General features: G+C 43.1%; 3 protein-coding genes and 1 pseudogene across 4 annotated transcripts; 2 read left to right on the top strand and 2 right to left on the bottom strand.

The window, feature by feature from the left end:
• Nucleotides 1-29,911: 29,911 nt before the first annotated feature.
• Nucleotides 29,912-72,534, bottom strand: ALDH7A1 (aldehyde dehydrogenase 7 family member A1). 2 transcript variants are annotated; one of them, XM_032425160.1, is made up of 19 exons: nucleotides 72,321-72,534; nucleotides 70,965-71,018; nucleotides 70,338-70,403; nucleotides 62,646-62,726; nucleotides 62,198-62,321; nucleotides 57,176-57,308; nucleotides 55,323-55,367; nucleotides 52,850-52,927; nucleotides 50,425-50,522; nucleotides 46,232-46,273; nucleotides 45,099-45,193; nucleotides 43,239-43,323; nucleotides 41,729-41,835; nucleotides 39,808-39,924; nucleotides 38,438-38,535; nucleotides 38,161-38,234; nucleotides 34,548-34,623; nucleotides 33,036-33,092; nucleotides 29,912-31,009 (listed from the first exon to the last, which is right to left on the bottom strand). In XM_032425160.1, the coding sequence occupies exons 1-18, from the start codon at nucleotides 72,510-72,512 to the stop codon at nucleotides 33,038-33,040; spliced, it is 1,620 nt and encodes a 539-aa protein (XP_032281051.1). In that variant the 5' UTR covers nucleotides 72,513-72,534; the 3' UTR covers nucleotides 29,912-31,009; nucleotides 33,036-33,037. The 2 variants fall into 2 exon arrangements, with proteins under 2 accessions (XP_032281051.1, XP_032281052.1); XM_032425161.1 differs by lacking the exon at nucleotides 29,912-31,009 and having other exon boundaries at nucleotides 32,940-33,092.
• A 5,366-nt stretch (nucleotides 72,535-77,900) lies between these two features.
• On the top strand, nucleotides 77,901-93,042 carry PHAX (phosphorylated adaptor for RNA export). Its single transcript, XM_032425388.1, has 5 exons — nucleotides 77,901-78,016; nucleotides 80,883-81,496; nucleotides 83,522-83,642; nucleotides 86,633-86,716; nucleotides 92,048-93,042. Exons 1-5 carry the CDS (start codon nucleotides 77,921-77,923, stop codon nucleotides 92,315-92,317), a joined length of 1,185 nt encoding a protein of 394 aa, XP_032281279.1. The 5' UTR covers nucleotides 77,901-77,920; the 3' UTR covers nucleotides 92,318-93,042.
• A 4,163-nt stretch (nucleotides 93,043-97,205) lies between these two features.
• TEX43 (testis expressed 43) lies at nucleotides 97,206-101,330 on the top strand. The gene is made up of 3 exons (XM_032425045.1): nucleotides 97,206-97,292; nucleotides 97,838-97,946; nucleotides 101,089-101,330. The coding sequence occupies exons 1-3, from the start codon at nucleotides 97,207-97,209 to the stop codon at nucleotides 101,296-101,298; spliced, it is 405 nt and encodes a 134-aa protein (XP_032280936.1). The 5' UTR covers nucleotide 97,206; the 3' UTR covers nucleotides 101,299-101,330.
• Nucleotides 101,331-108,113: 6,783 nt separating this feature from the next.
• LOC116645108 lies at nucleotides 108,114-109,665 on the bottom strand (annotated as a pseudogene).
• Nucleotides 109,666-111,481: the final 1,816 nt, after the last annotated feature.

Genomic DNA, 111,481 nt, shown 5'->3' with positions numbered 1-111,481 from the left:
CTCCTCCCGCCACCACAGCCTGACAACTGTCTCCAAGCAGTCAGCCCAAGCAATCGTAGGGCTCACCGAGCTCCCTTGTCTCCCTCCTCTCAGGCATGACTGTCCTTCATCACCTGATTTCCAGAGTCTTCAAAACCATTGTTCTTATAATTTGTCAGGATTATTTGGTTGTTTCAAGTGTTAAAATAAAAAACAAATGGAGACCAGCCCTGAAAATTCCCTGAGTCAACAAAACCAGTTTAGTCATACAGGCAAAGCTTAACTGAACTTATTTTGCAAGACTAACTTCACCTGGATCACTTCTTGTATATACCTCTGAAAAATCAAAGGCAAAACTTGACCTGTTTCCCAAGGCTGATAAGAGGTAAAGCACTGACCAATTCCCTATCACTTAAGAAAATTCTCATATTATAACCGTTCACAGTGAAGAATAAACAGTCACTGCCTTTTCACTATATAACTTTATATACTTTATAACAATACACACCTGAGCCCCATTCCACGTTTGGTACGAGTGCTCCAGGTTTCTGAACTGTCTTTATGGTGTATGCACGATACATTCGTGCTTGTAACTACTTCAGTGATACGGTGGTTTTACTTCGGCCACTGCTCAGCTTCTGACACTGCTGAGCAGTCAGATCTCGTCCCTGTTAACTCCATCTTGGAAAGAAATGGAAGCCCCACACCAGAGAACATGCTATGCCGAGGACTATGAAGTGGGTTGAAAGAATTGTCAACTTGGTAACAGAAAAGGGAAACAGAACGCTAAGACAGCACACAGGTAGCAAACCTAGGCTTTGGGGAACAAGAGGGAAGTGGCGGAGACTATCATAAAGCTTGGACGCTCAGGAGGGGCTCCAGGGAGCTGAAAGTCAACCGTCTTAGGGGCACGCAGGTGGCGCTCGTGTCTCAGAGGGGCACAGTGAGGCTGGTTCTGCGAATGCGGGGTAAGTTCAAAGCGGATTCAGCGGCTGCTGCAGAAATCAACTGCCACCGTCCGGGTGAAGAGGTGAGAATGAGGTGACACTCACCGGCACAGAAAAGTCCAGAAGGTCTCACGAGCAAACAGGAGCAGTCCCTTCTTCAGGCCTCGGGGCTCTCGCTAGCGCCCCCTATTAGCTGAGTCTAACACGGAGCGGCTGGAGACACAGAAACATGGTTTCTAGAAGTTTCGACACTAGCGCCACAAAGCGGAGTCTAGAAGGGCGGGCTTCGAGCTGACGGCTGACAGCCTCATGACTGGCTCCCAGCCACCCCTCTGGCTCCTCAGGAGCCATGCACGCTCTTCTATAGCTATGTGAGCTCCCGCACAAGAAACCGAACTGCAGGTTCCCGGCCGACAAGACGCAACTGTATTTCGCAGAGAGAAGCCATCCTTGCCCTTACCTGAAAACGATGCCACGCCAAGTCCCAACCTGCGCGGGGTCCGCGTCTGTGGTACCGCGACTTGGGTGAGCTGCGGGCAGGCCCGGCCTCCAGCCACCGCCGGGAGCCTCCTGCAACCCGCTGCCCAGGTGTGGACGATCCCAAGCCTCGGTGATCAAAGATTGGAAAGGGGGCCCTGGCTCTGCTCTTTGTGGGAGCACAGAGGTGCCCAGTTCCAGTGCCCCGCTACCTGAGGCCGAGTTTGGCCTCTTTGACCTCTTCGCCAAGGAAGATGGTGCGGGCTCCAGTCGGACCCCACGCAGGTGAGCGGGCAGCGATGCGGGCAGAGTCGGAGAGGCTGGAGCAGGCGTCTCGGGGGCCAAGAAGGCAGGAGGAGGAAGAGGAGGGCCCTCCAGCTCTTGCACTTCTGTGCCAAGCCTCAGAGCCCATCAGCCAGGCCCTGCCGCTCTGCAGGGCTATGGGGACAGGTGGCACGCACTTCGTGCCTCAGGAATTCCCAGTGACACATGCAACGCCTGCCGGGACGTGCAAACGGTGGCCGTGCACCTGAAGCGGGCAGAGGAAATCCTGCACCTGCGCCTCCCCAACTCCTGCCCTGAGCGGGACTGGGCCCTTCCCCACGACTCCAGCGCCCCCACGGCCCGCCACTGCCCTGCCCTCTGTCTCCTGGTCTTATCGCTCCAGGGCGACATTTCTGTGTGTTAACTAGACCACGACTGGGAAAAATAATGAATTCAAAGCTCCCTTTCAACAATAATGAGTTCCTTTTAAATAATTCAAAGTAATTAATAATATTATTCTTGTTAATTATTCCTCACATTTGGTCACAGCCCCATCAGAACGGTCTGTTCCTTAATGACTATATTCTAAAGTTAGCCTCCAGCAAAACTTGAATAAAATATTAAAGGGAAGGATGAGAGAAAAGAAAACTGTTACTCTACACACATTTATGCTAATATAGCATACAGATATGTTTGTACACACACAATGCAAGAAAGAAAATATGCATACCTGCTTGTCTTCATTTCTGTAAATAATCACAAAGATATCTAACCTCCTTTCACTGCCCATTTCATTTTTTCTTTGCCCTCATAAAGAACTACAGCTGTTCACTATTCTTTATGAGGTTAGGTGATCCAAATCTCTATTCCTGAAGGATCTCAATTCCCACAACATTTTTTTTTCCTTCATTTTCTGTTGTTGTTGCTGTGTTGGTTGCCTGTTGGTTCCATGGTGTTAGTAGACCAAAATGGGTATTTGGCAGTGTTCACTTCCAGTTCAATGGAAACAAGTGTCCACTGGGCATCACAATCTCTAAACCAGCAGAGCTCACCATTGGAGATAAAAAGCAAGGATTCCATACGTGAGTTACTGTAATAGTGAAAGGAGCCACTCCTACCTCCAACCTTGGCTGGGAGGCTATGGGAGAGACACACATATATGGACTTCTGTTTCATAGCATCTGCTGCTTCCTCTAAGATAAAATCCCATGCTTTCAGGGTGTCTCTCCTAATGGGGAGCCTAACAGGTCTTCAGGAAGGCCACACCATTGCTTATTAAGCCAGCAGCTCTGACTAATGGGAGTATGTGGTAAAACAAAACAAACAACAACAACAACAAAAAACCAGTGGACTCAACGGACACTAGCCCTCTGCTGAAAGTCTTTGATGTGAAATGAGCTTCCCGATCAGAAGCACTATGGTGTGGAATTACCGGGACGGTGAATTAACGCAGAAACATTATGGGCAAGGAAGGCAGGTCAATAGTGAGAACATCTATCTGTTCCAAAGAAGACAAACCTCTTGGCCCTCTGAGCGGGAAGAGTTTTGCCAGCAAGGGGCTGGCTGGTCTGCAGGGGAACGAGGCTCTACCCAAGGCTGGTGCCACGTGAGGTCCGCCGCTGTGTCAGCCATGGTGAAGGGAAGTTCCTGTGACTGAACCAGGAAAAAGAACTTAACGATCATCAATATTCTCTATTTTTATTTTTATTTATTTATTTTTTTAAGATTTTATTTATTTGCGAGAGAGAGAATGAGAGACAGAGAGCATGAGAGGGAAGAGGGTCAGAGGGAGAAGCAGACTCCCCGCTGAGCAGGGAGCCCGATGTGGGACTCGATCCTGGGACTCCAGGATCATGACCTGAGCCGAAGGCAGTCGCTTAACCAACTGAGCCACCCAGGCGCCCCCAATATTCTCTATTTTTAAAGATTAAAATTGGAATGGGTTATTTTAGCAACCCGCCCCCCCCCTCCCCCCGTCTCCATCCGGGGGCTCGTGAGCAGAATCCTACTGGTCATCTTGGTAAAAGAAGTCCATAAAGCTTTGGGTCAGCACACACCTCATTTTGCTGCCACTGTTTAACCCTTGAAAAACCTTCAGAGAGAATTTCAGTTGTATTTTACATCCTTTTGTAGGCTCAGGGAGTCGTGTACGATTTTCAGGCTTTCGAACTCGAACACTTATTTTTCTGTGATGCCGCCGCACGAAATCCAGCTCAAGGCCGGTCTGTCTGGAAGGCCTGTGGCCCTACTGCGCAAGCGGACTTGTGAATGACGTTTGGGGAGAAAGTAACACTATGGATGGGCTTTCTGAGGGGCTTGAGCCCCCTCCGGGTTCCTGAGTTTTTTCCTTGTGCTTTCAGTGTCAGGAATAATTCATTTCCAAGAGTAAACGATATGAAAACAGGTCTGTAACAACCAGAAACCTTCTCAAAGCAATTGAATCGTTTCTCCTTTTAAAGGGCAGAATGTGAAATTCGGTGGGAATCCAAATGCCATGTCAAGCTGTCCTCGCCAGAAGATGATTCTTTGCAACATACCGTCCCCTGACTTAGCCAGGGAAGGAAAGAACGTGACTGGGTCCGATCAGAACTAGAGTCTCCCGCACCCCCCAGAAAAAAGAACTGGAGTCGCCCATTTTTACATGGAGCCTAAGGGAAGGTTAAAAGTTCTAAATACCGTCTGTGGACGTGGTGGTGAACAGGAAGTAAGGGCACCTGAAGAGCCCTTGAAGCTATAAAATGGCACAGAACTACAATATGATGATGACATTAAGGGGAGCTGCATTAGCTCTGAGATGAGAACCCATGATGGCTTGAATAGATTTGTGGGAAAGGCCGTCCGCTTTCTATCTGGTTCTGTTCCAAGTAAATATTCCCATGTTACCACACCTGCTATTGAGGTGAACACAGAGAACCAGGAACATGGTCTTCCTGGAAAAAGAGGAGGTGCATCTCTATTTAAATCAATATTTTTACAGTCTTTTGTTTGGGTACCATTAGGCTTTTTACAAATGAAAGACTTCCTGACATGTGGGTAAATATTAATAAATCAACCCATGACATTTATAAAGGACAAAATATGTCGCTCCCATCCTCTGCTTCCAACTTCGCAAACAGGACCTGAGGCGGTGAGGTTAAATAATTTTCTGGAGGCCAAGCAGCCAGAACTGAGCAAAGGGGACCTGCTGTGGATGGTTTTGCTTCCTTTCAAATCTGGGAGCTTACCATGTGGATGTTTTTGTTCGTACACACCTGTACTGGTTTGAGGAGATGAGTGGGTAGAAGTTAGTTCTTCCTCCCAGGAATATGGTTTTCATTACAGAGTTAGGATCTTATAAGCACATTCTCATTTCACATTTGCTGATATTATTTATATTTGGTATTTGACACTAGTAATGAACACACACCCCAAACAGTACAACTAGACACTGTAATTCCCTGATGAGACCCTAATTTAATCACCTAGGACACAAACACTGCCCCAGGTTGAAACACTTGAAGCATTGGCTGCTCATTTTCCTATCTACCTTTCAAGCTGTCACGGGGACCCTGCTCTCCTAACTTTGTCTGGTCCTGGAGAGAACACTGGCCTGCCTCAACACACCTGCCTGAATTCGATGCTGCTGAGACCATGGGCCCCACTCTGAGGAGGAATTTCTTGATTTGACTGTTCCAGTCAGTAACTATGCACTTCCCCAGGGATTAACTCACAGGGATTTTAACAGCATCAGCCCCCCACCCCCACCCCAAAACAGTGCGGTCCAAGGAATGCCTATGACAGAACCCTTGGGAGGGAGATGTTTGTTGAAACAGATCCTGAGATCTTTATCAAATCTCCTGAATTAAAATCTCTAGAGCTGGGTGGGGGACTCTAGTACCACTCACTTCCTCCAGTCATACATTAAATCCATCCTGACCCTGGCTGGACACCATGAGGTCCTTTAGGATGTGCAGGAGCATTCAATGCAAGCAAAATCCAAGTCCATGGGTTCTAAGAAGTAGGAAGTAGCCAACATTGCATTCAGCTCAGGTCAGCCCCTGAATTCCTTTAGGCCATCCCACCTTCCTTTTTAGGGCTGAGGATGTGACCTAGAACTTGCCTTTACAGTTACACAATACACTGGTTATGCCTATTCTTGATTTATTTATGGCAAGACAGATATCTAAACCACCATCAGTACAGAGCATGAAAAAAAGAAACGTTCATTGAGGGATGTCAAGAGGACATTTTAAACCACAAATTTCCCTGATGTAAACTCAGCTGTGCATGTCGAAAGCAGATTATGAACTGAGAGCATCTCCAGAGGTAAGGAGATGTTTGTGTTCCCAAACCAAAAGAAGAAGTCCTTGAAATACCACATGGTTGGCTCCCAGAATGGGGAGCCTCTCAGAGCCTAGATGGTGAACCCCATCAATTTGTTCTACTTTGTACTCTTCAGGAAATACAAATATGGTGGTGGTGAAATTTAAATTTAAATATGCTACTCTGCAATAAGGAAATTTCTTGGTGTATCTAAGTGTTAGGAATCCTGAGATGTGGGCTCTTCTGAACAGAAATGAGAATGCATGGAAACAGAAGTCAGCCTCACAACAGGGAGGGGCTTCAGAGAAAGAGGACTCAAACTTTTTTGACCGTACTCCATTTGAGGGGACAAAGTCCCCCAGAGCCTGCCCACCTCGGCCTTTCCAACTTTCACATGGGGGGAGAAAAGCTTGATAACAAAGAATGAAGAGAGAAACAAATCAGTCAAAATGGTAATAATGGAAAAATTACACAAGACAATTACCAAGAGAAAACCATAATGATGATTTTACAAATGCATTATTTAATACAGAAATATCAACATCTCCAGATCACAGCCATCATTCACACCATGACACTTCTGAGAGTAAACGGTGGTTTCACCAGGAGAGCAGGTGTAAATGGCACCTGTCCCAGGACATCCAGGATTTATGGTACCCAAGTGATCATACACCAACAACATATCCTTCCAGAAAAGTGGGAGTATTCCCAGTATCTAGGTGTATACTTACTCAGTAGAGACTTTGCAACATTAGTGGTGGTAAAATACTGAAAGTAAGGCCTCAAGAATTCTCTAGCAATAGGCTGATTCTAGTGCCCAAACACATGACAGTTTTGGTCTTGCACCTTAGAGATTTGTCAACCTGACTTTAGTCCATGAGGGTCTGTACCTGCAGCTGTCTCATCTCTCATGTCATTCAGTTCCAAATATTTCTTAATTTTGTTTTTTTTTTGAGTTTTTTATTTTTTTAATTTATTTTTAAGTTTCTTTTTTTCCTTCCAAATTTTTATTTACATTCTAGTGAGTTAACATGGAGTGTAATATTGGTTTCTGGAGTAGATTCAGTGATTCATCACTTTCATACAACACCCAGTGCTCATCACAAGTGCCTTCCTTAATGCCCAACCCCCATCTAGCCCATCCCCCACCCACATCCCTCCATCAACCCTCTCTTTGTTCTCTATCGTTAAGAGTCTCTTACTGTTTGCCTCCCCATCTCTTTTCATCTGTTTTGTTTCCTAAATTCCACACAGGAATGAAATCATATGGTATTTGTCTTTCTCTAAATTTGAGTTCTTTTTAAATCTAAGATTTATTTAGTGATGTTACTTGGTTTCCAACATATGAGATGTTTAAGTTATTCTTCTGTTACTGATTTCTAATTTTATTGACCAGTATAGTCAGATAACATATTCTGGATGATATTGTTCCTTTTGGAATTAAGGTACCATATATGGTGTAGTGTATTATATTAGAATTTCCCATAGAAACGGAACTGATAGGATATATAGAGATATATAAGTAGAGATTAATTATAGGAATTGGCTCACACAATTATAGAGGCTGTGAAGCCTCATAATATGCCATCTGCAAGCTGGAAATCCAGAAAAGCCCGAGGTATACTTCAGTCTGAGCTCAAAAGCCTGGGAATATGGACTCTGATGTCCAAGGACAGCAGCAAATGGCTGTCAGCTCAAAAAGAGAGAACAACTTTGCCCCTTCTCCACCTTTTGGTTCTATTTGGTCCCACAGGGTTCGATGTCCACCCACACTGGTGAAGGTGATCTTTACTTGAATCTCCTGACTCCAATGCTAACCAATTCCCAAGACACTGTCACAGACACACCCAGGTCTCTGGGCAGCTCTTAGCCCACTCAAACTGACACATAAAATTAACCATTATATGTGTGGTTTGTTGTGTTTTCCTTTAATATTAGTTTTTACTCTAAAAGTGCATTTTTTTGTTCAATACGTTTACTGCCCCCATTTTTTTTTACTTCTCTGTGGTACTTGGGTTGCCAGTTCTGGGTCCTGGACACCACTGTCTTCATCAATTTCCTCAAAAGATCCAATATAAGTTCCTAAATATAGAGATTTACCTGTGATGTGAGAAGTCCAGGGGACAGCCTTTATCATGCACTGTCCAGCCTTGGACCATCACACTGCTCTCTCCCTCCTGCCCCACCCAATCACTCTGAGTCTGCCTTTTTCCAAGGTCCTGGCTCACACCATGTGACCTTCCCCGAGCATGCACCACAGGGAGCAACCCCTCCAGCCAGTCAGCGTCCCCAGCCTGGAGGCCGACCTTCTGTCCCTGAGGGGGCATCTCCATGCACTGCCTCCACAAAGATGAAGCCCTCCCCACAAAGGATTTGCTTACCAGCTGCAAAGGGAGTAAGATTGTCTTCATAGATTGCACCAAGTGACAGTGACTCTAAATTTCACATTTGTATGATAACTTGAGAACTTAGTTCTCAAACAGACTAAAAGAGATTACCATATGCCATCCCAAAATACGTCATTTGGGCATAAGAATCATTTTGAGCTGAAGGCACTGGAGTCCCTAAAATGCCTTATCTACCTAAAAGCAGAGCTTCCCAAAAGAACTGTTTGTCATTAATACCCACCCTGAGACTGATGATATAAATTATATATGTAATGTAATTACATATATAATTATAATTAATATCTGTATATTTTTTCTCTTGTTAATCTGCTCTTTGTCAATTTAATTCACATGCCACAGCTACTGAACCTAAGAGGGTAGAGGAAAAATTTTCCCTCCTCTTAAAGTCCATAAAAATTTGTGCTGTTTATCCATTAGAATGACAATAAAAAGAATTTTCTATTTTTAAATCAGACCTGGCCCAGACAAAGGACCTCAATATTCTTGATACTCCCAGGAGTTCTGGGAGAAGAGATGCACCCATGAAGACAATATTCCCAAACCTAGTGACTTGTGAATTCAAAGGCAGTTATCAAGTGTTGAGAGTATGGATTCTGGAACCCAAAATCTCTAGACTCAAATTTTTCTTCTGCTTACTAATAGTGAGTTTTGGCAAAGTCCCCTATCTTTCTAAGCATTAGTCACGTCACCTGCAATGCGGATAATGACTCACAATTCTGTGGATTTTTGGGGAGGATTCAATGAGATAATGAGCACAATGATGCAATTACAGTGTCACCAAGGACTCAGTGCTGCTGTGTTGATGGCATAATGGGAAGAGAGCCTGAGCCTCGCCCACCAGGAATGTTGTGCATATACTTCTCCCTTTTTTATTTTTTTACTTGTTTAAGGATCGCTTGTCTCGGTGATGAACACATCACAAATGAATGGAATTAACAAATCTGCAGTTTCTCCTTATGAGAGACAAATCATATGAACACTCCTCCTCATACAATAGTAATAGGAACTTGTTACACAGCCCTTTTTTATACAATTTGCCTTCAAGCTACACACACAAAAAAATTGGTTAAAAAAACTGAGGCACTTATTAGTATTACCATGTTACAGATGAGGAAGGCAAAGTCCAAGCTAAGGGACTTGCCCAAGGGATTAAATGGCCGGGAAAAGCACTTGAATTAGGTTTTCTAATTCAAAATCCCCAGAAACTTTGAAATATATTTGATTTTGATCTTGTTGGACCAACCTGCTTTTGCTTAAGAGCAGAATGTTTTGCTCAATTGCCTTTCAAAACCCGTTTAGCACTATGATCCTAAGACTTTCATGGAGACGTGAAGTTTAGGTTCAATTTTAAGACCAGTATTTGTGATTGTAAGGGCCAGAGGCAGGCTGCCCCAACAGGTGCTACTCTGGCATATTATTATTATTATTTAAGATTTTATTTATTTATTTGACAGAGAGAGACACAGAGAGAGCAGGAACACAAGCAGGGGGAGTGGGAGAGGGAGAAGCAGGCTTCCTGCGGAGTAGGGAGCCCTATGTGGGGCTCGATCCCAGGGCCCTGGGATCACGACCTGAGCCGAAGGCAGACGCCCAATGACTGAGCCACCCAGGCGCCCCTCTGGCATATTATTTTAAATAAAATTTATACAACAAGGACACTGAGAACCTCCTCTATCCCCCTGAAAGCAGGAAATAAATCTCCCACATGAAAGGTACCTTCCTGTACTAAGAGGTAAAGAGACATGCTTATCACCAGAGATGGGAAATTCAGAACCAAGAAGGCTGTTTAAAGAACCCTGGTTATTTTTTTTTTTTTTACTGACTTACTACCACAGCCCAAATTCTGTTTAGAGTTCCTTACTAACTGAAGCTCTCAAAGCTAAGTTTTCTCTGTCCTGTCAACTCCTCACAGATTTATTGTCTCTTTGTCTAAAAAATATAAAAACTGCCCGCCTGCCTTGGTCATTTCTTTAGGTCTCCATTTCATTAATGGGCCTCTGTGAGCAAATAATAAAACCGTGGGTTTTGCTCATGTTAATATGTCTCACATCAATTTAATTCCTAGTCCGCCAGAAGACCTTGAAGGGTAGAGAGTGATTTTTCCTTCGCTTCCAATTATATTTTTGCCACTTGTAATTTGTGTTGGAGAGGAAAAAATTTCCTCTATGTTCAAGGTTCTTCTGGCTAGCCTAAGAATTAAATTGACATAAGACGGATAAACAGGCAAAAATCAAATCTAATTTTACACACACAGGGAATCCACATAAACATAGGAGATTCCAAAGGTAGTCAGGCAAAATGAGGTTTATATGTCATTCTGGACTAAGTAAGAGAAGGTATGGGTCTGGTGCTATAAAAGAACGGCAATTCACAGGAATGATGTAAAGAGTAAATGTTTAGTAAACAAACATTTACGGGGCCATCCAAAAACAATGGGAAACAGAGAAGACTTTGATCAAACAGACACTGCTAGGTTCCTTCTGTCTACCATACCTAATTCATATTATACTATAGTTATCTGTGGTGATAGCTTCTTTCCTGGAGAAGGTTCTCTATCTAGGTTCTTTTACGCAGTTAGGGGGGAAGTGAAAGGTTCTTCCTGAGCCTGCTCTCTCTTAAAAAGAATCAGCTTAAAATAATCCGTGTGCCAAAGAGACACATTTTGAAGTGGCAAATTTTGCTCCCCTACATTTGCATCATTGTAGGAAGTTTAATGCACATGCAAGTTTGCTATTATTAAGGGTGGTAGTTGGGGGGCGGGGGGCAAATTCATTACAAAGTCATCTTTGCTAAGAGTTAATTGATGTTCACATAGTATTTCTGAAATTACTATTTTCTGAATCTTAGGGAAATGTATATCAATTAAAGTATTACTGCTACTGAATTTCTCATATGACTCTGGTCCTAACACATAAGATTTAAACATCTAGATTCTATTCCAAGTGTCCAAGGCATTTTGTTTTGATCTTAAAAATCCTCTCCTCCCCAGTAACAATGAAACTCGTCTGTTCCATTGGTCTCTACTCCTACATAATTCATTTACATCACCTCTGTTGTGCAGATCACAAACCTCAGAATTCTCAAGCAACCAGACTACTTCAGAACCTAATAGTTCAAAGGAAAAGCAAGCAAGAACTAGTGATAAAAAAGCATAGGAAAACAATTAAAAAGAGAAATAGCCCAAAGAATAACTTGAAGCACAACTTTTGGAGGCTTGCCAGAGGGAAAAGAGCATTCTGGTTTTCTGAAGACCAGGCCTGGCTCTTTGTATGAGGCCGTAACACAATGGGGAAACAGAAGATGGTAAGAAATAAAGCAGAGGAGGGGCGCCTTGGTGGTTCAGTTGGTTAAGCATCTGCCTTAGGCTCAGCTCATGATCTTGGGAACTGCGATACAGCCCAGTCGGCAGGGGGGGGGGGGGTCCCCACTCAGCAGGGATCCTGCTTCTCCCTCTCCTGCTGCCCCTCCCCCCCACTTGTGTGTGCACTCTCTCAAATAAATAAATAAAATCTTAAAAAAGAAATAAACCAGAGGAAAGAAAAAACAGGCAGTAAAGAAGAAAGAGTGATGGGCAGGGAGCCAAGAGAGCAGAGTCGCTTTGCTGTCAGGGTCACTCTCTCTGCGTGGGTCACTCAAGCTCCATCACCCTGCAACAGATCACTCTGTATCAGGGAGATGACCTGCACCTGACACATAGCCTGGAGCCCAACTGGTCCCCACGGCCACCTTGAGAGCAAGGCTACGGGACCCAAGGAGAGCACATTCAGTATCCATCACACCCTCTGACTTTGATAAAAAAAAAAAAAAACTAATTACAGAGCACTTTGTATGTGCCAAGTCCAGCTCTAATTACATCTTTTTTTTTTTTAAGATTTATTTATTTATTTGTTTATTTGTTAGAGAGAGAGAGCACAAGCAGGGGGAGTAGTAGGCAGAGGGAGAGGGAGAAGCAGGCTCCCTGCTGAGCAAGGAGTCCGATGCGGGGCTCAATCACAGGACCCTGGGATCATGACCCGAGCTGAAGGCAGACGCTTAACCAGCTGAGCCACCCAGGCGCCCCTCTAATTACATCTTTTAGTGATTCAATTCTACCTCTGAGGTGGGTACAATTATTGGCACCCTCAGAAGCCAAGATGGGAATTGAATTTCCCCAAATTTTTGGCCAAATATGAGTCTACTAAAAGCTAAAGTATACTTTTCAAAAAAAAAATGATTGGTTGCTTATCTTAAATTCACATCTAACTGGACACCCTGATGTTTATTTGTTGCTTACTTAACCTGACAACCCGATATTAGGGGTACTACTTATACGAGGGATAAGAGGGAGGGAGCTGGACTAGGCTGGGAGAGGCCTGAGACCATGATGCCATGTGAGGCCAGGGAGGAGACAGGCAGCAGGCTGCCTGGAAACATCACAAAGGGACAGTTAGGCAAAGCCATCAAAGAGTCTACAAGCCACAGTGGTAAATACAGGAGCTTCGTGTGGCCCAGGATTGGATCTATCTTAATATCCCTGCCACACTCAATAAGCTAGGAGCAGCCACAGGGAACCCCAGGGATAGATGTCAGAGCACAGGGGCTGGGGCCCTCGGTCAGTTACAGTTGAAGGTTAGCAAAGCACATGCTAATGGCCACCACACCCCCACACCCCCATTTTATAGGCAGCGAAACTGAGTCACGGAGAAGTAAAGTAATTTATTGGAAGTCAGGGCTAATTAGTACAGGAGCCAGGATTTGATGCTCTGATTCCAGAAGCCTTACTCGAGATTACTACGCTAGGCTCTTCCTAAGTCCACACTTTTTGCATGTTTAGAAATCACCTGAAGCTTGGGCGCCTGGGTAGCTCAGTTGGTTAAGCATCTGTCTTTGGCTCGGGTCATGATCCCAGAGTCCCGGGATCGAGTCCCACGTTGGGCTCCCTGCTTAGTGGGGAGTCTGCTTCTCCCTCTGCCCTTCATCCCACTTGTGCTCTCTCTCTCTGATAAATAAAATCTTTAAAAAAAAAAAGTTCAGTAGAAACTACCTAAAGCTCATGACGGTGTATTTAACAAAGAGCCACACGTTCACATGGTATACAGTGTTCAAGAAAAGGAAGGCTAGGATAGTTTAAATAGATGTCCACCAAAGCATAGTATGTTTACAGACTACCAAAACTAGGAGATCCATTCCGAAGCTTGGCTAAGTACAGAGCAATCTGAAAAAGTGGCTCAGTCCGTTAAGTGTCTCAGGGTCATTACCTCAGGGTTGTGAGATCCAGCCCCAGGCTCGGTGCTCAGCAGGGTGTCTGCCTCTTTCGCTCTCTCCCTCTCCCTTTGCCCCTCCCCCCTGACTCGTGCTCTTTGAAATAAGTAAATAAATCTTCTTTAAAAAATTACATAGCCAGAATGATTCTTGGGCCCATAATGTCTGGTCATTAAGATTATTACTATTTCTTTTTAACAGCACCACATTAGTAAACTCTACTATTTCATTAAGTCCCTCAAATCTTAGAATACCTGCAATATGTTTCCATTATCTGGCACCAAGTAAGGCCAAAGTGTGAACGAGATGCCAGGTAAACCATCCTGTATCACTGGTTGAGGCCTTTCTTAACAGGCTTGGAAATATGTCTCAACACCTTAAGTTTAATTTCCTAAAAAGAAACATTTCCAGAAAACATTTCCTTTTTCGGAGAAGGGACTAGAGAATTGAAAGCCTAGAGAACAAAAGCTACCCAAGGCCATCCAAAGGGTCTCAGAGGCTGACCAGCGTCCATTGACCACTTGCCTTCTGGAAGCAGGTGGAGGTTCTGTGGCGGGACTCCTAGCCCCTGCAGGAAGACAGTGACCTCAGCTAATTCTCAAAGAGGCCAGGACCTGGGCAGGCAGCACCTGCTGTCCTGGAACTGAAGACACAAGGGACCACTTCTCATCTCATCGCTGCACACAGGAATGTCAGGGACCCAAACTTCCTGTTTCTCAATAATCTCCTAGGAGTAAATCCATTAAATTGCTCAAGATTCCTAAGACCGGTCAAAAACACGCTGGATTTTTGTAATGATGACTTTCAGTGAATTGGCCATGGCTTCTAAATTATCCCTACTAAATAGAGTCTCCTATGCTTCAAGAAGCCCCTTAGGGAAGAAAATCCACATGCCGACTTCCATCCACCCATTCAAATGCTGCACCAAAATGACCCATGTGGGAATCTTACAGCTTCCCTACATCCTCAGTCATAGAGGGTAGTTTTCTTGTCCTCTTTCTGGGAATTAGACTTGCTTAATAAAACACGTTTCATGTGTCTTCCTCCCTTCCCAGGTGACAGAGGACCAGGAAACAGGTTGCATGGGAAGAAAATCCATTAATAGCAATAACCTATTTGTATAAGATTTTTCTCCCCCTCATGATAATTTAGGAAAACAACTGCCAAGTATAATGGTCCCAACTCTCCCAAATATCAGGCTGGTCTGAATTGGCAGTGTATGTTCCACACACACACACACACACACCATGGAATGTTCTAGGCACATAGGATGAGAGCTGGGAGCATTTGTCACATCTCGTATTTGAGTTTTACCAAAAAGTGGATGGAGTGGGGGAATTCCAGCTGGGTGGGGACTGAAGGTGGTTTTTCCCTCAGATTGGGTGTGTCAGGATGTGGAGGTGTTTTTTTCTTTAAATCAGTCTCATCAAGCAAAGTTTTCCAGTGCACAAACCTGAAAAGAAGTTTCTCTTCTCTGGGGCCTGTGCAAACTCTGGGAAAGTACCCAAGCATAAAACGGCCCCTGGCTTGTTTTCTTTCTTTGCTTTGTCTTGGGGAAGCCTGTCATCAAGAACCACCCAAAATATGCCAAACCCTGTTTGTTGTACTTGTTTCTCAAAACCTTGTCTTTTTCACTTGAGCTTAGGAAGGTGGATCTGTCAGGACCAGATATGGTGATTTTCAGTGTTGCAACTACAAACAACTCAAGTCCCAGCCCTGGCATGTGCCACATTCCCTCAGTGGTTATCAAGAGAAATACTGATGGTGGCCAAAAATAGCACAGTGATTAAAAACAAACAATTTCCCCAAATGCCGCACAGAAGGGCAGAGGAGCATATAAATTTCTTGGGAGAAATCAGAACGTGGCTCTGGTTGAACACCGAGTTTTGTGAGATTCGGAAGAAATTAAGAGTAGATAGATGATGTGATTTTAAGGTGTTACAATTTAATGATATTAACACTGTGCACAAATCTGATTTATATCCTCTTCCTGGGCAGGAGAAAGGCTAGTAATAAAAAAATATTTTCCTGGAAGGAAAATGCCCATTTGTGGGTTTTACTCAGTCCCAGGGACCTACTTTCATAGCTGTGTATACAAGGAAGTGGCAGTTTTTCCTTTTCCTAATTTATATTATGACAGTAGGAACAGATAGCCTAGTTTTCTCTCCCACAAAGGCAATGGGAGAGCAAGGAACAGGCAGGGTTACCCAGGTAAGGACACTCGTGTGTCACAGACAATACACCCCAAATCTATGTGTTGATTATGAAAAAAAAAGTGACAATGACCATGTACACAGAATTATTCCATTTTTGTTTCTAAAGTTACATGTGTAATAATCACATGGGACACAATTCCAGCTCTCTTCCACACCCTATGAAAATGTGGGCCTCTCTCCAGGCCAGACACCTCCTGTGCCTCCTCCTGGAAAGTCTGTCAAATGTGCCAGCCTCCTTCCTGCTGCGGGGGAGGAGAGAGTTTTACTCGACCCTCTTAGGTTCTGTGGCTAGGGCCTAGGAATTGAACTGACAGGAGAAAAAGTATATAGATTTTTCTGATGTTACTATTTCTCCAAGGCATGGGTGGTTTCCTACATAGAAGTGAAAATCCCAAAGCAGCAGTTAGACCCGAGGGCTCGTATACCACATTAGCAAAGAGCAATAAATTGTGGCGATGTGACAAGGCAAAGGAAAGGTGGCTTGGGGCTGAACGCGGCGATGTGTGGCAAGGTGACTAGTATATACATGGGGGAAACTAACACCAAATAAGGGTTGTTTTCATAAGGTATTTCTGTGCAGACGCATCTCATGTTGACTCCGTGTGTGTAATGATAAGAATGTGCTCCTCCTTCCTGGTACCGGGAGGACACTCTACTTTTAGGCACAAGGGGGGAGATCAGAGAGCCCTTCCTGCATCTGCTATTTCTCAAGTGCATCCAGCTCCAAATATTCAATATGCCAAAGAGGGCTTTTTTGGGGTCGCATGTTCTGATCTCCCTCACTGTGTTGACTATACCTCTGCCAAGATACTCAGTGATTTATATCACTGACTACTTAACCATTCTCATCTCCGTGGAAATGTCTTCTCCTCAACAAGGCCATTCCTGACCTCCCTGTCTAAATAAGCATATTTCTCATTCCTCTCTCACTCCAGAACTCTACCCTCTCTTTTTTTTAATGGCATTTTATTTCAAATATCTCAATATGTGGACAAAGTATTTGTTGGTGTACTTGTTTATTGACTTTGGCCTCCTCTAGACTGAGGGCAAAGACTACATCTACTTGTTGTCCAAACCAGCCTACCACTTAGTACAGTGCCTGGCACGGAGTGGGTGCTCCATCAATATTTGTTAAATAAATGAGCACAGAGAGATAAGGACAAATATCCAAGTATTAACACTGCTTGTCTCCAGTTGCTGAAATCATGGCTGCCAGATTTTTTCTCTTCTGCCTATGTGTACTTTCTGGTTTGTTTTTTTCCCCAATGCCTTGCTTCCATCTTGGTTTTTTTCCCCCCCCAATGCCTTGCTTCCATCATAAGAAAATAATTTATTCGTCCATTTTTAAAAGATGGTTCTTAACAACATACTGAGATGCTTTTTTAATTTCAAGTAGCCACGTAATTATATAGAAGCTCAAGGCTTTTCAACAGCTCCACAACAAAAGAAGGTTCATTTGTGCAGTGATTATTTGCTTCCCAAACTGACCAAGGAGGTTACCACACTGAATACAAGTGAAGGGGCAGTGAGTATTCATGAAAAGATCATTGGCTTCAAGTTAAGCAAGATCCAGGTTCCCATAATGACTCCTCTAGTTCCCAGCTCTGGACACGTGGACAAATGATCTCTACTCCCTGAGCCTCATTTCCTTATTTACAAATTATTCATTAAAAAAAATCCATTTCCAGCCTTGCATTATATATAATGTTTCGTTTCTCATGACATTCATGGTCACCGTTCTAAATTAACTCTTCACGAAAACTAAAAACTCACGTGTAGATTGATCCAAATAAACCTCCAATATTTTACCATTTTTTTAAACTTAAAAACAAAATGGCAATTTCTTATGATTCAACGTAATAGGTGTTTTTCAACCTGAGGGTTCAGGAGGACACCTAACACTTTGGACTGTGCAGCCAGCTGAGACATTGCCCAAACCACGGAAGTTCCCTCAAACGGCCCAACCTGACAGGACCTTCTGCTTTTTGACCCCTACTAGTTCAAAGTGCAGGGGCATTCGAGAGCAAAATTTCTTATTTTAACGTCCCCTGACTCCAATTAGAACTTTATTAAGTTCCCAATTCCATAACTGCCTAAGCTTAATGAGAATTCCTACAGAAAAAAAAAAAAAAAAAAGGTATTATTCACTTGAAAATGAAGGCAAAGGATTTTCTCATAAAGCCGTGGCGCAGACTTGAGGGACAGCTCATCAACTGCCCCCCACCCCTCGGTCTGCACGTATTCATAGCCACCACTCCTTTGAAAAAGACAGCATTCCCTGCTCCTTTATGGCTACGAAGGTAAGCGGAACAAGGTTTAGATACCCAACGTGTATAGGAAAGAACTGGTTGAAGAAAGAAATGTGCCACTGTCGAGGAAGTGCTTATAAATACGAGCTGAGTTCAACAAGACAATAAAGAAATGTAAATCCTTTAAAGGAAACAGGAAAAAGAAACTGGCTCCAGTGACATAAAAATAATAGGGGAGGGGTGGCTGGGTGGCTCCGTGGGTAGAGCATGCAACTCTCGATCACGAGGTTTTGAGCTCAAGCCCCACGTTGGGTATGAAGCCTACTTTAAAAAAATACTAGTAGTAATAGGGGAAAGTCTTTTTTAAAAAATGCAATTGGTTGCCTTTTCCTTATGTCTAAGAGCAAAACAAAATACCAAGTTGGGCACAACAAACTTCCTGCTTCATTGCCAGTTACAGGTACACGGGTACCTTCCGCCTACCGGGACATATTAAATACATCAACGTGGGGTTTGTTTTTTTTAAAGATTTTGTTTATTTATTTGAGAGAGAGAGAGCACAAGCAGGGGGAGCAGCCTAAGCAGGGGGAGCAGCCTGCGGCAGAGGGAGAGGGAGAAGCAGATTTTCCGCTAAGCAGGGAGCCCCACATGGGGCTCGATCCCAGGACCCTGGGATCATGACCTGAGCCAAACGCAGACACTTAACCAACTGAGCCACCCAGGCGCCGCATATCAATATTTTGATGTACTAATTTATTAACATTTCTAAGTCAAGGGGTGAGACAGGAAGAGGGGACATGTTCCCCATTTGTGAGCAGGCAGATACGAAATAAATTAGCCAAGAAAAGCACCTGAGCAAAGGCTGTCTTAAGATTCTGAACACCTGAAAGTGGCATCGTTTTCTATGGTCATCCCAGCTAGATTAAGATTTTTTTTTTTTTAAGATTTTATTTATTTATTTGACAGAGAGAGACACAGCAAGAGAGGGAACAGAAGCAGGGCGAGTGGGAGAGGGAGAAGCAGGCTCCCCGCAGAGCAGGGAAGCCCGACGCGGGGATCGATCCCAGGACCCTGGGATCGTGACCTGAGCTGATGGCAGACGCTTAATGAGTGAGCCACCCAGGAGCCCCTAGATTTAGATTTTTAATCCCAATCTCCCCCGGTCCTCAAAAACACAAATGTTAAACCAACATATCTGTTATGATTAGGTGGGGCTAATGTAACAAACAAAAACACCAAAATTAGAGTAGCATGAACAAGATAGAAGGTTATCTCTCCACCTCAGAAAAGCCCAAGGGCTGGCAATCCAGAGGTGGTAATCTGGTCCTAGAAGTCCTCAGAAACCCAGCCCGTTTTTTTCACAAACCACACCTCACAGCAAAGAGCTGGGAAGATGCTGTCTTTATTCCAGGAAGCCATATACCTACTTTAAGAGGGAGAGAATGGATGGTGGAGTGGCAAATGAGGCTTCTCTACCACAACCAAATTTTACCAAACACATGAAAGGGATGAGAATATATCACCCCAAAATATGCCACCTCAGCAGAAAAATGATTCTGAACTGAATGCAAGTGAGAAAAAGTAGACACAGGGAAAGCTCTCCAACTTCCCCCAATCTGCCTAAAAGCATGAACTTCCCTTGTAAAGGTATCCACCTCTCTTGTACCTGGAAGAGAACAAACTTTATAACCAGCCATGGAGAGAGTGTTGAGTCTGCATATACCTTACTAGATAACTTTATCTTCCATTAGTTTCCCCCATATATTCACCTTTCCACAGCCTACCATCCCGAAAAGCCCAAGCCCCTTTTCCTTTGTCTTGTCATTTCTCTACAATTTACCACCCTTTGGTAAAATAGTATGTAAGCCCCCAAGTTCAACCACTTCTTTGAGTCTTCATTTTTATGAAGGCATCTGTGCACATAAAAATTAAAAGATTAATAACAAATATAATTTATATTCCTTTTCTCTTGTCAATCTATCTTTTTCTCAGTTTAATACACAGGTCCCAATTAATGAATCTAAGAGGGTAGAGTAAAATTTTTTTCTTCCCCTACACATACAAAAAGAAGCCAAAACCTCTGCAAAGCATCCATTTATTTGCTTATTCAAGAAACATTTACTGATTCCATCCTGTATACCATGCATCTCATTAGATACAGGAGAGAAAGAGCTACACAAGGTCTTAAATAAGCTAGAGAAGGTCTTGACCTCAGAGAACTTTCATTTACTGAGGGAAACAGACAGTTGAAAATAACGATGCACTGTAACTGCTGGGGGCAAAAAGAGAGAGAGAAGTCAATATGACTTTGGGGTGAAGATGCTCTAAAAAGTTCTCTGTAACCTTCCTTATTGTTAAGGGATACTCACAAGACAGAAGAAATAACAATGAACCAGAAGTAGACCTTGTCAGTCCAAGAAGAATCCTAAAGCGAGTTTCCTGTAATGATTATTGAAGTACGAGTCACAGTGTGGTTGGCACTATACTGCTTGATGGTAAACAGAGGTCAGCCAGGGAGTCTTCACTGGAGAGAACAGTTGTACCAGTTAGAAAGCCCCTTTTCTTTCTGTAAGCTACTGAAAATTCAAGCCCTTCAAGTCATTTAGGCAACTTTGAGGGAACAATTGGGCTCTTGCCCACTTCAGAGAAATCATGTTACAGAGAAGCATCCTGTTGGGGGAGAGAGGAAATGACACACTGACAAGGTTATTTATAAAGATGCAAGGCAATGATGACTCCAGCCACTTAGCCTGAGAGGCATGTAGGCGGTAAAATCTCAATGGTGGGGCACCTGCCCTCTAGTGGTGTGGAAGTTCTGGAAGGCCAAACCACCTGCAGCCAGTGTGGCTCTGTGCTTTCTGTGAGCAAGAATAAAACGAAATCCTTCAAGGAGGAATGGAGGCGGTGTGGTCATGAGAAAGCCACTGTTAAATGTGTAGAGGTCAAAAAATACAAATGGGGAATGAGGCTGGGAGACCCTCAGCTTACCTGAGCTCAGAGAAAATATGAGAATGATCTGTTATTTCCTTGGCAGCTGAGGGGAATGGCAGAGGGAGGCAGAGGTATGAAAACATCTTTCTTTGGGCGCCTGGGTGGCTCAGATGGTTAAGTGTCTGCCTTCGGCTCAGGTCATGATCCCAGGGTCCTGGGATCGAGTCCCGCATCGGGCTCCCTGCTAGGCAGGGAGTCTGCTTCTCCCTCCGCCTCTGCCTCTCTCTCTCTCTCTCTCTGACTCTCATGAATAAATAAAAAAAAAATAAATAAATAAATAAAAAAAAGAAAACATCTTTCTTTGACTCCTTACACAGAGCAAAGTATGAGAATAAAAATTCACTGAGTCATTTGAGGCAGAGTCTACAGCCCAGAAGCTATAAAAAATGTCCTCATCCTTTTTTCTTTAAAGGTTCTTTGCCATCTCAGGAGATTAAAATCACTTCATCACTCTGCTTTGGGTATCTGGAGTCAGGATTTAAAACACCACCGAAACACTACAGTGGTTATGCCTAATTTTGTACGTTGGAACAGGACATCACTTCAAGGCAAGAAAAAAAATTTTCGGTGAATCATCTTGATTATTTCTAAAATAGTTTGTCATATTTTGACATTAATACTGAGGGATACAATACAAAATGAACACCTGATTTTCCAAGCTGCAATACAAAATACAACAAGATGCATCCCTGGGAGGCGGTCCACCTCATAGCATCCCCAGAAAAGGTAAGGCAATGTGACACTTCGGCTCTGAAAAAGGACGGAGGCAAAGCTTCTCTCACGCACGGTTTGAGATTGTGAGCAAAGCTCACGTTCCTAGCTCACAGCGGAATGTCCTCAGGTTGACCGCACACTCAGATGACACACTATTAAATACAAAATAGCTCCTCATTCCACACAGGAAATTTTCACAGCTAAAAGCCAACCAAGTGAATGAGTTCACCAGCTCAAACCAGGTCAAAAGCAGAGACGATCAGTTCTATGGCTATTTGGCTCAGAGGAATCCAACATCTGTGAGTTCAAGCCACGTCCTTTGGGCCGCCGCACCCATCAGAGGCAGCTCTGGAGATCCTACCACAACCCCATGGCCCAGCCTAAGGTGTTTCTGACTATAAAAAACCTGAGACGTGCTCATCTTCTTCACCTCTCCAGACAGGTAACTACTCTGAAGCCCAGGTCCTGAACCTGACAAAGAGGGCCCCAGCCCCCCAGACCATGTGCTCTCCCCTAGACCCTGGCTGCTGCAGGAATGACCTTTCAACCAGGGTGACCCCGTATTAACTAAATCCATAACCCTGGGTCAGCCCAGGCCTAGACGAATTCTGCACAGAACATAGAGAGTTCTACCACGTCTATCAATACCATCTTTCTATTAGACTTTGTACACACAATTTTCCTATTTGACACTGCATTTGTATTTCATGGTAGTGTTGGGAAAAGAAGGCTGGTAGGAAGATCATGCCCATTTTACGGAGGACAGTGGGTCTTAGAAGAGATTTGGATTTCCCAGCATCACATGGCGCAGAGCTGGGGAACTGAACCTAGCCCTTCTGAAAGCCCCAGTGTGACGGGTTACAAATCCACTGAGCCACAGAGCAGAAATTGGAGCAAAGAGGCCACACTAGTGGAAGCTCACGTCCTGGGTTCTCTTGGATTTCCCACTTCTCTTTTACCAGCACTACCTTCTCCCAGGATTTGCTCTTTCCCTTCAGCCTGGTGTTCCCACAGTGTTTCCCACCCACCTCTGCCAACCCTGACTCCACTGTCCCACCTCCTGCTCTTTCCTAACCAACATTGTAAGGTCCCTCATCTGCTGCTTTGGGAAGCTCACCACCTCCATTTTTTACTAAGGGATAAATGACAGACAGCCCTCCGGGATGAAGACAGAATCTAAATGCATTCTTAATTGGCAGAATACCCGCATAGAGAAGCAAAATGACATAAGACAGAGGATATTCCAGATAGTGGGCAGAGGGGAGTATTTTTAACACATACAGAGTTGGAAGGTGTTAATTTTCCAATATCCCTTCTGTCCTCTCAACATAACGCCACACCCAGGTTTTGACTGGATACATGGCTCCCAAGAATAAAGGTCTGGGGGCGCCTGGCTGTCTCAGTCCGTAGAGCATGCAACCTTTGATCTCAGGGCTGTGAGTTCAAGCCCCATGATGAGTGTACCGATTACTTTAAAAAAAAAAAAAAGATTAAAGGTTTATTTCTCACCTCTCATGGGTTGTGTCTGCTGCGTGATTAAGTTCCGCTTAGGTGACATGTGCAACTTCTGGGTCACACGCTTCAACGGAAGAGCGCCTTCCCAACTATATCCAAGCTGAAATGCGGAGCGGCAGTGACCCACCTTTCACTATGCAGAACAACAAAGCCTGGGTCACTGACCCACCCTGGACTATTTACACCTGAACTCTTAAATCAGAAAAACTAGTTTGTTTAGCCTTTCTTCCTTGTAGTCTCTGCCCAAGCAGCTAAAATAATATCCTAAATAATGCCAGGGTCCCGACTTAAGTCTATGTAAACTGTTCCACTCTCGGTAGAAAACCTGTACTTAGCCAAGAAGGCTTTTTGAAGTATGCCTAACTCATCAGAGCTGCAAGAATAAAGCCACGGAGCCCCTGGGCTGGAAGGAAATGCACGAAGCTGGGGAAGATCACAGTTGTGGCCAACTGCGGCAAATTAAAGTACACCGCCTAGGCTTTCAGAAATTTTAATTTGATTTTTATAAAAGCTAAATTCCAAACAAAACAGGCACCCAGGCCAATTTTGGCCCACAAGGGACCAGCTTTTGAGAGCAGATTTGGTCCAGCCTATTCACTTCACACACAAGAGTTAGGGCCAGAGAGATCAGGGGATTCCTCAGAGCCTTCACCCCACTTGAAACGGAGCTGTGCCTAGACGCGGGTGTTAAACCTCCCAGACCTGCACCTCCCCGTACAGCCAGCTGAAGCCCCAGACATCTCAGCTCCCTGGCAGGCAGGCAGGGTGGGGGCACCTAAATGCCATTTGGAATCAGACTCGAAACTGCACATGTAAGGAAAGGTCAGGTCCTCTTTGCCTCTCTTCCTCAACAATGCAATCCTAAAGCCATTAGATGGGTAAGAAGGATGTCCCCATGTGGGAGTAGCTGTGGGTGGGTGTTTGAGGCTGAGCTGGGTGAGGAAGACGTCCATGGTAAGGGTGAGTCCAACACCCTGAGAACCAGGATGAGGTGAGCAGGGCATCCTTGGGAGAATGGGAGATTGGTGAAACCAACCAGAACAAGTATCGAGGGTTACTGGGAGGCAGGTTTCTGACGGTCAGAGACAAGAGAAGCAAATCCTGGAAAGGCAAACACTGAACAAGCACTATGATGTTGGACTGGATGTGAAGTTCTGATATGGCCTCATGGTTGTCCATATGTAGAAAGGTTGTATGTATGTGTATTTCCCAACTCTTGTCTGCTGTGAGGACCTTGCAGCACTGAAATATTCATGTTCACATGTCTCGGCTTCTCAACAGGATTCTTGACTAACAGGAATCAGGCTCTTCAGAGAAAATGGCTGATTCGAAGGCTGGAGCAGGTAAGTACAAGAACCACCCAGAACATCTTGCTCCAAAAAGTAAATAGGAAAACATAAGAACATACAAACACAAGTAAATAAATAGAAAGTCTAAGAGAAAACAGGCCATATAGGTAGTTTCAAAGCACCTCTCTGTGAAAGACATTCATTTACAAAGGGGAAAAGAAATGTTTTACAATGGAGAAAGCCAGCAGACACCTCCTTATGAGAGTGACATTAACATCCTCAGTAATGGACAAATGGCAACAAGCCAGAGCCTGGTAAGATGCAGCGAGGCGAACACAGCATCACTTCTGTGATTGTACTGCTCTACCACAAAAAAAATTTTTTAAAGATTTTATATATTTGAGAGAGCACAAGCATGAGCAGGGGGGAGAGGCAGAGGTAGAAGCAGACTCTCTGCTGAGCAGGGAGCCCAATACAGGGCTCCATACCAGAACCCTGAGATCATGACCTGAGCCAAAGGCAAACGCTTAACCAACTGAGCCACCCAGGCGCTCCTTAAAACACAAATCTTAAACCCGAATCTACTCATGAGCAAACACCAAGTTCAGGGGCATTCTACCAACTAAGTTGTAATTTCCAAAGTGTCATGGTCAGGGTGCCTAGGTGGCTCAGTCAGTTAAGTGTCTGCCTTCCGCTCCAGTCATAATCTCAGGGTCCCGAGGTCAAGCCCCATGTGGGGCTCTCTGCTCAGTGGGGAGTCTGCTTCTCCCTCTGCGCTCTCCCTCTCTCAAATAAATAAAAATCTTAAAAAAAAAAATAAAGTGTCATGGTCATAAAAGTCAAGAAAAAAAGTAGAACAACACAGCTCCTTTTGGTATAAAGGACATTACTGATACAAGGGGTTAAAGTTGAATGGGATCTGAGAATAAGATGTATCAATAATTTCCTGATCTTGATGGCATATGACAGTTATGTAGGAAAATGTCCTCGTTTGTAGGAAATACATATTCAAGGATTTGGAGTGTTGGGAGAGGTCAATACATACTCTCAAATAGTGAAGGGGAAAGAAGTTCTTTGTACTGTACTCCAATTTTGAAGTTTGTGATTATATAAAAACAAAAAATTAAATTACAGAAGAAAAAAATGAAGGGACAGCGATTCAAAAGAGAGGTAGGCAAGGAAGGAGAACACTAATTTTAGGTGACTCATCACTAGAGCACTAACTCTGGAGCCAGACTGCTTGGGTTCAAATTTCAGCCATTTCCACCATTTATCAGCTGGTTGACTTGGGAAAAGTTACTCAACCTCTCTGTTCCTCCATTTCCTCATTAATAAAGTGAGTGTTACAATAGTACCTACTTCACAACTTGTTATGAGTATTAAATGGGTTTCTATTTGTTAAGTGCTTTGAAAAGTGCCTGGAACATAGTAAGTACCATAGAAGTATGAGTGAAACAAATAAAATGTCCCCTGGGGTTGTTCAAACTGGAGTAACCTCACACATATGCTCCACAAGGAACAGGGGGAGTGGACAGAAAATAAACCAACTTACTAACATTTCTTAACTTAAAAGACACTCATCTGCAATTACAGCCCAATACTATTTTTTCGCTGACATTCTGGGGCTTAGATTTTACCCAAAAGTTAAGTCATCCACAGAAGCTCAGGTGATCTGTGTCATTAGCAGACCAGAAGTAGGAAATGCAGGTTACCAATGGCGCTGGAATGTAAAGCATTCCACAAAAGCAGGGCATGGTGCTTAGCACATCTGTCTGCAGAGTAGAAAACCTTTTCCATGGTGACCTCCTGGATACCACAGTCAACACAACGCCCTTCCCTGCCAAACTCAGGCATTTGCTCTGTGCAGCAGCGCCACCTACAGCTCAACACCGTAAAGACAACTCCATATTATCTGAATCCTGGCCAAATTTCCACAACTGTAGAGTTGACAGGGCTAAAAGACCTTCAACCAGCCAAGAGCAAATGTAGAGTGTTGATAGATATGTGTTTCCATTTTCTTTTTTTTTTTTTTAAATAAAGACTTATTTATTTGACACAGAGAGGGAGAGAGCACACAAGCAGGGGGAAGGACAGAGGGAGAGGGAGAAGACTCCCCACTGAGCAGGGAGCCCAACGTGGGACTTGATCCCAGGGCCCTGGAATTATGACCTGAGCTGAAGGCAGACGCCTAACCGACTGAGCCACCCAGGTGCCCCTGTGTTTCCATTTTCAAACCTAATCCACCTTAGAAAGTAAACAGTCTACATAATAACATATACATAAGGAAGGGGAAATCTCATTTATAACTCAAATCTTAAAATATATAGGAATAAACTTAAAAGACACATGAAATGCACTACAAAATTTTGCGGAGTCATAAATATCTGAACAAATCAACATATACATAATGAGATCAAAAAAATCTGAGTACTATGAATTAGTTCTTTCCAAATCTATTTATAAATTTAATGTAATTCCAATGAAAATCCCCCAAAACTTCCCGTTTCAAAAAGCTGAAAGATGCTTCTACATTTCTTTTAGGAAAATACAGAAAACATTCTAATAGCAATAGCCAGTATCTACGGAGCCCTCACCATGTGCCAGGCAGAGTTACTTTTATAATTTTTCTTCTTTAAAATTGTGGCAGGTATTATTACTGCCCTGAAGAATGGAATGTATTGTTTTAGCAGACCAGCACCCACATTTCATTCCCAGGATAATATCATTATTTCCAAATCCAGGGAATTACGTTCCCTTGACTTCAGCATTCGAGTAGTAATACAGTGGTCTTGCTCTTCCTCAAAACAATGAGCAGGTCACGTACTGGACAGGCAAAGGATCCACACCAGGCCAATCGCTGGCTGCTTCAAGATTTTAATTTTTAGTAAAGAAAATAAAAGGCCTAAAAATAGTTGAAGTTCATTCATTCTAGCAGAACAAGGTAGTTCATTATTACCTGCTTTTTAGCTAGTCCGGGGAATAAGGAATTGAGGAAGGTGACAAACCCAGGAAGCATCAACACAATGCCATTTGCACTTGGAGAATGAAGGGCAAGAAAACGGAATGGTGTTGGCAGAATCCTGTGTCACCACAGCAGAGGGGGCACCTGACAAGCTCTGTAGTCACAGAACAAAGATTAAAACCACTGACAGTAACTGCCAAAGGCTGGCAGGGAGGGAGTGGGGAAATGGATACTCTGACCTCTGTGCTTTGATTTTCTGCACAATCAAAAACCAGAACACAAAGAAAGTTCAGGTGAAGGAGTCCAGAGGTCAGCCCTGAAAGACACACTGCGGGAGAATGTTGGAGAATGAACCTGCAGGAGCAAAGTGAGTGCGACCACCATTCTTTCCAATTTTTGCTAAAGGCAAAATTGTTTTCTGCAGCTTACAACAAAGCAGCCAAACTGGTAGACCCCAGATTACAGTTAAGAAAATGAAGTTCAAATAGGTTAGCTGCTTTCTGAAGGTCACACGGGTAATCTGAATAGGACTCTAAAAAGAAAACAAAAAACTTTAGTAACAAGAATTTAAAGGCCTGGGCCATAGCAAGAATTGGGCGCCTGGATGGCTCAGTCGGTTAAGCGTCCGACTCTTGATTTCACCTCAGGTCATGATCTCAGGGTTGAGATCAAGCCTCACCTGGTCTCTGCGCTGGGTGGGGAGCCTGCTTGAGATTCTCTCTCCCTCTAAAAATAGATAAAGGCCACAAGAATTAAATCAGTCCAATACACGTGTATGTATGTATACACAACCACATATATACACTAATCACTGAATCAGAATATACAACCTACAAACAGATCTTGGTATCCACAAGAATGCATCGTATTATAAAAGGCTCAGTGAGGAAAGGGAAATCCATTCATCAAATCTGGGCTGGGGGGGGCGGAGTATTAAATATGTGAAGGGGATATCAATTTATATCAATTCATAGCTTACACCTTAAGGCCAAACGGATTAAAGACCAATAGGCCAATCCCACAAAACACTTACAGGCCTTTCCAGTGGAAAAAAAAAAATAGTCTCTATATTTTTAATCCAGAACCCTATACCGAATTTTCCATTCAATGTGGGGACAAAGCCCTTTCCTTTAGAAGACTCTGCAAAAACTACCTCCAAAACCACCAGTCAGGAAGCTTCTGCAGGATGTGCTCCAGCAAGACTAGAGTATAAAGCAATCAGACAAAATGCATGGGAGCCAGGAAGCAAGAGTCTCTAATGCAGAAGACCAGCAAAGGAAAGGGAAATTCACCGAGGTCACTCGTATGCTAGCCCCGAGCAGACCATCTCATTGAAGCAGAAGACAAAGAGCACTGGGACAGGTGATCCCTGGAAAAATAAAAACAGCTTCCTGAGTAACTGGAAAATCTTAACAGGCATGTGACAGAATCCAGGCATTTAGAAATAACTAGTAATGGTCTATTTTTATGAAATATCCAGAATAAGCAAATCCAGAGACAGAAAGCAGACTGGTGGTTGCCAAGGACTGGGGAATAGGGTGAAAAAGCGAGTACTGCTCAGTGGGTATGGGGTTTCCTCTGGGGGGTGATAAAAATGTTCTGGAACTAGTCAGTGGTGATCGCTGCACCAATGAGTCAATGTACCAAATGCCACTGAGATGCACACTTTAAAATGGTTATGTTGTAGTTTACCACGATAAGAAAAAAAATAGATGTAGAGCAAATTAAGCAATAAGGGCAATTACAAACTCCAGGAAAAAGACAAGAAAGCAGGCATGATTTGTTGCCCTTTGCACAGTCATAATTAAGTCATGACTACAGACTTAACCAGATGCTGTGGTGTAAAGAGATGAGGGGAATGGAGGGAAAGAGGCTTTATGTTTGGGGAAGTGCTAATAAGAAAGTTAATCCTCACCTACCGCATTGAGAACTCTGCATTCAATATCTAAACTGATTTACCGAAAAATAGCAGTAGGAGCTTATTACTTAGGAATAACATGGTCAGCAACAGTAGAAAAGGTGAGGGTGGTCACTCCAGTAAGGGGCGGGGGCAGATCAGGGGGAATGGTGTTTTAAGCATTCTAGGCCTACTGTATTTTTAACTGTGTACAAGTATTTAAAAATACACTTAAAAAAAAAAAGCAAAGGAAAAAATTTATAACCTAACTTTCTAAACTTAAATCGGAAAAACTATAAAAGATCAATAGATTTGGGGCATCTGGCTGGCTCAGTGGGTAGAGCATGTGACTCTTGTTCTTGGGGTTGTGAAGGTCGAGCAAGCCCCATGTTGGGTGTGTAGACTACTTAAAATCTTAAAAGAAAAAAAAAAAAAAAACAATAGATTTGATTGCATGAAAAGTCCAAAACTTCAGTACATCAGAATGTATCAACACTTTCTGGGACTGAAAAATAACATCCTGGCACCTAATGTCTTCACACTTCCCCTTAAATTTCCCTTTAAGGCCAACAAACATCTCAAAACCAAACATGAGCAGTTACGTGCAAGAGGGGAGAAGTACAGAAAGGGTAGAAGTTGCAGACAATCACCAGCACAAATGCCTACAGCAAACAGGCAGATAAGTAAAGTTACAGTGCAGGCAACAGGAGAAAGATCTGAAGTGCTAGAAGGGCAGAAGAGCAAGGACATGGCCTCCTCAGTCCCCTCAGCATTCCCAGGGACAGAGAATGCCACGAGAATGATCTCTGGTTGCATAGCAAGGAAGAGAGGAGTGAAAAAAGTAACCGCATCCCTATTTCCTTTGAGAAAACTGCCTCAGCTCCGTTCTGTGAGGTCTTCCTCATGAGTGCCTGCCTCCCAAAATGGAGGTCAGGACAATCAAGTCTTCCAATGCCTGCCTATGGAACTATAAGAGTCAGGATCCCAGGGTCAGACGGTGGGATGCTGTCTCCAGAGACTGGAGAAGTACAGCAAGATGCCAAGACACTCAGGGTTCACGGCAGTGGTGGAAACTGGCATGCTGACCGCAAGCCGTCTTGTCCACAATGGGGCCAGGAGATGGCAGTATGGCGACAGCACCGGATGCAAGCAGTCAGGAGGGGCTCAACGGAAACAGTAATCACACGAAGCGGTACAGGGCCCCTAGCACCTTAAAATACACAACCCTAACAACACACACAAAGGTGTATCTCAACTTCCTTGGTTAAAAACACTAACAAGTGACATTTATTTGTTGAGTCACTAAAAAAGGACAAAGAGGGACAATTTAAGCACAAAATTTTTTAATAAGCATTGTAACAAAAATATGTGCTCATAATTGTTAGAAACGTGTAGAAAAATTATGAAGAATTAGTTTCCAAAAAAGCGTTCAGAATCAGTTTTACTTGATTTCTATACGTAAGACTAGATCTGCCAGTCACCCCAGCATGCTAGAAAATTGGCCACCGTATCATGGCTTTAACAGATACACAGGAGGATGGAGAGCCTCCTTAAAAACCTAAAAGAGAGAAATCATAAATGTAAAAAATTTTAAGGTAAAACAAACACTGATACAGTTTATATCTTAGAACATTTGTTTAAAAATATCATCCTGGGAAAACCCAGGACATAAGAAAATATTTCAATCAAAAATCACCTTGCACAATTTCACAAAATAACAATGGCCTGTCAGCATGTGATTCCTAAAAGTGTTTTAAATGGTGCTTTACTTTCTTCAGATAGTAATACAGTCCCTAAGACAGGGCTAAAACACTTAAACATTGTGACCTAAAATAAAAAAGGCAAAACAAAGCCATAGCAAGATTTCTAAAGTTAATGCCCAAATTGCATGATTTTCTTAAGCAACTACTTATTTTAAAAAGTACAGATAATCTCAATATAGCATAATCCAGTCTATGATGAACTTTAAAAAATGGAGAAAATTTGGCTTTCAGCAGGATCATTTCATGAGATGTTTCAAGGTGAACTAGGTCAATACGGAGCATACAAGTGTGTGTGTGCATGTGTGTGTGTGTGCTGGAAATGCATGATTCCAAGCACCTCATTCTCCAACATCATTTTCTTTTTTGTGGGTTTTAATTTTTATCAAAGTTATACATTCTCTTGACTTAAAGAATCAAACAGTTCTCTAAGACATGTTCTGAGAAACAGCCATCCCTCCTATCTCCACACCTGACCTCCCATTTATCCTCCTGAGACAACACTTCTTTCAGAATTTACCTCCCTATCTCCATCAACCTTTCTTAACTCTTTCTTACGTCTGCAATTTTAGGCATTGCTGCTTTTCCACTAGAGAACAGGAACTGTCCGCCTCTTTGATGTAACCCCAACTTCTTCCTGCCCATATGCTCTCAACAGGTATCTATCACCAGCATTTCACTTAATTAATATTCAAGGTTGACAACAGCATGCCTTGGCAAGCCCTAGTCCCAGCTACGCCATGGGACATATTATGAATACCTTTCCCACCCTGATAAATTTTTAATTGCTTCGTTTTTTCATTTGCTTACTTCTCTGTCATAACTCAACCGACTCTTTGCCAGTCGTCCAAATCTCTCCATACACCCTGATGCATTAGGTTATCTACAAATGTCATCTTCTTGGAAGGCTTCTGCCCAGGTCTAACCCAGCCGGGCAGGATAGACTGCCAGGAAGACAGGAGACCTTCAAGAGCCAAAGTGGGCTCCAAAGGCAACTTTGGGCTGAACCACTCCAAAGGCTCAGTTTCCCAAGAGAAGGAGGCAGATTCTCAGCCACGAATAAACGAACTTTCCTCCTTTCACAAAAAAAGCACATGCTGCCACACACAGAGTGGTCATTCTCCCAGAACAAATCCAAGGGCAACTGCACAAATGTAATAGCTATAAAAATGGTCTAAGGCTGCATAAGAAACCCAGACACGCTTTCCATAGACACGGGCAGAGTCCTTGGCAAGTGCAAAACCTATGTCCACCATGCATATCTTTTTTGCGGTGACACAAGCCAATATGAGCAAGAGAAGTCATAATGGTGATAAAGACCCTTAGTCATTTCATACAGAGCAAGTCATTCCACATGGGCGTTGTGCTGTGCTAACCCACATGCAAGGAACATGAACACACTCCCTGCAAACACGCTAGAGGCTAATGTGAGTCAATACTCACTACGGCAATCTTTACTCACACTCAGCAGATGTTCCTGCATCTACCCAGAAGACTTCTAGTTTCTTCTCCATTCTATTCTGTTTTTCCAATTTCCTCCTATTGCATCTACTCCTTTTTTTTTCTAAATTATAATAAAAAATTCTTAAACTCACAAACTACTAGTAACAAAAAATTCATCCTATCTTTTACTAAATATGGCTATGTCATGACAATTTAGTTTTATTTTTAAAAAATAAGTCTCTTGATTTAGCTGGGGCCTGAGGGTTAAGAGACTAGCCACTGTTGTAATCAAAATGATGCATTTATTCAGGGCAAATCTTAATTTTCTTCATCTTCAGAAGAAATGCCTATAAATCTGAAGTAACGTCAATTTACTGTCACCTTCACTGAAACTTGATTCCTTGAGCCAGAGGAAGGTCCTTACTGTAGTTGATGGTACTAGAGGGGAAAAAAAAATGAACAAATTCAATGAAGGGTAGTACATACATAATATAGAATGTTTTATACCATTAAGAAAATCTAGCATTTCTATACACATAACAAGGTGAAATGTCCAAGATACAAGTTGGTAAAGAAAAAAAAATTAGGATACGAAACAAAGTTAGTACAGATCCAGTTTTATAAAAGAGAAAAGACAAAGGAGAGAAACACAGAAATCTGGAAAAACACGTATCCAATATGTACAGATCCAGTTTTATAAAAGAGAAAAGACAAAGGAGAGAAACACAGAAATCTGGAAAAACACGTATCCAATATGTTATTCATAGTCTTCAGGGCACAAGAATATGGGGATCCACTCTAGATGTCGGGTGCGCAAGGAAAGTAAAAGGAACGTAATTGATTTCAAAGAACAGGAACCAGGAAACAAACAAACAAAAATAAACAAAACCCCACAACAACAAGAATGGGAACCAGGAGAGCGTGCATGTGTCTGGGACTTAAGGCACAGCCAAAAGCACCTCAGAATTTCCAGACAGACATCAAGTCACTGAGGCTCTAAGGGGCTAAGTTTGGGAATCCACCTGAGGTTACAGGGCTAGTGAGAAGCAATAAATTGAGACTAAGATGAGCATCCTTGGATCCTCAACTTCTGTTCTTTCTATAACATAACATCACATGGGCCTGACCCACCTATTGTTTTAATACAGTTGGGTAAAAATATTTCCATCTAAGGGAAAGGAAAAACAGCATACAAGTGGGGCGCCTGGGTGGCTCAGTCAGTTACGTGTCCAACTATGGATTTCGGCTCAGGCTGTGATCTCGGGGTCGTGAGATCCAGCCCTGCATCAGGCTCTGTGCTCAGCGTGAGTCTGCTCGAGATTCTCTCTCTCCTTCTCCCTCTGCTCGTCTCCCAGCTCGTGTACCTTCCCAATAAATAAAGTATTAAAAAAAAAAAAACCAACCCCAAAATAGCATACAAGTAGAACAACCAACTCCTAGTAAAATTCTCCCTGAGGCAGGCTCCTGCACTAGCCACTGGTGTGCTGGGTAAACGAGCTAATGCACCGTCACGAGCCATGCTCACTCCTGTGGCCTGCAGGGGCCCTGCACACCTCCCCTCTGCTATTGCTCCTACCATCTGCAAGGGTGGTGGCCCCACCCAAGGAGAAAACTGAAGTACAGCTTCTCCCACTCTCTCCTACTGGTTGACCCTCCAATGTCCTGCTCCTCTGGTGTCTCCAGACAGAAACCACCACCGAGACGGTTTCACAGTCGAGCCCTGGGCACTAGCTGAAGTGGGACAAGAAAGGGAGACAAGTAACAGTACAGGATGGATGCCCTGGGAGGGGACAGCTGCAGTTCGTTACAAAACCAAACTGAAGTGAAGCCGCACGGAAAAGCACATTCCAATGGCTCAAAGCTCAAACCGACCCTCCCAAAGCCTTTTCTTACCAAGTGGATCTTCTCATGTACTGTTTCCAGGCATCGCTACCAGACTCCCGGCCACCTCCAGTGTGCTTTTCTCCTCCTAGACAAATACACAAGAAGTTCACAGATCGTGAGCAGTTTCTCCGGGTGCAGCCTCTTCTTGGGAGCACGGAGAGAAACACACCGAAAGGAGACCAGAGCTACCTGACCAATGAGTTCCCATTTAGCTCAGAGTATCTCCTCTACAAACAAAAGACAGAGACCAAATAAACAGGAAAAAAGAACTAAGAGGAGAAAAAAAAAAAAAAACCCAAAAGGAATAAAGAGGCAACAAATTTGCCAGAAACAAAAGAAAACCAACCTTACCATTAGACCAGATATTAAGATGGGAAATTTCTGGACAGTGGAAATAGAATTTTCTCATTTAAGCTTAGCTATACACAATTTTCAACAACATATATACACTGCTTTTATAATATTCTGAAATATAACATGAATGTCCTTATATCATAAGAAGGTAATGAGTCCATAAAACAATAAAAGGGTACTATGTACAACGTGCCATCAAAGCACAAGTCTTGGTGGTGTTTTTAGTAACAGCACAGGAGAAAACACTCAACAGAAGAGCTAGAAGAAAAATCTGAGCAGGTGCCTGGCTGGCTCAGTCAGTGCAGTGTGCAACTCCTGATCTCGGGATTGTGAGTTTGAGCCCCACGTTGGGGATAGAGATTACTTAAAAATAAAATCCTAGGGGCACCTGGGTGGCTCAGCCGATTAAGCGTCTGACTCTTGATTTTGGCTCAGGTCATGATCTCAGGGTCATGGGATCGAGCCCTGTGTTGGGCTCTGCGCTCATCGGGGAGTCTCCTTGAGATTCTCTCTCTCCCTCTCCCTCTGCCCCTCACCCAGCACGCAGGCACTCTCTCTCTTCTCTCTAAAGTAAATAGATCTTTAAAATAAATTAAATTAAAAAAATCTTTAAAAAAAAATGAGGAAATCTCCCATATAAAAAAAAAAAGATGGAAAATAGGAGGGAAAAGATAACAAAATTAGACAATTCTTCAAGAGTAACATTCAAGTAATAGTTCCAGTAATTAGAAAAATTGGGGTGCCTGGCTGGCTCAGTCAGTAGAGCATGCAACTCTTGATCTCAGGGTTTTAAATTCAAGCCGCATACTGGGTGCAGAGATTACTTTAAAAAGCGGGGGCACCTCGGTGGCTCAGTCGATTAAGTGTCTGACTGTTGGTTTCAGCTCAGGTCACGATCTCAGGGTCGTGAGATGGAGCCCCAAGTCAGGCTCAGCATGGAGTCTGAGATTCTCACCCTCCCTATCCCTATGCCCCTCCCCCTCAACATTCTCTCTCTAAATAAAACCTTAAAAAAAAAGGGAGAGAGAAAAAGTGGAAGGGAAAAAATTTGTCAAAAATACTACCAAAACAGAACTAGCAAAAACACCCCAACCCTGAAAATTATGAGCCCCAATACTCTAAAGCTAATCACTGGCCCAATGTCCAAGAAAAATTTGTACAAAGACCTCCACTGACATAAATAGGAAAAAATAAAAAAAGAGAGATTGGAAATCAAAGTGGACTGGGCTCTTCATCCACGATACCAGAAATCATAATGCAAATGAATAACAACTGCAAAAGTCTGAGGAAAAATTATTGCAAACTGTGCAGGAAAGACACAGCAGGTCTGCTTGCAATGTTGCTGCCTGTGGGAACCTGGCTGCTAAATAGTTCCCTCCACGGACATAAAACTTCTCCTAAATGATAAAAGTGTCTCACGGGGCCTCAGCTGTTTTGGAACAATGTGGTTTATGTTAAACCCCTGCTTTCTCCTTCAGGGAGTCTGGAGTTTCGGTATATGCCAGGGAAAGAAGGCCTGGGTGACCAGCCCCCAACAAAAGCCTTGGGTGCTGAGTCTCTCATGAGTTTTCCTGGTAGATGACATGTCACGTTTGTCGTCCCGATCCATTGCTGGAAGAATGGAGCACATCCTGTGTGACTTTGAGGGGGAGGACACGGAGAAGCATGGTTGGTTCCTCTGGTTTCCTCTTGACCTCACCGAGCATGATAACATCATGCCACACACACAGAAGAGGAAGGTTTAAGAAAGTTCATCTACGCTAACAGAGTCAACAAATAATGTCTAAAGTGGAGAAAGAGTAAACAGCTAAAGCACCCTACTTTGAAAAACTGAAGTAGGGGCACCTGGCTGGCTCAGTTGGTGGAACACGCCGCTCTGGATCTAAGGGCTGTGAGTTCCAGCCCCACGATGGATGGAGAGATTGCTTATAACTAATAAATAAAAAGTAAAAAAAGTAAGGAAAAAAAAAAAAAGTAAATTTACTCAAAGTAGTTGCTGCTGGGAATGAAGCCGGAATAGAAAAGTGGGAGAACCCCCTTTCCCATTTAAAAATTATAACTTGGGCAGGCTCCAAGGGAGAAGAGTCAGGTGCACAAAGAAGTGTGGGCTACAAACGGAATAAAGGCCTGCAGGGGGTGAGACGGACACACTGGTGCATGCAGGCCACCAGGGCCGAGCCTGAAGGAAAACAGGAGCCTTTCATCAAAGTCGGCACACTGAATAGTAAGGGCAGCAAACACTGGGCTGAAACATTAAAAACTGCCTTGAACGATTTAAACTGTTGGAGATATTAATGCATGTGTGTTTTCCTCTACACATATATAGACATATATGTAAGTATAAACAAGGTAATCTGTTTTCACTATACTTTCCCTCGTTTTTGGTTGTAATGCTTAACACACAATTGTTAGTTGGAATGGCTTTAAAAAAAAAAAAAAACTATTAACCACTTTAAGCATTAAGAACTCAAGGCTTATTATGAGAAAATACAAGCAGAACCCAGTGTAAAAAAACAAGTTGGTATTTTATCTAAAATAAAAGCTAATGTTTAACACTTACCACATCCCTTTGCAACCAAAAACCAGAGTTTTTCGTGTGACGGAATCTGGCTTATCTCCAAAGCCAGGGGTTCTTAATGTTCTTTGCGTCATAGACCATCTCCCCAAAAAAGAGATGCCACCATTTCAAGGGGTCACATATCCTAGGCTAAGGGCCCCGGCTCCAGTGTGATGCTGTGTTTGAGAATAAAAAGTCGGATCTTGGACAATACTCTGAATGTGGCACGTAAGCTCCTCTTAAGCATGTTAACCAGATTCTTACCAGGTTCTATTATTTCGGTTTCTTGGTCAAACTTTTCTAAAAGCTACGACTGCTTTTCCCTTGCTGCCCAAATTGTGTCCCCTCCCCAAATCCCTATGTTAAAAACCTAACTTCTAATACTTTGCTGTATTTGGCAAAAGGACTTTCAAGGAGATAATTAAGGTAGAAGTCGTAAGCCCAAAAAAGAAGTGATAAAGGTATGGCCCTATAATAGGACTGGTGTCCTAGGAAGGGAAGAGGCACCAGGGATGTACGGGCAGGCACAGAGAAAAGGCCACATAAGGGCTGAAGAGAGGCCTCAGCAGAAACCAGCCCTGCCAACACCTTAACCTTGGACTTGAGAACGTCAGTTTCTGTTGTCCAAGCCACCAATGCCATGGTGTCTTGTTATGATACCCCGACGGTCTAACACACTGCCCCCAGCATGGAAAAGGATTCTCTACATACCGAATGCACCTCCAATCTCAGCCCCACTCGTGGGGATGTTGACGTTCACGATGCCACAGTCTGATCCTTTCGGTCTGTGTGTAGAAAGGGAAGCATGGTTGAGAGCAACATACAGGAAATTAAGAAACAAAACAAACAAAAAAACCCAAACAAAACCTCTAAGACTCTCGATGCTCAAAAATGGTCTTTCAACTACGATGGTTTCGTTTTCTTTTTTGTAAGCCCATTCACCACACAAATTAGGCTTATGTAAATTCCCAAAATAGACAAATTATACCCAAGCCAGCGAAAGATTCTGCCCAAATCCTTGGTAAAGATGCTACTTGAAAGTCCCTGTTTCACTTCATTATTCCAAGCAAAGACTTCTTCTTCATTCTGAAAGGACAGACAATGGAAGATGTTAGAGGACGCAGTGTTCAGGTCAAAGTTCACGATGGTACATTTCATGAGATGTACCAGTATAATTTCAGCGCACAAAAGTAAACTAAAATCTCCATCTCTTACTGTTTCTCTTATACACAGCTTTGTGGGGTTTTCCCTTAACTGTACTCTGAGAAACAGAGAGGAGGACAGGCTTCCATTCAAGCTGCTACATCTAGGAGCCAATATTTACTGAGCTCCTACTATATGCAACCCACTGACCTAAGCACTTTGCACGCATTTAGGTTATTTAATCCTCATCCAATGATACAGGTTTTATATTATCCCCAATTTACAGATTAGGCAAGATACACTAAATAATTTACTCAAGAATTCACTCACATACACACAGTACAAAACATACAATTATCCTCTCTAGTCACATGACGTGAAACAATACTAAGACGATTTAAATCAAGGTTTTTAAAAAGCAGTCCTGGGGCGCCTGGGTGGCTCAGTCGTTCAGCGTCTGCCCTCAGCTCAGGTCATGATCCCAGGGTCCTGGGATCGAGCCCCACATCGGGCTCCCTGCTCAGTGAGAAGCCTGCTTCTCCCTCTCCCTCTGCCTGCCGCTCTGCCTACTTGTGCTCTCTCTCGCTCTGTCAAAATAAATAAATAAAATCTTTTAAAAATAAAAAGCAATACTATAATTGCAAAAAGATGTGATTCTCATTATTATAGTTTAACTATTAATCATGGCACATTCAAACCTTGATTCGATTGCCAAATATCTCCTGGCATGGCTTGGGCCTGTCTCACGGTGGGAAAGGAGACCCTCTAGCTCTTTCCGTCTGCTAAAACCCCCAGTCTCTCCATGGATACAGGTTACAACTATAAGTCTTAGATCGCTCATGTAGCTTCTCATTTGTCTGCTGATACTCAGCACTCAGGCTATGGGACTATCGGGTCCCTTCCGTGTGGAAGCTGTGCATCAGGCCCACACACCTCAGAACACGTGACACGTGAAGGAGAGCCAGTCTCCATAAATTCCAATCCGGTGCTCAGCCTGCCTTGGTCTCCCTGACAGCGAGCCCAACATGTTCCACAGTATATAGTGTTCATCTCATCACGGTTTAGCCTTCACCTTCAAACTCCTACTATCACAGTGACTTCCTAAAACCTCCCGAAAGGCTAACCGAGTGTAATTTCATATACCTTCATTTTCTTTCGTCTTCGCAGTTGTTTCAACATCAAACTCAAGAAAAGGGAAACAGAATCCATTTTTACCTTGAATTTAAAGACGTAAAGAATCGGAGCAAACGTCTCTGTGTGTGCAATGGACGCGTTGTGGGCCAGACCTGTCACAATTGTCGGTTCTACGTAATTGCCAGGGCGATCCATGACCTTCAGTAGAGAAATAAAGTAATGAGAATGAAGGCATTTTGCTTTCTGGTACTTCGGGTCAGAAGACACAAGCTTTCCCTATACTTAGAGGAGAGAAAAAAATAAACACCATTTATACAGATAAATTGTTTCCCCAAAGTAACTTCCCACCATGAACAAAAATCTTCTCTGTCTCCTGTTGATACTAACTTAGTTGGTCAGAGAAAAATAGAAAAAGGAGTGAAGGAGCAAAAGCTGTGACATGTGACGTGAGCAAGTGACACTGAAAAAAGTGACAGGTGGCTTTTTAAAAAGTTTATATAATGTAAAAACAGGTCATCTATACTGTCTCAAGACTGTATTATATACCCCATCCCCAAATTCCTACGTGGAAGCCTTAACCCCCACAGTGTGACTGAAATTGGAGACAGACCTTTAAGCAAGTAATTAAAGTTAAATGAGGTCACATGGGTGGGGCCCGAATCTGACAGAATAGAAGTCCTTACAAAAAGAGATACCAGAGACTTATTCTCTCCACACTCAATGCGTGGACACTGAGGAGGAGGTCGTGTGCATGGTGTGCCAGGAACAAAGGCCTCACCAGAAACCAACCCTGCCAGCACCCTGACTTTAGACTCAGTCCCAAGAACGGTGAGCAAAGTGAATTTCTATTGTTTTAATGACCCAGTGGAGTATCTGGGTGGCTCAGTTAGTGAAGCGTCTGCCTTTGGCTCAGGTTATGATCTCAGCGTCCTGGGATCAAGCCCCGCGTGGGGGGCTCCCTGCTCTGTGGGGAGTCTGCTTCTCCCTCTCCCTTTGCCCCTCCCCCACCCTGCTTGTGCTCTTTCTCTCTCTGAAATAAATTCTTAAAAAAAAAAAAACCTGTAGGTTAGTCAATACTGTCCAAATAACTGATTTTGTGGATTGTACTTAATTACTAGTCTTCAAAATCACTCATTTATAGTATTACACATTTTCTTGCTTATTGATTTGACTCCTCGTTTTTCTTTTTTTTTTTGCTAAAATTTCTTCCTTTGTTAAGAGAGGTTATCAGTTTCTAAATACCAGGATGCACACTTCTAACTGAGCTTTGTATTGCGCTGTGAAAGTCTTCTACACCGTTGTTTGTCCTTGGCATGTTCTCACGTATCCGTTGACAGACACTTCAAAGTTCTATGGGAAGTGCAAAGTCCATGGTTCTGTGGGAAAGGAGTTCAAAACTCTGCACCACTGCATAGACCATCATGAGGGCTAAGATTTATATAGTATAAAAATGGGAATACTACATCAATGGAGAAATGAAACCCAACTGTCAATCCACTGCTTAGACTAACATACTGACCAAACAAACAGCCAACCAGTTATGCTCATTATTTTCATTACCCTTTATGCCAAAATTGCCTTTCTAACCAATTAGTTATGCAACAATAATGTTTTTGGTAAAAATGCTGGCAGCAAAGACGCCTATTATGGCCAAACTACCTAGGATCCCGTTTTCGATACCCTGCCTTTTAAAAGCAACCACTAAATACGGATTCTGACTGCTCTGAACACAAAGTCTTTTACTGTCCCAGGAAAAGGAGGTCTCCCTTCCATACAAATTCCCAGGGACTCAATTCAACAACAACCACGGCTCTGAGTTTCCTGTGCGTCCTTCCAGAAGTGTTCCATGCATTTCATGTTGTCAGGCACCAAAACACCGATTTCCCCCTTCTAAGAGGGATGGAGAAAAGACAAGACAGCAGGAGACCCTTCCCCCATCTGCCCAGAGCCCTGCTCGTGCCTAAGGAAGCAAAACTGTGTCACTAAGCTCAGGCGTCATTACCTTGCCACCATAGACCACGGTGCCACCTTCTTTCTTTGCTTCCTCCACTGCTCCCAGAAACATGTTCACTGCCTGTTTGGTGTGGAGTGGCCCATAGAGAACATTAGCTGCACAGAAAAAGGAATGCTCTTAATCTCACCCTGAATGGCATCATTTTATTGTTAGACGAGCTCTCCCAATGAACAGCCCCATCTCTTCATACAGCCCTCCAGTGTAGGGCAGGAGTCCGCAACCTTTCCCAGTAAAAGGACAGGAAATACTGAATCCTCTGCAGGACGTATGGTCTCTACCACAACCGCTCATCTCTGCGAGGGGGGCGAAAGTAGCCACAGAAGACACGGAAACCAGGGGGTGGGGCTGTGTCCTGACAAAGTTTCTCTACATGAACAGGGGGCAGGCCAAATCTGTCAACCCCTGGGTTAAAGGAATGGCTATCAAAGAATCAGAGCACTGCATTAAAACTTAAGATCCGGGGGGCCTGGGTGGCTCAGTCAGTGAAGCGTCTGCCTTCGGCTCAGGTCACGATTCCAGGGTCCTGGGATCAAGCCCCGCATCGGGCTCCCTGCTCAGCGGGGAGCCTGCTTCTCCCTCTCCCACTCCCCCTGCTTGTGTTCCCTCTCTCGCTGTGTCTCTCTCTGTCAGATAAATAAATAAAATCTTTAAAAAAAAAAAAAAAACGTAAGTTCCATTTATTCACGACCATGAGATCATTCTCTAAAAACTTCACAGGCTCAGAAGCTGCTGTGGAATTCAATGGGAAGAGACGGATGCTGTTGGAATCCAGAGCCTTAAAGGGGACCAGGGGACAGAGGAAGAAGGGGATTCAGGTACGCCTCAGTGAGGAGGTGGCACCTTAAGAGCACCAGGCATGGGAAAAGCCGGGTGAAGAGCATTTCCAATGGAAAGGGCAGCAGGACGGAGCCTGGGACACTCGGAGCTCCACGAGAAGGATGGAGAAGCTGGAGCTCAGGGAGCAAAGGAGCGAACGGTACACAGGAGTCAGGGTGGGTAAGAGGGGGAGGCAGAGGTCCCATCATGAGAGACTGTGAGCCGGATCCAGAGGGACTGGGAAGGAATCCAGGTTTTAGCTGAAGAGCAGTTAGCAGTCACTGGAGTGTAGGAAGCAGGAATGTGATTTGTCATCTAATTACATTAAAAGAAAAAAAAATCACTCTGGCTTCTCTGGAAGGCAGAAGTGGAAGCAGGCAAGTCAGCTAGGTGCAGCCTTCCACGAGGATGCTCGTGGCTTGCACGGAGTTTTAAAAGTGAAGAGAGAAAAGCTCATCCGAGTCATCCCATCGGAACACCACGTCCTAAGCTCACCCACCAGCTGACATCAAGCACTGAGGATCCTAAGCTAGGAGCGGACGTGACACCCCAAGTGCCCAATAACCCTGCTTCTTATATCCTCAGGCCTCTCAGGAAAGGAAAAACAGCAAGTATAAGATCAGAAACACTGGTAAGACCAGTTGTTAAAAACGAACATCTTTGAAATAAACCAGATACTCACAGTCCCATGGGTTCCCCACACGGATCTGAGCATAGGCCTTTTTAAGTCTATTTACAACTTCATCATGGATGCTTTCGTGTAAAAACTAAGTGAAAAAAGAAACATTCAGGAGAATAGTCAAACGTACAAATTTGTTAACAATGTGAAACTTTCCATAATTGTACTGATTTGCAACTCATAATGGTTTTTAAACACTATGACCTCTGAAAACATAAGCAAATAATGTATTAGATAATTTCTAATTCTAATATTAACTACATTAAGGCAAAATAATTTCCACTTGGTGGATGTTAGAAAAAAATTTTAGGTGATGTCTTTATCAAGTTTCTAAGGACCTATCTGGCCAAGATTCACACATCAATTAAGCCTGTTTTGGTTCTAGAGTGTTTGACATCTTAATTACCAGAGAACCTCAGGTTTACCTGTCCCTGTGGTGACTAGACATCATAGCAGAATAGTCGGGCTACTGATGCTGTGTAACACGCCCTTAGCCTCAGGCCAAGTAGGGCTCGGGAGGGAGGCCTCAACCAGGAGGACCGCCCTTGGACTCAATCGAGACTCGAGGTAGGATGTAAGTTCCATGCTCTGCTCCCACCGACAGAGATGAACTTGTCAAGCCATCCATTCTCTGGGTTGGTCTCCATGTAACAAATGGATCGACAGTCACGGAGAGGTCCACAGTACTGGAATGGATTTTTCTACATACCATTAACTGTCCCTATGGAAACCAATCTGGGCAGTGACTAATAACATCCTCTAACATTTAACACTAAATATAAAGCCTGATTATGTACAATTGCCCCAACACACAAAGGAAAGTAAAACTCAGCCGAATAGACAAATGCTTGACTTCCATCTCATTTCAAATTTTACCATGTGATTATCTTTTGGAGTACCGATTTCTGTCTTAGCATTAGCGTAGTAAATGTTTAAAGCAAACAAATTCAATACATTGTAAATGTTCTATGAACATCCTATCTCAGATTTTTTTTGAGAGCTTCAACTATGGAACAACGAAGGAAATACAGATAGATAATCAATTGTTGTAAAATACATGAAAAATGAATATGAAAAGTTACAGAAAAAGGAGACTTACTTTCCAGGTATCTTTTATTCTAATTTACATTATGTCAACCTTATAAAGAATTGGTTCATTCTCACTATGGGTGAGAATAAAAACACAAAGTCATGAACATCAGGGTTGTATCCCACACAAAACTGAAATCTAGCTCAAATCTAAGTATGGAGATTAAACCTTCCAAACCCCACACACGGATGCTAAACCACATCCTCCCTATATGCTCGTAATACTGACGTGTTCTATACGTTTGTGTGCAGACTATATATTCATACAGAGACAACAAAGTCGTCTACTTTTCAATAAACCATGCCATATCAAGTCTAGATCTAATACCAGACTTACAGGCCCAAAATTAAAATCTTAATAATATTTTACTACTTAAAGTGTTTTTATGAAAAAACCAAGGCAATCTTTTAGCAAATGATTTGCAAATTCTCCAAACTTTTAGCTGATTTTATTCTCTAAGTGACATTGGGCTTTGTCCATATTGTTCTAGGTTTAAGACTGAAAACAGGTCTCATTCCCCAGTCAAACTGCAATCAATGAGTGTGAGTCCACTTTTAGTTTGGGGTGGAGGGTGAGGCAGAGTCCCTGGTTGATCAGCACCATCTGCCTTGAGCAAGGAAGAGAGTAACCGGACCACAGATGTGCCAACCACGTCTGCAGAATACATTTTCCTAGCAGTACTTCTACACCACATCCTAACAGTACAATGTGATCCTAAGTGGGGTTTGAAGACAACGTCATCCGACGTCATGTGCCCTCGCAGACACACTCACCAGGCGCCTCGCGGTGGTACACCTCTGCCCAGCTGTCCCCACTGCTGCGAAGAGAGCCGATGGAACAACTAAGCTGAGGTCCGCATCCTCAAAGGCTTAGAGAGACAAAACAGATACCCATCAGTGTCGCCAAGTAGACTTGCTAACTGGTACTAAGTGATGTCCTCGAAGGCTCAGTAATAGACTATCAGCATTTCCCCTGTGCTAGAAGCATGCTCACATCACGGGGGCAACTTTTCTTCCAGGGAGGATTACATAAGAGCAGAATAATGAGCTCTAAGGTCTTAACCCCAGTACAGATGTCAAAGGAGATTAATAGTGGTATGTACCTCACGGGATTACTGTGGGGATTAAAGGAAATAACTCAGATGAAAGAGCTGAACACAGTATCTGTGAAACCCAGCGCTCGCTAAATGCTAACTATATTTTTGAATGAACACTCTTTAACCAGATGGGTTCAACCAGAATAAAGCCATCACCACAGTCTTTTTAAATTTCTGGTGCACACCACAAATATATAGGCATTTACACATGATGATGATGATGGCAATATGCAAATTACCAAATTTTGCTTTTTATCACAAAATCCATGCTTCTATCAAGCAATCACCCTACTGATGTCCATTATCCAGAATAGGCTGGTAGCCTCTTTCCTTCTGTGCCCAACAACCGAAAAAGACAATCAAGTCAATTCCAAGCCTACAGGTAAACGATGCAATGCTTTAAGGAAGGACTCCTTCCCAGTATAAAAGCACTCAATATTTCATTACAGACAAGCTAATTTTTTAAAATATAAAGGAATCAGGAAGTTGTGTAAGAATTACTTATTCTAGAGAAACATGTGGGCAGTTTTCAGAAAGCAGGAGAAGGAAAAGAAAGAAACCATGTCGCACCAGAAAGTCTCGGGCACAAGCTCTAAGCCCCAAGTAGCGTTTTCCAACATGAATACCTGTCCTTCCTAGTCATCTCTGCCTTCAAACCTTTGTGTCCTGTCTCACAAGTAAATCCTGAAAGCCAAACTTACGTCTTAGACGGACACAACAGAGGAAGGATGAGTTTCTTTTTGAGTCCTTTATGTTCACCGTGGCTACCAAAGCTATTCTGAACAGAAAATAAATGAAAGGCAGCCTTACCAATAATGGCATTGTTTCCTCCAAGTTCTAACAAACTTCTCCCTTTAAAAACACAAACACACATTAAAGCCCATTTCAGTATTTAACGCACACTGCAAGAGGGCCTGAAATCACAGCCTATGTCAATTATGTTCTTAATTTATTTTCAGATTCCAAATGTAGCATGAGCATTGCATCCATGTCTTGATTTTCATAACTGTACCAAGCTTATATGGCACAATGTCCGTACTCCTAAGATATACACTAAAATATTTAGTGGTAAAGAAACACAATGTTTTCAGCATTTCTTCAAAGGTTAAAAATAAACCAAGAAGCACCCACAGTTTATGTGCGTGTGTGCATGCTGGAGAGAGAAAATGATAAATGGGGCAACACAAGCCATTGGGTGAATTTCATTAAAGGTACCCAGGAATTCCTTGTGTTCGTCTTGTAACTTTTCTCTCATTGTGAAATTATACCCCCTGAAACTGTAAGTCTGGGAAACTGTGTAATCTGCCAAGATATTAAACAGAGAATTACCATATGACCTAGCAATCTACTTCTGGGTCCTTAACCAATAGCTAAAAGGTGGAAACAACCCAAGGGTCCATCAAAAAATGAGCAAATAAACAAAAATATTATCCAGCTCTAAAAAGGAAGATTATGACATGCCACCACCTTTAAGACATACTATGTAGAGCCAGCCAGCCACAGAAGGACAAATACCGCGTGGTGACACTACTCATAGGAGGTTCTCAGACTGGTCAAATCCACGGAGAAAGAAAGCAGAATGATGGTTGCCAAGGGCTGGAGGATGGCAGAACTGGGGAGTTCGTTTTTAATGAGGATAAAATTGGGAAAACAAAACAGTTCTGGAGAGGGATGGTGGTGATGGTTGCAGAGCAATGAAAATGTACTTAATGACACAGAACTATACACTTAAAATAGTTTAAATGGTAAATTTTGTTATATACTATATATATATAAACATATATATACACACACACACATTTCTTTTACCACAATAAAAAAAAGTTAAGAAATTTTTTAAAAATTTAAATCAGAAAGTATCAAATAGGCAGAAAGCTACGGCTCCTGAGTCACCATGAAATCTCTCCTCATCATCTGATACAGCGCCTTCAAATCTCTTTCCTGTTCATTTATATTTTCTTGACATCATAGGAACTAATTTGCTCTTACACCTTCTCCCTAAGTTGTTAAGGGCTGTTTAAAAATATCACTGCATACTATGGAACAAATTTTACTTACCTCCTGCTCCCGTGTTGGATAATATTGATTACTGATCATCAACCTCTTGATTATCTAGTTCAGTCAGGGCCAAAGGGTAGGTCTATTAGAGCTCCTGATAAACATGCCAACTTACATTCCAGGAAAGTTACACAGCAGCCTACGAACGTCTACGAACACCATTCTTACCTTACACACCTCAGCAATAAAGAACAGAGATGTGCCTCGACTTTAGGGCTTTTACTGCTGATCTTTTGAATATCTTTCCTTAAATGCCCTTTAAAATCCACTTCTACGTAAAAAAATACTACTTATTTGATATCAGGAGCACATGGGGCAGCAGGAGAATATGTTCTCTCTCCAATGCTCTGAAACAGTTAAGCACCCAGGGGACATTATAAGGAGATGGGGCTGTCATGACCAGAAGTCACTGCTACTCATCAGCCGTAGTCTTTACTACAAGAGAGGATTTAATGATAGCTTGGCTGGCTACAGAGGAGGACGATGCTACCTGCTAAGGAAAGGAAGGCAACAGCGGAATCTGCACCTAACGTGGGATCCTGCGGCCCGGCTTCAAGGGACACACCGCAGAGAAGGGACCTATACATTCCATATCCTCCTACTTCTCTGCGTGCTCCCTAATTAGACTCATAACCACCAACCCTCTCCAAGGAAAGAACCTATAACTGATGGCGATGGATACGTGTTTCTAAAGACTGTAATCCTTCTACTAAACTACTACTTAAGAGAGAATAACCAACTATAGCTTTGAGTAAGAAGAAGGGGAAAGGAGAAGGAAGAGATGAATCTGCTCATGGAAGCAGCAGGATTAATGATCTTGAGCACGCCGGGACAAGCTTCTTGGGCCAGGTGTGGATCTTCGAACAAGTTATCTATTCAAAAGCTTTGCCCATTTTTTAATTGGGTTGTGCTTTATATTGTTGAATTTTAAGAGTTCTTTATTTATTCTAGATACGAATCTCTCATCAATAAAGGATTTGCAAATATCTTCTCCCATTCTGTAGGTTTCTCTTTCCACCTTTTTGTTAAGTTTCTTTGGAAGCACCGAAGTTTTATTTTTGATGAAGTCTACTTAATCTTTTGTTGCTTGTGCGTTAGGTATCATATCCAAGAAACCATTGCCTTGACTATTCCTCTATTTTTTTCTATGAGTTTGACAGTTCTGGCTCCTACGTTCAGGTCTTCGGAATATTATTTTTTGTGTGTAAGATGAAGTAGGGGTCTAATTTCATACCTATGTACATGGATATCTAGTTGTCCCAGCACCCTTTGTTGAAAAGACTACTCTTTCTCCATTGAAATGTCTTGGCACCCTTATCAAAAATCAAATGACCATAACTGGAAGGGTTTATTTCTGGACTCTCACTGTTATTCCACTGATCTTGACATCTATCCTTATGCCAATACATCATCTTGATTACTGTATTTTTGTACCAAGTTATCAGGAAGTATGGGTCCTCAAAATTTGTTCTTTTTCATGACTGTTTCAGCTGCTTTGAGTCCTCCACAGTTCATCTAAATTTCAGGATCAGCCTGTCGATTTCTGCACAGAAGCCAGGTGACATTTTGAAAGGGACTGCAATCAATCTGTAGATTACTTGGGCAGTATTGCTCTTAGGCTGTAACAATACTAAGTTTTCCAGAAAGTGAAAATGGGACGTCTTTACATCTACTCAACGATACTTTGTAGTATTCTGTGTGAAAGACTTCACCTCCTTTTGTTAATTTTTTTTTTAAGATTTTATTTTTAAGTAACCTCCACACCAATGTGGGGCTCCACCTCACAACTCAGAGATGAAGAGTTGCATGCTCTACCTACTGAGCTAGCCAGGTGCCCCTGTTTAATTGATTATTAGGTATTTTATTCTTTTAGGGGTACCTGGGTGTTCAGTCAGCTGAGCGTCTGCCTTCGGCTTGGGTTGTAAACTCAGCCCGCATCAGGCTCCCCGCTCAACAGGGAATCTGCTTCTCCCTCTGCTCCTGCCCTCTGCTTGTGCTCTTTCTCCCAAATAAATAATAAAATCTTTCTTAAAAAAGGTATTTTATTCTTTTTGACACTACTGTAAACGCAATTGTCTTCAGAATTTTATTTCCAGGTTGTTCATCGTTAAGGTATAGGAATACAAGTGATTTTTGTATAGTGATCTTGAATCCTGCAACCTGACCTTACTTAATAGCTCTAATGGTTTGTAAACTTCCTGTTTAAAAGCAACACCTGGAGTGCCTGGGTGGCTCAGTTGGTTAAGCATCTGACTCTTGATCTTAGGGTCTTGAGTTCAAGCCCTGCACTGGGCTCCATGCTGGGCATGGAGCCTACTTTATTTATATATATATATATATAAATAAATGGCAATGCCTTCGGGATGGGGAAAATAAACAAATAAAAGCAACACCTTTATAGTAAAACACCTGGCAGATTTAGTAGTCAAGTCTCATTTTAGGCTAGGGTTAGTCAAAATTCAGCAAAATCGCCAAAAACCGACAGTCAATATTATCTCTGAAAACTTCTTTAAGAAGCCGTAAAGTGGAGCACGCAAAATTCTGTGCCTACAACCCTTGTCAGTCGTATATACGTAAAATGTGAAAGGAGAAGAACAGACCTAAGTCTTCCATTCCATATTCACTCTAGGTCCTGTCAATCCCTGCACCTATTTAAAGTGTGACTTTTCTGTTTTTAATTTGCCAAACACTTCTGATAGAAATCAAGAAATGTATTATCTTGATAGGATTTCCCTTTGGTCATTTAGGGGGAAAATGACGTGCTTTTCCAAATTATGCTCCTAAGTTTGCAGTCTCCCCATTCATAACTGCATCCCTTTTCTCTTTTACTTGGACATTCAAACAAACATGGCTGGTGTCCCCACCGAAAGGAGAAAAACCCAACTTTGAGATTTCATATCCATAGAGGAGGGAACAGCAATGCTCATGAGAAAGCCAACACTTACCAAACCTCTCCTGCACCATAAGGGCCACCTGTTTTCCCACCTGGGTGCTCCCGGTGAAGGACAGCAGGTTCACCCGCTCATCTTTGGCCATTGCTGTGCTGCAGGGGAATAAACAAGGTCACCCAGGCAGAGAAGCCCAGCAATGGCGCCACCTACTGGCACCAGGCCAGAGCACTCTGACACGATTCCTCTCCACAATACGGTAAGTCTATCCCAAGAGTGCGAGGGAAGGTCTTCATGGAAATGAACTAGATTTTCACAAGCAGAACCATACAGTCCAACAAGCTAACCTGGTTTGGGAGCTCTGTGTAAACAGAAATCACCTTGAGGACACTGTTAAGGATGAAAGTCCTGGGGTACCTGGGTGGCTCAGTTCATTAAGCTGCCGACTCTTGGTTTCGTCTCAGGTCATGATCTCAGGGTCCTGGGATCTAGCCCCACATCGGGCTCCACACTCAGTGGGGTGTCTGCTTCAGGATTCTCCCTCCTTCTGTCCCTCCTCCCACTCACTCTTGAATGCTCTCTCTTTCTCAAATATTTAAAAAAATAAAGGATGAAAGTCTTTCCTATACATCATAACCTTAGTATTTCCTTGGTGAGCACCCCAATTATGTTGCAGACTCCTAAACTATTAATTCCTTTAAGAATTAAAAGTCTGAAGGGTGCCTGGGTGGCTCAGTCGTTGGGCGGCTGCCTTCGGCTCAGGTCATGATCCCAGGGTCCTGGGATCGAGTCCCGCATCGGGCTCCCTGCTCAGTGGAGAGCCTGCTTCTCCCTCTCCCTCTGCCTGCCACTCCCCTGCTTGTGCTCTCTCTCTCTCTGTGTCAAATAAATAAATAAAATCTTAAGAAAAAAAAGAATTAAAAGTCTGAACACTATAGGGAAACATCCTAAGTATCTCTCATGGAAGCTCACTTTAAATAAAGACTGTGCTAGGACTTCCAGTTACCTCTAAGAAATATAGACCAGACACTATAGATCCGAATCTCTTGGCTCTGGGTTCTGGGCTTCAAAGGGCTTGGTATGGGCCAAGCAGATCAGCCACAACATGAGACTAACCGTAGGGCTGGGACAGCTTGATGGGATAATGCATGCAGATGTCCCCAGGTTCAGCCCAGCAAACATGAGCCTGATACTCAGAGAGGCTGTTACTTAAGGCACGCCTGCAAACACTCCTCCATCTGAGCTGGTCCAAGACCCATGTGAAGGACTGGATGCTCAAAGAGCACAGAAGACTAGGTCTTTTGTTACAACGTTGTAAATGACATGTAGATGATATTTCACTAAGTACTCTACATGTAGAAGTTGTATTTCTTAATATTTTTTTCATTTCTATCAAAAGGACAAATGTATTATTCCTTTTTGAGACTGACCAGTAAGTGGAGTAGCATGGTAAGTGAAGGAGGGAGACGAACGTGTCAACCAAACCAGGCCTGACTCCGCTGAGAGCACACCTAATTGAAGTCTAGGCCAGTAGGAGTAACTTCAACTTTCATCACGGATCAGGGCAATTACAGGTCCCGGCATAAGAAGAGGCTCAGATACCGTGCTAAGTTAAAGAAACCAGACACAAAGCCCACATGTTGTAGGATTCCATTTACATGACATGTCCTCCAAAAGGCACATCTATAGAGACAGAAGGTAGATGAGTGGTTGCCAGGGGGAAGGGAGGGGATGCCAAGTGAGCGCTAATGGGGAGGAGGTTCCTTTTTGGTATAATGAAAATGTTCTCGAAGACAATAACGGTGACGGTTGCACAACACTGTGAATATTCTAAAAACCGCTCAATTGTACCTTTTTAAAGAGAGAATTTTATGGTATGTGAATTATATAGCCATTTTCTAAAAACAATACATATATTTTTTTTTTTTTTATTTTGATTTATTTATTTGACACAGAGAGAGAGATAGCGAGAGCAGGAACACAAGCAGGGGGAGTGGAAGGGGGAGAAGCAGGCTTCCTGCCGAGCAGGGAGCCCGATGCGGGGCTCGATCCCAAAAACAATACATATTTTAAAAGATGCCATATCCCCAGAGGTCCCTTTTTTGTTCAGCTGAGGAACCTAGACAACAGGACAGGTTCTCAGCTGAAGGAGTGAGACACCAGACTCCAATTCCACAGTTTTGCTTTCTAAGTAAGCACCTCTACAAACTAAGTGGCAGGAAGCCACAGACTTCCCAAAGTTACAGGAGTTTCTTATTTTAGGCTATAAACACCTCACAAAACTAGCTCTGGGCAATTAAAAAGATAATTCTTACTCATCCTCCAATAAAGCAAAGCCCAATGACGTATGTGGTAATAACGATCGGAAAAAACCCCTCTCCCCTCCTCAGCTGTCCTGGATTTCATTACTCTAATAAAGATGATCCTAACCAATCGACCCGGAGTCCTTCAACAGAAAGCTGCTCTGGGCCCAATGACCTACCCGATGTCCACTCCACCACAGGTCAGGGAACAGATCGCACCAGGCAGCTGGTTGTCCTCCAGGACCTTGGCTATTATCCTAGAAAGGGAAAAACAATTTCTAAGAAAGGGAACAATTTCATTTCTAAGGGTTTTTTTAAACTAGGAATAATTTCCCACCACCTGACTTTCCTGTTGCGACTCTCTCCCCCATCCCTTACCTCCCGCCCCAAACATGCAGGCCTGGACGTCACCTGACATATTAGACGCAAGATTTTCCAACACCTTAAAAGTACAACTTATTTTCCCTAAAATCTTAAGAAGAAAAATACATGGGGCACCTGGGTGACTCAGTCGGTAAAGCGTCTGACTCCTGATTTCAGCTCAGGTAATGATCTCAGGGTCGGGAGATCCAGCCCTGCATCAGGCTCCACACTGGGTGTGGGGCCTGCTTAAGATTCTCTCTCCCCCTCTCTCTGTCCCTCCCTGCCCCCCCCCCACTTCTCTCTTAAAAGAAAAAAGAAAAATACATGCAAAAAAGTAAAAAACACAATGCACTGATCAGGTAGCTCAAGTGTTCATTGTTTTCAAAGATTTTCTGCCCAACTCTGAACACATGGCTGGATTCAAGATGGCAGACTGATCATAAGGCATTTTTTTGGTCTCTTGCCCCAAGTCCATTAAAATGAGGGAAAGACATAAAAAGGAATAAGGACCATAACCTAGAAAAACGAAGAAAAGGAAAGGTGGTTCCCATCAGCAAATGAGAAGGTTCAACAGATCGCTGCAAAGAGATACCACAGCCAGGGAAGTGGTTGAGGATGAAACAGGGACTCTTGTAACTTCATGTCCCTTGTGGGTAGCTAAAAGCTCTGCCTACGGAATTGTTCCAAGACATTGTGGGTCCTGTGGGTCAGCTGTCTGTCAAATAAATAAAATCTTAAAAAAAAAAAATTATCTAAAGAGTTGGCCATGTTCCTATATGAACATTTCAAATCCTCAGACTGTTTATTTTTTATTTTTATTTTTTTTTAAAGATTTTATTTATTTATTAGACAGAGACACAGTGAGAGAGGGAACACAAGCAGGGGGAGTGGGAGAGGGAGAAGCAGGCTCCCTGCAGAGCAGGGAGCCCGATGTGGGACTCGATCCCAGGATCCTGGGATCATGACCTGAGCCGAAGGCAGATGCTTAATGACCAAGCCACCCAGGCGCCCCCCTCAGACTATTTAGCGCAAATACAAAAATAAGCTCAAAGCAGCAATCACTTAGAACGTTTGGAACTGTTATCAAAATAGGTATTTTAAACCAGCTGCTTAATAACAACTGGCAAGTCTCTTCACTATATCGAGAGTAACTGTTTTGAGTTTTTTGTTTTTTAAACTGCCTGGGAGGCAGCCCTTTCTGCCCACAGGTCCTGCCCCCGTGCTTTAATAAAACCTTACCTTTTTGCACCCAGAAAAAAACAAAAACAAACAAACAAACAAAAACCCTGTAATAAAAAACCCAAAAAATAAAAAAAACTGCCTAGGAACCTCATTTTTATAGCTGTGTCCTGTCCCATGTCTCATGTGTTTTGCAGATTACAGTTGTCTGTAATACTTAAAAGTATAATTATAATAATAAATTTTAATTATAAGTCAATAATTATTTAATTATTCAATTTAATTATCTTGCCTTGGAGGATAAAGTTTCCTCAATATCACATATTCCTTTCAAGTAAATACTAACACACACTACTCTCTTTTTCAGCCCACGTTTCAATTCCTAAGCCACTGTCCCTAAATGAACTTCTAACATTAAGGACCCTCTTCCTTAATGCTTCCTATGAGCAATCCTATCAGAGAAGGCAGACCATGCAACCGATGGGACATCAAGGACCGTCAACAATCATCACTCTACATGGGAAGGTATCCTCTTCTATACAGACTCTAAATTCCACAATGACAGATCAGTAACACTGATTTTATGACCTAATCAGAATTGTCAAGTTCTCAAAAATGAACTAAAAATATTTTGTAATCCAAGAATGAAGTACATTTTAGACATTGTTAGAATCAGTAGAACAGTATTATCATTTCTTTCTGTTTTGCTAACCACTTATTAAACAAAAGCAATAAATGCAGTAGCTGGGTAGAAGTCAAAACCATGAACACGTTCAGCATTTACTAAATACAGCTCCTAAATTGCACGACTTCCTTTCCACTGGATTTGTTTTTATTTCCCAAGTGACATAAAGGTTTATAAGAGCTCAATTTCAACATGTTAATCAATATCTGGCATGTTTCCAAAGAGTTCAATGATACGGCTCTGAAAGAGCTCCATATGCTGTAAAATGATTATCAAAATATTATTACAATCAAAGGAGAAAGAGGCTATCCAAGTTCCATGCTTAAGTAAATGTGACCCTTCCACACTGAATTAAAAATCAGGGCCTACTAATCACTCTTTGAGATTACTCAACACTCAGGAAAAAGAAAACCACACATACTTACTTTGTGACGGCTACACTAATGAGCGAAGTTGTTGGAGCTCCTTTCCTTGACAGGGTTAAAAAAAAAAAAAAAGGCAACTTAATTTGGTGGAAATCATAAGTACCTTTTACTGTCAAGCAGAACCAAAAGTCTTTGTGACAAGTTCTGTCCAATTAGACCACGGAGCCTAGTAACTGAAATCAGAATCTGTCCTCCTCCAGCTTTGTGTCTCTGGGACCCAAGGGACTATAAAATTTTGAAAAACATGAAAATGACAATTTTGAACCTGCTTGCTGCACTGAACACAGGAACTGTTACATTAACCTTTGTCACAGGAACTGTTACATTAACCTTTGTCAATTATGGAAATGTTAATCTATCAACATGAACTTCAGAAGTTCCCCAGAAGAAGGCTCACAGGGCTGAGAACAGCCATACGACTAGTCTTTATGCATTCAAATACCGGAAAGCGTGGGTCTCTTTGGCAACATGGTGCCTAATCATTAATCTCCCAACGATGCCTGGCTTTTGTAGACAGTCTGTGAATATATTCAACTGAACACAACATTACAGTTAAGGGAATAAGTGGGATAGACGCCAAATAGGCCAAGACAACTCTCCTGGCTTTCCTGATCTCACCATGGAAGCTAAAAACAGGGAAGTGTTTTGCCATCTACGAAACAGACATTTCCCAACTAACTTCTACTATCACATATTTTATAAAGATGTGAAAGTTAATTATCAATGGGAACACTGGCCAAGGGCTGCACAATCACTTTGAGATTCGCTATGAAATTTTTATTGTGGGGGGGGGGGCCAAATTTCACAAAGAAGGTTGTGACTCTTTCCACCAACTTTTTAACTTAGTTTTGTTCCTAGAGTGGGGTATAAAGAATACATCTGGGTCTTTGTTCCCAGTTTCTGAAATAGCATCAGAACCCCTCGGAATTTCCCGGAGTGTCTTTGTTATGCTAACGAGGTGACTTGATGGGGGGTGGTTGCTAGCCAGCTGCCAGACAGGGGGGGGGGGGGGGGTCTGGTCACCATAACATCCAACGATGTGATTAGAGGGTTGTAGAGGGTTGGAACTTTCAGCCCTCCCTGACTCCACCTATGGGGAAGGGAGGAGGGCTGAGAGAGTCCAATCACATGTCCAACAATTTAATCAACTGTGCCTTTTTAAGGAAATCCCAAGAAAAACTGTAGACACCAAGATCAGTGCAGCTTCTTTGGTAGGTAGGGTGACATGCCCCAGCTAAACTGGGAGAAGGCATGGAAGCTCTGCATCTGGGACCCTTCTACACCTTACCCTATGTGTATCCTTTAAAATCAAACTATAATCAAGTGCCTGGTTAGCTCAGTTGGTAGAGTATGAGACTTTTAAAATAAAACTGTAATCATTAAACATAGCATTGTCTTGAGTTCCGTGGGTCATTCTAGTGAATTATTGAAACTGAGGATTCGTGGGGACCTCCTAATTTATACAAGGCTGGCCAGAACTGCAGGTGACCTGGGGACACTTGTGGCTTTTACCTGAAGTGGAAACAGCCTGTGGAAGACTGAGCCCTGAAATCTATAGATCCTGACACTAACTCTTACAGTATACTCACTTGGGGTGGAAAGAGCTGGAAACAAGAGTGGGCACAAGCCTTTGCCAAAAAAAAAAAAATAAGGCAAAAAAATTAATTCTACCAATGGCAAAATACATAATAATAAAAACTCAGCACTGTACAACTAGCAGGTGTGTGTGACTTACATGTTCATTGAAGAGTCGGATATTAGAAAACATTTCAATACATTTAAAATCCTTTGAGGAGTACCTGAAAATGGCTACTTTTATCATTTTACTACTGCGTAAGAAGGTGAGGTCTTACCAAAGGCAGACGTTCCCACAGATCATTGCGATGGCATTGTTCCAGCCATACACTGCCACCGGGAAGTTGAACGCAGTGATGATGCCAACCAGGCCTACAGGATTCCACTGTTCAATGAGCGCGTGGCCAGGTCCTGAGGACACGGGATGGGGCAGAACATGTTAAGCACATCATCTTAATGCATTTGATGGTAATAATAACAACAGAGTCTGAAATCATTCAGAGAAAGAAGGTGCACCAGACCCAGTGGGGATTCCAGAGGCCTTGCAATGGATCACTTTACACAGGTACATTAATTAGCATACAATAAAGCTGTTACTACTATGCTAGCTTATACACTGTACGGATACCATTATGCCTCTGATCCTCACAGGAGCTCTGTGTGGAGCAGGGCAGCATCAGCACCATCTGGGAGACAAGAAAACTTCAAAGAGGCGATGAGAGGTGCCCTGGATGATGTGCATGCCAAGGGCACGACCCAGGACCTGTGACTCCTGTTCTTTACATTGCCTGTAAAGCCCTTGGCCAACCTCTCCAAAGAGAGACAAGGTGGCTCATTTGTAAGAAAAAAGAATAGCTCTAAGAATTACATGTATGTTAAATGAAGTGCACAAGTCTTTACGTTCATATAAGAAAATGAGAAATACAAAGAAAAATATGTATCTTATGGGCGCCTGGGTGGCTCAGTCGTTAAGTGTCTGCCTTTGGCTCAGGTCATGATCCTAGGGTCCTGGGATCGAGTCCCACATCGGGCTCCCTGCTCGGCCGGAAGCCTGCTTCTCCCTCTCCCCTGCCACTCCCCGTGCTTGTGTTCCCTCTCTTGCTGTGTCTCTGTCAAATAAATAAAATCTTAAAAAAAAAAATCTATTAGAAAAATATGTATCTTATATACAAATTCTAAATGTAACATCACCCACCATCCCACAAGGGGCGTATTTTAATCAAAGGCAGCCGGAGCAGTGAACTGGAACAGTAAGGTGACAGCTCACAAACAGAGTTAAAACCACAGACCGACTGGGAAGGTAGCGCTCCCAGCCGTCCATCTTTCTGGCCACACTCTCGCTGTGGGAACACAGAACCCAGTAGTAGCTGCCCTCCCTCCCAGGCCCCCTTTAGCTGAGCTCAATCCCCCTAGAGATGATGTGCTGACACAGCCTCTTCCTGGCCCCTCCCGTCATCCTCCTCCCCACGGAGGCCAGCGCAGCCCTGATGCCCTCCGTCCCCTGCTTACAAGCCTGTGGTGTCTGGATGGCTATTGTAGCTGTCCTCAGGACAAAGTCCAAGTCCCTCAGCAGGACGGGTCCCTTCCCGGGACTCCATCACCACCCAGTCTCTCCCCTCACACGGTGCCCTCAAGCTATGCTGAAGCAAGGCAGTTGCCCAAATAAGCCACGTCCTCCCACCTTAAATCACAGACTTCTTCCCAGTGTCAGAGCCACCCCTGCCCCAGCACCCCACCCATCTCCTCCTTGAGGCCTGACCTTGCATTACCGTCTCCTAGGGGCGTTTCCTGACTGCCTCACAAGGCTGGCTCAGGGTCATCACCCTCCCCTGTACCCCATCACAGCACCTACCATGCTCTGTTACAATTATCCCATTACTTGTCTCCCACTTGCTTCCCACCCTAAAACATAAGGTACCTTGAAGCGTACAAATTCCTTCAGGACAGGGCACCTGGGTGGCTCCGTGACTAAGCCTCTGACTCTTGATTTTGGCTTAGGTCATAATCTCAGGGTGGTGAGATCAAGCCCCATGTAAGGCTCTGCACTGGGCGTGAAGTCTGCTTAAGATCCTCTCTCTCCCTCTCCCCCTACCCATGCCCCACTAATATGCACACTTGCTTCCTCTCTCAATCAATTAATTAATTCCTTCAGGACAAGGACAATGCCTTACTGGTCAAGTATCACTATCAGTTCACCTGGCACTTGGTACACACTCAGTAAGCATTTACTACATTAATGAAATCAAAGTTACCCGCAAAGCCTCTGCATAGATAGATGAATAACTTCCTCTTCTAAAAAATGTCCCAACAACTGAAAAAGATTTTAATTGGTGAGGCAGACATCTCAGTAGGTATAAATCAAAGAAGTTCCTTGTTTGCTCATGTGTACTTCTCCAAACTGGCAATTTACTTTTTTAACTAGAAAAGCCTATTGAAAATGATTAGTAACGGGGCACCCAGGTGGCTCAGTCGGTTGGGTATCTGCCTTCGGCTTAGGTCATGACCCCTAGGGTCCTGGGATTCAACGCCACATGGGGCTCCCTGCTCAGCAGGGAGTCTTCTTCTCCCTCTCCTTTTGTCCCTCCTCCCCACTTGTGCTCTTTCTCACTCTCTCAAATAAATAAGATCTTAAAAAAAAAAGAAAAAATGATCAGTAACATAAAATTCATCTTGGATAATGGGAATCATTGTTATATACCTAATTAAGGACAGTAAAAAAAAAATTCCAATTCTTTCCACCATTAGGAAATTTGCCAAATATGCCAAGAAAAAACAGGAAAATGTGCTCTTTAAAAAAATATATTACTGGGCGCCTGGGTGGCTCAGTTGGTTAAGCGACTGCCTTCGGCTCAGGTCATGATCCTGGAGTCCCGGGATCGAGTCCCGCATCGGGCTCCCTGCTCGGCAGGGAGTCTGCTTCTCCCTCTGACCCTCCTCCCTCTCATGCTCTCTGTCTCTCATTCTCTCTCTCTCAAATAAATAAATAAAATCTTTAAAAAAAAAAAAAATATATATTACTTTTCCTGATTATAAATGTAATGTAATTTCCATCACGGAAATTTTTGAAAATAGAGAAAAACAGACAGTAACAACCATCAATAATTCTGCTACACACAGACAACCAGTCACTGCTCTGGCTGACTTGCACCCCTTGGTACTTTCTTTTCTTTTTTTTTTAAGATTTTAGTTATTTATTTGACTGAGAGATAAAGAGAGCCAGAGAGCACAAGTGGCAGGGGGAGAATGGCAGAGGGAGAGGGAGAAGCAGGCTCCCTGATGAGAGTGAGCCCAATGCGGGGCTTGATCCCAGGACCTCGGGATCATGACCCGAGCTGAAGGCAGACGCTTAACTGACTGAGCCACCCAGGCACCCCAGCGTGGTACTTTCTCTGCAGACATGCAGTCGCCTGTTTTGCTCCATTAACATCGCCAACGTTACAGATCACAAAAACCCTTATCCTCACTGTTGAAACCTCCTCTGAGTACAAGGTCAGTCCCTGCAACATAGAGTACAGCAAAAAATTGGAAATGCCCTACATATATCCATCCTTTGGGAACTGGCTTAAAAAATTAGCGTCCTCACAACCAACAGAAAGGCATAAAAAAAGATGAAGTCCCTTACTGGAATAATAAGCAACAATTTCTAAGACACACTAAGTAAAAAATTAGTACAGAACAGACCATATAGCTTGCTAATGTTGGTGTTCCTAAAGGACACGTGTTTGCCTGCAAAACCTCTAAAAAGATAAAGAAGAAACCAGAAACATTCACTATTTCCATGGGACTACTAGGGAGTATCCAGGGAGGTAGGAAGAAAATTTTTTCATCCTTTACCTTTTTATTCCTTTCCAATTTTGTGATACGAATTTATCACCTCTTAAAAAAAAAAAAATTAAAATAATTTAAGTAAATACAACTTTCTCGGGGCGCCTGGGTGGCTCAGTCAGTTAAGTGTCTGCCTGCGGCTCGGGTCATGATCCCAGGGTCCCACGTCGGGCTCCCTGCTCAGCGGGAAGCCTGCTTCTCCCTCTCCCACTCCCCCTGCTTGTGTTCCCTTTCTCGCTGTGTCTCTCTCTGTCAAAATAAATAAAATCCTTAAAAAAAAAAAAAAAAAAATACAACTTTCTCATAAAGTGTGGGGTTAGGGGCACCTGGGTAACTCAGTTGGTTAAGCATCTGCCTTAGGCTCAGATCATGATCCCAGGGTCCTGGGATCGAGCCCCATGTTAGGCTCCCTGCTCAGTGGGGATCCTGCTTCTCCCTCTGCCTCTCCCTCTGCCGCTCCCCCCCGGCTTGTGCTCTGTCAAATAAATACATAAAATCTTAAAAAAAAGAAAAAGAAACAAAGTGTGGGGTTAGGGGAGAGCAATCTCCATTAAGTATGACTTTTAAAATGTATTTTAAATACAAAATTAGCTTAACATTTGTCATATAAGGCATTTAGGTCATTTCAAATTTTTCCTATTGATACTACAATGAACACCTTTATATATAAACCTTTGTCATATTTCAGAGTATTTACTCAAATTAGTCTTGAAACTGGTATTAAACATTTTGGGCCCTTCGGATTTATTTTCAAATTGTTTTCCTGATGGACCGGTGATTCATGTTACCAAAAGTCCCCATAAAAGAGTGGCTATCTCACCCACGGACTTCCCAAAATGGAGTTTTAGCTTTAAAAACAGAAAAATTTGGGGCGCCTGGGTGGCTCGGTTGGTTGAGCGGCTGCCTTCGGCTCAGGTCATGATCCCAGGGTCCTGGGATCGAGTCCCACATCGGGCTCCCTGCTCAGTAGGGAGCCTGCTTCTCCCTCTCCCTCTGCCTGCCTCTCTGCCTGCTTGTACTCTCTCTCTCTGTCAAATAAATAAATAAAAATCTTTAAAAATAAATAAATAAATAAAAACAGAAAAATTTAACAGGTATCTTTTTTTTTTTTTTAAAGATTTTATTTATTTATTCATGAGAGACAGAGAGAGAGACAGAGGCAGAGGGAGAAGCAGGCTCCCCGCGGAGCAGAGAGCCTGATGCGGGACTCGATTCCAGGACCCTGGGATCATGACCTGAGCCGAAGGCAGACGCTTAACCGACTGAGCCACCCAGGCGTCCCTTTAACAGGTACCTTGATCTGATATTTTCACCTATTTTAATTTACATTTGTTAGTACAGATATTAAAGACATTTTCATATATTTACATGCTACATGCAATTCCTCTTCTGAAAATCATTCACAGCCAGGGCATTTTTTTTGGAGTACGGCCGAAGAGGACAGAAGTCTTAGCTTAACTGACTTCATTGCTTACTTTCAGAAGGCAAGATGGGTCCTCCAATCATCCTCGATAAGCCAACAGCATAATCACAGACATCCACGTACTCTTGAACTTCTCCCACACCTTCCACTAAGATTTTCCCCATCTCCAAAGACACCTAAAAAACCAAAAAGCTAAGACGCAATTTTGCAACACAATTCATGTTTTAAATACTAAATTTATGAGGCAGGGGTTGGGGGGGCTGGTGCAGAAGGAAGCAAACTGTATTTCTTGTCTATTTTGTGACGGTATAAACTACAGAAAGTCTGTTATTATCTTAATTTAAAAATCCATAAATTGTCTTTACTCTTCCCAGTTCATCTTGTTCATCTTTAAAGACATTTTTTAAATGTATGAACTGTTCTTACAATCTTAAACACAAATGCATAGCACCTTATTCTGCAACTCAAAGGAATGTCTATTCACTATGAAAATACTTTACCAAACTTCCTAGTATTTGGATCTTCTCCCGCAAAGCATCCCCAATCTGTCTCACTATTTCTCCTCGCTTCGGAGCAGGAACCTAAGAAGAGAAGGGAATCTTAGCATCTGATTCAAAGTGTAAACTTGTATCTGCAACACAGTATTAGACAAACATGCTCTAAGAGAGCTAACTACAAACCCAACAGACGACTTTCTGATCACATCCAAACTGTAATTATGGCATATCCCTAACACCAATCCCAGAGCCCCAGAAAACATCATCCAGATGATAGGTTTTTGGAGAGTAAGGGTCTGTGCCAAGTACAGAGAGAAATTCCATAACTGAACACAATGACTCTAAAAAAGCTTAAAATACCTTAAATACCAGTAAACCTTTATGATTCCCGATGACATTTTCTTATGGGTCAAACTGACTGCACAGCCAAACCCTAGAACAGTATTCCATAACCCATTCAAATTATGATTCACTATTTTCTGAGCACCTACTATGTGACAGGAATAATGCCAGGCACTGGGGCAAAAATAAACGAGGCGTTCGTGGAGCTAATAATCTTACTGAATCTTACTATAAGTGCAATGGGAAGTCTTTAATGGTTTTTAAGGAGATGACTTGCTTTACCTTTTTTTTTCCCCAAAGATTTTTTTTTTTTAATTAAGTAAGCTTTATGCCTAAACTGGGGCTTGAACTCAAGACCCCAAGATCAAGAGTTGCATGCTCCACCGACTGAGCCAGCCAAGTGCCCCTGCTTTGCCTTTTATTAAGATTGCTGTGCAGGGGGCACCTGGGTGGCTCAGTCAGTTAATCGTCTGAGTCCAACTCTTTTTTTTTAAATTCTTTTTTTTTTTTAAGATTTTATTTATTTATTTGACAGAAAGAGACACAGTGCGAGAGAGGGAACACAAGCAGGGGCAGAGGGAGAGGGAGAAGGAGGCTTCCCACTGAGCAGGGAGCCCGATGCGGGGCTCGATCCCAGGACCGTGAGATCATGACCTGAGCCGAAGGCAGATGCTTAACGACTGAGCCACCCAGGCGCCCCTGAGTCCAACTCTTGATTTCAGCTCAGGTCATGATCTCAGGGTCCTGGGATCAAGCCCCACATCAGGCTCTGCACTCAGCACGGAATCTACGTGTCCCTCTCCCTCTGCTCCTCCCCCCACTCTCTCTCTCTCTAAAACAAAATCTTAAAAAAAAAAAATCAATGTGGGATAGGTAGAGCATATATTGGAGGGGAAGAGTAGAAGCAGGGAGACCAATTAAGAACATACTCTAGTGGCCTAGGCCAAAGATTACAGTAACTTAGTTGTAAAACTGAAGCAAGGGAGACTATAAAGTAGATTTGGGATTATTTTGGAAATAGAACGGACAGGACACAGTAACGGAATAGGTGTGGGAAATAAGGGAAGTGCAAGAACCATGGATGAAGCCCAGGTCTCTGGCTTGAAGTACAATTCCTGAGACGAGGAAGACTCAGAAGCGTCAGGGGTTTATGGAGGTAAAGAGTACAGGTTGGGCCACGTGAAGTTTGAGATGTGATTCACAAGTGGAGACATGACTTCCTCAACTGTGATCATCACTCCTCTCCAGCTCTTCCCAATTAACTCTGCCTCTCCTCCAGGGCAACTCTAAGGATGGCTTCCCGCAGGCTGGAGCCAGTCCCGCACCCCCTCTTAGAGAGAGCTATCACAGCACTGCTCACTGCTCAAAGGCCACCATCTCCCAGAGCCTGACCCAGAACTCAGGGCTCATCTTCACTGTTCTTCCCAAATAGATCACCAGGTCGTGATAGAGTGTTTCTGGAAGGTAACTTGGCATACCATTAACATTTAAACCATTCCTACCCTTTTACTAGGTAATTCCACTCCTGGATATCAAGCATATACGTAAGTGTACAACAGCAAAAGTACAACACTTAATCACAACGCCGTTTTCTAGCGGAGACAAACCAACCATCTTAATGTCCATCAACACATGACTGGTTAATTACGGAACAGCTATAAAATGGGATACTTCACAGTAAGGTAGATTCATACAGGAAAACTTTAAAGAGTTGTAACTGGAGAACAGAAAATAGCAAAATAATGCATACGATAACTAAACTTTTGCTTATATTTGAAGAAATATACAAGATGTTAAGAATGGTCATTTCTGGGGAATGGGACTTTTTGGGGGGATAGAATTATAACAGACTTCCGTTCCCCACATTTTCTATGTCTACAACAATTTGCCATTTTTACAATATATGCACTCTTTTGAAAACAAGAAACAAAAATTGCAATGTTACCTGAATTAGCACAGATCCTACACACTTCCTAGAGCCATGGGATGGGCTCAAATGAGTTTAGCATACAGGTTTCTAAGTTTAGCAAACTGGTTAACATCAACCAGAATGGCCAATACACATGGCCCTTTACATTGTATTCTGTGTATATATTATTCGGTCTCTAGCCAATCATTATTACACACTTTCTATGTGCCAGATATTCTGTTCTTCCCCAGGGATACCAGGGAAGACAGCTACAATTCTAGCCGACTAGAAACCACACCCCAATGGGGTGGTGGAGACAAGAAACAGGTGATTTCAATCTCATGTGGTGAGTGCTGTGCTGGAGAAGCTGGACTGTACAAGGGGAGAACCTAGCAGTGTTAACTTAGTGGTGCTTGGGGTTAGCGAGTGGGGAAGGAGGCGGCTTTCTGAAGAAGTTTAAAGTTGAGATCTAAGACCTCAGACATGATTGGTCCTTGCCAGGTAAAGAGGTAGAGAAAGTAAGAGGAAAATTATGGGCAACAGGAAACTCAGCATATGCAAAGGCGAAAAGGCAAGAGAAAATATGGAGGATTTTTGGAAAATTTAAAGGGTTGTTAAAAGAAGGAGAGAAAATTAGGGGCCACAATGCAAAGGACCTTATAAAGGATCCTCCAAAAAATACTGGGAAAATCACTAGAGGGTGTTAAATGGTAGGGGGGGAATCACAGTGCATTTTAAAATATCACTCCAGGGTCACCTGGCTGGCTCAGTGCATACAGCGTGCAACTCTTGATCTTGGGGTCATGAGTTCGAGTTCCACGTTGGGCTTAGAGCTTACTTAAAAAAATCACTCCAGTTATGGTCTAGAAAAGAGATCAGAGGGAGACAAGATTCACAGAGGAAGACCATTAGGCAAGACAAGGATGGTGACTTGTCTCAATTACAAAAACAGCAACAGAGATAAATGTAATTTTAAAACACTCAAGACTTGCTCACTGGCAAATGGTAATTGACAGATTCTCAACCCTGGGTAGATAGGAGAATCACCACCCCTGAAACTTTTGGGCTAGATTCCATCCAAGACCATTCAAATGTAGAGCCTCTTCGTTTTTGTTCCAGCCTCCCAAATGACAAGGATAGAGTAGTAAGAATTGAGAAAGCCAGGAGCAGGTCTGGGGGGAGGGAAATGAAGGCAGAGCAGGCAACAAGATAGCCCCACCTCCCAGGTGAGCTTGACTGGTCCCAGCACAACAGACCATTCATAACCTCATGCCCTCCTGAGATGGGCAACCAGAGTCCTCATCCCTGCACACTGCACCTGTGAAGTTTTACTTAGAAAGAGCATCCCGGACAGCCACGAGGAAGGAATTATCAGCGCTGAGAGAATCATCAGCTGAGCCTTTGGGTAATAATACGAGGAAACCCATGTTGAAGAGCTTCCATGTAAATGGTATTCCTTCATTCACTTACAGATGGCCCATTACCAGCTGCCTGTCCTCACTCTGGCTCTTCCTCACCAGAGATGGATGGGACAAATGACACACTGGGGATGGAGAGGAGCCTCAATCGGTGGCATTCTGGGCTGAAACCAGTTCCTGAGAGAGAGCAGCAGAACCAGTATTCCCGTCCAGAGTCTCTGTGCTTAGGTATAGTGAGGAGAAAGAAATCAGCGTATATAATCTATCCTCCTATAATTTTATACTTTTTCCTTAAAGAGAAACATTCCCGTTGAGAAATTCCAGGCCTAATGCAAATGAACTCATTGAAACGGTGGTTTATCCTCACATAGGCAAGGCCAGCCAAAACCCATCAGGGCGAAGCAGAAGCAGCCCCACGCGAGTAAGGAGCCCGGAGGGTAAGTGCACAGACCAGGAGGGGATGAGCTTTGCTCTGTTCTTGTTTGAGGCACCAGCAGCCTCTAAGTCACTGCCCCATTGGCAGGAGCCCCGGAGGCGCGGTTAGGAAAGGCTCTGCCACTTCACTCAACTTTGAACTCAATTGCTTAACTCAAATTCTAACAAGTGGGATCCCCTACTGACTCCACCATCACCCAGGACAACAACCTGTTCCCACTGGGCAACCTCACTCTACTGGGAGATCTGAACAGTCCAGGACTTGGGAGAAAGCATGGTAGGTGCAGAGGCCGGGCACTGCTCAGTGAGAGCAGACTGCCACATGCAATCCTCAACAGGAAAATAGCAGTAACAAAAAAGTACAGCACCCTATTAAGGGAAGCATCACAATGTCAGCTGCCAGCCCCAGGGCAGAGCCAAGACTTGATTTAAAAACCAGTTCGGGAAAGGCAAGATCCTGAATCACACACACCTATAAGAGCCGTTTCTGGTCACAGGTTTCCCTGGCATTCAAAACAGTGTATGCAAACAGCGAATCCTAACACAAATTATGGACTTTAATTGATCGGCATTGGCTCTCCCATTGTAACCAATGCATGGCCCTAATGTAAGATGGTGGTAAGAGGGAAACGTGCTAAGTGTGATGAGGAGGTACAGGGACCCCGTTTGCTGCTCATCGCTCTGCTGACAGCGCTCAGACTGAGCCAGAACGTGCCACTTTGGCATGAGGATTATTTTGATCTGAAGGCAACCAAGGCCACCAGACTCAGGAAAAGCTTTTCTCGTCCCCCTTAACTGCCTAAAAGAACTTAAAAAGGGGATCTGTGCCAAGAAGCGAGTTATAACCAGAGATCACTTTTATAAGGAGAGACCTAAGCTGCATGGCAAGGAAAACATTTGCGTACCAAACATTTGCTCCTCTCACCTTCCTGTGAATTGCCTTCCTCCCCCCTCAAGGAGTCCCAGAGCTTTGGATGCATGGAAGCCTAGGAGTCTGGCTGCCCTTAGATCTTGGATCTTTCCTCACTGCCACCCCTCCCTGCCCCACAGGAGAAATTAAAATGTTTTTCTCCTGTGAATCTGTTTTATGCCAATTATTGGACCAGCCACAGAACAGAGAAGTGAAAAGCAAAAGATTTTTCCTCTCCTATGCCATAAACCTAAAGCTGCTCAAAAAAATAGCGTAATGAACTTTTCTGTAAATACCTCAGGCTGGATGCAGTGCTACGATAGGTCACAAAATTTTACACATGCCTCGTGTAATAATCACAACTATGAAACACATAAAAGACTGTAAGGAAATCCACAAAATCTAACTCCCAATACCCATTCTGTATAGAAGAAGATGAGGTAAGGGGATTCAATGTGATTATCTTAGTGTCTCATCCAATTTTGAGTAAATATGTATTACTTTTTTTTTAGGATTGTATTTATTTATTTGAGAGTGCATGGGGGGGGAACAGAGGGAGAAGCAGACTCCCCACTGAGCAGGGAGCCTACCCCAAGATCATGACCTGAGCAGAAGGTAGCCAGCCGCTTAACCAACTGAGCCACCCAGGTGCCTCAAATATGTATCACTTTTATGATCAAAAAGAAAACAAAAATTATTTTGCAAACAATAAATGACACTGCTTTGGACATTTTTCTCTAAGTAGGATGAACTTTATTTACTTAGCACACAATTTACTTTTGTAAGTGGCGTTTTTTGTTTTTGTTTTTTTTTTTGAAAGATTTTACTTATTTAATTGAGAGAGACACAGCGAGAGAGGGAACACAAGCAGGGGGAGTGGGAGAGGGAGAAGCAGGCTTCCCGCTGAGCAAGGAGCCTGATGCGGGGCTTGATCCCAGGACCCTGAGATCATGACCTGAGCCCAAGGCAGACGCTTAACGACTGAGCCACCCAGGCGCCCCTGGAAGTGGCGTTTTACTGCTCAAGGATATTTTTCTTGTGCTACGCCAACTTACAGCCAGATTTGGTTCAAGTACAGGAATGATGTTCCTCTTGGTTTGCACAGAGGCAGCCTCCTGGCTGACAACTAAGGGGCATCCAACTCGGCTCTCTGGGAGAGCCTGCCCCTCCCCAAGTCACCCTAGCAATCTTTGATTCAGAGAAAACACTGGCTCAGCAGTCCCAAACCGAGCAGCACGTGGGTGCCTAGCTCAGGTATGGAGGTTTGCAATGGCCAGGTTCGGCAGCAGTTCCAATGATTAACCATTTAACCCTCACCATAACCCCAGGAGGCTGGCAGGCCTGGTCTCCTCTATTTACAAGACAAAGCACACAGAAGGGAAGTCATTTACCCAAGGGTAGAACTGGGTTAAACCTTCAGGATGTTCTTCTACCCTCAGGCCTATAATCTTCGGTGGTAGATCGAATGGGATATTCGGAGTGGGGGAGGGGAGGGAGGCTTGGGAAATGCAGGCTACCCCAGTTCTTCCCTCTCTTCTCCAGAGCCCAGTCCTCGCCTAGGGACAGCTCCCTGTGGCCCAGCCCAGCTCCAGTCACAGCTCCTACACTGGCTCATATTACCCAAGGTGGAGATGATGTGGAAAACAAAGGCAGAAGAAAAATTAATAAATTTCCTTACTACCTAGAGCCCACTCACAAGTTCCTGAAACAGGAAGAGTGACATTCCTCTAGGGACTCAACTGCCTCGATGTTAATACTTTGCTAAAGGCAAAAGGCAATCCTAGCCCAACCCTCCTCCCAACCAGGATCCTGTAAGTCTAACGTGTAAAAATTCCTTTGGAAACTTCCTTTATCTCTAAACGCCCCCAAGATACGTGTTGGTAATCATTCCCCAAGCACACGGCCCACCGATACACACCTGAAGGGTCTCATGACTAAGGTTTTATTAAACAGTAATAAATGACCTTTTCCCAACAATAGGAGCCCACTCAAGGTCCTGGAAACCTTGCTTCCAAAATTCCTTCGAGATTTAACGCTATCCGAAACCCCCTCCCAACCTGAAAGTATATAATGGGCTACTCCTCATGACCCCGGTGCAGCTAGTTCTGCCCATGGGTCCTGTCCCCGTGCTTTAATAAAACCACCTTTTCGCACCAGAGACGTCTCACGAGTTCTTTCTTGGCCGTGGGCTTCGAACCCTAACGTTCTTTCCTACATCAGAGACAGATGGGGGACGGGACGCACCACCCGCTCCCCATGCCTGATGGGACTGCAGGAACTCGACGCCCTGCCCTTTGAACCGGGACTATCAACCAACTGCAGAGATACTCTCTCCCACACCCCCAGCCCCCAGCCCTGCATAAAGCTGGCTGGAAGGAGGGGGGAGAAGCAGCAAAAGGATGTTTGCAGCATAGACAGTCCAATTAGGAACTTAAGAAACTCCAATTGGAAACAGCGTTCATAGCTGAGGTGTATGATACTTCAGGACAGACTTTCAATCCACTTAAAATCACCATTTACTGAAGGCCAAATGTGGGAAAGGCATACCTGGGACTACTGCAGCAGCAGATTATCACAGCCCCCAACAACTCCTACTGTGGAGAGCACTGACTGCTCTTTAGATTTTTCTCTTCTCTCCCTGCAGTTACCATAGGTCATCATGCCATGACCTTCACACTCACCTCTGCCCAGACTTTCCAAGCCTCCCTCGCTTTCTTCACCGTTTCTTCATAGTCAGCCACACTGGCCTAAATTAGCAAGTAGTGGGGAGACAAAGGGAAAAACAAAGGGCAGTGAGGATCCCCTTCTGAGAACACCCAAGATTTTTGGAGAAGAATTGGAGTATCTCTAGGTGACCCTCAGATTTGTAGTTTAGGGCAAATTTCACAGCCTATGCTTCCCAAATACTTGTGAGAATCCAGTAAAACAGCTCAGAATCCAGCTGTGCTTTTTAAAACATTGCTCCTAGAAGCAAGGTCCATCAGCCTCATCTGGGGACAACACCTGAGAGGTCAGAAATTCAGAACCGTGGGCTCCAACCCAGACTTCACAGGTTAGAATCTTCACTCAAAAACAGGTGATTCAGAAACATGGCCTTAAATGGACCCCCCCTCCCCCACGACTTTTCTGTTTCACCTTTTCTAGGACACCCCAACCCAAAGAGTGGGCAGTTTCTCCCAGACATTCTTAAATGTCCTATGAAAAAGAAACACTTTATTCTTGGACTGGGAGACTCCATACTGCTCTTCATCACAGGCACAAACTCCATGGGCAGTTTGTATTAAAAAAAGCAAAACCAAAAAACTTACCTGTCGGACTCTTGCTATCGGTTCATTGTTAGCAGGACAATAGGTCGTGATAACCTTCAAACAAAAAAAAATGAATGCTATCTATAGAAAATGAAATCCCTTCCAAAATGGGGGAACAGACCAAATGGGAAAACAGAGGAAGAAATTAAACTTAAGATACCATATCTAAACTTGGAATCTTTACATTAACTTCTATTACAAACAGGTCACTTACAGAGCTTTCATTTTTGACCTAAACATTCAAAACCACTTTTTGCAAAACGCAGCTTGCCATCTAAACATTAGGTGTAAAAGCAGTAGTCTAACGTAACCCGTTACTTCACCTCTTTTTCCACAAATAACAGACCAAACTGACGAGTTTTACTTACTCTTCTGGCTCTTACTCTGCCCTGGTCAGAAGGTGAAAGAGCCAACAGTGGACAACTATGGGAAAGGCCCATCTCCACACAAACGGCAGAGATTAGAAAGAAAAAAAAAAAAAATCAAGGCATAGCTAGATTTTCAGGAGAGAGTAATTTATCCAGGAACCTAATGACATGGCACAGGAAAAACAGGATCAAAGTGCCAACAGAAGAGGGGATTTAGGGAATAATTAAAAGCACCTGCATCTCCTACAGTCGCAGATAACCCAAAGGACTGTTTCCTCCAACAAAGCAAGCTCATTATATCACACTCGACAAACTTTGTGGCATGTTATGTAACATTTCCTTTTTGTGTTTTTCTATAACATCTTCTCATAAAAGCTTTCTTTTGTATGCAGCTTTCAAAAAAATCTGAGCGGTAATAACCTTACCTTTCCATCCTATTCTGTAAAACACTTAATTGAGCTTTCACCGAGTGCCAGTCATGGTGTGTGGCTCTGGAAGTAAAGAAACGCTGAAAATCCTGTCCTCGAGGAAGCTCAGCGCCCAACAATTTTAACAGGATTTCAGCAAGTCCGGGCTTGCAAACTCCAACAAAGGATTTCAGAAAAGACAGTATAAAACTAAGGCAGAACGTTACCTGCGGACACGTCACATCAGAAGAGCCAGAGTCAAGCACAAAATTGAGATAATTTCCCAACGCTAAGCGTGTGGCACGTCTTCACTACCCATCGGAGAACTCTGCCATAAGGCTGTAAGCGTGTGTGGGAAGTTCAAGTCCTACCAGCTCCAAAATGACAGATTTCTCCATAGCACACAAAGACCTAATAATCTAAACGCATTTTTTAAGGCACCCTACACAAGCACACGTTTACTATGTGGCTTCAAAACTTGCCACCCAGTACAACCGTGCACAGCGGCCGCGGGTGGGGAGGGGGTCGGGTTGGGCAGGGACCGCACTGAGGCCGCACATATTCCCCGCACGCCCGCATACCTCTCCCCGGCCTCCCCAGCTTCCATTATACACGCCCTCGTTTTCCTCGCGGAGCCCGAGCTCCTTCAGCCAAGCGTACTGGGCCTGATTGATGAGCAGAGAGGACATGAAGGCGGCAGGCCTACTCCAAGGGCCCGAGAGCTGGCTTCCCCTCGCAAAGTGCACACACAGCTGGCGAGGAACGCGCCACATACTGAGCCCGGGACGCGCGGCGTGCGCGCGCCCCCGGGAGCGGCTGAAATAGCGCCCCGCCCCCCCGCCCGGAAGAGCCCATTGGGCAGGCCGGGCCCCGCCCCCCTGAGCACGCCCCCGCCCCCCGCCCCGGCCCAAGCCAGCCGGGGTCTTCCGGAGGCGCGCGGAGCTCGCCCCCGCCTGGAACCTTCCGCTAGGAGGAAGTGAGAGGGCTACTGCCATCTGCTGGAAGAGGCCGCGAAGCGCGGCTCCGGCTAGAAATTCTTTTCAGCAAAACACTGGTTCTAAAGTACCCTAGCTTAGAGCGGGGCTTTTCGGGCTGTCTCGTGCATGTAATCACCTGGCCATCATTCTGCTTCGGTGGCTCTGGTCTGGGGTCTGAGAATCGCCGTTTCTGACCAGCTCCCAGGTGATGCTGACGCGGTTGTGTACGTGGAGTAGCCAAGGGAGGTTTCTTGGTGGAGGGAGGGAGAGGGTTGTTTTCACTGCTTTGTTAAATTACAAATTCGAGTTTTCTAATTAATGAAAAATGTTAAATGATGATACTGCCTTCTCAATATCCTACCAGGGTATATTCTTGCTTTTGAAGAATAAAGACAGTTTTGATCAAATCCCCCTTCATTCCCCATTACTTCAATTTTCCTCTAATAGCCTTTCCACTCACTCCTACCCCCCTCCACGCTTAACCATTCCATCTCCCATCTCATTCCACAGTAACTAGGCCTACCCTATATAAGGGAAATACTAACATCTCTATCAGCATGATTTGGATGTGGGTCAAAAATATATAGGCAGGGGCGCCTGGGTGGCTGAGTCCACTGAGCATCTGACTCTTGATTTCGGCTCACATCCTGATCTGGGAGCCCTGAGATCATGTGGGGCTCCCCGCTGGTCCGGAGGGTGGGGGGGTGGTTGTCTGCTTGGGATTCTCTCTCCCTCTGCTCCTCCCCCTGCACAAGTACTCTCTCTCCCAAGTAAATAAATATTTAAATACACACACACACACACACACACACACACGCGCGCGCGCTCTCTGGGTGGTGCACTTGGTTGAACCTCGGACTCTTGGCTTTGGGATCTGGGGTTGTGGGATGGATGGAGCCCCATGTCAGGCTCTGCACTCAGCGTGGAGTGGGCTTGGGACTCTGTCTCCCTCTCCCTCTGCCCCTCCTCCCCCCTCAAATAAATAAATTAAAAAATACACACACACACACACCACTCTGGAATCGAGTTAATAGGTCTCTCAGTGATTCCCAACATACCTTTTAAAAATATTCCTCCTAACTGCTGGTGGCTTTCCACATTGCAGCCAGACACACTAAGTCACTTTGTTTCTATGCAAAGCCTGTTTTCTTCCCACTGTGCTTTTGTCCTTCCCTATTCTCTCCACCTGTGAAACGTCCATCTCTGCATTCAAGCTTGAGCTTTATCTGTTCCATCCTTATGGCTCAAATAATTTCAACAAATACTCCGGCATATCAAACACCTACCAGAAAGTATAGTATGGCTGGATATACAGGAATGATGTTTCTGTTTGTAAATGTTACATTTTTACCTGTTCATCCTTGCATGGCTCCACAACTCTCAGCATTGTAGCAGGCTCACCGTGCACTTACATGAATGAATGAACAAATGAACCTATGAATACACCTGAGGAGCAGAAGGCGTAGACACCTTGTCCAGCACTGATAATCTACCAACAGCCCAGCTACTATCTTCATCTACCCCTAGGACTGAAGCCCTAATTTCCACAGTTCTAAATCTCAGACTCTTTTTTCCCCCTCAGACATTTAACTGAGAATTTAATTCTTCTCACTTTCTGGCTGCTAGCAAGATTCCTTATACATATATCCCAACACCACAGTCTTCTTTCTCCTCCGTTTAATTCAGAAGACATTTACAGATGCACTAAATTTTAGGAGCGATACATAATGCCCTTGAGGAAGGTTAGATTCCTTCTCTTCACTATGTCAAGTAGAGAAGTTCATGGCTGTCTCTCTAAACCAGTTCTAGCAAAAATAGACACCAGTAATTGCCTACGTTGAAAATGGAGATTACATCTCTCTCTTCTACCTCCGTTTTTCAAAACTACTTATCCCTGCCCAATAGGAGGTCAGGAAAAAATTATAAGCAATGAATTTTGATGGGGCAGAGCAGGAAGAGATAGAATTAAATGATTCATGAGAGCACATTTCATATATGAAAAAGAATTAAGTGAATCATATATAAAAGCATATATAAAAACTGCAAAGCCTCAGAGAAATGCCAATGTACTGACTGAACTCAGGGCACCTTGAAAGTATTGTATTAGAAGTGGCAAGTCCGCAAAGAGCCAATCCTGCTTTCCAAATGACTTATCAAAGGCATCATAGCATGGTGATTAAAGCAAGGACTCTGGAGTCACAGCATTGTAACAAATGAACAGTGCTTATGATGTGATGTCCTCAATGAATGCTAGAAGTCTTCATTCTTCAAAGATAGCTACCAGGAGGCAGAGGGATGTGACCTGAACATGCATGCTTGCCCCAAGGCAGCAATACATTAGAGAAACCACCACAACCCAGGATACAATTTCATTTTTGCAAATGCAAAACCTGATTTGTCAGAGCGTGGGGAAGTGACGCTATTGCTCTGGGCAAACTCATTAATCAAGCTCACAAAGAAATGATGCTACAACTACAATGCTGGCATATTATTTTATAGGGAAAATTATCTTCAGAAAGACCAACAATTCACATCCTATAATCACTGCATTCTCTCCCAGGATACAAACTACCTACCTGGTTGTTTAATGAGCCCAGCATCAGGAGAGTTATTGATTAATAATATACGGTTCCAGCTTTTTTTTTTAATTTTTTAAGAATTTTATTTATTTGAGAGAGAGAGAGAGAGAAGGGGCAGAGGGAGAGTGAGAATCCCAAGCTGACTCCACGCTGAGCACAGAACCTGTCGCTGGGCTCGATACCAGGACCTTGAGATCATGACGTGAGCCGAAACCAAGAGTCAGTCGCTCAACTGGCTGAGTCACCCAAGAGCCCCTGATTCCAGCTTTTACTAGCATCAGTCTAAGATAGTCTCCCCAGGGTCTGAATTAAATGATAGATTCAATGCAATCCCAATCAAACACCAGAATTGGCTAGCAGATCTCAAGTTTAAACGGAAATGCAAAGGATCTAGAATAGCCAAGACAATTTTGGGAAAAATGAACAAATTTACATTACCTAATTTTAACAATTATTATACAATTGTACAACTATTATAAACCTAAGTAATCAAGAGTGTCACATTGGTGTAAAGATAGACATAAAGATTAATGGAACAGAATAGAGCACCCAGAAATAGATTCTCACATACATAGTCAATTTTCAATAAAGGTGACAAGGAAATTCAATGGGGAAAGTATAGCCTTTTCAAGAAAAGGTACTATATTAATCGGATATTCACATGCTAAAAAAAATGAACCTTGACTTTCACTTCACATTACATACAATAATTAACTCAAAACGGACCATGGACCTAAAAGTAAGAACAAAAACTCTTAAAACTTCTAGAGGAAAACAATGGAGAAATTCTTTAGGATGGGGAGCTGTTCTCTGCATTTTATAATATTTAGCTGCATCCCATACCACATAGTAAAATGTTAATTATAGCCTGAAATTTGACTCCTACCTCACACCACACAGGATCAGCTCCAAGGGGATTGCAATTCTATGTAGGAAAGATAAAACAATAAAGTTGTGTAAGAGTTAGAAGACCTGGAGTCAAGACTCAGTTTAAATAGCTTAGCTGTGTAATCTCTTTTCATTGTCAAAAAGGGATTGGACTAGGTCTTAGATCTTAAACTCACATTTCAAAAATCTATATGCATTCTTTTCCATGCAGTCTAGAAACTTATCCCAAGGAAATAATAAAACAAGTCTGTGAAAAATATGTGCTAATTGCAAAATTGGCTACAGCCTAAATGGATACCATCAGAGACTAAATAAGTGATGGTATCTCTAGGCAACCGAATGCTAGGTAGTCATTAAAAAGGAGCTAGAGCTTTCTATTTTGGTACAGAAAGGTGTCCAGGATAAATTGTTTCTTTTTAAGACTTTTTAAGTTTTTTTTTTCTTTTAATAAGTACAATCTACCCCCTCAAAGTGGGGCTGGAACTCACAACCCCAAGATCCAGTCGCATGTTCTATGGACTGAGCCATCCAGGCACCCCTATTGTTTTGTTTTGTTTTGTTTTAATGAGATTACAGGAGCGCCTGGGTGGCTCAGTCGGTTAAGCGTCTGCCTTCCGCTCAGGTCATGATCCCAGGGTCCTGGGATCCAGCCCCCTATCGGGCTCCCTGTTCAGTGGGGAGCCTGCTTCTCCCTCTCCCTCTGCCCCTCCCCCTGCTTGTGCTCTCTCTCTCTCTCTCTCTCTCTCAAATAAATAAACTCTTAAAAAAAATAAAATCAGATTATAGAATAGTAAAAGGTAAAAATAGTAAGATCCCTTTTATGTAAAAAAAAAAAATCCATAAATATTTATTGATCGCCTCTCATATACAATGTCATTGGGCTGAACACTGGGGACAAACGACAGTCAATGAAACAGACATTCCAGGGGAGAACGAAGACCAAAAAATAAAACAAATGCAGATATGACTATTGATGTCATGAAGAAAAATAAGCGTTCCAAGAGTGACAGTAGAGGATCTTTTTTAGTTAGGGTGGTCGAAGAAGGACTCTCCTGGAAGGTGGCATTCAATCGGAAAATCTAATCATGTAGGAGAACAACCCACGCAAAGAGTGAGGTGTCAAGGCTCCTCCAGGCAGAGGCAAGGGCAACTGCAAAGGCCGTGAACCCGTGAAAAACAAAGGATGCGTGAGGGGCTGTAGGAGCAGCGCCAGTGCGGCTTCAGAGCTAGAGAGGACCCAGATCCGCCATGCTGAGAACTCCGAACTCACTATGTGGAGTGAAGTCCCTGGAAGGTCTGAGCTGGGTAATGACCTCCGGTGCTGCCTGAAAGGCTCTGCAAGAAGCTACAGTTACAGGGGGTTGTGCAGGAGCAAGAATGGGAGCAAGAAGGCCTGTGAAGAGCACCTCGGTGAGGAATGTGAGGCCATGGGAGGAATCCCCGACGGCCGCTGTCCAGGCACAACTTTAGGTTTGCACGAAAACAGAGCTCGGGAGAAAACGCGCCAAAGTGCTGGCGAACAGGAGATTCGTTTCCCCGGAAGTGCAAGTGGTGCACAGTTTGTCACGATTATGCATATTCGTCAACGTTCGCCCAGGCGGGCGGAGGAGGCGCCGCGCGCGCCGTCGGGGCGGGAGCGGCCCCCTGGCGGGGGCGCCCGAGCACCGCAGCCCGCCGGACCTTCCCGCCGCGCCGCCGGAAGTGCTCTCCTGACCCGCCGCGCCACGCCGCGGGAAGATGGCGCAGGACGCCGGCGACATGGAAGATGGGCAGCTCTCCGACTCGGATTCCGACATGACGGTCGCACCCAGCGACAGGCCGCTGCAGGTGCCGGTGAGTGTAAAGGGCAGGCGGGTCATTCGGAGCCGGGAGCGCGCAGCCCGGGCGGCGAGGAGGGGCGGGCGGCGGTGCGGGTGAGGGGCGGGCGTGCGGAGCCGGGACTGCGGAAAGGGGCGGGCGGCTGTGTGGATGAGCAGCGGGCCGGCCGGCTTCCCGGGCGGGGCGGAGGCACGCGGGCTCCGGCGGCGGGGGGGAGGCGCTGGGCGGGGACGCGACCGCGGGCCGTCCGAACCCTGACCCGGCATCTCGTTGCCTAGCGGGGCGGCGAGGCTTGCGGCCTCCTGCTGACGGGCGTGCGGCCGGCTCTTCTCCGCCTGCGGCGTGCCGCTCTGGGTTTTCTGAACTTAACGGAGTGTCCCCGCTGTAGCGTGATTAGGTTGTCCCCGCCCGGCACCTGGGGACGGCGGGCAGAAACATCCCCTGGCGCTCCTTTTTCGCCTTGATCCTATAGGGAGCCTGAAAACCCGGAACGAAGTTCATCATTTGCTTAAGGGCCTGGTTTTCCATGTCCCCGTCGGACCCAGTTTGGCCACGCCATAATGTGGCACCGGGTTTTGTATTAACCTCCCCGTTTTCTAAGTGGGAGTTTGTCTTGATTGCCTGCAAAGTAGCAGACACTTTTGAGCGGGCTTAGTGCCAGGCTGCCCGCGTTCGAAAACTGGCGCCTCCGCCGTGTGACCAGTGGCAGGTTATTTAGCCTAGTGCCCCAATTTGTATAATGGGAGTGATGAGAGCACGCCAGTGATAGGGTGTTCGTAAAGATTCAGTGAACAGTAACGCCTGACAGATTTTAGATGCTGTTGTTATTTGAAGATGGGAAGACTGTCTCTTTATTGACTTAAATCACCCCCTCCTGCCGCCATTTCTAGCACATAATAGCACAAATAACATCCCCTTTATGTAAAAAAAAAAAAAAAAAAAAACCCAAACCATAAATATTTCTTGATCACCTATCATATATAATAAGTCATCGGGGCTGAACACTGGGGAGCTCAGCAAATACTTCGTTTAGTACAAAACACAAAGGTGTTCTTTTTTTTTTTTTTTTAAAGATTTTGTTTATTTTAGGGAGAGAGATGGGGGTGGGGCAGAGAGAATCCCAAGCTGAGTGCTGAGGTGCAGCCCACGGTGGGGCTTGATTTCACGACTCTGAGATCATAACCTGAGCCCAAACCAAGAGTCAGCTGCTTAACTGACTGAGCCATCCAGACGCCCCAGGGTGTTCCCTTTTGTATATAGATGTCTTAGGAAATTGATACGAAGGTTTCAGTTTAGGTTTTCAATCTTTTCCGGGTGGTTTTACATAGATTGACCCATGACTTGGTAAACTTAATGCCATGGACTGTGCAGTTTTAATAGTATGTCAGGGATTCTTACCCATAGGAGTTTACTATCTAATCTCAAAAGAGTGTGGTCACTAAACCGTATAAAGGAAGTTGGATGCGTCCAAATGCAAAAAAAAAAACATGTTTGAAAAGAAAGAGAACATATTCTGTTATAACTGTGTTAAGCTTTAAAATAAAACTTGCCAGTTATCTTACCAGCAAAAAAGGGTTTATTCTGGAACAGCAGAGAATCACAACTCTGAACAAGCAAGCTAGGGCAAAACCATAGGCAAATGGGAAACAGAGGAATGCTCTTTTATAGAGGAAGGCGAGAAGTTGAGAGGGGCTGTAAAAAAGTCCACTGGAGTAAACTGGGAATTAAAAGCGGTTTTTTGGGTGCCTGGGTGGCTCATTCGGTTAAGCATTTGCCTTCAGCTCAGGTCATGATCCCAGGGTCCTGGGATCAAGCCCTATATCAGGCTCCCTGCTCCATGGGGAGTCTGCTTCTCCCTCTGCCCCTCCCCCTGCTTGTTTGTCTCTCTCTCTCTAATAAATAAATAAAATCTTTAAAAAAAAAAAAGTATAGTGGCTTTTCATTGGCTGAGTTGGGACAGTCTAATTGGCTGGGCTGTTGCCAGGCAAGAAAAAAATCTTCCTCTGGCTGTGTTAGTAAGGTATAGGCTTCTTCCTGTGGGAGGTGAAACCTCACGTCTTTTCCTTTGATAGAACGTGAGAACTTCCCCTTCAAGCCCCCTGACTCCAGTTTAGTGAGCTTTCCTTTTAATTTTCACAACTGCTACTAACAGTTATTGTGCATGTCATTTTCAAACATTCTGACAATAACTGAAAATACTGAAAATCTTCTAACGTGGGAATTAAAGAGCTTCTTATTTATTTATTTTTTATTATTTATTTATTCATGAGAGAGAGAGAGAGAGGGAGGGAGGGAGAAGCAAGCTCCCCACGGAGCAGGGAGCCCGATGCGGGGCTCGATCCCAGAACCCTGAGATCATGACCTGAGCTGAAGGCAGACACTTAACCGACGGAGCCACCTAGGCGCCTCTAAAGAGCTTTTTAGGGGCGCCTGGGGTGGCTCAGTCGTTGGGCATCTGCCTTTGGCTCAGGTCGTGGTCCCAGGGTCCTGGGATCGAGCCCCACATCGGGCTCCCTGCTCCGCGGGAAGCCTGCTTCTCCCTCTCCCACTCCCCCTGCTTGTGTTCCCTCTCTCGCCGTGTCTCTCTCTGTCAAATAAATAAAATCTTTAAAAAAAAAAAAAATAAAGAGCTTTTTAGAAATAGGCTTTAGAACTAAATTCTGTATTAGCTTTAGAAATAACGAGTTTGTGGTTTTAAAATTGGCAAATTCCATGTGGAACTTTAGAAAAGTAGGGACTGGATTGGTTTCAGAGATTCATTGAAGATTGTTCTGCTTCAGTGGTCCAACTGAATCCCTAAATAATTTTTTTTTTTTAAATAGCACATGGTGGGTAGATTTAATGTGTTTGGTGGAATTGATGGTATTTCCTTTCACTGCAGAAAACACTAGGTGGGGACAGCACAGTGAGGCCCTTCCAGGGTCCTGCAACCCCGTGTGCGCCAGTATCCCATTATCGGACTGTTAAAAGTGTGGATTCAAGTGAAGAGAGTTTTTCTGATTCAGATGACGACAGCTCCCTTTGGAAACGCAAACGACAGAAATGTTTTAACCCTCCTCCGAAGCCAGAGCCTTTTCAGTTTGGCCAGAGCAGCCAGAAACCACCTGTTCCTGGAGGAAAGAAGGTTAACAACATATGGGGTGCTGTGCTACAAGAACAGAATCAAGATGCAGTGGCCACTGAACTTGGGATCTTGGGAATGGAGGGTACCATTGACAAGAGCAGACAATCCGAGACTTACAATTATTTACTTGCTAAGAAACTTAAGAGGGAATCTCAAGAACATACGAAAGAATTAGACAAAGAGCTAGATGAATATATGCATGATGGCAAAAAAATGGGGTCAAAGGAAGAGGAAAATGGGCAAGGTCATCTCAAACGGAAACGACCTGTCAAAGACAGACTGGGGGACAGACTAGAAATGAACTATAAAGGCCGGTATGAGATCACAGAGGACGATTCGCAAGAGAAAGTAGCTGATGAAATTTCTTTCAGGTGAGCATTAAAATGTGGCCTGCAAATGAGCACTTGACCAATTACTGTCTTCCATTTATAGGAAATAATTCCAATGCATTAAGGATGATGTTTCTTTTGAGATTTTTTAATTTTAGGAATGGGTTTACTTGGTTATAGGAATATATCTGTGTTTCCTTAAATGGACAGGCCTGATAAAATAATGAGTTTTGTAAACTTTTATGAACTCTTTTTTTTTTTTTTTTTTAAAGATTTTATTTATTTATTTGACAGAGAGAGACACAGCGAGAGAGGGAACACAAGCAGGGGGAGTGGGAGAGGGAGAAGCAGGCTTCCCGCGGAGCAGAGAGCCCGATATGGGACTCAATCCCAGGACCCTGGGACCATGACCTGAGCCGAAGGCAGTTGCTTAACAACTGAGCCACCCAGGCGCCCATGCTTTTATGAACTTTTAATGACTTTTGTCATTTAGTGCTTTGGAGCTCTTTTTTTTTATTTTATTTTTTTAAGATTTTTTTTTTTTTTAATGTATTTATTTGACAGAGATAGAGAGCACAAGTAGGCAGAGGGAAAGGGAGAAGCAGGCTCTCTGCTGAGCAGGGAGCCCGATGCGGGGCTCGATACCAGGACCCCGGGATCATGACCTGAGACGGAGGCAGATGCATAACCAGCTGAGCCACCCAGGCTCCCCTAAAGTTATTCTTTGTTCCTACCCCAGATAACTGCTGATTACTGTCTGTTGGCATAAATTTGCATTTTCTGGACATTTCATAATAATGGAATCATACAGTGTATGGTCTGTATGTGTAATGTTTTTAAGATTTGTCCATTTTGTAGTAGGCATCAACACTTAATTTTTTAATTTCTATACATATACAAACATCCATATTGCTATTCCACTTTTTGACTGTCATGAATAATGCTCTATGAGCTTTGACCTGCAGATATTAGGACATGTATTTTAACTTTTACTGGTAAATACCTAGAAGTAGAATTTCTTGGTGTATGGTAAACTGATATTTCATTTTATTTTCAGGAAGTTCAGATTTTGTTTAACTTTTTCTTAGCTCTAAGTGATTAATGAACAGTGTCACAAATTTGAAAACAGATATGGTTCAAGAGTAATAATGCTAATACTGGACTTTTAACCTACAGAGTGAGTTTGGAATTTGACTGTTGGAAAGGAATTTAGAGATTTTGTAAACCAAAGCCTTCATTTTATGGATAAGGAAACTGAGACCTAGTAGTTAATATGGCTTGTCCAACGTCACAGTTTTAAGTGTCAGATTTGGAACTAAACCTTGGTTGCTTTGTTCCTAGTCCAGTGCTCTTTCTCGAATAATGCACTGCCTCTTGTTGAGAAGGAGCAAGAAAACCAGGTCTAGTTAGAGAACTTCCATGTTAATCCTCATTCATCTCTGTAGAGTGTGGACTGTGACGTGAGAAGTGTTAGTTAGACTTCCTATGTTTTTACGTCTCAGTGGTAAGATAAAAATAAGTACCTACTTCATAAGGTTGTTGAGATAATTAACTGATATAATGCATACAAAGTTTTTAGGATTGTGCTCATCCCATAGTAAGTCATCAGTAAATATTAGCTGTGGCCTTTGTTCTGAGGCAGAGAGACTGAGGGGAAGATCCTATCCACTTTAAAGCTCCCACGCATCTCTGGAGTTAGGAGAACTAACTTGTAGGCGTGATAATTGAAAGCATAGTGTATGTTTGTTACTTGTTTTGACAAGAGTTTAGGCTTGCATTCCCCTTGCTGGATGTGCACATTTATTTTGAAATTCACCATAATCCATTAAGGCAAAATGAAGAGGCCAGTTCTGAGACTTGAGATGGAACCTTGAGTTTATTGTCTCTTTGGGTGACCCAAGGTGGTAGTGTTGGTATGTCCGTGATTCTAAGGTTAAATATTGAAGATTGCCAAAAGCAGATGTTACCAGAAGAGGATTTTGATTCTACTTGGGCATTAAACTGGAGACAAAGGTACATTTCTTCAACTTTATACAGCAAATATTTACTCTGTTTGTTCCTTATCAGGTTGCAGGAACCAAAGAAAGATCTGATAGCGCGAGTAGTGAGGATAATTGGGAACAAAAAGGCAATTGAACTTCTCATGGAAACTGCTGAAGTTGAACAAAATGGTGGCCTTTTTATAATGGTAAGACTTACTGCTCTGTTGTTTCTATTTTATATTGTGTTTCATGTGATTTTTTTTTTTTTTTACAAAATAAACTTGTCTCTGTTGGATTTCTTATTTATCAGTATATTACAGTGTGGCTCAGATTTTAAAAAACTGAATTTAAAAATTATGTATAGTTAGTTTTTGCAATTACTACTTTCCTTACAAAAACCATACATAGGGGCCCCTGGGTGGCTCAGTCGTTGAGTGTCTGCCTTTGGCTCAGGTCATGATCCCAGGGTCCTGGGATCAGGCCCCACATCGGGCTCCCTGCTCCATGGGGAGCCTGCCTCTCCCTCTCCCACTCCCCCTGCTTGTGTTCCCTCTCCTGCTGTGTCTCTGTCAGATAAATAAATAAAATCTTAAAAAAAAAAAACCATACATAAATTGTATCCTGTTAGTGTGCAGTCAACAATGTATCTCTTACAGGATTCATTGAGAGTAGGGGTTGAAATTTTAAGAAAACAATCTAGAGAGAACTTGGAAACTCAAATTTTAAGAATATAGGTTTTAGAATTTGGGATACTTTGTTTTGAATTCTGGGTCTGCAACTTAATCGGTGTGAGATGTGGCTAAATTATTTGACTTTTCAGAGCCTCTTTCTCCCAGGTGCAGATTGGGGACTAATCCTGTGTTACAAGGATTGGACAAGATGATGCACGTAAAATACTTACCACAGTGTTCCCAGCCCTTAGTTGGCAGTGATGAACAGACATGTTGTTTTGGGTTTGTTTAATTCATGCATTCTTAAAAATTGATTCTTGGGACCAAAAAACAAAAACCCACATATATAGGTATAAAACACAGGTAGATATACAATGTATCAGTGAGTATTAAAGTTCCATGGTTGGTGGGGTAGGGGAAGCAACAGTGAACAAAAACTTGAGAAACACTGTAGTATTTGTTTCTCTTTACACTTTTCTGTTTTCTATTGTTTTAACTGAAGTATAGCTGACATACAAAAATAATTTTAGCTGTACAACATAGTGATTTGACAATTACAAACAGAATGTTCACAATGAGCATAGTTATCAGCTGTCTCCATACAAAGTTATTACAATATATTTTTTTAAGATTTTCTTTATTTATTAGAGAGAGAGAACATGAGTGGTGGGGAGGGGCAGAGGGAGAAGCAGACTCCCTGGTAGGCAGGAAGCCCGACTGAGGACTCTCTCCCAGGACCCTGGGATCATGACTTGAGCCGAAGGCAGATGCTTAACCAACTGAGCCACCCAGGCGCCCCAAAGTTATTACAATATTATTGATTATATTGCCCATGCTGTACTTTCCATCCCTGTGACTTTATAGTGTCACTGGAAGTTTGTACCTGTTAATCCCCTTCACCTATTTTGCCCATTCCCCACCCCCTGCCCCTCTGGCAACCACGTTTGTTCTCTGTATTTATGAGTCTCTTTCTGGTTTTTTGGTAAACAAGTTTGTTTTGGTTTTTAGATTCCACATATAAGTGAAGTCATCTGGCATTTGGCTTGTTCTTTCTGACTCACTTAGCATGATATCCTCTCTGTCCATCCATGATGTGAGTGGCAAGACTTCATACTTTCTTATAGCCAAGTGATATTTCATCATATATATAGAGATACAGATAGAGATATATATCATCTTTACCCATCATTGGACATTTAGGTTGCTTTCATATTTTGGCTATTTAAAATAATACTGTAGTAAACATAGGGGTCCATATGTCTTTTCAAATTCATGTTTTTGTTTTCTTTGGTTGAATACCCAGCAGTAGAATTGCTGAATCATACGGTATTTCTATTTTGAATTTTTTGAGGAACCTCCATACCGTTTTCCATACTGGCTGTACCAGTTTACATTCCCACTAGCAGTGCACAGAAATACCCTTTTCTCCACATTCTCACCAACATTTGTTATTTCCTGTTGTCTTGATATTAGCCATTCTGACAGATGTGAAGTGAGAAACACTTTACTGCTGGAGAATGGCAAAAAGTGCACTAGTCTGGTTAAGGGCCCAATCATAGGCAGTGGTACTTTATCCCATATGGTTTTGGAGATTTCATTTAATTCAGCTTTCACCGCAGGGTGAGGATGAAGTTTGAATGGCTCCTTATTTGCTCCTCATGAATCTGAATGGTAACATCACATGAGAGTGAATCAATATTATGCTGTGGAAATGGAGAGAAAAACCAGTTAGAATTGATAGCATTGGCTGAGGAAATAGCGTGTGAATATAGATTATGGAAGTCAAAACAGAACTTGACAACAAAACAAATTACAATAATCATGAATGTACTGGCACCCTTGTTTGTCACTGCTGAGGTACTTGGATTTTTGTTTAGTTGAGCCCAAAATTATAGATTCATTAATATCTTAGTACTGTAGTAATAAAAGTTTATATCATAGTGAGCTAGTGAAAATCTACTGGTTGTTGGAAAGATGCAAGTCCAAATTCACTTTCTTTTAATGGACAGTTTTCTTTTTTTTGTTCTTTTAAAGATTTTATTTAATTATTAGAGAGAACGAGTGAGGTGAGGGGCAGAGGGAGAGGGCGAAGCAGACTCCCCGCTGAGCAGGGAGCCCAATGCAGAGCTCGATCCCAGGACCCTGAGATCATGACCTGGGCCGAAGGCAGACGCTTAAATGACTGAGCCACCCAGGTGCCCTAATGGACATTTTTCTTGTACGATTATTTATTGCTGTGTACTAGGCACTGTTGTAGACACAGCAATCTTACATTGTAGGTAGGGGTGGGAGGGAGACAATATGTAAAGAATAAATATATCTTCAGGTATGTTAGAAAGTGATAAATGCTATGGTAAAAGAAATAGAGGTATGGAGGTATGGAGAAGAGAGGAGGACATTGCAGTTAAACTGTGGTGATCAGGGGAGACCTTTTTATTTCTTTAGGTTCCTTTCTGTTTAAAAGATGCTTTAGGCCATTCATAGGAACAGTGTATACAGTATCATTTTTCTCTTTCTTTTTGTAGAATGGTAGTCGAAGAAGAACACCAGGTGGAGTTTTCCTGAATCTCCTGAAAAATACTCCTAGTATCAGTGAGGAACAAATTAAGGTAAAAATTATAGTGTCCTTCACTTTTAAGATCTATCATAATTTCACTTCTACTGGGTTCTAGCTTCATATTCTCGTAATCCCCATCACCTGTTCTGCCTTAACTTGACCAGTTCTGTCAGTGTCTCATTTCAAGTAAAACATGTGCCTTTATAAACTGCCTCCTCTTCTTCCCTTTCCAAGCCAAGGTCACAATTTCCGTTGTGTCGTTTTCCTGGTCTTTTAGCACGTAATTATTTTTTCTACCCTCCTACAACTTTTTATTAATGAAAAATTTCAGACGTGCAGAATAGATGAAAGAATAATAGGATGAATTTCCTACACTTAGATTTAGGGGTTTTTAATATTTTGAGATTCTTGGGGCGCCTGGGTGGCTCAGTCGTTAAGCGTCTGCCTTCGGCTCGGGTCATGATCCCAGGGTCCTGGGATCGAGCCCCGCATCGGGCTCCCTGCTCCGCGGGAAGCCTGCTTCTCCCTCTCCCATTCCCCCTGCTTGTGTTCCCTCTCTCGCTCTCTCTCTCTGTCAAATAAATAAATAAAAATCTTTAAAAATAAAAAAAAAAAAATATTTTGAGATTCTTACCTTACAGTTGTTTTTCTCTACCATTTGGTAATAAGTAGTGAACATCGTGACACTCAGCTCTAATTATTTCAGTCAGCATCTGTCAATAATAAGGACAGTTTCCTACATAGCTTTACCTTAGAGAAGGAAAAACAACTTCATAGTATCATCTAATATCTTGACCTTATTCCAATTTCCTGAATTGTCCCAAGAATGTATTGTCTACCTTCCACCCCCCCCAAACCAGGATCCTGTCTAGATTTCCATTGTATCTCTTTTGCTCATTTTAACTCCACGTTTTCTTTTGTGATTTAGACCTTTTGAAGAGTCTGAGATGGTTATCTAATAGAACATACCACATTCTGGTCATTGTCTCCTCATGGGTTTGTTTCATTCAATCCTCTGTCTCCAGTAGTTCTTATAAACTAGAATCTAGGCTCTTCAGTATTAATCATTTTTGCATTACTAGAATGTCCTATATGGGAAGTTCTTTTACCATGTGAGATTTTCACAGCTCAGAATTTATCTTTTAATCTGTTAATTAAGGAACATGATTACATTTATTTTTTATTTATTTTTTTTTTTTAAAGATTTTATTTATTTATTTGAGAGAGAGAGAATGAGAGAGAGCACATGAGAGGGGGGAGGGTCAGAGAGAGAAGCAGACTCCCTGCCAAGCAGGGAGCCCGATGTGGGTCTCGATCCAGGGACTGCAGGATCATGACCTGAGCCGAAGGCAGTCGCTTAACCAACTGAGCCACCCAGGCGCCCGGAACATGATTACATTTAGCAGATCTGATCAAGATGGAGAACTTGTTTCTTGCATAGGAAAGAGGTGGTAGGTTCACAGGCAACGCAGACACTGTATTTGAGCAGCTCTGTACTCTCTTTACCGTAACAGAGGTCGGAGGAATGTGGTTGAGCCATTTATAATGCTAATGAAGACATAAATAAAAGTCACTTCCCTTGAGCTGTTGCTCCTTGTGAGTTTATTTTACATCTGCTCAGTGTTAGATTTTTTTTCCTCAAGTTTTCTGGCTGTCCACTTCCAGTTATTTTTTAAAAATCTATTGTTGAAATTCCTACAGGAAATGTTACTGTTATCGCACATTTGAAATCTCTTGTCCATAACTGCCTTTTTTCCTCATTGGAACAATGACTTTGATAAATTTGTAACAATGTAATTTTCCTTACGCCTGTTAGTAGAGCAGAGCTTTTGCTTATGTTCTCCCTCCTCCCCCACGGTGATCCCTGACAAAAGGTGTACACTGAGAAGGAACATCCTTCTAAGGAACATTAAACATTGTTTGATAGTAAAATGTCAGAGGAATAGCACAATGTGATAAAAAGAATTCTCTAACATTCAAAATCTGGGTTTTAATCTTAATTTTGCCATTTAGTAATTATATGACGGAGCAGATCACTTACTGTCCCTCAGCCTTAATTTTCTCAATTAAGGGGACTTTTTAGTAAGTGTCCTGCCCATTGAATAGAGCTCTAAAAGGATTAAATAAAGTGATACCTGGAAAAACTTCTTGTAGGTAACTAAACTTTGGACAATTTCCACAAGCAGAAGAGAAGAAAATAACATTTATTCACCATGTCCCCAGCACTAGGCCAAATATTTATAGGACTTAATCTGTACCAGGTTCTATCAAAGTGGATGTTACCATGGTATGCACATGAAAAGTAATAAAAATGATCCCCCTGGGATCGTGCAGAATACTGACTTGAAACTGGTGGTTTTCACTGAATCACGTCTTTGAACTTCAGTTCTAACTCATTGTGAAGAAAGAGATTTTAATGTTAGTAGGTTACGTTAAGCTACCAGAAACATTGCATTATAACAACAAACAGAAACATTTGAAATACCTAATAGAAGAGTGTTAAGCAAGAGGGACATTTTTAAAGTGACTATGCTGTAGCCTCTATTTTTGTGAAGCAGTTTTAAGAAAAGGAGAAAAATGAAGTAATACCGAATTTTTTAAAAAGACAAACTACAAATTTAGAACAAAAAAGAGGCATGGGACAATTAATTGATATGTAAAACACCAAAGAGTTACCAATGATTTGGTCTGCTCCAGAGGATTATAAATGTTTTGGCTTTTAAGATATTTCTGTGTTTTTCCAAATTTTCTGCATGTGCATGGATTGAGTCCTTTTATCAGAGGAAAAAACCTAAAGCAAATAGAATTTCATCATAGGTAATTTCAAATCATCTAAATGATCATGTTATAATTACTGTTTTGATCGCTATAATGCTAATAATCAGTCTGTAGAACTTGGAAGCCAGAACCGAACTGAGTGGGCTTGTTTGCGGTTTTATTTGATTTCGTTTTGGTATATGACATAACCATTTTGTTTTGGTTTGTAGTTTAAGTTTTGTTTTGGAAAATACAAAGTTTGTGAGAGAAAAAAAGATTAGGAGTAGTTAAAAAGTTAATTTGCTGTATTTTTTAAAAAGCTCAGCTGTACTGGTCTCCCTCTGCAAATAGTGTACCATTTAGGTTCTTGTAAAATGAATTCTGTGCAGGTAGATAGGGAAGGGAGGACAGAAAGCTCCTGGCAGATTATCCCTTGTCTGCATTTTTGTAACAACATGAACAACAGTTTACAGCAGCATTTCTCTGGGCCATTGCCCTGTTGGTTCTGCCACATTCGTAACCTATGGAATGTCATTCCTTTCTCACGTGTTTGGAGGCAAAAGGGAAACTATCATTTTACTTGGTGTTGCCAAGCACTGTACTCCTCAGACTGTTTTCGAGATGCTTGGATGAGCTTTCCCATGAAATGGGACTCCTTCCCCTCACAGCTGCTCTTTATCTCTGCCCTTGGCGGGTAAGCAGACCCTTGAAAAAATTGTGAGTTGTCACACTTCTGTGAAGGCAACACCATGGCTTTTAAGAATGCGAATATGGGAAACTAATACACGAGCTTACACTTGATACCTTCACATGTTGGCTCTGCAGTCTTGCGCCTTCTCTCCTCATCTGATTTTAGTATATGTGCTGCCGAAGCGGGCACTCGCGCTTTCCTCATCTGAAGACAAGGATAATACCCACTTCATAAGGTTCTGCTGACAGTGAAAAATCCTTAGCACAATACCTGGCATATAAAGGTGCTCATTCAGTAAATGGTGCCTATCTGAAGTCACTTTTTTTGGTCCTTCTTCCACTTTTTACACCTGTACCCTCCTTCTCCACCCCCAATCTTGTCATTCCTTTAGCGGGTACTTTTATTCCTTCTTCCCATCAAAGCTTTCACCTTCTGAAGCCTTCCCTTGTTGCCTTAATTTCAGGGCTCCTTACTCCTTCCTCTGCTAGTTCTCTGTGCTGCTTGTAACTATTTAGCATAAATATTAGGAGAGGAAAAAAAAAATATTAGGAGAGGGCCTCCTTTATTTCACCATTGTACATAGTACTTTTTATAAACAAGAGGGGATTTGTAATTTGTGCACTTTAAGAATATAATAGGGAGTGACTTGGTTGTAGCTTTTAGTAGTCCCTTCCCAGAAGATCATAGGGTGTCAGAAGTGTGTCCTGCCTATCCTAACTTCTCTTTTAGACCTTGGAACCTTCTCTGTTTTAGCATAGTCAGTTTTGGCCTTCTCTTTAGATCCCTGGCCTACTTTTCTTTTTGTAGCCTCTGAAACTACACTTCTCTATCTGCATCAGGGTTCCCAGGTGCTATTTTATGTTTTCCCATGTAGTAGTTGAATGAAACACATTTTCTCCTTTGGCAGCTCTCACCCGCTGGCGATTTTGCCTCTTGGAGGACGTTGGGCAGTGCCTGGAGCTGTGTTTGGTTGTCTCAGTTTGGGGATGGAGGGGTTCTGTGCTGGTGGGGCGAGGCCAGGTGTGCTGCTAACCCTCCTGCCGTGCACACGGCAGGGATCGAGCTGGACGTTCCGGATTGCCCAGGGGAGAAGCCCTGTGCTAACAGTCTCATGTTTTTCTGTTACAAAATCCCTCTTCTAACATCCTGGAATATATCCCAGTGCTGATTGCTTTATTTTTATGCCTCATGGTACAAGTTTTTGACAGATTTACATTCTCCACGCTAATTACAGTAACATTTTTTTAAGGGATGGATTTTTTTCCCTTGTGTAGGTTACGTGATCATACTTAGTCACACCCTTCAGGCATGGCTTGGTTTCTTTTTTTTTTTTAAAGATTTTATTTATTTATTTGACAGAGAGAGACACAGCGAGAGAGGGAACACAAGCAGGGGGAGTGGGAGAGGGAGAAGCAGGCTCCCCGCCGAGCAGGGAGCCCGATACGGGGCTCGATCCCAGGACCCTGGGATCATGACCTGAACCGAAGGCAGACGCTCAACGACTGAGCCACCCAGGCGCCCCCATGGCTTGGTTTCTTAGCATGTGCAGTCACGTATGGTTATGATGCCATTTCAAAGTTAGTAAACCCATATTCCAAAGACTTCTATTTTGTTGGGACAAAATAGATTTTATTTAAATCCTAAGCAACATGATTTTTCTACTATATCTTCCCATTTCGGAAGCCTGTGGCTATAGAGATGGTATGTGATGGTTGAATAAGCGTGCGCCCCGGAGCTAACATGAGGTTAAGTTTGAATTACAGCTTCATCCTCTGGTTGCAGTGGGGGCTTCCCTGCTATCTTGGACTCTGTGTCCTATTAAAGTCTAATAATACTTGCTTGTTTTTTGTGAGAAATGAAGATAACGTAAAGGAAGCCTTCTAATAAACGTTCAGTAAATGGCAGTCTTTACTTCGAGTCGTTCCTTTATTGTAGGACATTTTCTACATTGAAAATCAAAAGGAGTATGAAAATAAAAAGGCTGCTAGAAAGAGGAGAACACAAGTCTTGGGGAAAAAGATGAAACAAGCTATTAAAAATCTAAATTTTCAAGAAGATGACGATACATCACGAGAAACTTTTGCAAGTGATACGAACGAGGCTCTGGCCTCTCTTGACGAGCCGCAGGAAGGCCACGGAGAGACAAAGCTGGATGCAGAGGAAGCCATCGAGGTGGATCATTCGCACGATTTGGACTTCTTTTAGTACATTTAGGGGAATAAGCCTTTTTAGAATAACCTTGTAATAAGCCATTTCTACTGAAGTTGCTTTGTTTTACTTTGCACTGATACATGTAAAAATCCGGAGAGAAAGAACTGTTTACTTGTTTAAAATAAAGTTGAATCTGTGGGGAGATGAATGTTATTGATAGGAACATTTCTCATGTCTGACAAAATACTTATAAGTATATATAGCAGAGGATTTAATTTCTCAATCTGTTGCATGTGTTAGTTATTACTAGTTGATAATTACTTTTGTCCAGGTCATTGTAACATGCCATTCAAAAATTTGTTTTCTTTTTCTGATTTATCCTTGCAGTGAATTATGATTGGTTTCAAAACATTCCATTAAAAGATCCTAATAAGGCACATAAATTGTTAAGCTGTTACAAATGTATTCAAATTTAGTTTTTCTGTGTTCTAAGGACTTTTAGGCAGTTTGAAGGACAGAGACTAAAAATAGGTTTATACTGATGGTTCTTAACCACTTATTTGTCCAGAAGTAAATTAACAAGCTTTGCAAAGAAATATTGGTTCTTAACTTTAACTGTGTTTTTACTTCTTTCTAATTACTCAATCATACGCTAAATACTGAATGTGATCCATACCTGTGTAATTACTTTGGACATTTAAAAAATTCACAGTGGTTGCCTGCCTAAGACTGTTTTACCTTATGTTAAGGAAGTTGGGTATTAAAAATGTTACATCTGCCTGAAGTGTCAAATTACTCATTTTTATTGAAGGAAATAAGGGGAGTTAAGGTGTTCTAAGGGTTGACTATGGTTTACAAAATAAAAATCTGTAGGAAGCAATTATAAACTATTCTTTACAGACAGTACTTAAAATCTTTCTATAGTTCCTGGAATACATAGTCACTGAAGTTGGATCTAAGAATATTATAAGTGGGAAAAGAAGAGGAAAGTGGTTATTGGTTGCTTTTTATTCGTAAAGAATGCAAAAATAAAATTAGATTTTGGGCAGTCCTTAATGCGATTCAAGTGACTTTTTTTTTTTTTAAGATTTTATTTATTTATCTGACAGAGAGAGACACAGCGAGAGGGGGAACACAAGCAGGGGGAGTGGGAGAGGGAGAAGCAGGCTTCCCGCCGAGCAGGGAGCCAGATGCGGGGCTCGATCCCAGGACCCTGGGATCATGACCTGAGCCGAAGGCAGACGCTTAGCGACTGAGCCACCCAGGCGCCCCGTGACTTTTTTTTTTAAGATTTACTTATTTAAGTAATCTCTACACCCAGCCTGGGGCTCGAACTCAAGACTCCAAGATCACGAGTCTCATGCTCCTCTGACTGAGCCAGCCAGGTGACCCTCAAGGGACTATTTTTTTTAATCTCAGATATTCTTGCATAAAATTGCTATAATCAAGGGAAGAAAGTATTTTAAATAGGTAACTGAATATTGTTCCTGAGATTATTCATGAGAGGTGATTTTAAAGGTGTAATACATTGGGAAAGATAACATTCAGTTAACTGCCACTTTCATTTTTTTGTGTTTTATTTTTTTTTTTTACTTTTTTTTTTTTTTTAAAGATTTTATCTATTTATTTGACAGAGACACAGTGAGAATGGGAGCACAAGCAGGGGGAAGTGGGAGAGAGAGAAGCAGGCTTCCCGCCGAGCAGGGAGCCCGATGTGGGGCTCGATCCCAGGACCCGGGGATCATGACCTGAGCCGAAGGCAGATGCTTAATGACTGAGCCACCCAGGCGCCCCTTTACTTTTTTTTTTTTTAATAAGATTTTATTTATTTGAGAGAGCGAGAGTGAGAGAGCACAAGCCGGGGTGGGGCGGTGGTGGGTGGTGGGGGTAGGGGACACAGAGGGAGAGGGAGAAGCAGAACTTGAAGTGGGACTGCCTCTCAGGACCCTGATCATGACCTGAGCCAAAGGCAGATGCTTAACCGACTGAGCCACCCAGGCGTCCCTGCCACCTTAAATGCCATACGTTTGTGTAAATACTGCTAAATTTTCTAGTGAAAGTTAAGGTTTTTTTGAAGGGTATTAACATATGAGGTTACTTCATCTTCACTAAATGGTCTGTCCTGGTTCTTTTTTCTTTTTTTTTAAGATTTTTATCTATTTATTAGAGAGCAGGAGTGGAGGGGCAGAGGGAGAGGGAGAAGCAGGCTTCCCACCGAGCAGGGAGCCCGAAGCAGGGCTTGCTCCCAGGACCCCGGGATCATGACCTGAGCCGAAGGCAGACCTTTCACGGGCTGAGCCACCCAGCCGCTTCCTGGTTCATTGTCAGCACTAGTTGTTACCATTTGGAAACCATGGATTTCTGGATTACATTAGGATTACATCCTAATGTTAAATAGAAACCAACACGGGGCGCCTGGGTGGCTCAGTCGTTAAGCGTCTGCCTTCAGCTCAGGTCATGATCCCAGGGTCCTGGGATCGAGCCCCGCATCGGGCTCCCTGCGCTGCGGGAAGCCTGCTTCTCCCTCTCCCCTTCCCCTGCTTGTGTTCCCTCTCTCACTCTGTCTCTCTCTGTCAAATAAATAAATAAAATCTTTAAAAAAAAAAAAAATAGAAACCAACACTTGAGGTGTTTTGTTTTGTTTCTTAGTAATCCATGACATTTTATTATCACTACATCCTGGATGCTTATCCTGCATTTTTACCGAAAGGTACTCAAGTTTTGAAAATACCTAAATAACAAACACCAATCAAAATAGTTCTGCGGAGCAGCACCTCTTGCAGGCATATGCTGTGGTGATTGATGCAAAATGCTCAGCAGGATTTTCGATGTGTCCCAGATGGCTTTAATCATTAGTGTGAAAGAACTGCCTTAACCTCACAGAAGAGATCCAATTCAGGGTCAGGATCTTGAGGTGGCAATTCCAGGGTAGGGAACAAAGGCACCTCACGGAGCCCCATGAGCTCGACCAAGAGCAGCCTCTGCAAAAAGAAGCACCAAGACATGGGTACTGCTCTTGGCTGATGGCTTTAGCTGCCCCATTAGCCTGCCTTCAACGTCCAGGCCACACCAGGGCTAGGAGTAGATGTATGAAAAAGAATCTCACTGTGATGTTTCCTCTTTAAAATAGCATCTTGGCCACTGCCTCTGCTGAGGACCTACCCATCTGCTCCTTGGGCTACTCAAAGCACCTGTAGGTGACTTGGCCGCCTTGCGTCCTCACTCACCATCAGCTCCCCATAGAGGTGTGTGCCCATGGCCAGATCCCCTGAAGGAATTTCGCCACATCTCTGTACACTTTTCTGTACTTTTGCTTAAAAACGATTCACGTGACCGATGGCGAACCTCTGCATCCTACTGGGGGAGGTGGCATGTCCTCTCAAGACTTTGCGGAGTTTGGGGGTTCGTGGTCTTCTGCTCCAAGACATGCTCCAGAAGCAAGATAACCTGGTCTGAATGGAGTGAGGGTCCCAATGGGGCACAGACCAGAGCCTGGAGTCCTCCTCAACACTTCAATTTTTAAGGTTCTTTACTTTTTATCCATTAAAATTACTCTTCTTTCTGCCCATCTAAATCTAGAAATCTCTATCCAGGGATGCCTGGCTGGCTCAGCTGGTAGAGCATGCGAGTCTTGATCCTGGGATCCATGTTGGGCGAGGAGATTACGTAAAGAAAAAAAAAAATGTCTATCCAAACTATTGTCAGGTCTATATTCAGTTAATACTTTCACCAAACTATCTGGCAATAATTCTTGCTGCTCGTCCTAACTTCTTTGTACTTGCTGAATATGGGATTGACACGACTAGCCCTCCACTTCTCATGGTAACTTGCAAGACACACTCCCTGTATTAAAATGAGTTTTTATAATCTCAAATACTCTGCAATAGAACTCACATCCTAGGGGATAAAATGGGTTGGGATGGTTTTGGGTTTAAACATTTGATTTCCACTCTTAAAGGGTGTGTCTAAGCAATAGATGGTGAAACATAAAAGAGACACATCCACCATGGCAGTATATAAATAGGACAATCAGCTAAGGACAAATACAGAATGTTAATATGAAGGGCTACTTTGTGAATAACAGTTGCATAGTCCAAAATGTTACTAGGATGTTTGTGTCAAATCTGTAATATGTCTGCAAGCATTCTCAGTTTTTTAATTGTTCATGATAAGAATGCTGTTTTAGTCATAGGGATATAAAAAAAAAAAACACTAAAAATAGCCCTAATCTCCACATTTTTAAAAACTACGTTTTCGGGGCGCCTGGGTGGCTCAGTTGGTTAAGCGACTGCCTTCGGCTCAGGTCATGATCCTGGAGTTCCGGGATTGAGTCCCGCATCGGGCTCCCTGCTCGGCAGGGAGTCTGCTTCTCCCTCTGACCCTCCTCCCTCTCATGCTCTCTGTCTCTCATTCTCTCTCTCTCAAATAAATAAATAAAATCTTTAAAAAAAAAAAAAACCTACGTTTTCAAGTTTTGTTTATTTACTTTCTACAGCCCACGTGGGGCTTGAACTCACGACCCCAAGATCAAGAATCATGCGCTCTTTCAACTGAGCCAGCCAGGCACCCTTTAAGCTCTACATTCCTTTTTTTGTTTTGGTTTAAGATTTTATTTATTTGACAGAGAGAGAGCGTGTGCACAAGCAGGGGGAGAAGCAGACAGAGGGAGAGGGAGAAGCAGGCTCCACACTGAGCAGGGAGCCCAATGTGGGGCTCGATCCCAGGACCCTGGGATCATGACCTGAGCCGAAGGCAGACGCTTAACCGACTGAGCCACCCAGGTGCCCCTAAGCTCTCTATGTTCTTAATCACCTGCTAATGTAACTGCTCTGGGTTGCTGTGAAGTTAGCAAGACAGTGTTCTGTCTGAGGCAACAATGTCATCATAATTAGAGGAGTGAGTTAGTGAAGTTCTAGAAGAGAAGTCTCTCCCTACTGGCCGTGATGGCTTCAGGGAAAGACACTTGTCCTATCTTACCTAAGCTTGCCAACAGCTGTTGTGAGGAGAGTTCATATAAGCCTTCTAATAAGTGAGGACTTGAGGGTTCCGGGTTTGGGGGTTTTGTGTTCGGTTTTGTTTTGTTTGCCCTCCGGGAGCGATACACAGATGAGGACAAACATTTTGTGCTTCCCTTGGCATCTGTCTAGAAAGCTTGATGTTCCAGAGGGAAACAATGGGTGGGCAGGGAAAGCAAGTCTGCCCTGAGTATAAAGCCGGTACTAAATTCCGAAGCTGTTGTTTGTGGCTGGTCAGAGACATATTTAGGCCACGGGCGGGCCTGGGGCAAATCATAGTGTGCTGCCTTCTCCTTTAGTATCAGGTTAAAGGAACACTGCAAGCAAGATGTAAAAGACAGCATGCAGTTGGAGGTACAGATATTCAGGCTGGACTCCTGATCTTGGTGATACTTGGAGTTTTAATGGGTTCAGTATTAGATGAGCCTCAAACAATGCCATAGCTCTCTGTCCTGCAGCTGGGGGGGTTCAAACATCATGGACACAACACATGAATAACGCTAAAACGAGTGTATTGAACTCACCAGATATCCTTCCTTCCTGCCTTCCTAATCTTCAGGTGTAATGAGGTTCATTTGCCACGGTTTTCATTAAAGCAAGGGATGATCCCAAGACGTTACATTATGCCTTGGAAAGAAAACATGAAATTCAGGAATGTGAATCTGAAGGTATTTTCCTATAAATGTTCATAATAAAAAATTCATAGTTAAATAATATACTTTAATATACCTATGATTAAATATGGAACTATACAAAAGCTATTTTTAAATTTATATTTATTTTTTCCAGCTTTATTGGGAATAATAAATATATGTATTTAAAGTAGACAACGTGATGACTTGATAAACATACACACTGTAGAATAATTACCAGGATCAAGATAATTAACACATTTATCACCTCACAGTGTTAACTCATTTTTTCTTCTGGTGAGCTTAAGGTCTACTCTCTGCAACTTTTGAGGATACAATACTGTATTATTAACTATTGTTACTAGGCTGAACATTAGATCTTCAGAACTTGGTCTTATAACTGAAAGTTTGTGCCCTTTGACCTATGTCTCCCCATTTCTCCCTCCTCTAGGCCCTGGTAACCACCATTCTATTGTCCGACAAAAACTATAAGCTATTTGATGTACTTTCACATAAACTTGCAAGGAACAGTTAAATAGCAACATCTATTCAAATATTTGAGGCCAAAGACAAACTTAAAATAGATACACCCAAAGCTTTCAGAACTCTCTGTCTACCTTTCTCCACATAATGGCAACTTGCAATTATGAATTAACTCAGGGGCGCCTGGGTGGCTCAGTCAGTTAAGTGTCTGCCTTCAGCTCAGGTATGATCCCACTGGGATCATGCCCTGCATCAGGCTCCCTGCTCAGTGCAGATTTGCTTGGGAGTCTCTCTCCCTCTGCCCCTCCCCTTGCTCATGAGATCTCTCTCTCTCTAATACAATAAATAAAATCTTAAAAAAAAAAAAGAAGTAAAATAGGAGCACCTGGGTGGCTCAGCTGGTTAAGCATCTGACTTCAGCTCAAGTCATGATCCCAGGGTCCTGGGATCAAACCCCACGTCAGGCTCCCTGCTCAGCCGGGATCCTGCTTCTCCCTCTCCCTCTGCTACTCCCCCTGCTTGTGTTCACTCACTTGCTCTGTCAAATAAATAAATAAAATATTTTTTAAAAAAGTAGAATAGAATCTATTGTAATAGACTATAATAGGAGATTTCAAATTAGGATTCCTAGAAAGAAATGGGTTTGCATAAATTTGTAAGTTTCTAACACCTAAGCAATTAAGCTTGAATAAGAATATACTTCACCAAGAGATAACATAATAAAATATGAATATTATATGATATATAAAATATATCAAAAATACAGCTTAATTATTTTTTTACAAACTACAAACAATATAGTAAATGAAGCTGCCATTAGCCCTGAAATGATTATTTTGTATGTATTTTTATCTGATATTTTGGAAACAAATATAAAATGGAGGAAATCTAGACTCAACATATCAAATTTACCTGTATTAAGACTTCTCTGTAGTCTTAATATTGGACTGTATTTCTTATAATTCAGTGGCTTGTCAGTCATTTTTCATGTCGCAAATAGCTTGAGCATGGTGACAATATTAGTACTGACTTTATCTTTTCCATTTGCCAGAATTACAGGGTATATAAACTTTGAGCTGAAGTCAACAACGAAAAGCTGTTTTGAATACGTCTTGACCTCACTCTTGAGAGCTATAATCCAGCGTAATTTTCTCTTCACTGTTTCACTTGTGCAATTTAGTTGACAGCACTCCTGACAATTTAAAAAATAATATTAGTGACTGGTGTAGAGGAAATTCTCCCTGACAGAGTAAAAATGAAAATTAAGTGAGGGGCGCCTCCTTGGCGTCTGTCTTCAGCTCAGGTCATGATCCTGGGGTCCTAGGATCCTTGCTCAGCTGGGACCCTGCTTCTCCCTCTCCCTCTCCCTCTGCCCCCCCCTCCACTCATGCACACGCACGCACGCACTTGCTCTCTCTCGCAAATAAATAAATACAAACTCTTTTTTTAAAGATTTTATTTATTTATTTGAGAGAGAGAGGTGGGGAAGGACAGAGCGAGAGGGAGAAGCAGACTCCCCTCTAAGCAGGGAGCCCGACTCCGGGCTCCATCCCAGGACCCTGGGATCATGACCCGAGCTGAAGACAGACTGAGCCATGCAGGCGCCCCTAAATACAAACACTTAAAAAGAAAAAAAAAGAAAATTAAGTGAGAACTGAATGAAATGAATGTAGCCTGGGTGAAGGCCAGCTATGTTTTCCTTCCTTCTATTTACCTTCACCATTTTTCCTGCTGGAGAGGATGTAACTATGCAACATCACAGTGAGAACACAGCCTAGTGGAGATGGGGCTGCACCCCAAGACCCCCCCAGAGTGCGATTCAGCGCAGAAATAGGTGCATATGTAAGACAGTGGCTCACGTGCCTGCTATTTCTCCAGGCCCAAGTGCCACGGCAGCAGAATAGTGGATATTGATCTCATACTTTGAAGTTGGCCAAAGTCTTTTCATTCACATATAATGTTTTATTCAACACTCAAAGAATCCTTGACTAATACCCATTTCATGTTTGAGAAAACGGAGTCTCACAGCGGGGTAAGTGACTTGTACAAGGTCCCACAATCAGTGAAGGACTACATGATTAGTCAGCAGTCCACACCACTCTTCGTGGTGGTCCAGACACGAGCTAGAGATCATCGCCTTAAAGAAAAAAAAAAAAAAAGGATGTTGGGGTGCCTGGGTGGCTCAGTCATTTAAGCGTCTGCCTTCGGCTCGGGTCATGATCTCAGGGTCCTGGGATCGAGCCCCGCATTGGGCTCCCTGCTCAGCGGAAAGTCTGCATCTCCCTTTCCCTCTGCTCCTCCCCCTGCTTGTGCTCTTTCTCTTTCTCAGATAAATAATAAACAAAAATCTAAAAAAAAAAAAAAATTAAAAAGGGATATTATAGTGCTCTGTCCACTAGACCTTCCTTAATTTTTAAAAAAGATTTTATTTATTTATTAGAGAGCGTCCGCTCAGGGGATGGAGCACAGGGAGAGGGACAAGCAGACTCCGCGTTGCATTCTTGAGTGCAGAGCCCATCGCCGGGCTGAACCCCAAGACCCTGAGCTGAAAACCAGGAGTTGGGTGCTTAACTGACAGCCATCCAGGCACCCCTAGACCTTCCCTAGTTAGGAAAAACTATTGAGGAATCTCCATCCTCCTCTAATCAAGTGCTGTTTGGTGTGATTTACAGTGGGATCTTTTTCCCCCCCTTAGCACGCAGAAGCGTGTGGGATCCACGCTGGCCCTTTAGAAGACTCTCTGTTTTTGAATCACAGCGAAAGGCTTTGCCATGGGGAAGACCGGAAGGTTGTCTTGAAGAAAGGCCCCCCAGAAATAAAAATTGCCGATATGCCTCTGCATTCGCCGCTCTCCAGATACCAAAGCACTGTGATCTCCCACGGCTTCAGGAGGCGACTGGTCTGAGGCTGGAAGAATAAAGTGTCACAGTATTTCAATCTCAATCTCTTTCTCTCGCCACAAATTTAAGCCCATTGTACCATTGTGTTTCCCCTATAGTTTCAACTTGTTTAAAGGCTACAAGTCAGTTGTACTCTTGATCCATTATACAAGTTTTTGAAAGCAAACAGGCTCTGAGAACATTGGAGTTGAAGAGGGTGGGGGGGTGGGGCAAGGCAGACTCTCAGTGAAACTAATTTCATACCCAATAGTTAAGACTTTTAACTGATGGATCCCATCCAACCATCTATCCTCACTGTGTTCTTCTTTCCCTTCTCCTCACTCCTTTGCTGTTCATCATCCTCCAAAACTCAGAGTCAGAGGAGCCTCACTGAGAAAGAGTGGCAGGATGTGGAGTTATTTCTGCTGCTTTTCTGCCTGCCCCAGCACCACCTTTCCGCCCCACCTCACCAACACACCTCCCCCCACCAAGGCCGTGGGTCCTGGCTACGATTTCACATGGTCATTTGAAGTGTTTGGCAGATACCTCTATGATACACCGCACGATTTCAGCTGGAGCGTATTTTTTGTATTGGTTCAGTGTATCCAAGCACGGTATTCCTACAGCAAAGAATAGATGAGTGTAATTTAACAACCTAAAAATGACCATATGCAAAATGGTGCACCACCTGGGAGGAGGGTGGAGTGGTTTCTCAAGCAATTAAACATAGAATTACGTTATGATCCAGGACTTCCCCTTCTAGGTATAGAATTGAAGGTGGGAGGGGTCGGGGGGGGGGCGGAGGGTGCAACTGGCTGGCTCAGGCGGTAGAACGTCCAGCTTCTGATCTCGGGGTTATTGTGGGTTCGAGTCCCACACTGGGTGTAGAGATTACTTTAAAAAAATCTTAAAAAAAAAAAAAAAAAGATCTGAAAGCAGGGACTCGAGCAGATATTTGTGTGTCAATGTTCCTAATAACATTTTCACAAGACCCAAGATGTGGAAACAACTCAAGTGTGCACCGACAGATGAATACATAAGCAAAATGCGGTATATGCATGCAATGGAATATTATTCAGCCATAAAATGTCCTGAAATTCTGATACATGCTGCAACATGGAGGAATCTTGAAAATATTGTGCTAATTTGTCCACAAAAGGACAAAAATTGTATAATTCCTCTTAGATACCTAGAATAATCAAATTCCTAGGGAAAGAAAGAGTAATAGTTACCAAAAGCAGCAGAGGAGGGGAGAATAGGGTTTCTGTTTAATGGGTACAGGGTTTCAGTTTGAAATAATAAAATTCTGGAGAAGTTGCAGACAAGGTAAATGTACTTACAGACACTGAATTGTACATTCAAAAAGGGTTAAAGTGAATTTTATGTCATGTATATTTTACCACAATTTTCTTAAAGATTCTTTTTATTTTTTAAGTAATCTCTACACCCAAATGGGGCTTGAACTCACAACCCAAGATCAAGAGTCGCCCGCTCTACTGACTGAGCCAGCCAGGCGTCCCTTACCACAGTTTAAAAAAGATCATAGTCGGTCTAAGCCATACTTCACCCAGCCAAGTGTTCATATATGATTACCACATGAAGGAAACTGTTATAAAAAAGGACAAAGATGTCCATCTGACATCAACTTAAAGATCACTAAAGTATAAATAAAGTAAAAAAAACAGTGTATATATACAGGGTGTTAAAAATTATTAAGACAGTTTAGGTGATACAAACTTTATTTAACACTTTAAGTGGATTGCTTCTACTAGGAGAACTACAGAATGGAGTGGAAGGCAAGAAGCCTTTATAGGATAAAGAATAAGAAACAGGGACACCTGGGTGGCTCAGCCAGTTAAGCGTCTGCCTTCGGCTCAGTTCATGATCTCGGAATCCTGGGATCGAGTCCCACGTCGGGCTCCCTGCTCAGCAGGGAGTCTGCTTCTCCCTCTGCCCCTCCCCCTGCTTGTGCTCTCTCTCTCTCTCTCTGACAAATAAATAAAGTCTTAAAAAAAAAAAAAGAATAAGAAACAAGGGAGGAAGTACACAATCCATAGTTGGCTTGGGATACACTGCATGTCTGATCAGGCAGAGCATTTTCAGGGACCTGACAGTTAGCTAAGCTTTGTTTTGCTGACGTGACATCCTGGGCTGGAGCAGCTCCATCTTGGGCCTAGAAATCTCTGGGATTTCCAAGGTCAAAAAAGCCAATTGATGTGTTTTTCACATACCGAGAACATTGGTGATCATATTTGACTTTACTAGTTAGCTTCCTGACAAGCTGAGGGGCCACCAAGTGCAGGTCTGGCAGAGAAGGGGAGTCTGGCTGAGAAGATGAGCAGGAGTTGGAATGTAGCCAGCAATCCACTCACCATGCTGTGCGCATCTCCGTGCATTAATGGGGGTCCTGGCAATACGGAGACCATATAAAAGTATTCATTGAAACTCCTCTGGCTTTTACGTCATTTACCAAGAGAAGCCTGGCTATCAGAATACATCTTTTTCTTCTTTTAAGAATATGTAAAGGGGCACCTGGGTGGCTCAGTTGGTTAAGCGTCCGACTCTTGAGCTCAGCTCAGGTCTTGATATCAGGGTCATGAGTTCAACCCCATGGCAGGCTCCATGCCCAGTGGAGCCTACTTAAAAAAAAAAAAAAAGAATATGGAGAAATAGGTGTGATAAAACACTGAATGAAAAATCAGGGGCGCCTGGGTGGCTCAGTCATTAAGCATCTGCCTTCGGCTCAGGTCATGATCCCAGGGTCCTGGGATCAAGTCCTGCATCGGGCTCCCTGCTCCGCGGGAAACCTGCTTCTCCCTCTCCCACTCCCCCTGCTTGTGTTCCCTCTCTCGCTGTCTCTCTCTCTCTCTCTGTCAAATAAATAAATAAAAAATCTTATTAAAAAAAAAAAGAAAAGAAAAAAAAGAAAAACCAGGATTTATGCAGTTTTGTGGACAAAAAAGAATATATGTCACCAGAAAACAATGCAGAAAGCCATGCACCAGAATATTTATATAGTATAATTTCTGGATGGTAGAGTTATGAATGATTCTTATACCCTGTATCTTTATAAATTATCTACAGTAAGTATGTATTTTATCATCAGAAAAGAAAGAACACTTCCACTCCTGTACACATTGCTCCCTATGTGTGGATCATCCCTCTCTCTGTTCTGCTTGTCAGAGTTCAACCCCAAAGTCCATGTCAACTCTTAGACGAAACCTGTTTCGTGTTTCATCTTTCCGCCTTCACTTTCCCCACGTTGGTTCTCCGCCTAAGACTTCTGCTTCTTGACCAGAAGAGGTCTCTGTTGCATTGCTCAAGAAAAATCTTTAAAAAAAATGTTTATTTAATCAATGAAAACCGTCTTTGCTGTTGGAGAGATTATAATATTATAGAAGTCGAGAGAAAAATTCTTCAGTGCCTCCATAACTAACAAATTTCCAAACTATTTTATCAACAAAGGGGAGCTTGAACCCTGAGGACTAACTCCATTAGTACCTAGCACTTTGTAGAGTCACAGAAGAATTTTATCTCATCTGTAAAAAATTGAAAGTAGAAAAAGAGAGAACAAGGGAGTACGTATTTAAACAGGAAATCGTATGTTTTCTAGGGACAAATTAAAAACCATCAGGGAAGTGCTTCAGAGGGTATGGGCTTTATAGTTAGGTGACCTGGACCAAATTCTGACTCTGGTACTTACTGTGTGGCTTGAAGTGAGCTAATGGGGCTAGTGATAGTTAGTTCAGAGGATTGTTGTAAATAGTCTATCAGATTACCTGTAAAGTCCTTAGCATGACGCAAAATACCGCTTACATGTTTTTCTTAGGCCTATGGATAGGCATATGGGTTAGATTGCCAGTTATATTTTATTTATTTTTATTTTTATTTTTATTTTTTTTATTTTTTAAAGATTTTATTTATTTTTTTGACAGAGAGAGACATAGCGAGAGCAGGAACACAAGCAGGGGGAGTGGGAGAGGGAGAAGCAGGCTTCCTGCAGAGCAGGGAGCCCGATGTGGGACTCGATCCCAGGACCCCGGGATCATGACCTGAGCCGAAGGCAGACGCTTAAAGACTGAGCCACCCAGGCGCCCGCCAGTTACATTTTAGCAACTATGGCTGATTTAGTTGCAAAGTAGCTTTTCCTGGGAGGAAGAATATAGTGAATTCTGGAAGTAGAAATTCCCTGAAAATGAGAACAGGAACATTTCCCTTTTCTCCCCCCCACCGCCAAGAAGAGGAACATATTTCACATGCCATTTTGGCTTCAAATATTCTCACCTCAGAGAAAACCAAAAAATTCACACCTCTAATCTCTTTTGCAGGCTAAGCTGGAATTCCTACTCCAAGCTGCATGTTTCAAATAATTGTCTCACCGAGAGTCTCAGATTCATCAGAGGAGCTTCTCATCTTCCCTGCTCTTTTCTTCTTGGACCTACTTTTTTCTCCCAGCCTTGCCTATTTCTGAAATTAGCTAATATTGATAAATACCATCAATGAATAATACACCCATATTCTCAGTTTTCTGGGTCTCAGAAATCACTTTAGAGTCCTGCTCCCCTCCCCGACCAAACCGTTCAGTCTCATCTGTCCTTGTAGGTGGAGAGTGGTGTACACATGGCTGTCCCCTCTTTCTTTCCCAGGGAGGATCTACTCTCCTCCTCACACCAAGTGACTTGCAATAACCTCCTCACGTGTTCCCTGTCCTCTCTCTCACCTTCCCCGTAAGCATGTGAGGACAGCTCAGGTGGTCCTGCAAGCTGCTACTAGTCATTTTGCTAATGCCCTCTGTGATTCCTTCATGCTCCTGCTCAAAAATCATTCATGGAAAGTTCTGGAGCTGGCTGGTGGTGATGGCTGCACAGCAGTGTGAATGTACTCAATGTCACTGGACCTATATACTTTATTTTATTTATTTATTTATTTATTTATTTATTTATTTATTTAAGAGAGAGAGAGAAACAGCATGAGAGGGGAGAGGGCCACAGGGAGAAGCAGGCTCCCCGCTGAGCCGGGAGCCCGATGTGGGACTCGATTCCAGGATTCCAGGATCATGACCTGAGCCAAAGGCAGTTGCCCAACCAACTGAGCCACCCAGGCACCCTGGACCTATACCACTTTAAAAGGGTTGAAATGGTAAGCTTTCTGATATGTCTACTTGACCACACACACACACACTCATAAAACCATTAATGATTCAAAGACCAGACATGATGTTATATAAGGACCAGCACCATCCAAGCCCGGTCATTTTAATGGGTAGAGTGTGTGGCATCCAGGACAGTGAAAGGAGCGATGGTGGTTATCTTATTGCCCATGACACGTGCACTACCACCCCACACGCTTGTATTCACTGTCCTTTCTCTGAGGTCGCTTCCCTCCACCGTTGCTGGGAATGGTCTGCGCTTTGTCCTGGGTATAGCCTCTCCCCGTCCCACCCTGTCTAATATAACCATGTACTGATCTATCCATTCAAAGTCCAGATCAACTGTATTTTGTCCATGAAGCCTTCACTCTTATAACTCTCCCTTGCTCTGGGCTTCCATGGCTCTTTATATTACTATTCTGCCTGCATAAATGTCCTGAAGGATGGAGACCAATCCTTAATCCTCCTGGTATTTCCCCTTGCTTTTACTTCAGTGCTTTGCACAGAGCAGACTTTCAGTGAATGTTTATTGAATGGCTGAAGTGAGAGACCTAAGGAGGCCCTGGAAAGGGTACCTTGGATCTTGGGAGAGCCTTGCATCACACCTGATTCTAAGCCCCCCAACCCCCACCCCCATCCCCACCAGTATTCAAAGGGCTTTATGTGCTTTCATGCAACACATTTTATTTTGCCCCTTTTTTGGGAATATTAGTTTTCCTGCTTCATTTCATTAATCATTAAATTCCAAATTATGAAATTGCATGTTAATTGTGGGGCCAAAATGTAATGGATTCACAGTCCATCTTCCTTAGATTCCCGTAACAACTTGTAGCAAAGGAATATTCTGTATCTCTAACTCGATATATATATTGGATGCCCTGGCTGTGTTTTGCTGTTGGGTGGTCTAAGGACATAATTTTTAAGATAATCAATTAATCTTGATAAAACTGTACATGGGTATGCACCATTATCTTTTTTTTTTTTTTTTTAAGATTTTATTTATTTGACAGAGAGAGACAGTGAGAGAGGGAACACAAGCAGGGGGAGTGGGAGAGGGAGAAGCAGACTCCCCGCCGAGCAGGGAGCCCGACGCGGGGCTCGATCCCAGGACCCTGGGATCATGACCTGAGCTGAAGGCAGACGCTTAACGACTGAGCCACCCAGGCGCCCCTGCACCATTATCTTTTGAGTAAGTTGTTGCTAAGCAAAAATTTACCTTCCAGGAAAGTAACCTTGGAAGAATGTGTGGCTGTCCTTGATATAACTTCGCCTGCAGCGTTGCCAGAAGTTAATATTATGTCAACATCTCCATTATAAAGATATAACTTCACTGTAAATGATTTGTCTGGGTTAACAGTGGACTCTGGACTTCCTAACCATAGTGGAAAAGAAAGCTTTTTTTTTTTTAAGACAGGGAGTTGGGGGAGGGGCAGAGGGAGTGGAAGAGAGAGAATCCTAAGCAGGCTCCCACGCCCAGCACGGAACCTGACAGGGGCTCAATGTGGGGCTCCATCTCACCACCCTGAGATCCTGACCTGAGCTGAAATCAAGAGTTGGATGCTTAACCGACTGAGCTACCCAGGTGCTCCTAAAAGGCCATTCTTACGTGAGGAAAAAATTTAACTCTTAAATAGTAGAAAACAAAACCACAAGACAAAGAGCCTCTGTTCACTTTATTTTTCTTGTATAAAACTATGTGGTGGCCACCGCTGGAGCCTGGGTCCTCTGCACGGAGACTCTGGTGTGGGTCTTTACAAGATGGTCAGTAAATCCCTGATAGGGAGACTTGGTGAACACCGTCTCTTTCCAGAGGTCAGGGGTGAGCTAGCCATAGGTCTTGGAGATGGCATCCAAAGTAGCCTTGGCAAAGTCGTCCCTGGCTGAGGTGTAGAGTTGTCAATACCAGCCATCCTCAGGAGCTTCTTGGGCACAGGGGCTGAGACCATGTCCGTGCCTCTGGGGGCAGCACAGAGCGTGGGCCTTGCTGATCTTGTTCCCCCCGCACAGGGCGATGGAAAGCTCGGCCAGGATGGCAGTGGCTATCTCCCTGGAGCACTTGACATCCAGACCGATGTGTCCATGGTAATCTCCGATGACAACAAATGCTCTGAACCTGGTCTGTTGGCCGGCACGGGTCTGCTTTTGCACAGGCATGATCTTCAAAACCTCCTCCTTGAGGGACGCCCCCAGGAAGAAGTCAATGATCTCAGATGGCTTGACGGGCAGGGAGAAGAGATAGAGCTCCTCCAGGGACTTGATCTTCCTGTCCTTGGCCAGGCGGCCCAGCTTGGTGACAGGGATTCACTCCTCATCCTCGGCCTTGTCTCCGAAAGCTCTGTGGCCTCGCCCAAGCCCCGACCACCAGCCCTCCTGCAGCGCCCGGGGCCATCTGCCACCTGCTGTTCTCTCGGATGAAGCCGCACAAGACAAAGAACTTTCTTTGAGGACTGGACTTTTTGTCTAATATAAATGTGAATTCTCTGTTTCAGAAAACGGCATTCTTCTCACAAAGACCTTAAAATATTCCAACCGATTATCACACTTTAAATCTGTAATTTCTTTTTTTTTTAAAGGATTAATTACAAGTGAACTAGACTTGCTTTTTTCACAGACCTTTGCTTTACGCTTTAATGACTGGAGAATGGGGAGCCCACGTTGGCAAGTTAGCGTATATGAATAGCAGGAAGATTGAATGTGGTTGCTGTCTTTAATTCGGGCTCTTGCTTTCGTTCATACACTCTTGTTTTTGTTCGTCAAACGTTTCTTGAGCCTACATTAGGCTGCCAGGTACTTAATTTGGGGGATAAATGTCAAGTTGCTGGCTGATTTCTATAAGAAATTTTATTCTGCTGTGGTTCCTAAAATTTAGCATACCTCAGAATTGCCTGGAAATTCTATTAAAGCGCAGATTTATGGGCCCCACATCCAGAGATTCTGATTCAGACGGTCTGAGATGGGGCCCACAAATTTGCATTTCTAACAAGCTTCCCGGTGAGGCTTACGTTGCGTGGACCACGCTCTAAATAACACTGCATCTTTGTAGAAAGGGCTGCTATGCAAGAAGGCCGCTATAGTCAGTCCGTCCTTCAACATGCTAGTTGGTCCAAAGGTAATCAAAGCCACTGTCCACACAGCTGAAACAGACTTAGAGAATCTGGATTACGGGTAAATGACGTTCACTCCCTACAAGCAGGGATGATGCTTCTGCTATCCCTAGTTCAGGCTGTTCACCAACAGGGCCCATTCTGATGGATGGGTGTTAGTGCTATATAGTGTGTTAATGAGTCTTTACCATCCCTTCCTAAAGCCTTCAGACCTGTCTTTTGAAAACAGAACGTACTAACAACAGTGAGAGAAGAGCCATTCTTCACCACCAAATATGGAGTGCTGAGTCTTCGGTGCTGGACCAGAAACTGGTCGTGGAGAGTATATTTTGGGGCAAACAGAGACAACTTTGACTTGAAGAATGTGGAGTGAGCAAAGATTGCTTAAACTGGATATAAAAGCACTAACCATAAAGGAACAATTGAAATGTTGGACTTCATTAAAATTAAAAACTTATTTTCATCGTAAGACTCCATTAAGAGAGTGGACAAGGAAAGAGTCACAGATTGGTAGAAGATGAAATACATAAATCTGAAGACTTCCATTCAGAATATATAAAGAGCTTCTTCAAATCAATAAGAAAAAGATGAGGGTAGGGAAGGAAATTTTTAACTTTTTTCACACATCTTCCCAGGATTTTCTTCTGGACCCATGTAAATTAGACTGACAAAGGACTGATTAACAAGAGAAAAACAAAAAGAAGAAGTTTATTAACACATGCTTCATGCATACAAATGGGAGTACCCGGTGATGAGTAACTCAAAACAGTGGTTAGAACTTGGATCTTACAGCATCTTAATGGAAGAACAATAATAATAATTTTGTACAGAATTGACAAAACAAATAAAAGGACTTAGAACTTATACAAGTTGCAGATTGGGGGAGAGAATATATGGAGAAATCAGTGGTAGATAAAGGCTAGTTTAAGCAAGGTTTGTTCTAGAGATTCTTCTGGGCTGATAAGGGTGTAGAGTTGTCTCTGATGATCAACTTCTGTCCCCTGGTAGAGAGGAGAGATAGGGACACCTCTCCAAATGGATTTCCTGTTTTAGGCAAGTGGAAGGAAGGCAGAGAGCTTTTCCTGTATCCACATCTTCTCAATTGCCTTTAGCTCAAAATAATCCTCATGCCAAAGTGACATATTTGGGAATGGCATATTCTGCTACCCTTAATTAGCGATTCAATTTTAAAAATGAACAAAAGACAAACAGGTGTTAAACAAAAGGGAGTCCTCTCTGCTCTCTGGCAGCATGAGGAGAAAGTATGCTGTTTATTCTCTACAGACTTCTTGTCTCCTCTGGCAAGATTGGGCAAATACACACACACACACACTCTCTCTCGCTCTCTTTCTTTCTTTCTCTCTCTCTCTTCTGTTAATGCGTTTATATTTTGACATTATCTCAGACTCACAAGAATTTGTAAAAACAGTACAGAGAGTTCTCATGCACTCTTCACTCAGCTTTCACAATGATAATATCTTACATAACCATAGTAATTGGTCAAAACCAGGAAACTGATTTTGTTAAAACACTATTAATTCAGGTATGGAGATACAGAATTTATTAGGATTTCACCACTTTTTACATGCACTCCTTTTGGGAGGGGACAAGGAGGAGTATAGAGTTCTGTGAAATCAATTAACCATCATGACCATCAGCATGCAGAACTGTTCCATCACCACAAAGAAACTCTCTCATGTTACCCCTTGATAGTTGCACCTTTCCCTTGGATCCACTACTACTGGTCCATGTCCCAACGTTATAATTTTGTCACTTTACGAATGTCATAGTAATAGAATCCTACAGTTTGCAACCCTTTGACATTGGCTTTTCTGAGTGTAATGCCATTGAGATCCATCCAATTCATTGCATGTATCAGTAGTTTATGGCTCTTTATTGCTGAGTGCTTGTCCAGCATATGGACGCACCACAATTTCTTTATCCATTCCTCCACTA

This window comes from Phoca vitulina, unplaced genomic scaffold (genome assembly GCF_004348235.1).
Source record: "Phoca vitulina isolate PV1807 unplaced genomic scaffold, GSC_HSeal_1.0 scaffold32, whole genome shotgun sequence".
NCBI classification, from domain to species: Eukaryota; Metazoa; Chordata; class Mammalia; order Carnivora; family Phocidae; genus Phoca; species Phoca vitulina.
Note: the sequence above shows the minus strand (reverse complement) of the source record. Positions and strands in the feature narration are given on the sequence as shown.

Excerpts from the sequence above, each read along its gene's own strand:
- TEX43 (XM_032425045.1), top strand. The coding sequence starts at position 97,207 with ATGGCTTCAGGGAAAGACACTTGTCCTATCTTACCTAAGCTTGCCAAC. Across the intron at positions 97,293-97,837 it reads TCATATAAGCCTTCTAATAA|GTGTAATGAGGTTCATTTGC; the intron begins GTGAGGACTTGA and ends CCTAATCTTCAG. Across the intron at positions 97,947-101,088 it reads TCAGGAATGTGAATCTGAAG|CACGCAGAAGCGTGTGGGAT; the intron begins GTATTTTCCTAT and ends TCCCCCCCTTAG.
- ALDH7A1 (XM_032425160.1), bottom strand. The coding sequence starts at position 72,512 with ATGTGGCGCGTTCCTCGCCAGCTGTGTGTGCACTTTGCGAGGGGAAGC. Across the intron at positions 70,404-70,964 it reads CGATAGCAAGAGTCCGACAG|GCCAGTGTGGCTGACTATGA; the intron begins GTAAGTTTTTTG and ends TTGCTAATTTAG. Across the intron at positions 33,093-34,547 it reads TACATGAGAAGATCCACTTG|TACCATCAACTACAGTAAGG; the intron begins GTAAGAAAAGGC and ends TTTCCCCTCTAG.
- PHAX (XM_032425388.1), top strand. The coding sequence starts at position 77,921 with ATGGCGCAGGACGCCGGCGACATGGAAGATGGGCAGCTCTCCGACTCG. Across the intron at positions 78,017-80,882 it reads ACAGGCCGCTGCAGGTGCCG|AAAACACTAGGTGGGGACAG; the intron begins GTGAGTGTAAAG and ends CTTTCACTGCAG. Across the intron at positions 83,643-86,632 it reads ATGGTGGCCTTTTTATAATG|AATGGTAGTCGAAGAAGAAC; the intron begins GTAAGACTTACT and ends TTCTTTTTGTAG.